The 144,179-nt window shown below is 44.0% G+C and overlaps 1 protein-coding gene and 1 pseudogene across 1 annotated transcript; one reads left to right on the forward strand and one right to left on the reverse strand.

Moving 5' to 3' along the window:
* Window positions 1–60,018: 60,018 nt before the first annotated feature.
* NSG2 (neuronal vesicle trafficking associated 2) lies at window positions 60,019–118,089 on the reverse strand. The gene is made up of 5 exons (XM_027084428.1): window positions 117,919–118,089; window positions 116,876–117,026; window positions 101,642–101,725; window positions 64,053–64,163; window positions 60,019–61,824 (listed from the first exon to the last, which is right to left on the reverse strand). Exons 2-5 carry the CDS (start codon window positions 117,002–117,004, stop codon window positions 61,633–61,635), a joined length of 516 nt encoding a protein of 171 aa, XP_026940229.1. The 5' UTR covers window positions 117,005–117,026; window positions 117,919–118,089; the 3' UTR covers window positions 60,019–61,632.
* Window positions 118,090–120,430: 2,341 nt separating this feature from the next.
* On the forward strand, window positions 120,431–120,938 carry LOC113608312 (60S ribosomal protein L12 pseudogene; annotated as a pseudogene).
* Window positions 120,939–144,179: the final 23,241 nt, after the last annotated feature.

Consider the following 144,179-nt stretch of genomic DNA (forward strand, 5'->3'; position numbering starts at 1 on the left):
CTTGGTCTCATAAATTCCCCCAACACACCCTGGCTGAGGATTTATCAGACTAAAGATTTTCTATATCCCCTTTCCACAACCAAACTCAAGGAGAATTTCTAATTTTCTGCCAAGCCCCAGTGCTCCGCAAGCTTCTTTCCCAGGGTTTTGCTTAACCAAAAATATTGATTGCTTGAGGAAAAAGCCACAATCGATCGAGCTTTCCCAAAAGCCTTAATGATCAGAGCTTCTGCCAGGCTGAGCCATGATGGTTGATGTTCCAGCAGGAGTTGAGGAGGACTTTGTCACAGGACACAGCCGTACGCAGCCCCCCAGGAGGGAGACTAACAGGTACCTCGTTAACTGGCTCACTCTGCACGGAGGCGAGAGCTCTGGGCGAGGAGGGCTTGCAGCTGGAGAACAGAAAGACCTAAGTAGGGGCAAGAGAAGCAGACCCTTTGCATCCTGTGAGACTGCGGGAATGAGGGCTAACTTCCCTGGGCCTCAGTCTCCTCATCTGCGAAATGGCTATACTCACGCTCCCCTCCTGCAGTTCCAGGACTGTTACCAGACAGAGTGATCAAATGTGCCCAGCACAGACCCAGGTGCCCAACAACTGCTTCCTTTCCTTTCCCTCCGGACTTTTATAAGCCTGGAACTAATTCCCCACTAAGAAAATGAGCCTCTCACACAGTTTTTTTGTTTTTGTTTTTGTTTTTTTTGTAATCATGTGAAAGTATCAAACCAAAGTTTCATTTGGAGCATGGACTTTGCACTTAGCACTGGGCCAAAGCAGCCCGGGAGATGGTAAAGAAACCTAAGTGGCGTCTGCTGCCCGGGGAGAATTTATAAGTTGCTTGAAAACTTAAAAGGGAATATTGGCCAGTAATGGATGCCTGATAGAGGCAGCTTTGACTCCAAAGCCCTGGGGACAGAGTCTGGCGCTGGCTCCTGTCAGCCGTGCCATGTGGACCATTACTTAGTGTCATGGAGCCCGCTTCTGCATCTATGGAACTGACTTTTTAACATCCACCCTCTGGGGATGTGGTGGAGATTTTTAAAAACATAAATAAAATGGTGCAGGTGAAACATTCAGTATTGTGCCAGGAGTGTAGCAGACATGCCATCAATGCTTTTCGAATTTTATGACCCAACAGTCGGGGAATAATTAAGTGCAATGCATCCCAGGTATGCTGGAGCCACACTAGATGGAAATGAACGGAAAATGCTGAGGAACCGCAGCCGTGGTCCTTGCATCTCGATTCACAGCGGCTTTTGCTATCGCCCTGAGATTCCTTCCTAGCAGGAGGCAGCAGGCACAGGTAAGCAGATAGACATGTACTGCCATGCAGGACATACTTGGGTTCCAAATCCAGTTTCACAAGTCACCTGCTGTGTGACCTTGGCTGGGTAGTGGACCTCCTAGACCTCCGTATCTTCTCGTGTCTATAGGATGGCCACCATGACAGTCGGCTTCGCACAGGCTGGGTGAGGATGAAATGGTGTAGGATGCGTGGGACTGGACCACGGTGAGGCTCAGGTGTGAGTTAATATCAGGAGAGTTTCTGACCCTGTTCCTCTTTAGGAATGGGGCTTCCCAAGGCCTCGGTGAGAAGCAAGGAAGAGAGTTGAGGAGGGGAGGAAGCGAGAGGGATGGAGGCCCCTCACACATGCAGCGTGAAGGGGCCGGGAAGGGAGTCAGCATCACACCAGGAAGAGGGAGAAGAGAAGTGGGGTCCCTCAAGGCCCGGAAACTCCTCAGTCCCAGGTAAGCCTGGGACTTGGTCACCGTAAGGGTGTGATTGAAGCAGCAGCAGTACAGGAAGGAGCTGGGCCCAGGCAAGAGGACAGTGCAGGAGATGCAAGGGGAGCACTGGAGGGGTCCGGGCAAGGTGAGCTAAGCCCCAAGGAGAGTGTTTCCCAGCCCTGGGGCTATTGCTCAGAGCAGAAGCTCAACACAGGGCCTTTGCTTGTAAAGACATCTTGTCAACCACCTCCCTTGCCCTACACACCCACTAGCACCCTGCCTGCGTTGCACCAATATTGTTTCCCAAGCTGGTGAGTTTCCTGCCATGGGACTGCCACCAAGAGAGGGGATGCTGGAAGAGCCACTGGCCCTTCCTTCCAACTAGTGAGAGCCCAGGAATAAATAGAGATGCTAGGAGGAAAATGAGGCATCAAGATTAGAGGACAGAACAAGGAAATGGGCGTGTGCCCAGCCCCCAAGCAAGGAAGCACTGACAGCTGAAATCCTCAAAGGGATTTGTAATCAATGTGCATGTGTTTAACTTCGCAGTTTAACGAATGTGACTATAACTGCATAAACCACGACAGGCAGTAATAATCACGAGGACAGCTAACATTTCTGAGCATTTACTGTGTGCCAGGCACTGACGGGTTATATCCTCTTTAAACCCTCAGAGCAATCCCATCACAAAGGTACAATCTCTGTGCCCATTGTAGAGATTAGGAACCTGAGACTTCCTAAGGGCCACTCACTTGCCAGGATCACCCGGAGCAACCGAAGAGCTCAAAGGGCTGATTGGCCAAGTCTGGGCTTTGACCATTTACACCTAAGAACTGCAAGTGGGGGAAGCAGCTAGGGTAGGGGGTCCCTGGAGAAAGAGAACCAAGCATGGCTTTCTTGACATAAGAGAAGCCTTTTTTTATTTTTATTTTTTTTTGCAGTACGCAGGCCTCTCACTGTTGTGGCCTCTCCCGTTGCAGAGCACAGGCTCTGGACGCGCAGGCCCAGCAGCCATGGCTCACGGGCCCAGCCGCTCCGCGGCACGTGGGATCTTCCCGGACCGGGGCATGAACCCTCGTCCCCTGCATCGGCAGGCGGACTCTCAACCACTGCGCCACCAGGGAAGCCCGAGCAGCCATTTTTGACCTAAGCCATTTTGTGATCTAAGCCCGGCCACAATGCTTGCCTTTGAACAGGTCTCAGTAATTAATGATCTTAAGGGAACAAAGAATGTAGATCGAGTGGAACTTAAAAGATGATGATGTTGAGTTTTTCTGACCCTCATGACTTCAATCAACTAAAGCTTGGACTCTGTCAACCGCCCAAGCCCCTTCATAAATACGCATGTACCCTTAGCTTAAAATTTCGCCCAGTTTTGCAGTTTGCGAAGACACTGCTTTGAGAAAGATTCCCAGTGTTCTCCTTACTTGCTGCAAGTAATACATCCTTCCTTCCCCTGATCTTTGGTTTGGCTGTCTCTTCTGGCTAAACACCCAGCAAGAGGTGAACCCAGTTTCTTTGGTAACACCCCCAAAATCAAGATCTGTTACTCAAATAAGGGGGAGCACAGCTGAGCAGGCAGCACCCAAGCCCACAGCCCACTGGACCTCAAGACACACTATCATCCAATGCTTGCCTTTAGCACCAGCTGTACGCAGTAAAATCTAATCTAAAATTAAAGGCTTGCCTCAGCCTTTTTATGTTTCAGTTGTAGAGTCATTAAAAGTAAAAAATCTTCTAGAGGCACAGTCATTGGCCATAAGCCCCACATCGTCCAGCCCCCAAGGGCATGCTTTCACATTTCAAATTTTCCGCAGTTCAGTTAAAATAGTTGTGTCTGACAATGGGTCAAGAACTCTCCCTCAACCTAAGAAACGTCTTATTATTTCTTTTCTTTCTATCTCCAGGAGAACAGGGTGTGTAATTATAAGAACCTAATGATCAAGTCCTTCAAAAGAATCAGGCTGCTTGGGCTGCGTTTGTGGCGTTGGACTCAACAGCACTGAAAACCCCACTTGCACCATATTATAATTATCGTCATCGGTCATGCTCCCTTTGGAGCACTAAGTGGGGACATTTTCTCTGGAAGGGAAACAGAGCAAACCCTTTCTCAATGACAAGTAAGTAGCAGCATGAGAGGCAGATGGCTTAGTGGTCTGAGTCATCCAGATGAGAGTTCTGATCCCCGTCCTGCCCTCAGCCTTGACCTTGGATGAGTCACTTAACATTTCAGCGTCTCGGTTTCCTCATCTGTAGAGTGGGGATGAAATGGTTTCCCTCACATCATCGTGTGAGGTTAGCAAAACAATGCATGTCACAGCAAGTCCCAGAGTGCCTGACCCAAAAGAAACACTTGCTATGTGGTAGTGGCATTTCAGTTTGATATCTTTGTATCAATATTATTTCGTCAAAGGAAGATGATGGGCTGGCGTGCTCTCGGTAAACTGCCGAGTCCTCTTATGAGCTACTGTTCATTGTCCAGGTAAGAAGCTCACCTCTTAGACCTGAGGAAGTTACCCTCCCCCCAACCTCTTCCTTGGGAAAAGCCCAGATCATAAAGCTCCAAGAGACATGAAAAGACCAGCGGCTTAGGTTCCCTGGCCTCAGTTTCCCCATCTGTAAAGTTGGCTGGTCATCTTTACTCCCTGGTTCGTTATGAATATTAATAAAACTATATGAAGTGTCCTCCTCAGCACCCAGTACCTAGTTGCTGCTCCGTCAGGGACTTTTCTCCCTTCTGGTGCCCGCTAAGCCATCTCGTGCTCCCTGCCCTCCTACGAGGAAAGCAGCACAAAGATCTGTGTTCCCACTGGATCAGAGAGGTCAATGGACCTCTTTGATGACTCTCAGCTGGCTAAAGCTGGAATGCAAACTCGGTCTCTGGGTTCCTATGCTCTTTCAGTGCTCCAAAGCCACTCATTCATTCATTCACTCAACAAAGATCTCCCGAGTGCTTCCCACGGGTCAGGCTGTGGGCTGGGCTACTGCACCAGTCCAAGCTTGGTTTAACCAAGGTGTGAGCCCAGGTAGTGGCCACACAGAAGGGTAAGGGGGGCAGCTTCTGTGTCTCTCCTTTCCATGCCTCCTCCTCTCTCTTCCCTTCTTATTCTTCCTCTTATTTTCTTCTCTCTGGGGCTTCACTACCCACACAGCCACACTCTGATGAAGTTAATAATCAAGGTGTCAGCTTTAAATACCAGTTAGCTCAAGGAAGAGAACCTACTTGCCAAAAAAAATCCTAACAAAAGGAAAATTCCAGTTGAGCTAACCCATTACCATGGTGCTCAGACTGTACGACATGGTTATATTTTGATTCATTCATTTTCATTCATTTATTCTTGAAACAAGTATTTATGCGCATCTCTCTATTAGGTGCTAGACATGGTTCTAGGCCAGAGGTCAGCAAACTTCTTCTGTAAATGGCAAGATCTGTGAATATTTAAATATAATGTGAATATTTAAGGCTTGTGGGCCGTGTGGTTTCTGTCACAACTACACATTCAGTGCTGTTATTGTAGCATAAACAGTACACAAGGAAACAGAGGTGGCTATGTTCCAGCAAAATTTTATTTACAGAGAGAGGGGGGTGGGCTGGAGTTTGCCCACCCCTGCTCTGGGCACTGGGACCCAGAGGAGAAGGAGACCCAGGCGCCCCTGTGGAGGTCAGAGTTTGATGTGAACGTATTTCCGGATGGAGCACTGTGATAAGAGCGAGGATAAAGGGGGCAATGATGATGATAGACAGCAGGTAATTATACGGAGCACCCACTACACGCTGGAAACTTCACCTGAGTTATTTCATTTATTTTTCCAACAACCCTGAGAAGGAGGTATTATGTAGCATCATTTATAGATGAGAAAAATGAGGCTCAGATGGGGAAGTGACTTGCCTGGACCACATGGCAGTGATGGGTGGAGACTTTGAAGGGGAGAGGGCTGGTGTGCAGACAGGGCCTCCGATGGTGACCCACTGCCGAGCTTGGTGGAAATACCAGTTGGGGGAGCCCCCCTCCTCCTGCCACAGAAGACAACCCCTTCTCTCACTGGACAAAGCGAGCATGGATCCCAGGAGTGTCCACTGTCCTGGAAGCATCCCCAGGGCAGGAACTGAGTTTTGTCCACTCTATCTCCCCAGGGCCCTGAAGGAGGTCCTGGAAAGCTTGCTGAGTTGTTGGCTAGTTGCCTCCCCCAAGGAAACACAGCGTATGTGACTGGATCAAGCAGAAGTCCCTCCAGTTTTTGACTCCACCCTCCTGAGAGCTCATCAGCTTGACCTAAGGGCAGGTGTGTGTGCGCCCCACTCTCAGGACTGAAGGCTGCATCCCACACTCTCACTGAAAGAGAGGGGATGGGGCTTCTAACCTGCTCAGGTCACGGCAGCCTCAGCAGCAGCTGTCACAGGAAGAGGTTAAAGAGGGAAAAGAACTTTCTTTAACACACACCCAGAGGAACATTCATTTCCTAGTAAATCCTAACTGGTAAAAGCAAAATCAGCCAACACTTCCATAAATGAAACATCACATTCATCTTTTGTGAATCCATTCTGATCTCTCACTTTCTCAGTACAGCAGGCAGATGTGTGTCGAGTAGAAACGACTGTCCAGGGTTACTTATTCCTTTATTTTAAAAAAATGAACAGAAAAGGTAATCAATATTTTTGCCCATTAAAAATTTCATTTTCCATACCTATTATAACTAAGGTCAGAAATGCAGGAGTTGGATGAAATTAATTGTTTTTTACTTCTGCTTTTCAGTCTGCAATGGCACGTTTGTGAGCTTCCTAGGAATGAAATGTAGTAAGTAGCCTTTCATCACATCTCAAAGAGTTCCAGCCCACAGGATTGATTATTGTGATGATCGCTTTTCTGAAGCATGTGCCCTCTTGGGGTGGGTAAGAGTGGTCCAAAGAGGTCCAAAGAGGGACACATTTTAAATCATTGACATTGAGCTGACTGCCAGTCTGTTTCTGGGTAAATTCATGTCATAGAAATCTGCAAAGAATTTTTTTAAGAGATAGGAAACAATATATTCCTTTTGACACTATCTGGATGCCAGGAGTATGTTTCCAAACTTCATCTCAAGCACTGGGCCCAAAATGTGTCATTACCCTGCAGGCTGCTAGTGGAAGGACCGTGTACAAGAGAATGTGTGTGGTAGGATTCGGTCTATATTCAGAAAAAAGAATTTAAAACACTCATTATCTCAATTCCTCTCTCTAGGGGAAAAAGCAGTTGTAGGGATGCCAAAAACTGTAGCTATATCTGTTTGCAAGCCTTTTCTCTTTCACATTCATTTAAAGGAAAGCTATCATAGGGAGACCTGAGCTTATCACATTGTTTTCCACCTTCATCTTTTGTACCCACTGATCTTCTTGCGTTAGATGCCCTTTCTCACTATTTCTGCATAAAGGACGTCTACTTTTCCTTTCAAAATGCAGCTCAGAATTCTGCTTTGAATGTGGTGAGTTAACTCCTAGCAGACACCAGTTCTCCCAGAAATTACCACTATAAACTATGCACAGTATACAAAAAGCAACTACATTGAAGGCTCTGGAGACTGATCGAAAGCAGGCACATTTTGGAAGGGAGTCAAAACATAGAAAGGACTGGCACAGGGTGAGTTCCCCATTCTTACAGCTTTGGTCTGGGGGTGGGCTGTGATCTTGGAGTGGTGATAGAAAACCCACCGTCTTTCTGAGCTGAGGAACAAGCAGATAGAGCCCATCAGAAAGTGAGGGGAGGAATCTAGGAGAGGAGAGAGCTAGAGAAGGGGATCCCCAGGTTCTGAGTATAAACTTCGTCCATGTGCCTGGTCAACCCCATGGACCATGCATGCCTGGGAAAGACTTGAAAAGCCCAATAAGGATCAAATACTGCCCTGAGAATTGGCTGACCACACCCACAGGCAAGCCAGAGATGACAGTCTGAATCTGACTAACTGTCTGCTTAAAAAAAAAAAAATCAACATTCTTGGGAGGGATATACCAGCAATTAGGAGTTTCCACAGCATGAAAAACAAAGTGTTCAGGGTAAAATCCAAAATTACTCAATATATGAAGAACTAGGAAAATACAACCCGTTTGCAAGGGAAAAGAAAGCCGAAAGTGGTAAAACACATGATGATTCTGATGTTAGAATCATTAGAAGAAAACTATAATTGTGTTCAGTGAGGGAAGAGAAAATATGCTAAAGGTGAAAAGGAAATATTAACAGAGAAATAGAATGTGTGTGTGTGTGTGTTTATACCAAAAGGGAAATCCAGACCAGAAATACGTAATATTTGAAATTTAAAATACACTAGGTGGATAATATTGGACTTCCAGCTTTAGCTTAGGATATAGAAACCTGGAAAGAACACTGTTCTCACCTTTAAAAAACCACAACAAAGTCCAGACAATCAGAAAAATTAAAAACACTTCTTGAATTCATTGCATACAGACACTGGGCCTATCATATTCAAATTGTTGAAAACTTAAAACAGTACCTTGCAGGTAGCCAGAGGAGAGAAAGATACATTGCATTCAAAGGAACAAAGATAAGAAGTCCTACGGGTATGATTAGAAACTATGCGATCCAGAAGACAACAGAGTGACATCTTTAAAGTGATGAAAGAAAAATGCTGCCAACATGGCACTTTATACCCAGCAAAGACACCTGTTAAAAAGGAGAGAAATGGGCTTCCCTGGTGGTGCAGTGGTTGAGAGTCCGCCTGCCGATGCAGGGGACGCAGGTTCGTGCCCCGGTCCGGGAGGATCCCACGTGCCGCGGAGCGGCTGGGCCCGTGAGCCATGGCCGCTGAGCCTGCGCGTCCGGAGCCTGTGCTCCGCAACGGGAGAGGCCACAACAGTGAGAGGCCCTAGTACCGCAAAAAAAAAAAAAAAAAAAAAAAAAGGAGAGAAATGAAGAATTTCTCAGACAAACAAAAACAGAGAATTCATTGCCAGCAGACCTACACTATAAAAAATGTTAGATGTTCATCAGACAGAAGGAATATAATCCCAGGAAGAAACTTGGAACTACAAAAAAAAGAAGAAAAAATAGGGGGTTGGGGAGAGGAAGCACTAAAAGTAGAAAAAAATGAAGTTAAATATCAAGATCATTTTTTCTTATTTTTAGCTGCATCAAATCATAACTGACTATCTAGACCAATAAGAGTAGTAATGTGTTGTGTGTTTACAGCATATAAGAAAAGTGAAATGTATGTTAACAGTAGCACAAAATACTGGTGGGAAGAATTGGCTGTGTACTATTGTAAGGTCCTTACACTACAAGCAATATAATATTGAACAATATCATACTTGAAGATAGATACTTCTGCTCTTCAAGACACTGTTTAAAAAATGAAAAGAAAAAAATAAATTAAAAGAACAAAAAATAAAAAAACAAAAAGAGACAATCACAGACTGGGTGAAAACATTTACAGATCATATCTCTGAGAGAGGACTTGGATCCAGAATATATAAAGAACTCTCCAAACACAATAATAAGAAAACAAACAATGCAAGAAAACATGAGGGAAATATTTGAACAGACATTTTATCAAAGAATACGTACAACTGGCAAATAAGCACATGAGGATATGCTTAATGTTGTTAGTTATTAAGAAAATGCAAATTAAAGCCGCAGTGAGATACCGCTTTGCATGTATTAGAATGGATACATAAAAAATTCTTTTGACTTTCAACATCAAATGTTGATGAGGATGAGGAGCACCTGGAACTCTCATACATTGCTGGTAGGAGTGTGAAATGATACTGTCACTGTAGAAAACAGTTTGGCAGACTCTTGTAAGGTTAAATAGACACACATCACAGGACCCAACAAATCCATTCTTAGCTCTTCACCCAAATGAAATGAAATGTGTATGCAAATGTTCACAGTGGCTTTATTTTCAACCAACAAAATCCAAATACAAGCCTAAATATTCTTTAACTGGTAAATGTAAGAACAAATCGGTACATCCTTACAACGGAATACCACTCGGCTACAAAAAGAAACTAACCCTTGGTACATGATCGAGATTCAATGGCATGGAAAAATCTCAAATTCATCATGGTAAGTGAACGGAACCAGCTGCCATATATACTGCATAATTCCACTTATATGATATCCTGGAAATATAAACTATAGGGACAGGAAACAGATCTGTAGCTGCCAGGGGCTGAGAGTGGGAGAAGAGTTGACTACAAGGGACCTGGGGCAATTTGAGGGATGATTAATGGAACTGTTCTATATCTTGATTGTGGTGATGGTTACACAACTCTATACATATGTCAAAACTTGCAGAGCCATATACTAAAAAGGGTAAATTTTACTGAAGGTAAATCATACCTTATTTTTATTTATTTATTTATTCATTTATTTTTGGCTGTGTTGGGTCTTCGTTTCTGCGTGAGGGCTTTCTCTAGTTCCGGCGAGCAGGGGCCACTCTTCATCGCGGTGCGCGGGCCTCTCACTGTCGCGGCCTCTCTTGTTGCGGAGCGCGGGCTCAGTAGTTGTGGCTCACGGGCCCAGTTGCTCCGCGGCATGTGGGATCTTCCCAGACCAGGGCTCGAACCCGTGTCCCCTGCATTGGCAGGCAGATCCTCAACCACTGCGCCACCAGGGAAGCCCTATTTTCTTTCAAAGAAAAAAGTCACTATAATGATTGAAAGTAGCCATACACATTCTGCATGAGTCCATTTATATGGAATCCTAGGAATGGCAAATTAATGTATATTAATAAAATTTGGATCAACAGTTGCCTGAGACTGTTGGCTGGGTGAAGGAGGCATGGACTGGAAAGGAGTATGAGGCGTAGTTTGGAGATGATAGAAATAATTCTGTATCTTTATTGTGACACTTTTTCATGGCTGCATACACATCTGTCAGAAGTCTCCGAACTTTATCTTTTAAATGGATGCAGTTTATTGTATATAAATCATACCTCAAGGAAGCTGATTTTTAAAAATCCAGCTCAGATTTTGTGTTGCCTGTGAAGCCCTCTAAGACCTCCCCAGGCATCACGGATTCTCCCTTCCTCTGGACTCCATGGATATATTCTATACATGGGTACCTTTCACAGAACTGGCTTTTCATGTCTCGTTCTTCTCCAACACCCAGCACAGAGCCTAGAATTCATTCTTTCAAAATAATTATTTCATTACAAATAGGTAATGCACACCTATTAAGAGCTAGGCAATGACTGTGCCTTCATGAAGATTACAGTACAGCTGGAGAGAAAGATAATAATCTCGTAGATAAGTAAACATAACTTCTCTGAGCCTCGGTTTCCTCATCTGTAAAATAGAGGTAATAATAACCGTTGGGTCGTTGCGAAGATTATAACAACCTTATAACATTATATGATGTTATACTAATGTCAGTGCCTGACACATAGTGAGTACTGAGTAAGTGGTTGTCATTATTAAATTTAATTACTACTGTGACAATGGGTAGGAAGGAAATTAACTTCATTCAGTGATAGAAAAAATGAGAAAGTACCTACTTTAGAAAGGGTCATGGGGTACCTTTATTCGAGGGGACATTTAAGCTGGAACTTGAAATCTGAGAAGGCATCAGCCAGGCAAAGTCTGTTCCTGGCAGATGGGAGAGCCTATGTGATGCTCTTGAGACAGGGAGTTGGTGGGGCTCTTGGAGAAGCTGTAAAGGAATCAGGTGTCTTCAGCCCAAGCAGGGAAGGGGAGAGAGTAGAGGAGATGAGAGAGAGGCAGGGGCCCCCGCACCAGGGCCTCATAGGCGCTGACATGGTTTGGGCAAATCTTGGTAAATGTAGGATGGATAGGTGCCCGTGTTGATGGATGGACAGATGGAAGGATGGATGATTGGATCGTTGGGTGGATGGATGTATACATGGTCAGATGGATGGCCACTCAACTCAGAAGTCACACAGATCTGAGTGAGCCATCTTTGCCTCTAAGCAGCTATGCAAACTCAGGCAAGTACCTTTCCCTATCCCAGCCCCTGCTTCCACATCTGCAAAAATATTGTTTATAAGAGTAGTGATGCCACAGGATTATTGAAAGAATCAAGTAAGATCATGCACAGAGGCTTCCATTTAATAAATTTCTTCCATTTAGTAAATTTCTCTCACTGTCTCCCCTCCCCCCGCCGTGAGCGTGCGTGCATGTGTGTGTGCGTGCGTGCGTGCGCGCGCGTGTGTGTGTGTGTGTGTGTGCGTGTGTGTGTGTGTGTTTCATACACCCAGGTCAGGAGCCTTGCCTCAGCGTGGCAAAACCAGAAACAGGACTTGGTGAAGCAACTGGAGCCGACTGGGCTCGGAATCCATCAGACTCACCAGGGTTGGATGCGTAAACCGGAAGTCATGTTCTGTCATGCCCTGAGGAGGAGGGACTGCGCCATTGAATGAGGACATTCTTGGAGGTCATCGGAAGCTGACTAAGGCAGGTCAGGGTCAGGGGATGGATGGATCTCAGCAGCAGAGCAAAGCGAGGGAAAGGACAAGGAAAATGGTGAACGTGTATGCAAGTCTTCTTAGGATGGGAAGCACTTACACAGATTTTCTCATTTGACCCTCACTACAAAGCTAGGAGGAGAGTACTATTTTTATCAACATCCCCATTTCACAGATGACGAGCCAGAGGCTCAGAGAGGTACGTCAGGCTTCCCACCAAGGCACCCGGTTCAGTTAAGGGTGTGCTGAGAAAGTATGGGTGGCCTTGGCATTGCATTTCTGACTGTGGGCAAACTCATCTGTCTTCTCCCTGGCAACAAACAAATGTGTACATTTTCTGTGTGTTCTTTGATATGGGAAATGATAAGGAGCACCAGGGCGATTAATTTACTCAAGGTCACCCACTGGTGAGTGGTGGAGGGGAGATTCAGACCCTGGCTCCCAAGCCCACCCTCCACGTCAGGGAAAGCCCTGCTATGCACACACCCGAGCCCCAAGGTCTCACTCCATGGCCACCCTGCTCTCCGCACCTCCGGCAGGATGCAGTCGGTCATGAGCCTCTTTAACCCTCCCACAGGCCTGGTGGGGCAAATACAACTCCATCCACTCTATAGATGAGGAAATTAGAGAGCCCTTCATGCCCGCTTCCCACTTGTAGAACTTTGTCCAGGCTGTGCCTTCTCTGCCTACCCAGAACTGGGGCAGTGGGGCCGGGATAGAAGATGCTTGGTTCTAGAACTTCCTGGGGCCCTCGGTCAGCAGCTCCTTTGCAAGCCTGGTGACCACTTCCTCACCCAGCCTTCCAGGCTCAGCTCAAATCCCACCCCTTTTGTCCCACCCCCAGAAAAGCCTAGTGATTCCTCCTCACTCCAAGGCTTCCTTACAGCAGCTCCTCCTGGGATTATAACTGGCTCTGCATCAGCAGCAGCCCATTCTGGAAAGAACTTTGGAGGGAAATATCTGCAGGGTGGAGGGCCATGCACAGGGCTGGGATTTATTGGGATACAGAATTAACAGAACTTGGAGATGAAGTGGATGTGGGAAGAATGCTAGAGGAAGGACACATAAATACTCCCAGCTCTCTGGTACAAGCAAAGGTGGAAGACGATGCCATTTGCTGAGAGGGGATGGAGGAAGCCAGCTGGGGCATCCGTGGAGGGGCAATTGGAAGTCCCATGAAAGCTGGAGTCCCGGCACCAATGACAACAATCTCACAGCAAAGAAATCTTGACGAGGTGTTGAAACCTTTGGAGGCAGAGTCACCAAAAGGCACCCTTTCCCTCAAGTCCCAGCCATTACATTTCTAGACCTTTATTTGGATGATGGAAGCACCTAGAAAGAAATGAAACCAGGAATTTTCAGTGTGGATGAGCTCAGTCGAGCTCAGATGGCTAGGAAATCACCTACCTTTTTGATTCCAGCTGCTGTCTAATGAACTTCCTGTTTGTGGGGAGGAAGTAGAGAAGGGAAGGGGGAGGGGAGATGAATGTCAACAGCATCTGGGGTGCTGCGCTAAGCATAGGGTTGGCTTTGGAGTCAGCAGGTCTGCGTTCTCACCCCAGTGCCACCTCTAATGAAGGCTGTAAGTCTGGCGCTTTCTCTGGAATGCCTGGAAACTTTCTCCGTGTTTCAAGGCCACTTTCTGTGACTCTCGTCTCACTCTCAGCAGAGTTAGACATTTTCCTCTTTGCTCCTCAGCACCTTGTTCATCCCTCAATTACAGCAGCTGCCCTATTTAATTATGATCATTCCTGGTCAGTGGCACCAGTAGAAAGAACCAGGAGATCAGACAGTCTGGGGTTCCTGTTCCAAGCTCTTTCTCTCACTACGTGTGACCCTGGGGAAGTCCCTTTTCCTCTTTGGGTCTCTAGCCCTCAATGTTGTAAGGTTTCAAACATAGGAAGAAAAATGCACATAAACTGCTTGTTATCATTATGGGCACGTGTTAACTGTGCAATAAAGATTAGGTCCTTGCCCCAAGAAGATGGGAAGCTCTATTAGGTTTGGGACCCTCTATCTTCTGCATCTCCAAGGATCTGGACTTTGCAACCAGCTTGAAGTGTGTTCATGTCCTGGCTCTGCCCCTTACCAGGTAAGTGACCTTAAGGCAGGTCATTTTATTTCTCTGAGCCTCAATTTCCTAATCTGTAAAATTGTGGCTTTTATTAGGAAAAATCATAAATGTGAAGTGTCCGGTGATGTCTGGCACTCATTACTATAAAAACCTCAAATTGTTGAATTAAGCCTTTCAAACTGCAGAGTCTGAGATCAGGAACTGTTTCTATCTTCACTAGTGTAACCCCAGGGCTGCCATGTTCAGTTGCACAGATTGTGCACTGCACTATCCCAGAGCACCCTTCATACAGATTTGATGTGAATTGTGCCAACTAGAGTTGTGCAGTGCATCAGCCCTGCAAGTACCATGCCTGGCATTGTTCTAGGTGCTGTAAACAGGATCAATTCCTGCTCTCATAGAGCTTATACCATAGTAAGGGGGGGGGGAATAAACAAGACAATAAATTAAATGTTACCAATAAATACAAGAGGAAAGAGGGTGATGTGACAGACAGTGACTAGGCTAGGGAAGCCTTTAAGGTGACAGTGACATGAGCTGTGGCATGAATGTCAGCTGTGCAAATATAGAGTGAGGTGTTACAGGGAAATCACAAAGACAAAGCATGAGTGTGCAGAGAAGTGGGCAGAGGGCCAGCCATCGTGGGCACAGAGTCCCAGGTAAGGACGACATGCCCTTCTAAGGGCTCCAGGCAACCTCAGGAGATTTCCTTCAGGGGCAGGACATGATAGAGTTTGTGATCTACAAAAGGGAGGGGTGGAAGCAGGGACCAATCAGGAGGCTGATGCAGTCATCCTGGTGGGAGATAAGGGCCGCTAGGACCAGAGGGTGAGTATTAGAATTAGAGAATCCAGTTAGTGCATATCAGAAGTAGAGAAGTAGTAGACACAAATGAATGGGCTATGGAAGAGAAGGACTGAGAATTGTTCTCATCTGGGGTGGATGGAGAGCTACTCATGGAGTTGGGAAGCCTGGAAGAGGGATGGGTTTGAGGAGAGTTTGCAGTGCTTTGAGGCAGCCTCGTGAAGCTGATGAGTCTCAACTGACGCTCAATAAAACCCACTGGATGAATGAATGAATGAACAAACGAAGGAACGAGGTTCCATGTTCTCTCTAACCTGGGGATAATAATCCCTCCCCTGAAGAGGGATAAATGGTCCCAGTGGTCTGACCCTGAGCTGCCCTCTGTCCTCCCATCCACACCCTCCATGGTGGATGGGAGGTGGCATTCCTGGTGTCCCGTGGAGGGGCTGGGCCTCTGCAGGACAGAGCTGCCGCTCTTCCCCTGTGCTTTCCTGTAACTCCCTAACCCTGCTGTTCACCACACTTCTCTGCTCCCTTCCCCCCATTTGGTCTTTTCATTTTCTGGCAGGTGTCGTCTAACACCGTGGATTTGTGAAAATGTCAGTCCTCTTCTTTCTGCCCCATTTCACTTTAAATGCTCTTCAGAGAGACCTGCAACTTCACAGCAGAGCTATGGGACCAGAGAGAATTGGGCTTAGATCCTGTTAGTCACAAGCTGTGCTGCCTTGAGCAAGTCGCTTCCTGTCTCTGAGCCTCAGTTCCTCACCTGCACAATGGGCTACTGGTCCAGCCTGAGAGCTTACCCTCGGATGGACCCTAGACCTCAGCAGAAATTCTGGCCCAGAAGAGCAGCAGATTGAATGCTAATGCTCAGCTTTCTCCCAAATGAATGTAAGACCCCAGGAAGCTCACTTCCCGGATTCAAACATCTACCCTTCAGCTGTCAATTCGTTCAGAAAGTATTTCTTGGGCCTGTCCTGTGTGCCAGGGCCTGGACCAGATATTGGAGCAGATGAAGTGTTAAGTGAGATGTGGAATCCCGGTTCTTGGTAAAGGAGAGTCATGTGAATGGGCAGAGAGGGGGCTGCAGGATGACCTAGCAGTCAAAAGTCACCCCCAGTCAGCCTCCAGGAAGGCTGCTGAGAGGAGGGGTGTCTGAGCTGAAACCTGGAGGAGAAGAAGGAGCTTCCAAGGTGAAGGTGGGGGACATCATGTGCTCTGAGGCAACCAAAAGCATGAAGCTTAGAGAAAAGGAAGCACAAACAAAAAGGAGGGAGGAGGAAGCATGAACTTGGGAAGCAACGCCATCCCATCAAAGAGCGCCTGGCTCCTTCGGTATACTATAAACCACTAACTGTTAAAAAGGGATGAACTTTAGGGAAAAAAATACAGTTTTTCTGCATTTATATTATGAAGCTGATGTAGAATATCAAAAATTCTTTATTTTGAAAAACAATGTAATCAATTTGACATAATTCATATATATTGAACCTGTGGTACACACACACAATAAAACTTACATTCAAAAAAAAAAGAGTGCCTGGCAGCTTCAGGCCACAGGCAGCAGTGCTATTCAACTTAAGGAGTATCCTAAGGGCACTGGTAGTGTGCGTGGGCTGTGGCAGGAGCACACGATCTGATTTCTGGGTGCTTTGCAGAGAATGAATTGAGGATGGTAGACGAAGCAGGGAGTGCTGAAATCAGACACGAAATCAAAGCAGAATTCCCCTTGCACTCATGAGCCCCAGAATCAGAAGGCCCTCGGTTTAAATCTCAGTTCCACCACTTAATATTTAGGTGGAATTGGATAAGCCACTTTTCCTCTCTAAATCATGGGTTTCTCGCCTATAAAATGAGAGTAGTTATAAGATGCATCTTGGAGATGCTATAAAAAATTAAATGAGTTGATCCACGGACAGTGGTTGGCACAGAACAAGTGCTCAGTAAATGGAAGCTATTACAATTGTTCCTGTTGTGCGTGTAATCCCCCACTGCCCTAACATACCTTTGGACTTCAGGGTATGTGAAGTCCAAAGTCCCTCCCCATTTTCACAGCCAATTCCAAGGCAACCGCTGTGAGCAGGTCTGGGTTGAAGGGTGAGTGGCAGAGAGGCCTCAAAGGATTTGTGCTGTAGCTCTGTTGCCTAGCAACAGCATCAGCCTCTGCATCATTGCAGAGCCAGGCCGCATCAGGCACCCTCAAAACAAAGGCAGCAGCAGAGATGACTCACAGCCAGTCTTTGGGAACTGGTGGAAGCAGGGCCTTTTTGTGGGGGGGGGGGGTGTGAGGGGGATCATGTATACCCAAATTCTAGCTCTAGGGAGGGACCAGCCTCAATTCTAGCTCCTGCTTTCCCCCCAGGGGACCATCCTTCTCACCATCCCCTGGGCCTTCTGGTACAAGGTGGAGACAAAGAGTTGATTTTGTGCCCACTGTATGCCAAAGAACTCTGTGTGCACTATGTGTACCATCTTCAGAACGGTTCTTTTTCAATTTACCATGGAGGACTCCGAGGCCCGGAGAGGAAAGCATTCACAGTCAGAGTCTAGCTAGCCTCAAAGCCCATGCTCTTGTCATTCTGCTGCAGGGTGCCTCCCAGATCCTGTTCCCCGGCCGTCACCCATCTAGCCAAGCACTCCTGGCACCCATGGAGGAACCACAAGCACCACACTCAAGGGGATCCAAACTGGGCTCGTCTCCCTCTCTCATCCAGCTCCCGCCCCCCCCGAGTCCTCTTCTCTGTGATGTGGCACCAGTACCTACCGGGCAGCCACATCGAATAAACTAGGTGTCATCGTGGGCCTTTCCCTTCCTCCTCGACCTCAGTGCCACTCACCAAATCAGCAGCTGTCCCTTTCTCCCCCCACCCTTTCTTCTCAGTTCATCTTTCCAACGCTCATCTAGCCATGGTCTCCTGGACGGTATGTGCTCGCCCCAGGTCAGCCTCGGCCTCCCGTCCCATGCCCCATCCCGCAGCTCCTTCCAAAGGCCAAATCTGACCGTGGCACTTTTTGCTTCAACCCTATGTGGTGCCACCAACCACAATTTGAAGCCCAAGCTTCTTACCGGGGCCTGCAAGATCCCTCACAGGCCGGTCCCCACAGCACATGCACAGACATTCATGCACACACATGCTTACAGAAATGAACTCACACACACACACACACAGCCATCCTGGAAGCGGGTCCTGCTCTCCATCAAGCCTTCAGATGACCGCAGCACCGGCCAGCTCCTGGATGCACAGCCTCATGAGAGACCCCGACCCCAGAACCACCCAGCTAATTCACTCCGGGATTCCTGACCCACTGAAACTGTGAGATAATAAACGTTCGTTGTAAGCTGCTAAACTGTGGGGTAATTTGCTCCACAGCCATAGATAACTAATACCGTTTCCTAGAGTAGATCACTTAACCTCGCTATGCGTCCATTTCCTCATCTGTAAAATGGGGTTAATAAGAACACGTGGACAGGACTTCCCTGGTGGCGCAGTGGTTAAGAATCCACCTGCCAATTCAGGGGACAATTCAGGGTTCGAGCCCTGGTCCGGGAAGATCCCACACGCCGCGGAGCAACTACGCCCGTGCACCACAACTACTGAGCCTACGTTCTAGAGCTCACAAGCCACAACTACTGAAGCCCGTGCGCCTAGAGCCCATGCTCTGCAACAAGAGGAGCCACCGCAATGAGAAGCCCACGCACCGCAATGAAGAGTAGCCCCGCTCGCCACAACTAGAGAAAGCCCGCGCACAGCAACAAAGGCCCAACGCAGCCAAAAATTAATTAATTAATTAATTAATTAAAAAATAAAGAGTTACTGACTAGGAACTGCTTATCACAGTGCCCAGCGTGTATGAAACATTCAATAATTATCAGGTATTAGCATGATTTCTATTATTATTTATTCTAAAAGGTTTCATATTCGTTTCCGAAGACGTTTTCATTTCCAAAGTGTGACTTTCCTGAGTAACACTGAACAGCATCTTTAAAATTGGGGGTACTTTATTTTTAAATATAACTTGTTATGTTTGATAGTTTGTGGAATAACGTCTTCCAATATTCTCTATATTCGATGCTAAGTATCAAAAAGAGAACAAAATTAAGGGCTTGCGCAATACCCGAACAGGTGTTCTCGGCTTATTATGTCTTCCATAAAAAGCCTATGTACCGTGAGCGCTGGAAGTCAATGCCATCACTCTGCTGAGAAAAAATTTCAGCCCGATGATTCACAGCCTTTTCCTGCAAAGTGATGCTTCCCCTAAAAAACAATAACAATAATAACAGGTAACGAATCTCTTGCGCCTAGTTCTCACTCTGCTAAGCGCCTTACGTGCATAAGCCCTCACGTTCAGGAGCATCCGGTCGGGGACCGATGGGGAACTTGAAGCTCAGAGAGCGAAGCACCGTGGCTGAGGTCTCCCAGGGAACAAGCGGCAGATCCAGGACACAAGCCCGCTCCATCTGACATAAAAGCTGCTGCTCAGGGGCGTTTCGAGACCGGACCCCTCCTCTCACCTCCCCAGGCACTTCCAGAAAGGCTGCCATTGGCTGTGGCCAGAGCTGTCCGCCTGCTCTGAAGTCAGAGGCACTTCTTTTCTGAGGCTGCGTCTTTAGGACACGTTCCCACCTGCACTGCAGGGACACGGGGACGCAGGGGGCCCTCCAAAGCGGGGGGCCGCCTTTTGCTTCAGGGTGTGGCACATGTCCCTAACCCCCATGCCATCCATTCGCTGCCCCACAGCCCTCTGAGGCCTCCAGATCCGAGGAAGGCCGAAGGCCCGGAGTGAATGAAAGTGCCGGCCAGTCACAGCTGGGTGATTCCAGCACCCCCTTACTGAGACGTCACACAGGCCAAGGCACCGGAAAGCAGGAGGGGCCTGGCCCCTTGGCTCAGGACTTCCGCTCAGAGCTCTGCCACCAGCACCCTCCTTGAACTTGTCTGTTTGGCAAGTCCTGTTCCAGCCACCCTCTCTTACCCAACAGACACCCCAGCGGGTGGCTGGCTGTGGCTGGAAGCCAAACAGTGACCTCGCCAATGGTCATCAAGAAAGCCGTCTCTTCTGGCCCTTTGTCCTGGGCTCAAGGACAGGAGAAGGTGCAGGACTGAGACTCTGGCATCTATGTGAGGCCCATCAGACGTTAAAGTTCAAATGCTTTGGGTCCATCTGCCAAAACGTGGACTAGTTTTCAGACCTTCTTTCTCACCCAGCAGGAAGAAGCACACACCTCTCAATTAGAGCCTGAAAGAGGGCAGGCTCTGCTTCTTGTTATCTCCCAGAGGCAGGGGGACAGAGAGCCTTTATGCACCTGGAGATGTGCTCTTTGCACAATCTTACAGTGAGAAAGCCAGACCCTGAGAGCGGGCAGAAGAGGCCACGTAGCTTAACTCTCACCCCGTTGCCTCCTCTGTCTCCTTGTTTAGGGGATACTCAGCTTCTCCTTGCATACCTCAACTGACAGGGAGCTTACCACCTCCCAAGATGGCCCTCTCTGGAACCCCGATTTTGGAATCAGAGCCCTGGATTGGATATTCAGTTCAGCACATGACCCTGGGGAAGCCACTTCGCTCCTGTGGGTTCCAGTGTCTCCCTTTCCATAAATAGGGCTTGTGGTCTCACAGGTCTGCAGGGAGATTCAAATACAATATTGGCTATGCATGTACTTTTGAAATGGAAAGCCACGTGCAGCAGTGAGGGTTATTTTTGTAGTAATTGCTGTCATTATGAGGCTGTCATACAGCACAAATTGTTCCGGAGCTTCTCTGATGTAGAGCCCACACTCGCTCCCCATCAGCTCCTACGCTTTGGATCTTCCCGCTGTGGGTTAATCACAGCGGTTGTGGTGAGAGAGAGAATACTGGTCAGCTTCGTGAAGACGCCAATCCAATCTGAGAATCGTCATTCTGGAAAAATACGGACCGAGGGTGCGCTCACTTAGACTCCTCACTAATGAGCTAGTCACAAGGCCACGTGTACCCAAGAGAGGTACGTGCTCTCACCACCCCCCTCTCCTTCTTTCTGTCAGCAAGCATTCTAGTGCCTTCTACAGGAGAAACAGAGAGATCACCCAACATAGTCCCAACACACGGCACCCCTTTACTCTGTCTCCTGCTGATATATTTCCTTCTCTCCTGCTTATCGCTATCAGACGTTTTTTATTCATCCATTTGTTCCCCATCTGTACTCTCCTGCTACAACAGAGCCTTCTCTGTCATGTTCTCCACTAGGTTCCCAGTGCCAGCCCAGGACCTGGCATATGAGATATTGAATCCATGTTTGTTGGATGAATTTATAAATAAATGGTGAGCAAAGTGCAGCCCCTGAACCCAAAGAATTCTGTCTGCTTGGGAACAACAGACAAGCATTCAGGTGGTATCAATTCAATGTGATCATGATGACAGATGAACAAGCAATAGTAGGGACAAAACAAAAAGAGGCAGGAACTCTGCTTCCATGGAGTCCAGGAAGGCTTCCCTGGGCAGAGACTTGAGTTGGGCCTTGAGGGGTGAGTAGGAGTTAGCCAGGTGGATGAAGAAACTGTGGTGCAAAGAACCAGGGTGTTGAACAACGAGATGCATTGGTGGTAGGACACACTGTTCCTTATGGCTTCAGCATAGGAAGAGAGCTCTGGAGCACTGAAAGAAGTGAGGCTGGGGTTCTGTTCCTAAAATGCAAGGTCAGGACTTGTGTGCTTCATCAAAGAGCAATGTGGTGTTCTGAGAGCTCTGAGCAGGAGTGTGGTGGGATCAGAATCACAGTTGGGAAGATCACTTCGGTGCAGTGGGTTAGAGAGGAGGTGACTGGAGACAGGGAGGCCAGGGAGGAGATGGGTCCAGGAAAGGGGAGGTCCAGAAGGGGGCAGGTCCAGGAGAGGGGCAGGGCCTCCTGAATGGGGCAAGGGCAGGGAGTTAAGGAGATGGGAATGAGAATGTCTAGAGTCAAGATGAGAACAAAATTAGGAACAAAGAAGAACTGAGAGATTTTTAAATGAAAAACTCATCTGCTTTATGATGTTAGCACTAGTCTAGATTCCCCAGGTAGAAAGGGAGGAGATGAGACCACATGTTGATATTTACTATGTGCCAGATACTTTTCGTTCATTGCTTCGCTCAGTCCACGAGGTGGGCATTATTCTCTCCATTTAACAGACAAAGAGACTGAGGCTCAGAGAGGTTGAAGAATCTGCCCAAGTTTTCACATGGAGGGCAGAGCCAGGAATCAAACACAGTTCCTTCTGACATTAAAATCCAAGTTCCTCACCTTATATCACCTGCCTCCCAGAAGACTCAGTGGGGGACAGGTTTTGGAAAGAGGGGAAGAAAAGAAAGTAGCAAGGGACAAAACTGTGCTGCCTGCTATGGTCTGAATGTGTCCCCCCAAAATTCATATGTTGAAATCCTAACCCCTAAAGATGGTATTAGGAGGTGGGGCCTTTGGAAGGTGCTTAAGTCATGAGGGTGGAGCCCTCATAAGTGGGATTAGTGCCTTTCTAAAAGAGCTTCCGGGATCTCCCTTGCCCCTTTCACCATGGGAGGACACAGAGAGAAGGTGCTGGCTTGAACAAGGAAGAGGGCATTCCCTGGAAGGCAGCAACCATGGTGGCACCTTGATCTTGGGCTTCCAGCTTTTGGAATCATGAGCAACACATTTCTGTCATTTGTAAGGTAGCCAGTGGGTGGTATGGTGTTATAGCAGCCCAAACCTACCAAGACACTGCTCTTGGAGCTCACCTTCAAGGGGATCTTTCTTTCTCATTGCCAAATTGTCTTGTCTAAATGCCAGTAGTAAAGAGAACAAATTATCTTTTTCTTCTGTGCTAATTATGCTAACATCAAAGATTTTTAAAAATCTTTCCCCATTCCTGATTCAGGCACTAATTTCCTTTTCATACTTTATTTAAACTGAGAGTGTGGAGACATAAACTGTGACCTGCTTTTCTCCCTCTCTTCTCGTGCCAATTGTTGGAAAAACCTTTGGCTTTAAAATGAGAATTTCAAAGCAGACGGTCCAAGTTCTTAAAGAGAAGGAAAATCCCAGTTATTGAATAGCCAGGAGAGTGCTATTACTGTAGGTGCCTTCTATGCAAGATTGTTGAATCGTGACGTGTTATCATCTTCATTTTACAGGTGAGAAAACCGTGAGTCAGAGGTGGACTTTTTCACGCAGGGTCACACTGGTAGGCGAAGACGGAGCATGTCAGGTCCATCATGTGGATCTATGCCGGCATGTGGCAGAGCCTATGGTCATTTCCTCATCGCTGGGCACAGCTTGGGCACTGAACAAATGTTTGCAAAATGCACGTGCGGGTAGACACATGAGTGTCATCTTGCTCACTGTGACGTCAACTTCTATGCCTGCATTTTCATTTCCAAGTATAGACCTGATACCTAGTGTTTACTCCATCCAGGTTTGTTGAGAAGACAGACGAATCATGTCCTCATCGGTGCAAAGTGGCAGAATCGTCTCCTTCTGGGGCTCTAACAATACACCCATAATACAGAGCTGTCCCTGCCCAGGTGACCACGACTGACAGAGGGCCGAGCCATGAAGGTGGGCTGGAGTAGAGCCACTGGATAGAAGACAGGCTTGGAACTCACCAAACCCATTTGTCTAGTTTCCGAGGCACAGAACGACCTCCCATTTGTACGCAGGTGGAGCCATGTGACTGGAAGAGAAGGTATGACAAGAGCAAAGGTCTTGAGCCAGAAGCTAGCAGCATTCATGCTTGAGGTACAATAAGAAGGAAAGTGTAGCTGGAGTCCGCCATGGTCACTTTTACCTGACATGGCTTTTTTGAGGGTCATACAAAGTTAGATAAGGGAAAAACTTCGGGCAGCAGACTCCTCTTTTCCTCCTTCTTGGACCTGTGGCAGAGAGATGGACCAGCTGAAAAGATGGGCAAGAACTTGAGCTTAACGGGAAGTCGAAGATGATGGGATTGAAGTTGATGATGGTCCAGGAGTGTACCACTGGGTGGCTTTCAGTTGAAGTAACGAAAAAAAACGCCCTGACTCCGGTTCCTGTACTAAGAACATTTATTTATCTCTCATAGAAAAAGTCAGAAAGTAAGTGACCCAGGGTTGGTGTATCAGCTCAACAATGTTAGTGAGCTAGATCAATACCCCTTGAGTTCTCTTGTCCTTCTTCTCATGGTTACAAGATGGCTGTCATGGCACCAGGCATCACAGCCTCACTTGACCATCTTCAAAGACAGAAGGCAGAGAATAGTAGTGACATGGTGGAGCAGAGTTTGTCCTCACATGCCTCCTTTTCATTATGGAAAATACATTTTCCAGAATCTTGTCAGCAAATTGACTGGATCACTGGTCATACACTGGGAAGGAACTAGTATTTTAGATTGCTGTGGTCACCATGCCCACCAAGTCACTGCTCAGTCTCTAAAGTAATTGGTCAGTTCAGGATAAGTAGACAAATAAACACATTGAACTAATCAATCAGGAGTAACAACTCATCTTTGAACAGTACCTTATCATTATAAAATGATTTCACATATATTGGCTCCTTACATCCTCATAGCCAACTTTTCAAGAAGGGGATATCATCCCCATTTTACAGATGAGAATACTGAGGCTCAGAGAGAGAGTGACCAGCATATGGCAGAGCTAGATTCGTCTGACTCAAAATTCCCCCCGCTGCATCTACTTCCTCTTCCTCCATCCAAACCATCTGCCTGGTTGGGACTGCTTGGTTCCCACTGCCCAGAAGTCTCCTTCAGAAGGAAGGGGAGGGGAATCCTGGGCTGTTGATCCCCTACTGTGTGCAGAGAACAGATACACAAAGAGCAGAATGATGTCTCTAGATGGTCATTTGGGGTTGGTTCACATTCTAGGTTCTACTGACCTTTCTTTAAACAGTTGGAGCCCTTGGCCTGGCCTTGAGGGGAATCTGGGTTGTTTAAGCAGGAAGACCAAGAGACAGACACGGTGGATGTGTACTGACTCCCAAAATCAGCTCTGGAGAATCAACAGGGGAGGTTGTGCAAGAAGCTTGGTGCAGGGCTTCCCTGGTGGCGCAGTGGTTGAGAGTCCGCCTGCCGATGCAGGGTACACGGGTTCATGCCCCGGTCCGGGAAGATCCCACATGCTGCGGAGCGGCTGGGCCCGTGAGCCATGGCCTCTGAGCCTGCGCGTCCGGAGCCTGTGCTCCACAACAGGAGAGGCCACAACAGTGAAAGACCTGCGTACCGCAAAGAAGCTTGGTGCAGAGTTTATGGACCTAGGTTTGGAAAAGAGAAGAGGGGGACAGTTAAGCCTCTCCTGCCCCTTCTTGTGCCCCAGGCATGGAAGGAGGGAAGCCAGGGTGTGGAGGATAAGGTGGAATGTGACACCACATTGAGAAGCACAGACCAGCATCAGGAAAACAGGAGGGTACCTGCCGTTCTCAAGCCAGGGACTCCCAGAGGCAGTGACACCCACCCACCCTGTGGATGGTCCAGCGGAGACTTAGAGAAGCTGAGCCACATCCAGAACACCGCAGGAGGACACCTCCTTCCAGCAGCCAAGGTCACATATAAGCTTTCCCACCATATTCCTAGACTGAAAGCTGGGGCCTGTGACACCCACAGGGGATGCTTTGGTGCTGAAGGGTGGCCCCAGCATCTAGGACTCAGGTGGACAGGTCAGAGTCAAAGGTCCCACCCCTGATGACATAGGCACAGTCTCTTTGAATCTCAACAATGAGTCTAGAAAAACATATATTGGCATTTTACCATGATACAGAGCAGGAAACAGACTCAATGAAGTTCCATATCAATTACCAAAAGAAAGAAGAGGTAGGATTTGAACCCAGGACTGTCTGTTCTTTTCCTGCCCTTGAAAAGATTGTTCTGAAATCACAACGTGTCTTCTTCATACCATGCATGTTGCTTATGCATCATTATTTTCATCTATTATATATTATCACTACTATATCTTTTTCATTGTAGAGTATCGTTCTGTCTTCAAGGATTAGGAGTCTGCTGAAAGCAAAGATGCAAACATCTGGAGGAGAAGTAAACTAGCCTCACCTGTATTTTAATAGGCTCTCAATCCTCAAACTTGTCCAGAAAGACCTAGAGGCCTGGGGACAGTGATTTCCTCCATCTGCAGATGCCTCCTCACTTGCTTCCTGGCCCTGCTGTTTCCTCCCCTGGGGAATAGCATTAACTGTCTACTTTCTTTCAAAAACAGAAAGACACAACGGTCTCGTGGCAAAACTTTAAAGTATATCTGATCTGATAACCAGGTAGACAAGCACAGTCGCTTTAGAAGGCGTGTTCAGATCCCAGGTAAACTTCTCTTGCTCTTGGGAGGGGGATAATCTTTGAACCTGGTGACTAGTATCCTCTCTCCTCCCTCCCCATCTTCACATTACTTTCTCTGCTCCTTGCCGTCCCCTCCCCTGCCCTTGGGCCCATCCTGCTGGCAGCCTCAGGGGTTAACGTGGGCAACTAAAGCAGGAAAAGGGGGACTTCCTCCTGGCTTTTAAAAACCTAAACCCTCAGGGCAAGGAAATCTCCTCACAGAGCAGGCAAAATATTTAGGAGAAAACACGAGGCTGTACGAACAAGGTCTCCTCTTCCTTTGTAGCTCACCACCCTGCAGATCAGAACCGATTTTTTCCAGACTGGGGGTAGCTCTCCTCTGAAGAGAGGGTCTTAGAGGAGAATCAAGATACTCTGGGTGGGTCCAAAGAAAGAGCCCCGATCTCTCTCCAGGCTAAGCCCCAAGAAGGGAGCCAAATCCCCAAGATGTCTGTGCGATGCCAGAGGAGAGGGGACCTGCCCCCTGGCAGCCCACAGGAGCCCAAGAGAGGGGAAAGAGACCACAGAAAGTGATACATGGTGTATCTTGGAAACAAGTCTATGAACAGCCTCACACAGATGTGTCAGGTACCGGGAGCTGCGGAAACAATGAAATAACCTCTGAACATCCAAAGAGCCAGAGACTCGGTCAGGGGCCAGCAGAGTCAGCACTGCTGAAGGAAAGCAGCCCTCATTCTCTCTCTCTTCTGTCTCTGTCTCTGTCTCTCTTTCCCTTCCTCTCTCTCTCACTCCCTCTGTTTCTCTGTCTCCCTCCCTCCAATGTCTCTCTCTGTCTCTTTACATGCGCGCACACGCACACACACACACACACACACACACACACACACACACACACACCATTAGAAAATCTCAGACTGATCCTTCAAAACATATCTACATAAGAGATTGTCCCACTAGTATTATTATTTTCACATCGACTTTCTCACCATCCTCACACCCTGGACCCAGCCATCACCGTCTCACCTGAATTGCTGCATGAGCCTCCCACCTTATTTCCACACTTATTCCACTACAGTTTTTCTGGCCACAGCAGTCAGCGTGATCCTTTAAAAACAGGTTAGATCATGACATTCTTCCTCTGCTCGGAATCCTGCAGCAGCTTCTCATCTCACGCAGCACAAACTGCAAATTCTCTCTGTGACCTACAAGGTCGTACCTGCCCGCCCCTCAGAACTCATCTCCCAGTTACATCCTCCGTGCTCACGCAGCACCCGCCACTCTAGTTCTCCTCAGACACACTGAGCTCACACCCCACCTCAGGGCCTTTGCACAGGATCTGGAATTCTCCCGGGCTGGCATGGACCTTACTCCTTTAATTCATTCAGGTGTCGGCTCAAACACTACCTGAGAACCCAATCTCTATAAGCTCTGAAAGCATGGTTTTGTCTAGTTCTTTCAAGTCTCTATCCCCAGCACTTCGGAGAATGCCTGACATTTCCTTTGTGATCAATGACTATTTATTGGATAAACAAATGTCCCATGTTGACAACTAACCAAGGGCCTGTCAAGTAAAATGCTGAGGTTTTTTTTAAATTTAATTAATTTATTTATTTTTGGCTGTGTAGGGTCTTCGTCGCTGCGCCTGGGCTTTCTGTAGTTGCGGCGAGCAGGGGCTGCTCTTCGTTGCGGTGCGCAGGCTTCTGACTGCGGTGGCTTCTCTTGCTGCGGAGCACGGGCTCTAGGCACGCAGGCCTCAGTCGTTGTGGTGCACGGGCTTAGCAGCTCCGCAGCATGTGGAGTCTTCCCGGACCAGGGCTTGAACCCGTGTCCCCTGCATTGGCAGGCGGATTCTTAACCACTGCACCACAAGGGCAGCCCCCTGAGTTTGAAAGGATGTAGTCAAAGACCAGAGTAGCCAGGCCCTTCTCCAGATCTTAGGCTCCACCCTAGGAAAAAGCGGGGGAATGTTTGATGGTGTCCACCACCCTAGATTGGGGACTAAAAATAGAATTAATGTAAATGATAGAAAATGAAGTTCTGTTTCTTGCCCTAAGCTTGTGGTCTGCGATTCTCAGTAGGCACACTTTCCTCGAAGCAGAAATCCTCAGCCAGTTGGTGGCAACCTCTCAACAGCCTCAATGATTTGCTGTTGGACAAGCTCACCTGCTTCCTTCATTTCCAGCCATCCTTAAACAGCACTGAATCCCTTCCATAGGCCATACGTGAGCTGGTGTCAATAATAGGCTACTATCAATAATAACGATGAACATTTATTGGCCTTTTACAGTTCCAGAAACTGTGCTAAAGGCTTCCTATGGGTGATGTCCTTTAATCTTCCCAACGGCCCTGTGAGGTTTGTAAGGCTTGCACTATTATTAATCACCTGTTACAGATGGTCCCTGACCTAGACGCACTCCGAGTTCCAGCAGGAAGACAAAGACATGAATCAATTACCATACGGCATGAGCTTGAACAGAAGGAAGCACAATGCTGCAGGGACGCAGATGGAAAGCTGATTAATTCTCTTTAGGATGGTGGGGGGGGGGGGGGGGCGTCAGCGAATTCTGCCTTTTGCAGCTACCAGAACCCTTCCAGCCTCTTCCTTTCTAAGGCTTTCAAATCTATCGTGCCCTCTCAGACACCCCATCCTTAGCTCTTCCCGTGGCTCCTCCTTTTTCAGCTCCAGTCTCCTTCCAAATGTCCCTCCAAAGTAGAGTCCCATCTCCCCCGCTGGAATGTAAGCTCCCTGAGGGCAGGGCTCCTTCCTGTCTGGTTCATTACTGTATTCCCCAAACCTGGGTAAGTGATTGACACAGCAGAGGTGCCCAGTAAGTATTTACTGCACAAATGTCTGTATGAGTGTGTGAGTGAGTTAACTAATTGAAATTACAACAGGCTCAGTAGGCAGGGAGGAGGGAAGAGAGGAACAGAGAATTCTCCTTTTTGAATGGGTAAAGCTGGAGGGAGGTTGCCAGAACATACGGCAGGGAGGAGTAAAAACCCATCAAAGATGTCCTCTGCCTCACTCTGCTTAGGGTCATGGTCAGTTCTCCTAGGCCCTCACCCCCAAGCAGAGTTCTTAGAACATACTAGTCTCCTGATATTTGATGAATGAGGGAATGACTAGGAATCACCCCAGCTGAGCAAATGCATAGCCAGATGGTGCTGCCTCTCCCTAGCATTCCTTCCTCAACGAGTAAATGGTCAGTTCACTGTTTTTCTCACTAGCCCATTCATTGGAAGTTTTGATGTCGGGCAGATCTGAGTTGGTACCCCAACTCAACCACCTTGGACAATCTGCTAAGCCCCTGAGCCCCAGTTTCTGCACCTGCAAATAGAGGTAACAGTACCTTCATGAGAGCTGTGAAGATTGAAAGAGATGAGGCCTGCAAAGCCCTCTGCATGATGACCGGTACATAGTAAGTGCTCAATAAAGCACTGGATCAATGAAGGAATGGATGAATGAATGAATGAAAAAGGGAATACATATTTTTGGCTAGACCTTAGATTTAGTAAATTTGAGACAACTTGATGCAAAAGAGGCTGCAAATCCTCCTTTCCAAACATCTTGAGAGGTAGTGCTTATTGAAAAGCATACTGAAGATTCTTGACAGACTAGAGTGGTGGCTTTAAGGGCATGGGCCAGGGATGCTGATGTGATGATTGGCATCATCCTGGCCCGTGTCCTGGCCAACACAGGCAGAGGGCTGCCCCAGCACACGGAAAAGGGACCCCACAGAGGGGCCTGGGGGCTTGAGGCAGCGCCCCCAGCGAGCTTGTTGGCCCTTTGCAGACTTAGTTTAGTTAAGTCTGAGAGTGTGGACTCTGGAACTGTCTGGGTTCGAAAGTCAACCCTGCTTCGTATTAATTGAGCAGGTTTGTGCAAGTCACATGACCTCTCTAGGCCTTGGTTTCCAAATCTGTAAACTGAGAATAAAACAGCATCTGCCTCATTGGGTGGTGGTGGGGACAAGTGAGCTCCCACAGGGACAGCATGAGAACAATGTCTGGCACACTGGAAACACCCAAGAGACAGATATTGGCTGAAAGTACAAATAAAAAGCTTCTGGCCTTATGTAACTACCCTCCACTCAGTGTCTCCTGTGTTCTGGATTCTGGACATGGAAGACGCAGAGATAAATAAGCTATGACCTCATTGCTCCCAGGCTGGTAAGGAAGGCAGCTGTGTCAACAGACAGTGGCCCCCGATGATACTGGGGCTGTGGTGAAAGAATAATTAACAGACCGCGAGACCCTCAGCAAGGGCACCCAAGCCAAGCCTGGGAAACCAGAGAGTCCTTCCTGGAGGAGGTGATGAACTTCAAGTGGGAAAGGGCACTAAGCCGGGAAGAGGGAAGGGAAAAAGCATTCTAGGCCAAAGACTGTGAGAGCCGTGGCCCAGAGGCGAGCATGGTTGGCACAGCCAGGGGATAGGAGGATGAGACCATGAGGGCAAGGTGGGAGATGATAGCTGTAGGAATCTGCAGAGCACACTCTGTGCGCCAGACCCTGTGCTCAGCATGGGGTACGGGGAGAGCGAACAGTAGCAGCTCTCATGGGGCATACAGTCTAGTTAGAGAGATGGAGACCTAGATTATGATATTATAGTCATAATAATAATGCAGTACGGCAGGTGCTACGGCTGAGCTTTGCCCAGCGGCTGTGAGGATCCCTAGGTAAGCACAGGAGAAGAGTTTTGAAAGACTTCTCAGAGAACAAAATAGCTGCAACAATCTTTCTTCTTTCCTTCCTTCTCCCAAGAGGTAGCATAGGATGTGGCTGGGAGTGCCAACTCTCTGTTCATATCTCCGTTCTGCCCACTTAGCAGCTGTGTGACCTTGGCCAAGTCTCTTAAGCTCTGTTTCCTCATGGGATTGTTATAGAATTAAACAAGTTAATATATTTAAAGTATTTAAAACCATACCTACCACAAAAGTAAGTGCTCTCTGTGTTGGATGTGGTAGATTCACTTATTCAGTATCTGTGTATTAAGGTTCACTGCATGTCAGACATTGTTCTAATCACTGGAGACATGATAGGGGACCAAATAAACAAGGTCCTTGCCTTCATGCAGTTAAGATTCTAGGGAGGGAAGTTAAGTAATAAGGATGCAAACAATAGATGAACAAGATAATGTGTGCTAGTGGTAAGTGCTGTGATGGCACTACATCAGAGGAGCGGGTGACTTAGATAGTCTGCTCCGGAAAGGCCTTTTAGATGAGCTGATTGTCTGAGCATAAGGAGAAGCCAGCCGGGGAAGAGCTGGAGACAGAGAGAGCCAGACATTGGCCACGGCAGGCACGATGACCCTGGATGACTGCATGAAAAATCAGCTCAAGACTTCCCACTAGGATGTCTCCCAAGATGTCAGGAGCCAGCGTGGCGTGTTCAAAGAGGGGAAGGAAGATCAGTGTGGCCAGGGCAAAGTTCAGAAGAGGAAACATGGGAGGAGATGAGATGAATAAAATATGGCCCAGAAAGATGGGATTTGATGGAGTTGGGGCAAGAAGACCCTTTACGTGGGAGACTCCTTATGGGCAAAGGTTCAAATGTGTGGGTCTGGCTTGCTCATGGCTGCGGCTGGAATTTAGGGTGGATGGTGAGGGTAATGGTTGGAGAGGACGTTGCGCGGATAAGAGGGTATTTGAGCTCTAGCTTGTATGCGACGAGAGCCACCACAGACCAAACTCGGTGTTTTAGAAAGATCGCTGTACCATGTTAGTTTCCTCGGGTTGCTGTAACGAAATGCCACAAACTGGGTGGCTTAAAACAGAAATTGATGGTCTCACAGTGCCAGAGGCTAAAAGTCTGAAGTCAAGGTGTCAGCAGGGCTGTGCTCTCTCCGAAAGCTGGAGTGGAGAACCTGCCTTTCCTCTTCCGGGCTTCTGGTTATTTGACGGCAATCTTCGGCATTCCTTGGTTTGTCCAAGCTTCCTACAGACCTTCAATCTTTACCTCTATCGTCACATGGCTTTCTCCCTCATATGTTTGTGTCTTCGGTCTTTTTTTTCCTCTTCTAATGAGGATACCAGTCAAATTGGATTAGGACCCACCCTAATGACCTCCACTTGATTACTTATTTCCTAGTAAAGTCATGTTCACAAGTACCAGGAATTAGGATTTCAACATATCTTTAGAGGATGCAATTAAACCTATAATAAGTATGGATAATATCAGAGTTGTCTCTGACCCAAATTAGCAGGTATCTGTATGCTGGAAAACACAAGAGGCTGGCCTTGGAGAAAAGGTGAAGACCCATGGGAGCTGTTTTTTTGCAGATTCCAACCATAAGCATTTGCCTTTAAGACCTTCTCGGACTTCGCCAGTGGCACAGTGGTTAAGAATCTGCCTGCCAATGCAGGAGACACGGGTTCAAGCCCTGGTCTGGGAAGATCCCACATGCCGCGGAGCAACTAAGCCCATGCACCACAACTACTGAGGCCGTGTGCCACAACTACTGAGCCCTTGTGCCACAACTACTGAGCCCGCGGGCCTAGAGCCTGTGCTCTGAAACAAGAAAAGCCACCGCAATGAGAAGCCCACGCACCGCAACGAAGAATAGCCCCCGCTCACCGCAACTAGAGAAAGCCCTCGCACAGCAATGAAGACCCAACGCAGCAAAAAATAAAATTCATTCATTAATTAAAAAAATAAAATAGAGTCCATAAAAACAAAAAAGACCTTCTCCAAACAGTGTCTGGTGGGATTTGTTGCCTGGATCCACACAGCTGCCACCTTCCCGCTGATGATATGAATCAATAATCTTTTCTCAAAGGCTGTGAAAGTCAGGACCTTATCTCCTGGCTGGAGATGGCTTTGCCTTCCCCGACTTCAAACGCACTTCAGAGGCACACACTGTTCGCCTGCTACCTCTGCCTGAACAGCAGCGGGCTCCAGGGCCTGTATGCCGGCCACCCCCAAGAGGGGCACCTCTCTGCCTCTCTGGTGTCGGCGGTGGGAGGTAAGAGGAGGTGGTGGGGTGGAAAACTGAGACTTCCCATGCTCTGCCATGTGCCCGCACGGGTGCTGGGCTCAGGAAGGAACCAGAATTTGAACCCAAAGGCACTAAACTTCTCAGCCTTTGACACAGTCACGCCTCACCCATCCCACTCCCCCTGCCCCCAGCCTGGAAGCGCTAAATAGGCTGCAGGCTTGCAGAGCCCTTCTAGATCCTTTGCGTGTGTCAGGATAGACTAGTTGCTGTAACAAACACATTTCAGTGGATCATCATGAGAATGGCTCATTCACACAGAAGTTCAAAGTGAGTGTTCCTGGGGGGTAGATTCCCTGGGTAATAAGGAAGAACTGTGCGGGTCTAAGGTTTTACCCTGCTTGCAAGCTAGCAAGTTGGCTTGCCACCATTCCGCGGATGCTGGCAGAAGGCACAGGACTCTGAGTCAGAGACAAAGGACGTGAGTGTCAAGTTCACATTGGTTCTCCTTGTTCCCAGGCTCCACAGCAGAGATGTAGAGCAGCCCAGGAGGGTGCTGCACAGCAGGCTTACATCACAGACGAGGAGCCCCATGCTTCTGGAACCCAAATCTTTTGGCCTGGGTGGTAAGTCGATCTGATCTTTGCCCTGAAAGGAAGTATTATCTTTATTCTACCAGGCAGCGAGCAATTCTTCCCTCTGCTCCAGAAGCAGACACCATCTTTATCTCCCAAAGCTGTTCACTGTACAAACATCCTTGAAAAAATAGTCTGGAACAAAAGCTGTCAGTGCCTCTGCTCACAAGACATACAGAAAGGAGAAATCCCCATGAACAATAATCTCCCAAGAGTAGCTCCCCAGTAAGCAAGGACTCAAGGGCCCAGGTTCCTTCCAAACCCTCCTCCATATCCTTAGAGCTCTCGCTATACAGATGGAAAGTGGGGGAAGAGGATAAAGGATCAAAAGGGAGAGAGGATTTCACAGTGTAGGCTTGAAGTAGTGTGCTGGGATTTCACTTGCCAGAACTCGGTCACTGAGCCATGCTTTCCACGGGAGACTGAGAAGTGTAGTGTAGCTTGTGCCCAGAAGGAAGAGAAAAAAGGAATGCTTTGGTGAACCACTAGCCAGGCTCTGCTGTTCTGCTTTTTTTTTTTTTTTTAATTGAAGTATGGTTGATTTACAATGTTGTGTTAGTTTCAGGTGTACAGCAAAGTGATTCAGATTCTTTTCACATTCTTTTCCCTTATAAGTTATTACAAAATATTGAGTATAGTTCCCTGTGCTATACAGTAGGACCTTGGTGTATATCTATTTTATATCTAGTAGTGTGTATATGTTAATCCCAAACTCCTAATTTATCACTCCCCCACCCCCTTCCCTCTTTGGTAACCATGAGTTTGTTTTCTGTGTCTGTGGGTCTATTTCTGTTTTGCAAATAAGTTCATTTGTATCCTTTTTCTACATTCCACATATAAGTGATACCATGATATTTGTCTTTCTCTGTCTGACTTACTTCACTTAGTATGATAACCTCTAGGTCCATCCATGTTGCTCCAAATGGCATTATTTTATTCTTTTTCATGACCGAGTAATATTCCATTGTATATACCACATCTTCTTTATCCATTCATCTGTCGGTGGACACTTAGGCTGCCTCCATATCTTGTCTGCCATTCCACTTTAATTCTAAGCTAAACTTTACAAAGATCCTCCAAAGATTTCCAGGAATCTCCTGGGAAATAGAGGTAAGGATAATGGGGAGTGTGACTGAGAAACAGAAAGAAAGAAGGGAGGACCACTCCTCTGAGTATATAGTATATAGTATAGTATAGTACTATTTAACAAGAGTACTAGATTTGAAAAATAAGAAGCACAATTTTAAATCCTTGAGACTGTACTTCCCTAGAATGACAACCATCCCAGACTGAGTGTTTCTCGAGATGCGGGACTTTGGGTATTAAAACCAGGAGAGTCGTGGGTCAACTGAGGCAGCTGGTCATCCAATGTCTTGGCTGTGTAGTCTCAGGAAATGATTTCCTCTTCCCGAACCTCACTTTCTTCACTTAGGAAGGAGACATACCCTTGTAGGCTATCTTACAGATATGTGATGAGGGACCCAAGGACATGGTGCATGGAAACATCTTTTATAAAGAATCACATACATGTGAGTGTAGCTTGAAATACGTTTTTAGAACCCAGAAGGTTGAAGTGGGGCAGAGGGAATTGGATCCAAGTAGGGGGAAAGCTCAGAGACGCCATCCTTGAACAGTTTAACCTATAAAATGAGGAAACATGAGATTCAGGACAATAAGCCAGAGGAAACGCACCCAAGACCCACCCCAGAGAGTCTGTGGCAGAACTAGGCCTCTTAGCAGTGAGTTCAGTACCTTTCCTCTGCCTCTCACGGAATTTCTTGCCTTCTATTCCCTGTATCTAGCAGGACCCTTGTGGAGTCCATGACACCCCCGCAAAGATGAGTACTCAAAGCCATTCTTGTTGTAGATGGGCAGACTCCTTGTCAATGTTCAAACCCACATTCACCCAGTCCTCTGGCTTTGTGGCTGCCAACTGGTTGGGAAAGGAAATTTTTGTCCCTGTCACGAATATTTATTTCCTTCAGTTAACTCTGGCATTGTATTATGAGAGCCCTAAAATATTGATATTCCCCATGATTTGGAGTCAATAGGGAATAAAGTACTTTGCACAAATCCTGGTTTATAACTCAGATATTTAAAAATGAACTCCAGCATTTCTGTTCAAATTTCAAATAAAAACCTCCTATTCCGTCTGGGTCTGCTCAATTTTCTAACCTTCACTGGAGTATAAATATGATTTGCTTCTTCTTGAGTCCAGAAATTTGCTTTACTAAGTCTCCTAACCATTTTTGTTTAAAAAGGCTAATTTATCACGGCAGCATGTGTAGGATTAAGCGGAGAATCTGCTCAAATGGACTGCCCCAATCTTTATCTGCGATGAAACACTAACACGCTTCATCATAACACACCATCATGTATTGACAACCAAAATGGAATTCATTTTTTTTTCTCTCCAAATCTGGTTCTCTTCCCAGGTTCCCTGTCCTAATAATGCCAGCACAGTCACTTAGATGCCCAGAAACACAAGAATATTCTAGACTCTTCCCTCTCCCTCACCCCCCCCCACACACTCAATCTGGCAGGTGCCTCATCATTTCCGTCTCCTCAAGTATTATCTTCTAAATCAGTTGACATTGCTGCAGCTCTACTACTTACTTAGTTCAAGTCTTATCTTCTTTCCCCTGGACTATTACAATAGCCCCACGACCGGGTCCTCTGTCCCCAGTTCTCCCACCTCTGATTTCTACACTACCTAGGCGCGGTCACACATCCTTCTGATTGCCTGCATTTTTCTTTATTTTACATTTCTCTCCTTCCTCCCTGATTCTTTATGAGCATCACCCACCTCGGCACTCAGCCTAATGTGTCTCATATGTGGCCTTAAATATGCGCTGATTCTTCTCAGCTAAGTGAGGTTGCTTGGTATAAAATGAGTTTTAATTTAAATAAATAGTATCATGCTATTACGTTCATTTGGTTTCCCTTCTCTTTCTCAGTTTTGCTGCACAGAGACCTTTTCGTGTAGCTGTCAATACACCGAGTTTGTGGTTTCTGGCTTCCGCAGAGTATTCCACAGTGTGCATCCACCATATTTTATTTGTTCTTGCCCCAGTGGTGGCCACTCAGGTTGCCTTCCATCTTCTCTTGCCCTTCCATTCAGACCCTAGCAATGACCATCCTAGGACATGCTCCTTTGCAGACCTTGGAAGCGATTTGCCTGAGCTGTATACCTAGGAATGTGTCAACGGGAACATATGGCATATGGACATATGCAATGCTTCATTTTGCTAAGTGATGCAGAGCACTTTCCAGAAGACTCTGCCAGTTTATGTTCCTGCTTCTGAGCAGGGGAGTTCTGGTCTCCCCACATCCCCATCGGCATGTGGAATTATTCACGTACTAATGTTTGCCAAATTAATACATGGAAATCCGTTATCACAGTATTGTTCTCACTTCCATTTCCCTCATTACTAGTGACTTTGAGCCCTTCTTCATATAGTGCTTAGCCATATGAATTTCCTCTTCTGTTCCACTCCTTTGCCCAATGTCCTATTGAATTCTGTCTTTTTTAAAAAAATGATTTGTAAGAGTTCTTTACATATTACAGGTACCAGCAACTTGTTGATATGACATACTGCAAAAATCTTTATACAGCCTGTCATTTGTCTATTAACTTTTCTGGTGCAATTCGTCATTGAGAATGAATCCTCCATTTTAATGTCAGATTCATCCAGATTTTCTCTATGGCTTGTCAGGACACCCCTTTTCCCCCCAGTTTACTCCTGGTCCCAACCATGTGATGATGGCTGAGACAGCCACGTGCCTGCAGGGTTATCTTGGCTTTGTGGACACAAGCAGTTGGGTCACAGGTGGGCACCTGGCCCCACTGGGCCAGTGATCCCATTATTAAGGGAGGCAAAATGGGGACTGAGTGCAAATCAATCAGTCTCTTTTCAGGTGGCTGTCAAATTTGGGAGCTGTTGATGACTATTTTCTACAGGGTGACAGCAAAATGTAATAGGTATGTGGAGAGAAGCAGAGGAAGGGCAGGATAGGAGGGCATCACAAATTTCCTTCCCATTCTCTGGTTCCTGAGTTCCAGCTCCGTAGAACGACCCAGCATATTCTTGACTTGTATTTTCCAGTTACCTTACAAAAAGCCATATTTGGGCATTCAAACACCATTTTTAAATTAACCACATCCTTTTGCCACATCTACTGCCATTTGCTTAATACTATTCTTTCAACTGACCAGATATTTTTTCTTAAAACTTTTGATTCAAAGAGGAAATTTCATATCAAAACTATAAGTAGAAAGTTAGCGGTATTTGCTACACCTAGAGGTAATGATGGAAGTAAATAGAAATAAAACGATGTAAATGTTAACTAGATGCTGTCACATGCTGAAGAAATGCATTCAGGCAGAGTAGACCTAAACTGAGACTTTCTTCTCAATGTAATCAGGATTTATAGAGATTTAGGGAGATAATAACCCTTTCTTGGTGTGATTCAATGTTATATAGTGCCTTCTCTCCAACCTCCTAAAAGCATCTCCCTGTCTCAGTGGTACCTTTAAAAGCTAGTGTTCTAATAAATCTTTCCTCTCTCCCTCTGACAGGTTTTTATTTTTCTTTTCCTTAATCTATGTTTAATAATAGGTTTCTGATCATTGAAACGAAAAACATAACAAAATGAGGTTCCTGCAGTTAAGAGGCCCAGTAGCTCTAATTTAGCATTAAGAACCAGGCTTATGGGAAAATGGTTGTAGATCACCTTCTCGGACAAGTTGTCCAGGACTCAGGCATAGGAACCCCTCCTAGAAGCAAGGGAGTCTGGGAAATGTAGTCCAAAGCTCAACTGCTGATTCTTTGCAACAACTCTACACCATGGAATGAATGCATGGATCTCTTATGGTTGGTGTCTGCCACACACTGTCACCAACAGCTCGCACAGGGCTGAATATGTTATAGGAGCTCAGATGAGAGAGGGAAGAAAGGTAGGAAAAAGGGACAGAGGAAAAAAACGTGCCCTATTCCTTTCCTTTAGGTGAGAAAAATTCTATTCATCCTTAAGTCTCATTATTTTAAATGAGCATGAACTACTTTTTCCACAGCTATACGGATAGTCAGCATAAAGCAGTGAAAACCTTATGGTTTTATTAAGCAGATTAATTTTCACTCCCAGAATCTTTCTGGGAGTGTATCATGTATAGATTAATTCCTGAAAGGTCACTTGAAAAATACTTTTCTATAAATTAAATCTTGTCTTCCCCTGACCTTCATGATGCTATCAGAGTTGAGTTTCTCTGGGAGCATATTTCTAAGTCCTATCATCTTTAAGAATCCAGTGAAACATATAATATCACAAACTGGAGTGTGTGTGTGATGGTTCTCAAAGCAAGTCACACAATAAAATGGCCTGGGACTAAGAATTGCTCTGAGGTTGTATTAGTTTTCTAAGCATGCAGTAACAAATTACCACAAGCTGGGTGGCTTAAACAACAGAAATTGATTGTCTCATAGCTCTGGAGGCCAGAAGTCTGAGATGAAGATGTTGGTGAGGTTGGTCCCACCTATTGACTATGAGGAAGAAGCCATCCCATGCTTCTCTCCTGGCTTCCGGTGATTTGCTCGTCATCTTTGGCATTCCTTGGTTTGTGGATATATCACCTTGATCTCTGCCTCCACGTTCACATGGCATTCTCCCTAGGGCATGTGTGTCTTTGTGTCCAAATTTCCCCTTTTGATTGGGACACCAGTCATGTTGGATTATATGAACTTAAAGATCATCTGGAAAGACCCTACAGTATTTTCAAAGAAGGTTGCATTCTGAGGTTCTGGGGGGTTAGGACTTCAACATATGAATTTGTGGGGACGCAATTCAACACATAGCAGTCATTGTCTCAAAACCAAAATGTTTAAAGGAGAAATAGTAGGGACCATGTAAGAGAACAAAATGAACTGCACGGAAGCCAGCCAGCCTTTGTGATGCCTCCTGGTCCACAGCTAGAGAACAGAAAATACTTCTGATTTCTCCAACCTTCTTTCCCAGGACTTAAAATAGCAACTGACCCCTAAAACAATGGGCTGCGGGCTTGTCGAGAGGATTAGAAGGTGGGTCCTAGAGGTGGAAGGCTTGGGCTCTGATCCAGGCTTGCATTGAACCAACTATATGAATTTGTACATGAGCCTCTGTTTTCTCATCTGTAACCTAGGCTGATGCAGACCTCATAAGATTGTCCCGATGATTCAGTGAGCAAAATGCCTGGTAAATAGTTCCCAGCAGGCATTGTGTTAAGCGCTGGGTACAGAGTGGTGCTTAGGACAAGCTTACCTTAAAAGAGTTGTATGGTGACCCGCCACACACCCATCGCCTAGATGTGATCAGTGCTTTGCTGCATCTCCTCCATCACATACCTCTCCATCTCTCCACCCCCTCTAGCCTTCTGTTACTCCATCTCATTTTTAATGCATTTCAAAGTAAGTAAGTTGCCAACATCAGTACTCTACCTCCTCAACATTTCAACATGCATATCATTAACCAACGTTCAATATATTTTTTATTTTGAGATAAAATTTAGTACAGTGAAATGCACAAATCTTAAAAGCACCCATTGGTGGGTTTTGACAAGTGATACCACTGAAATGCAAGCATTTATCAAGACACAGAACATTTCCATCACTCCAGAACCTTCCCTCATGCCCCTTCTGAGTCAATCTCCACATCCGCCTACTCCCCAGAGGTAGCCACTGTCCTGATTTCTATAATTAGAGACAAGTTTTGATTGTTACAAAACTTTATATATGGAATCAGACAGTAGGTACTCTTTGAGGCAAGCTTCTTTCACTCATATAATGTTCTTGAGATGCATCCATGTTATTGCATGTCTCACTGGGTCACTCCTTTTGTTTCTCAGTCACCTTCCATTATATAGATAGATCACAGCTTGCTTACCCATCCTCTTACTTATGGACACCTGTGCTGTTTCCTGTGTTTTGGCTGTTCTGAAAAACTCTGCTATGGATATTCTTACACGAGTCTTTGTGTGCACATGTGCTTTCATATTTCTTGGGAATGCAATTGTGGGTCATAAGGTAGGGATATGTTTAGTTTTTTTTTTTTTTTAATTCCAGAATATTCTACAAAGTAGCTAAATCATTCTACACTGCCTTCAATTTCCTAAGATTTTGAAAAAGGAAGATCACCCTGGTGGCCTCTGAGGAAGGTAAACTGGAGGAGGAAGGGCCCAGACCAGGCAGATGATGGACTGAGAGGCCTTTGCAACATTCTGGAGTAGGTGACAGGAGCTGCACAAGTACCTCCTAAATCACCAAGACCTCGTTCTTCTTTTTAAAAGGTTTATAATGCAGCAGGATTTTGCTCCTGTGTGTGTGCTCAGAATAATCCCAAACTACTACCATGACACAAGACAGGGCTGAGAGAGAGAAGTCTTCATTCTGAATTTAGACAGTAATTTCTTGGGAGAAAAGAGACTTATAAATGTGGACTATTTTAACATTTGTGCCAGTGTATTCTCTTATTAACTCTAACGAGGTTTCACCTATTTAATATGGGAGGGGGGCCAGTCTGGGCTGAGAAATGAGGATATTTCCGGGTTGTTTCTCCATTCCTTCACCGCCCTGCAGCTGGTACAGTGAATGGCCTCCCCAGCAGCTTCCAGCAGCAGGGTGTGGGCGCTGTGCAGAGAGCTAAGCCTGTGTTGGGGTCTCCAGCCCTCTCAATGAAGCTGGGAACCCCTTAGCCAATTTTAATCAATCCCTTTTTCTCCTATACTAGCCGGCAATCTTCAAACTGGGGTGGGGTGCAGATCCCTGAGAGGATGTAAAGTCTCGGGTTTTAGGGAATCAATTTCCAGATCTTCAGCTTCCAAAAGCCCTAGTTTCTAAAATGGGCCCTCTGGTAACTTCCAGGGTCTGCCTGTTCTTTTCCACCTTCTCTTTCACAATCATACCTCTTGCACTTAACAAAAGAAAGGCTTGCTTCTCCTCCCGCTTATTATTGCTATAAAGGGCAAAGATCTCCAGGACCAAATAAAGGGGAAAAATTTCAGAAGGACAACTCCAGAGTCGGGGAGCCCCTTAGCAAAGACCTATAGTGAGGAAAACTGGAGCAACCTCTTTGCAGGATCCCTCTAACTTTATTCAACTATCTATTTATCTGTCTCTCCATCTATTGGTCTGTCTATCTAACTTAGAATTGTTTGTTTATTTTTTAATTTTTATCGAAATATAGTTGATTTACAATGTTGTGTTAGTTTCAAAGTGATTCAGTTATACATATATATATATATATATTCTTTTTTAGATTCTTTTCCATTATAGTTTATTATAAAATATTGAGTATAGTTCCCTGCGCTATACAGTAAGTCCTTGTTGGTTATCTATTTTATATACTAACCTAGAATTAGAATTCAGAAGTGCAATAGTTGTCTCATGGTCAAGTTTATTTGAACTAAGTGATGCAGTCAGATGTTTTCTTTCAAACACTTTTTTTTTTTTTTTTTTTTTTTTTTTGCGGTACGCGGAACTCTCACTGTTGTGGCCTCTCCCATTGCGGAGCACAGGCTCCGGACGTGCAGGCTCAGCGGCCATGGCTCACTGGCCCAGCCGCTCCGTGGCATAGCGGGATCCTCCCGGACCGGGGCACGAACCCGCGTCCCCTGCATCGGCAGGCGGACTCTCAACCACTGCGCCACCAGGGAAGCCCTCAAACACTTTGATCTGGCTGATAGTTTCAGTAAGTGGCCTTGCCATTTAGGCCTGGGGGATGACATTTTTCAAAATTGAAAGCACTAAATGTGCAGCTTCAAGATTTCAAAGAAAATATATCTAAATCAAATACTTATACAATGAATAATAAGGTACGTCTTTTACAAGCATCTAAACTCATGACTTAAAAGAATTTACGTTATTAACCTGAAAAAATGTGCAAGAGAAAAAGCTTTTAAAATTATTATTGTTTCAGGGGGATTTGGAGTAAAATTTTCCAAGACCTCTGCCTTGGGATATCACCCTTCATCCAAACTGGCTTCTCAAGATGTTTCTTCCAAATAAATACTATTGTGCTCTTTTCAGGTGGAAGTCTGGAGAATTGAATTCTCCCCAGCTCATAACTTAAGGGGAAAGAAATGATAAAGCTGTCCCTTTGCTTTTGGGAAAGGAAATGCATTTGCAAAGGATTTGATCAGCCACAATAAAGCTGCCTGATGGGCCTTGATGAAAGGCTGGACAGATCAGAGACCAACAGAATCACAAAAGGGTGCTCTTTTCAGCCAATCCGTATCCCGAAGGCCTCCATTGAAAGAGGCTGTCTTACCAGAATTGCAGGAAGGGGCTGTAGGCCGAAGCCCAACCAAAAAGTACCACTTGGTGCTTTTCACCCAAAAAGGCTTTGCCACCTTCACTTGGAGGACAGCTCTCCTCCAACGAGGAGGCGTCCGTATCAGCAGCGGCCCCTCTGCTTGCTTAGGAAGTGTGGAGAGAGGATGCACCTGACTGCAGGACTGGCTCGAGCCCAGCTCCACCGTTCATGCGTGTTGCTGAGAAAAAGGTCAAAGAACAAGTAATTAAAAGCACCACTTCTCACGCTGGAGAAAATACAATAATGACTTTAAAAGATTTTCCTGTTTTCTTTCCAAATGCAATTAGAAGCCAAGCACCTTGACTGATCTCAATTCCAAATAGCTGATGCTATTTTATCTAACTCATGATTACAAAAGCGTTGGAGAGCTAACAGCAAATATGCTAGGGAGAAAGTTTGTTTTCCAGCTCATCTAGTCCACATGAAGTTTTTCTCCCATTTTTTTTTTCCTCCTGGCCAGCTCATGGTTGGGCTGCGGTGGTAGGTGTGGCAGTTGTTACTGCCTGTGGAGTGTGCTCCCCTCACCACACTGTGAAGCTCCCGGCACCAGAGTTCATGGCGGACTCCCTTCCCATGGCCCCCTCTAAGCTGTGTGTAACACTGCATCCTGCCTTGCAAGGGTCAATCTGGGAGCTCTGTAAGGGTGGCACCAGGTCCTCCCACCTGTGAGTCCCCAGCAGCTGATCCAGGCAGCCTGGGCACTGCCTGAATGATTACGGAACATTTAAAAGGATGAAAGAGCATCCCTCTGGAGCTGTACGTGTTTGGCCTCTGTCACCATCTCCTTGAAGGTAGGGTCTGCATTTTAGACGTCACTGGCTCCCCAGTTTCTAGTGGAGACTCTACATGTGGGAGGTGATCAGTGAACACTGAACTGGGTGGATCACTCAACTTTGTATTCATTTATTGTAACAGCTACACAGTGACTAGTTGCTACATACAGCTCAGAGAAAGAACACAGCCCTTGGGGTCTGCATTCGTTTGCTAGGGCTGCCAGGACAAGGACAACAGACTTAGTGGCTTAAAATAACAGAAATTTACTGTCCTCATCACTCTGGAGGATAAGTCCGAGATCAAAGTGTTGGTGGGTTGATTGGGTCTGGGATGTGAGGGAGAGTCTGCCCCGCCCCTCTCTAGCTTCTGGTGGTTTGCAGGCAGTCTTTGCGTGTCTCTGTTTGTAGATGCATCGTTCCAATCCTCTGCCTGCACAAGGTGCTCACCTCGTGTCTCTGGTTCTCTGCCCAAACTCACCGTTTTTAGAAGGACACCAGTCACATTGGATTAGGGGCAACCAATGACCTTACTTTAAGTTGGCTACCTCCCTAAAGATCCTATTCCCAAGTAAGGTCACAATTTGAGACACTAGGGGTTAGGACTTCAACAAATCTTTTAGGGGGACACAATTTTAATATTTTATTTTATTTTATTTAATACAGCTGGTTCTTATTAGTTATCTATTTTATACATATTAGTGTCTATATGTCAATCCCAACCTCCCAATTCATCCCACCACCACCCCCACCCTGCTTCCCCCCTTGGTGTCCATACATCTGTTCTCTACAACTGTGTCTCTATTTCTGCCTTGCAAACATGTTCGTCTGTACCATTTTTCTAGATTCCACATATAAGCATTAATATATGATATTTATTTTTCTCTTTCTGACTTACTTCACTCTTTATGACAGTCTCTAGGTCCATCCACATCTCTACAAATGACCCAATTTCATACCTTTTTATGGCTGAGTAATATTACATTGTATATGTGTACCACATATTCTTTATCTATTCCTCTGCTCATGGACATTTAGGTTGTTTCCATGTCCTGGCTATTGTAAATAGTGCTGCAATGAACATTGGAGTGCATGCATCTTTTTGAATTATGGTTTTCTCTGGGTATATGCTGAGTAGTGGGATTGCTGGGTCATACGGTAATTCTATTTTCAGTTTTTTAAGGAACCTCCATACTGTTCTCCATGGTGGCTGTATCAATTTACATTCCCACCAACAGTGCAAGAGGGTTCCCTTTTCTCCACATCCTCTCCAGCATTTGTTGTTTGTAGATTTTCTGATGATGCCCATTCTGACAAGTGGAGGTGATACCACATTGTAGTTTTGACTTACATTTCTCTAATACTTAGTGATGTTGAGCATATTTTCATGTGTTCATTGGCCATCTGTTTGTCTTCTTTGGAGAAATGTCTCTTTAGATCTTCTGCCCACTTTTTGATTGGGTTGTTTGCTTATTTAGTATTGAGCTGCATGAGTTTATATATTTTGGAGATTAATCCTTTGTCCACTGATTTGTTTGCAAATATTTTCTCCCATTCTGAGGGTTGTCTTTTCGTTTTGTTTATAGTTTCCTTTGCTGTGCAAAAGCTTGTAAGTTTCATTAGGTCCCATTTGTTTATTTTTGTTTTCATTTCCATTACTCTAGGAGGTGGGTCAAAAAAGATCTTGCTCTGATTAATGTCAAAGAGTGTTCTTCCTATGTTTTCCTCTAAGAGTTTTATAGTGTCTGACCTTACATTTAGGTCTTTAACTCATTTTGAGGGTTCTTTTGTGCATGGTGTTAGGGAGTGTTCTAATTTCATTCTTTTACATGTAGCTGTCCAGTTTTCCCAGCACCACTTATTGAAGATCCTGTCTTTTCTCTGTTGTATATCCTTGCATCCTTTGCCATAGATTAGTTGACCATAGGTGCATGGGTTTATCTCTGGGCTTTCTAACCTGCTCCATTGATCTACATGTCTGTTTTTGTGCCAGTACCATGTTGTCTTGATTACTGTAGCTTTGTAGTATAGTCTGAAGTCAGGAAATCTGATTCCTCCAGCTCCATTTTTTTCCCTCAAGATTGCTTTAGTTATTCGGGGTCTTTTGTGTCTCCATATAAATTTTAAGATTTTTTTTCTAGTTTTGTAAAAAAATGCCATTGGTAATTTGATAGGGATTGCATTGAATCTGTAGATTGCTTTGGGTAGTATAGTCATTTTCACAATATTGATTCTTCCAATGCAAGAACATGGTATATCTCTCCATCTGTTTGTGTCATCTTTGATTTCTTTCATCAGTGTCTTATAGTTTTCTGAGTACAGGTCTTTTGTCTCCTTAGGTAGGTTTATTCCTAGGTATTTTATTCTTTTTGTTGCAATGGTGAATAGGATTGTTTCTTTAATTACTTTTTCTGATCTTTTGTTGTTAGTGTATAGGAATGCAAGAGATTTCTGTGCATTAATTTTGTATCCTGCAACTTTACCAAATTCATTGCTTAGCTCTAGTAGTTTTCTGGTGGCATATTTAGGATTCTCTATGTATAGTATCATGTCATCTGCAAACAGTGACAGTTTTACTTATTCTTTTCCAGTTTATATTCCTTTTATTTCATTTTCTTCTCTGATTGCCGTGGCTAGGAGTTCCCAAATTATGTTGAATATTAGTGGCGAGAGTGAACATCCTTCTCTTGCCCTGATCTTAGAGGAAATGCTTTCAGTTTTTCACCATTGAGAATGATGCTTGCTGTAGGTTTGTTGTATACGGCCTTTATTATGTTGAGGTAGTTTCCCTCTATGCCTGCTTTCTGAAGAGTTTTTTTTATCATAAATGGGTGTTGAATTTTGTCAAAAGGTTTTTCTGCATCTATTGAGATTATAATATGGTTTTTATTCTTCAGTTTGTTAGTATGGTGTATCACATTGATTGATTTGTATATATTGAAGAATCCTTGCATCCCTGGGATAAATTCCACTTGATCATGGTGTATGATCTTTTTAATGTGTTGTTGGATTCTGTTTGCTAGTATTTTGTTGAGGATTTTTGCATTTATATTCATCAGTGATATTGGTCTGTAATTTTCTTTTTTTGTAGTATCTTTGTGTGGTTTTGCTATCAGGGTGATGGTGGCCTCATAGAATGAGTTTGGGAGTGCTCCTTCCTCTGCAATTTTTTGGAGGAGCTTGAGAAAGATAGGTGTTAGCTCTTCTCTAAATGTTTGATAGAATTCACCTGTGACGCCCTCTGGTCCTGGACTTTTGTTTGTTGGGAGATTTTTTTTTTAAATTAATTAATTAATTAATTTATTTTTGGCTGTGTTGGGTCATCGTTGCTGCTCCTGGGCTTTCTCTAGTTGTGGCGAGTGAGGGCTACTCTTCGTTGCGGTGTGTGGGCTTCTCACTGTTGTGGCCCCTCCTGTTGCGGAGCATGGGCTCTAGGCGTGCAGGCCTCAGCAGTTGTGGCACATGGGCTCAGTAGTTGTGGCTCTCAGGCTCTAGAGCTCAGGCTCAGCAGCTGTGGTGCATGGGCCCAGCTGCTCTGAAGCATGTGGGATCCTCCCTGGCCAGGGCTCAAACCCGTGTCCCCTGCATTGGCAGGCAGATTCCCAACCACTGCGCCACCACAGAAGCCCTGTTGGGAGATTTTTAATCACAGTTTCAATTTCATTACTTGTGATTGGTCTGTTCGTATTTTCTATTTCTTTCTGGTTCAGTCTTGGAAGGTTATAGCTTTCTAAGAATTTGTCCATGTCTTCCAGATTGTCCATTTTATTGGCATAGAGTTGATTGTAGTACTCTCTTATGATGCTTTGTGTTTCTGCACTGTCCAGTGTAACTTCTCCTTTTTCATTTCTAATTTTATTGATTTGAGTCCTCTTCCTTTTTTTCTTGATGAGTCTGGTTAAAGGTTTATCAATTTTGTTTATCTTCTCAAAGAACCATCTTTTAGTTTTATTGATCTTTGCTATTGTTTTCTTTGTTTTTATTTTGTTTATTTCTGCTCTGATCTTTATGATTTCTTTCCTTCTACTAACTTTGGGTTTTGTTTGTTCTTCTTTCTCTAATTCCTTTAGGTTTAAGGTTAGATTGTTTATTTGAGATTTCTCTTGTTTTTTAGATAGGATTGTATTGCTCTAAACTTCCCTCTTAGAACTACTTTTGCTGCACCCCATAGGTTTTGGATCATCGTGTTTTCATTGTCATTTGTCTCTAGGTATTTTTTGATTTCCTCTTTGATTTCTTCAGTGATCTCTTGGTTATTTAGTAATGTATTGTTTAGCTTCCTTGTGTTTGTGTTTTTTTAAAGTTTTTCCCTGTAATTGATTTCTAATCTCATAGCATTGTGGTCAGAAAAGATGCTTGATATGATTTCAGTCTTCTTAAATTTACCGAGGCTTGATTTGTGACACAAGATATGATCTATCCTGGAGAATGTTCCATCTGCACTTGAAAACGAAGTGTAATCTGCTGTTTTCAGATGGAATGTCCTATAAACATCAATTAAATCTATCTGGTCTATTTTTTTTTTTTTTTTTTTTTTTTTTTTTTTCGGTATGCGGGTAGATCACTGCTGTGGTCTCTCCCGTTGCGGAGCACAGGCTCCGGACGCACAGGCTCAGCGGCCATGGCTCATGGGCCCAACCGCTCCACGGCATGTGGGATCCTCCCGGACCAGGGCACGAACCCGTGTCCCCTGCATCGGCAGGTGGACTCTCAACCACTGCGCCACCAGGGAAGCCCTGGTCTATTTTGTCATTTAAAACTTGTGTTTCCTTATTAATTTTCTGTCTGGATGATCTGTCCATTGGTGTAAGTGAAGTGTTAAAGTCCCCTACTGTTATTGTGTTACTGTTGATTTCGTCTTTCATAGCTGTTAGTATTTGCCTTATGTATTGAGGTGCTCCTATGTTGGGTACATATATATTTATAATTGTTATGTCTTCTTGTTGGATTGATCCCTTGATCATTATGTAGTCCTTCCTCATCTCTTGTAACATTCTTTATTTTAAAGTCTATTTTATCTGATATGAGTATTGCTACTTCAGCTTCTTTTGACTTCTATTTGCATGGAATACCTTTTTCCATCCCCTCACTTTCAGTCTGCATGTGTCCCTAGGTCTGAAGTGGGTCTCTTGTAGACAGCAAATATATGGGTCTTGTTTTTGTATCCATTCAGCAAACCTGTGTCTTTTGGTTGGAGCCTTTAATCCATTCACATTTAAGGTAATTATAAATATATATGTTCTTTTACCATTTTCTTAATTGTTTTGGGATTGTTTTTGTAGGTACTTTTCTTCTCTGTGTTTCCCACTTAGAGAAGTTCCTTTAACGTTTGTTGTAGAGCTGGTTTGGTGATGCTGAATTCTCTTAGCTTTTGCTTGTCTGTAAAGCTTTTGTTTTCTCTGTCAAATCAGAATGAGATCATTGACGGGTAGAGTAATCTTGGTTGTAGGTTCTTCCCTTTCATCACTTTAAATATATTGTGCCACTCCCTTCTGGCTTGTAGAGTTTCTGCTGAGAAATTAACTGTTAACCTTATGGGAGTTCCCTTGTATATTATTTGTCATTTTTCCCTTGTTGCTTTTAATAATTTTTCTTTGTCTTTAATTTTTGTCAGTTTGATTACTATGTGTCTTGGCGTGTTTCTCCTTGGGTTTACCCTGCCTGGGACTCTTTGTGCTTCCTGGACTTGGGTGGCTATTTCCTTTCCCGTGTTAGGGAAGTTTTCAACTAAAATCTCTTCAAGTGTTTTCTCGGGTCTTTTTCTCTCTCTCTCTTCTTCTGGGATTCCTATAATGCAAATGTTAGTGTGTTTAATGTTGTCCCAGAGGTCTCTTAGGCTGTCTTCACTTCTTTACATTCTTTTATCTTTATTCTGTTCCACAGCAGTGAATTACATCATTCTGTCTTCCAGGTCACTTATCCGTTCTTCTGCCTCTGTTTTTCTGCTATTGATTCCTTCTAGTGTATTTTTCACTTCAGTTATGGTATTGTTCATCTCTGTTTGTTTGTTCTTTAATTCTTCTAGGTATTTGTTCCTTAGTTCTTCTAGGTCTTTGTTAAACATTTTCTTGCATCTTCTCGATCTTTGCCTCCATTCTTTTTCTGAGGTCCTCAATCATCCTCACTATCATTATTCTGAATTCTTTTTCTGGAAGGTTGCCTATCTCCACTTGATTTAATTGTTTTTCTGGGGTTTTATCTTGTTCCTTCATCTGGTACATAGCCCTCTGCCTTTTCATTTTGTCTACCTTTCTTTGAATATGGTTTTTGTTCCACAGGCTGCAGGATTGTAGTTCTTCTTGCTTCTGCTGTCTGCCCTCTGGTGAATGAGGCTATCTAAGAGGCTTGTGCAAGCTTCCTAAGGGGAGAGACTGGTGGTGGGTAGAGCTGGGTGTTGCTTTTGTGGGCAGTGCTCAGTAAAACTTTAATCCACTTATCTGATGATAGATTGGGCTGAGTTCCCTCCCTGTTTGTTGGCCTGAGGCAACCCAGCACTGGAGGTTATAGGCTCTTTGTTGGGGCTAACTGTGGGCTCTGGGAGGGCTCATGCCAACAGAACTTCTGCTGCCAGTGTCCTTGTCCAGGGTGTGGGGGGGAAACATTTCAACCCACAACAGAGTTCACCAGACCTAGGTACATTTCCAGCAGTGGGATCCTATGCTCTAGGGTCCTAAGAGGATGCAACCCCTACTTGTGTGTTTTTCTGCAATATAATGTAAATGAATATTCTTCCCCTACTGTCAGAGCACCTTGGAATTCCCAAAACATCTGGATCCTTTCTCAAAGGACCTTTCTAGCCATGGTATGAAGTAGGGATCCAGACCCCCACTTCACAGATGAGGAAAGTGTGGCTCAGAGAGGTGAAGTGACCTGCCCTAGGGCCCGTGGGCAGAGAGCAGTGAAACTGGGATTCAAATCCGGGTCTCTTTGACTCCCAGCCCAGGACTTGGATGCCACCTATTTGCTGACAGCACCTTCATTTTCTCTTTCAAGAGCTCACTGGTCTGAATTGTGTTGTTGTTGTTTTTTTCCTTGTTAATTAGTGGGACAATTTGCATAGAAGGGAATAAATTGCTGACATAGAGAGACACATCCTCCTAATCAAATGTGTTTGTTTAAAGCTGCAGGGGAAAGAGCTGACCTGTGGAGATGCTGTGGATGCTGTCATCCTGCAGGAGAGTGGGACTGGGGGCCTCCAAGCCAGATGGCAGAAGGCCACAAGGAGGATGGAGGATGGCGAGGGTGGGCACAAATGGACTCCACACAAGGGTGCAGAGACGCACACCTGGGTGCCAGAGCAGCAGGGCGGGTGTAAACCTCAGCACCTGACTCCTCTGAGCCTCTGTTTCTTCATTTATAAAATGAAAGAATACCTACCATATATTCTACTGTATATATAAAGAATTATGAAATAAGTAATGTAATAGAGGAATAGACAAGGAGCTATGGAGGCCCAGAAGAGGGACAAGTCTGTACCACGAGGCTGACGAGAGTGAGCCTGAGAATGGTGAGAAGGGCAGGGAGGGTATGAAACTCACTCTGTAAGTTCAGGTGGGCAAGATCGCTCTCTTTTTTTCCCCCCAAACTCAGTTAAACTCCTGTCTTGAGCCTTCATTCTGCTGGGCCAGCAGGAGATGTAGCCTCAGCCATTCAAGGAATTTGGTTCTGGGATCTGAAGCATCTCTTAGAGACACAGCATGCCTGTCTCCATGGTCTTTTCAGTCTGCTTTTGAGCCACAGATGAACCCCTACAGTCTTCTGGATGAAGACTGTACAGCATGTCCATTCTCCGGACATGACTTTGCTCTCTGGGGCCTAGGTGCCCTTGGGTGGGGGAGGGGGCACTTGGTGCCCTTAGCATGCAAGATCCCTCTTCTCTCTGAGATTCCCCAACCTCTCTGCTCCATCCGCTGCTCCCTTCAGCCCAGGGGATCCTTTCTGGAATGAGACAAATCTTTCTACATGTTTCTTCAAAACACTTCATCTGTACCCAGGAATTATCTCCCCTCTGTGGTGTAGATTTTGGAAACAAAAGCAAGAAGTTCAGGAAAGCGCTTCCTGCTTTCCTTCCTGCCTTATCCTTTTCCCACGCAAGAAAGATACCTATTTCAATAAGGCATGGTGAGGAGGATGGAGAGAGGGGAAAAAATGAAACAGTGTCCCAGCTTACAGGGCATTTGAGGCTGTGGGTGCTGTGAAGGGCCATCCTGGTGGGACTGAGTGTGTGTGGTGAGGGGGGTGTGGTCCATGGAAGACATGGGGGGTGGGAGGAGCCAGGGTGCAGACTGCAATGGGCTTTCAACGTCAAGTCTGGGAGACTGGACTTAATCTTAAGGACCAGGAGGAACATTGAGAGGCTACAGGCAGGGGAGTCATGGAGTCCATTTAAGCCAGTGAGAAACCTGGATGGGAAGAAAAACTAAAGGAGGGAGATTGTAAGGAGGCATCTGAGGGAAGAGTGAGGGGGACCTGGACTCAGATTCTGGCAAAGGAAGGGGCCAACTCAAGTCACTTTGAAACTGGAATGGTCAGAACTTAGCAGCCGATAAAATGTTCATTGATATAAAGGGAAGCATCTAAAATGGCACCTGGGTTTCCAGTCTGGTGACATCATCACCCAATTTAAAGCACATGGGCATATAACATAGTTGGGGGAAATATGATGAAGGTTCTTGGGAACATGTTGACTTTGAGGTGCCCGCAAGGGTAGTCAGTTGGCAAGAAACAGCATGAAGAGATATATATGAGTATGAATCTCAGTAGAAAGATCTGGGCTGGAAACAGACATTTAGAAGTTATTGGCATAGAGATGTTTTTTTCATCCATCCCTTCAACCATCCACCCAGGAGATCACTGACAAGTAATCTGATGATAAAAATAGATTGTAGTCATTCTGTGATACAGGGATACACAGGATTTGGGGGGACTGCTATGGAGAATCCTACCCAGTTTGGAGAGATCAGGGAGATCACAGAAAAAGTGACACCTGAACTGAGTCCTGAGGTGTGAATTGGAAAGTGCTTGATGGGTGAGAGAACTTGGAGGCTGAGGAGGTCACCTGAGGATGGAGCTGGAATCATGAACATAACCCCAGAGGAAGGTCATTGTCACAACCTGTCCTAAACAAGGCATGGTGTTCAGGTGGAACATGGATTTCATTTATGTATTGGTCATGGTAATTCTTTTTACTGTAACAAATAAAACCCAGAATTTCATTAATAACACCATAAAAGTTGTTTTTCATTCATGTAACAGCCCAGTGTAGGCAGGCGGCTCTCCATACGGTGATTCAGGGATCCAGGCTCCTTCTATCTTGTGGCTCCATCATCCCCCCAAGAGTCCTCAGCTTTACAACATCGCAGAGTAGGGAGGAGTGGGAAGGAAGAGACAATAGAGATTCTGCACTATCTGCTTAAAAGTGCCATCCTAGAAGGGACACACATCACTTCCACCTTCCACTCACAGTCGAATGTTGAAAACTAGTATATAATGAAGCTTAGAAACAAGAGTGGGTGAGAAAGATAATCCCTTACCAACTGAAGCCCTCATGGTGACAACTCCATGCTATAGAAGGTGGTCATGGACTTTCAATAGAACCAGGGATCTCTGTCACTCTCAGCATCAAAGTGAGCGATAGAGGGAGCATGGGTAACTGTTGTAGGGGAGGATGATTTGGCTGCAATAGGGCTCAGTAAGAAAGCTGATGTGACAGATTCACAGTCTTCCATGGGTGCAGATAGGAGTAGTTATGGTGCGTGGCCAGTTACTTCCAACCCAAGCATGATAGCTGTTCCTCAAATTTGCCTTTTAGTGAAGCCCTATGGATTCATGTTGGGGTCCCAAGTAGAGTGTGCAGGAGGTAAAGGTGCTGTCAATATAATAAAAGAATAAAAGAACTGTTTGGTTAAAACTCTGTAGGGCACAGGGAACACAAGCAGTCCTGCAGTGGTCCTCTGATGATAGACTGAAATACAAAGGGAAAAGGGTATCTTCTCCCTTTACCCCACCAGAGCCTGAGGAAAGTGGAAACTACAGGACCCCAGGGCATCAGTGGCCCTGCCCATCAGAGTCTGAGAAATTCTGGGTATCCAGGGAGCTCAGTGGATAACAGACCCAAGCAGGTTCACACCTGTTCTCCAGCACATGTGAGAGTCCACCTGGGCTAGGAAGAGTGGTCTTCGTAAGAGGATGGAATCTCCCAAAGGCAGATGGGGGCAGGTGTCTATGACATTTAAGGTGCTATTGTTATTAAGACCCCATCATTACTCTCAGTGGTGAGGCCTGAGAAACTCAGCTTAAATATAACACAATGCATTGAGCCATTCAAAAATGTTAGCTTTCAGAAAATAAATGGCTCTCTCTATATGTCTTACAATGAAACACAAAGCAAGATGGTTACCCTAAAACACAAAGTTTACGAATCAAAATGTGTCTCTAGTGATGTCAGAAATTCTAAATGTCAAAAAAGGCATGTATCTGAAACATTACATGTATACGAGAGATGAATAAGTAAATATATTGTAAATAATAGTCATCTGTCTCACTGTCAGAGAAAGAAATTACAACCAAGCAAAGAGAGGATGTTAGAATAAACCCTTTACATTGGAACCAGAGGTATCAAAATAAACCTATGTTTGATTTTGATAGAGATAGATAGATAGATGATAGATGATAAAAGAGAAATATGGAGAGAGAGAGAGAGAGAGAGAGAGATGGAGAATGACAGAGAGAGAGAGAGAGGTGTGTGTGTGTACATGGACTGCTGTACCTCCATCATTTCCTAACTCTGTCCACTGAGAGGAACTAGAAGCAATGGCACTCCTCTAGAACAACTAACATCAGATCTTGGTTTCTAAATACGATTTCTCAACAAAAAAGAATCAGAGCTCCTTGGAGTCATGGTTGATTCCAGGACTGGGAAAGGGAGAACACAAGATGAGCCTGGAGCATCTTGTAGTGCCAGAAACTAAGAAAACACTGAAAACAAGTGGGACGTGTATAAAATAGATGACTAATGAGAACCTACTGTATAGCTCAGGCAACTCTACTCAGTGCTCTGTGGTGACCTAAATGGGAAAGAAATCCAAAAAAGAGGGGGTATATGTATACGTATAGCTGATTCACTTTGCTGTACAGCAGAAACTAGCACAATATTGTAAAGCAACTATACTCAATAAAAATTTTTTTTTAAGTTAAAAAAAAATAAAGTGAAGAAAACAGAAGTGGGATGTGTCAAAAGGACACAGGAACCAACCTGAAAGAGCTTCCAGTTACAAAAGCTGAAACAATTTGAGCAACAAAATAGAGTATTTGATTATAACCCAAAGAATATATAAATATCCTTGAGTCCACACTAATAAAATGAATGATTGAATCAACACATAAATGGGGACAAGAAACAACTCTTCCTTTCAGAAGAATTCTGATAAATAAAAGTAGAAGAAATAGAAAATTACTACTAGAACACTACAGTAGTAATTGTTGCAGGCAAGACCCACTGATGAATGCTAAAATTAGTGTCAGAAAGTTTAAGGAGAAACAGGATATTTGTACATCCTCCAAGTACCTTCCCCCCAGTTTTTACTAATTACAGAGGGAAACATGGTAACATTACAATGGAGAAACTTGGAAAACACCACCTAAACTGAGGGGTCAAGGTTAACAACACTAAGAATAAGACAGATCAATATCACATACCCCATAACGTGATGCACTAAGAACGGCATATCCCCTCAGAATCCCCAAAATCATATCTTAAGTGTAACTATGGGAAAACAGCAGACAAACCCCAAATTGAGGGACAATCTACAGAAGAGTTCTCTTCAAAAGTGTCAAGGTCATGAAAGACAAGGTAAGACAGAGGAACTGTCACAAATAAGAGAAGACTAAGCAGACGACTAAATGTAACGTGGGATCCTGGAAGGATTTTAGTGGAAACCTCGTGAAATCTAAAGTCTGTAGTTTGATTGTTTCTTTTTTTTTTTTTTTTTTAATGCATGTAAGGAGTTTGATCAAAATTGTTTCTGGAAATGTGATGGAGACCTCAAAGCAATATTTAATGTCTTAGCAGCCGCATGGCACAGGGATATCGGCTCGGTGCTTTGTGACCGCCTGGAGGGGTGGGATAGGGAGGGTGGGAGGGAGGGAGACGCAAGAGGGAAGAGATATGGGAACATATGTATATGTATAACTGATTCATTTTGTTATAAAGCAGAACTAACCACCATTGTAAAGCAATTATACCCCAATAAAGATGTTAAAAAAATAAATAAAATTACAAAAAGTGACATTAGCAACCATTCTAGAAGAAGCACACAGCCTCTGTAGAAATACAAGTAAATTCGCTCTTTTTCTTTAAAAAAAAATATTTAATGTCTTCATTAAAATGATATATTTGTGTCTTAGTTTAGCAAATAAAAACTGTTAGTAGACAGAGGAAGATGGGGTGCATGTGGCTCTGTGTCAGGGAGTCTGCTCTGACGATCTCTGGGAGGCCTGGAAAGAAAGGGGTGTGCCCATGAGCTTCCTAAGGGCCCATGGGAGGTAATCGACTTCTGGGCTATGGGCGCTTCACAGCCACTGCATTATTTTAAGACACGGCGACTCTATTGGGTTGTGGGGGGGTGTTATTTATAAATAATTCCAATTTACGAATAAGGAAACTGAGTCTGAGTGAGACTTATTAAGATATAGCAGCCACAATTTGTTGAGTGCCCGCTACAGGTAGAAATTTATTATTTCATTGCATTCTTGCAAAACGAGGTAGATACAATTATTATGCCCGTTTTAGAGATTGGGAAGCTGCAGCTTAGAGAGGGGAAGGGAACTGGCCAAGGCTACAGAGCCAGGAGGAGCAGAGCCTGGGAGCCACACTTCTCCAGGGCTGTCTCACCCTCTGCCACGCACCCCACTTCACACTCAGCCCAAACCCAGCACAGAGCCCACCATGGACCTAGAACTGAAGCATAATTACAGCAAGTCAGTTCGCACCTCCAGACACTGTTTCCCTTGGAAGGAGACAGGGAGGCAGAGGCACAGACAAGGACAGACAAGAACAGAGAAGAGACAGAGCAGAGAGTCTGAAAAGGTGTGGCCACCTCTCAGGGCAACTCGGACTCATGGTCTCTGGGGCTGGGTTCTCAGAAACACATCATTTCTGACAAAAGAGCAGAGTCAGATGAACACCCCTCTGTGCCAGACTGCATCTCACGGCATTGATATTGCCAAGGAAACCAGCCTTCAACGGTTCCCGAGAGCTATTTTTCTAAAGAGACAGTGTTGTATACTTCTTGAAAAAATTATCAGAGATTTATTTCTTTTCTTTTCTTTTTTTTTTGCGGTACGCGGGCCTCTCACTGTTGTGGCCTCTCTCGTTGCGGAGCACAGGCTCCGGACGCGCAGGCTCAGCGACCATGGCTCACGGGCCCAGCCACTCCGTGGCATGTGGGATCTTCCCGGACCAGGGCACGAACCCATGTCCCCTGCATCGGCAGGCGGACTCTCAACCACTGCGCCACCAGGGAAGCTGGGAAATTTATTTCTTATTCTTCCTCCACATGAATTCCCCCTGGGATTAAAGCCCATCGTAGGGGTGGAGGGGGGATAAAGTGATTCATAGCAACTCCAAGTGGTCTTTCAATTTTCCAGAAAAATGTACATCTCCCTAATATGTTCAAACCTGATTGACTGCTGGGATCACCCCAGGCGCCATTCCTGCCTCTCCCCAAGTTGAAGCGATTGTTCCTTCATTTATCTCCCTCCCCCTCTCCCTGGCCTGGACCGTGAGCCCCAGGGCAGTAGCAGCAGTTTCCTGTGCCTGCTTAATCTTCGCATCCAGCACTGGCACTGGGGAGACATCCCAGGGGCATCTGTGAGGGGCAGCCTTGGGCTGTCTCCTCGGCACCTTTATGAGGCTGTTCCCATGGCCTGGGAGGACGGCTCTGCGGTGTCTTCTCTCCACCTCCTGATTTCTTCCTGTCAAAATGCAAAATCCTTCAAGGTCCAGGTCTAAGTTCAGTTCCTCCAAGAACCCCAGGCTGGCACCCCACTGCCACGCTCTCCCCTCCTAAGAACTTCTGTCCCAGCTCCTCTCCTGCACACCTGATTGTCTGACCTCCCCCAAAACTGTGACCATCTTGAGAGAGGTTCCCACTGCTGGAGAGCAGATTAAAAAATGAGCAAAAGCCACGAACAGATCTTGTTCTACAAACCAAGGCACTGTTTTTATCATCATCTCCTGGTTCCCCTTGGCCCTTTGTCAGCCAGCAGCGCCCTGCAAAACCCCATCCTCCAAAACCCAGGGCAGCTTTCCCCCGACCAAACCCCCTTTGGTTAAACTCTTCTAGAACCAATCTCCCACTCCTTGGATACTTGTGGGAGGAGTTAAGCATCCTCCTTTTTTCTGATGAGAAAATTCCAACTCCGCCAGGAATAGCACATGGTCCCAGGGTCGCTCCTAAAATCAGAAATCTCTGTCCCCGTCTCCTGTCCCTGACGTTCTCCCTTCCTTCCAGTCGTACTCCCAGAGCCTGTTCATTCCAGAGAAAAGATAGCTTTGGTTTATTTTTTGAGGCAATGGAGTGGCAAATCCATTTATGACAGAATGTTTGAACATGTGTTCACTAAGTCTTTAGCTGACTTTGCGTAATTGAGAAAAATAGTGGGTGTTTATGCCTTGGCCATAAGGATGAGGCTGCCTCTGAGAGTGGGAGGCCAGCCCACAGCCTGACCCTGCCTGCCCAGCTCACCAGTCCCTGAACAGAGGCTGCAGTCTAAGGCCTTATGGGTGCAGGTGCGGTTGTCTAAGGCCCGTTTGTGCTCAGCCGCCTTTGTGCAGGAGCCGTGCTACCTCTCTCCTCCTTCCCTCCAGCAGTGCCTGCATGGCCCCCCCCCCCCCCCCAGTGCAGCAATGAGGCTGGGGAATCAGCCTCCAGCTCTGCCCACAGTCAATCTTGACCTCTCCCCCAATGGTCTGCCATCTGAGGTTGAGAAGAGCTGTGAACACAAACTAGAAACTCCCAAGCAAAAGGCAGAGATAAGCGGTTACTGCTGGAATGGCACTGTGGTTGAGAAGCTGGTACCCAAATATGTGGGTTGGAATCACGCCTCAGCCGCTTCCTAACTTCAGGCCTCAGGTGGAGGTGCTGCGCTGCTCTTTCATCTCAAAATAGGTGTGATGATGACATGATGACAGTGATGTTGAGTATGGGGGTACCTACCTCACGGAGATGGCGGAAGGGTTACAGGAACCAGGATGCTCAAAACGCTTAGGGCTTGGAATGTAGAAAGGGACCTTTAAATGTTTGCTATCCTTAACATTCACTGCTGATACTGAATTCAGGCTGAGAATAAGCTAGTTCGCTTTTATAAGTGTGACGTGACTTTCTGAGGCATGAACCTTGACGGCATTACTTTGGGGTCTTACAGAAGCAGTCGAGGGGGATACAGTAGTCACACACACCTGGGTTTGAATCCCAGCTCATCCGCTGTAGCCCCAGGGCATCTCTCCATCCCTCTGAGCCTCAGTCTCTTCATCTGTCAAATGGGGACCAATAATCTCTACCTGCCTAGGTAATAATAAGCCTTAAAGGAGCTCATTATGAAAACGGACCACTCATCACCCACCAGCTTCCTCCTTAAGCTATTGGCCAAATGCATTCTGTCAATGGCACCCTCAGACTCTTCTTGTGCCAATGTCTGTTTCCACATCCGACCCTACCTCCAGACTTCAGAGAGTGAATATGTGTCATTCGTGGCTGAATGCCCCATGCCCGGCACAGCCTGGCCCTCTGCAGGTGCTCAGCAGATGCTCATAGGATGAAGGATGCTGGGCTGCAAGATAAGAGCCAGGTGCACCTCTTGGTCCTTTGCTTTTGATCTCAGCATCATTTCAGACCCATTCGGCTGAGGGTGGAGTTCCCTCCACAGCCCAGATCCAGCCCCAGCCTAACAGGACACTCTGCCCCCAGAGCTCACCCATCCTCAGGGACCCCTGCCCCCAGCATCTTCCCCAGCAGGCTCCCTGAGCAGAAGATAAAGAAAAATGCAAAGGAAGGTCAAGACCCAGACACATCTATCTTTATTTGTTTCCTGTCAGAAAAGTCCAAGGATTACACCAAAAAATACTTCAGCCTCTGCTACCTACCGACAAAAATACACCACAAAATTATAAAGCGCTCAGCAGTTTTGCTAGGGACAACTTGTTATTCCGCTTTAGGTGACCAATGAATTTACAAGTGACTCGAGGTGACTGAAGGGTGGGGAGGGAGGAAAGGTCAGATGATAGCTTTCAGCAGACTAGTTTGAGCTACGCTTGTCTTATTACCCAGCTATTATGTACGATGATTTCAGCATCATAGCAAAGCCACACACAACAAAATGCCCTTTAAACGGCCTGTTTGAGCTTCGAGGGGAGCCAGTACCACATCTCATACAGCCTCTCCCAGCCAGTGCTGGTTTGCTGGACCTGAAGCCAACGCCACACAGAGGGGCTCTCCCCAAAACGTTTGCGGGAGCGCCTGAGGTGGGACCAGGGCCACGGGAGGCCTGGGCAATGTCGGATGCTGCCACCTGGCTAGGAGCTTCCAGAACCAGACTGTGGAGTTTGGACGGTGCCCCCTGTCAACACAAAGGAGTGGCCAAAAGACGGCCACAGGTCTTAGCTTCCTTTAGAAATGATTTGGCTTTGCTGCAGCTCCAGTGAAAAGTCTCCCTGGCTGTCACCTGAGGTTCCTGGTTAGGACCCTTCCTGTTCTTCCTCGTGTTATTAGCACTTTGGGAAACAGCAAACAGACACAGATTTTAAACTTGGTGCTGTGCTTATAGCTTGGCCAAATGTCACATGCCCACGCTGGGCTTTCTTCCCGCAGCCTCTCCTTTCTTCTCTTTCTACCCTTTCTGTCTCCTGGGCAGTACCCAGGTGTAGGGCTAGAAACACAAGAGAAAGACAAAGGAAGTCTGTCCGCTGCTCAGTGTTTCTTATGCCCTACACATCCCTAGGCCATGCAGCCCGGCCCCAGCTCCGATGCCCATACAGACGAGTTTGTGCTAACTTTGCAAAACACACGACGTGGTGGAGGCTTTTCTCTCTGGGTTGCATGCATCCTGGGCTTATAAATGCCAAAATCAGTCCTTCTCTCCAACTCAGAAGTTCCTAACTTCTGGTATTCCTCCCCTGCAGACCGGAGGCCAAGGCAAGCAGCCCGCCTGCATCACTCACAAGTTCTGGACCTTCCGAAGCTCACACGGAAGCTACCCTCTCTCGTCTAAGAGGCCCAGAGCATCTGTGCTCTTTACTACCCTTCAGTGTCTTCCAGGTGCAGCCAGTCTCACCCTTTTTTGTTCATTTTCTTTGTTTCTTTCCTCTTCCGTTTTTAAATTTTCCTAACAAATAATAAGCAGTGGCTTTGAAAATATCTTACATGGGAACAGTCAACACGAAACATGCCTTTGTACATGAGCCTGACTCGGGGACGAATCAACCATACCAAAGGACGAAAAGAAATATTGATTCAGACAACTCCAGTGCAGGAGATTTTCGGTGAGATACCCCCACCCCCACCCCCGGCCCCACCCCCGCCCCCATATCCCGGGAGTACAGTGTTGTCTTGTAACTGGAGCTTGGCTTAGCCCGCGGGGGTCCCCCTCTCCGCCCCCGATTCTGGCTGGGGGTGGGCCTCTAATGGCCCTGGGTCTTGGGCGGCTTGGGCTCGTGGATGACGGCGGCTGCCGACAGCCACGGCCCGATGGCCCGGGCAGTGCTCTGCTTGGCCACGCTGTAGTGGCTGATGACCGTGTAGAAGCGGCTTCTGGAACTGGGGTCCTGGGATGAGTAGTAAGCATCCAGGGAGGCCGGGATACAGCGCTTGTGCTGGGGAAGAGAGAGACAGAGTCAGGGGTAGCTCGGTGGACTGCTTCCGACCCGCCCTGCAACACGGCCACCCCACCTGGGGCCCACAGGCACGCCAGGCTCTCAGCCAGAGGGCGGGGGATGGTACCTGGCCTGCGCCTGGCCCTCATCAGGCCTTCCCCAGCGTCATCACCATCATCAAAGCTGCCACCTACTTGAAGCCAGAAGAAACTAACCTGATGCTAGGCTGTAGGTTCCCAGAGGTGGAGAGGTGGTAGGAGAAATGGGTGAAGGTGGTCAAAAGGTACAAATTTCCAGTTATAAAATAAATAAGTCCTGGGGATGCAATGCACAGCATGGTGACTCTAGCTAATAATACTGAAAGTTGCATTTTTGAAAGTTGCTAATCGAGTAGATCTTAAAAGTTCTCAACACAAGAAAAAAATTTGCAACTATTCAGAGTGATAGATGTTAACTAGATGTATAGTGGTGACTATTCTGCAATATATACAAATATTGAATCATTATGTTGTATACCTGAAACGAATATAATGTTATATGCCAATTACACCTCAATAAAAAGTAAAGAAGAAAGAAAGAAAGAAAGGGAGAGAGAGAGAAGGAGGGAGGGATGGAGGGAGAGAGAGAGGAAGGAAGGAAGGAAGGAAGGAAAGGAGGGAGGAAGGGAGGAAGGAGGGAGGGAGGGAGAAGGAGAGATGGAGGGAGGGAGGGAGAGAGAGAGGGGAATGAAGGAAGGAGGGAAGAAAGAGAGAAAGAAAAAGAAAGAAAGAGAAAGAAAAGAAAAGAGAGAAAGAGAGAGGGAGGGAGGGAGGGAGAGGAAGGAAGGAAGGAAGGAGGGAAAGAAAGAGAAAGAAGGAAGGAATGAAGGGAGAAAGAGAGAGAGAAAGAAAAGAAAGAAAAAGGGAGAGAGAGGGAGGGAGGAAGCTGCTGATGATACTAATTCAAGGTCAACATCCTCTGCTTACTGACTGCGGGGTTACAGTAGACACTTGGTAGCTCTTTACCTGGCTGATTCACCCACCCCCAACTCCTCCTCTGGGCCATTGCCTGCAGCCAACTGCTGTCCATTTCATTCCCTTGATTGGATAGTTGTAACTCTTTTCTCTTATACCAAAAGCTTTGGTTCCTGACAACATTAATATAATTATATATTTGCATTATCCTACAATATATATCAAATGGCACAAAATAACAGCAATATTATGAGTAATAGTTAGACTACTGAAGGAACTATAGGATTTCTCTGCAGCTCTCTGTGTCCTTAGAATATATGCCACTGAGGGTGTACAGTCAATATACTGCGTTCTACAGTCATTTGGAATATTTATTTTCTTGGTAAGTTTATGTTCCCAACTTGATATACAGCTAGATTTTAGCTTGTTTTTAATTTCAGGAATTATTTATTTTTATTTATTTTTACAAATACATCAAACACTGATACACATCAAGGACGAATGTAGAGTAAGATACATCCAGAGCAGCCTTGCTCCCCAGCCCTATTCTTTCTGTCCCCTCTCTGCCACCTGAGTCACCATTTTTCTTAGTTTTTTAAAATTTATCCATCCAGCATTTCTTTCTGAAAATAGAAGTAAACATCCCTGACCTCCCCTTTTCTCACTCCAATGTAGCACCTTTTTTTCTTCACTATTATCCTGGAGGGTATTCTGTGTCCATGTCTGGAGCCCCCCCTCACTCATTTTCACAGTTGTTTGAAATTCCATTGTGCGGATACATCATAGTTTATTCCACTGTCTCCTATTGACAGTTGTTGCCAAACTTTCCGAACCTCAGCTTCTAACAACTAAAAATGTCATCTTAGGAAGTCATGTAGCATAACCAAAGGACATGTGTTTTTTTGTTTTGTTTTTTTTGCAGTACGCAGGCCTCTCCCTGTTGTGGCCTCTCCCGTTGCGGAGCACAGGCTCCGGACGCACAGGCTCAGCGGCCATGGCTCACGGGCCCAGCCGCTCCGCGGCATGTGGGATCTTCCCAGACCGGGGCACGAACCCGTGTCCGCTGCATCCGCAGGCAGACTCTCAACTACTGCACCACAAGGGAAGCCCTCAAATTAGTGTTTTCATTTTCTCTGGACACATCTTACATTTTAAACAGTCTGTAGGGAGGTTGCCATACCCAGAATTTAAATGCTGATGAAAAGAAGACATTGATAAACCCTTTAATTGAAGCTGACAGTCACCTGGGCCACTCCCCTGCCAGAAGTCCCTTACCTTATAGACAAATCCTTCTGGGCAGCTGTGGTCATAGGTGAAGGCTTTGTAAACCACCAGGAACACGATGCAGGCGAGGAAAGCTAGGGCCAGGCTGACGAGGATGGTGACCTGGAGAAAACAAAACAGAATCCTCCAGCCTCAGCTTGCCTGACTTCATTTCACGTGGTGCAGCCTTCGAAACCCAGAGCCGATAGGCAGCCTGGTATGTTAGAAAGAGTAGGGGGTGGCCAGGGGCCCAAAGAACCAGCTCTGTCTCAGCTCTGTCACCAACTTGGAGCGTGAGCCTGAGCAAACCATCTGCAGTCTTTGGGTCTCGGTGTCTCCTTCTTCCAGAAACTCTCGGAAGCTCCATCTTGGCCCAATGTGTGATTTCCACCCCCTCCCCATTTACTTTTCCTGTTAACTCTGTGGGGGCAGGGGGATGACCATTAAGCCCTCACTTATGGTGTTCCTGCCTCCCATCACCTCCCTCCCTGCCACTGCTGAATTCCAGTCTCAGGTATCAATGCTCATTCCAGCTCCACTTGGATGTCCAGTACTCACCTGAAGTGCGTTCTCAAACAAAACTCCTGCCTCCCTCCCATCCCAAACCTGCTCCACGCCCTGCATTTTTACCCATCTCAGGAAAGGTCAACCTCACCTTTGCAGTCACTCAGGCCAAAAAGTTTGAAGTCATCTCTGACTCTCTCTTCTTCTCACATTCGACATCCTAGTTACCGGCAGAAGCTGTCATTTCTGCCTTCCAACACATCCATAATCCAATCACTTCTGACCCCCTAAATCATCTGTTTTGCAGCCAAAGCCATCATCACCTCTCCCCTGCAGTACTGAAACTGCCTTCTAACTAGGGGCCTCCTCTACCCCTACATGTATTCACACACAGCAACCTGAGAAGTCCATTCAGACTTGAACTCAAGGCATGTCCCTTCTCTGCTCAGAAGCATCTAATGGTCTCCAAATTGCTCATAGTGAAAGCCCAGCTCCTAACCGTTATCAACAAGTAAGCTTTAAAAAAAATACAACACCAAACAAACTGAAGTCACCAACAGGATTTACCAGAAAGGACTAAGTAGCTAATTTCAGAGGCACCTCCAGGTTTGCACTGGCCCCATCCCACCGCCTGTGTACAAAGTGGTAGGGTAACCCCCATGATGCTGGGCACCTAGTCTTATAAGCAGACTTTTTTCATGTTATTTTTAAAGCTGCTGGGCTTTTGAGTCAGTTGGCCTAGAAATATGGTAGAATTCCTATCATGGAGAGAAGGCTTATTGTGATTCAGAAGAAAACTAAAATCAACTTTGGAGTGTTGGGGGGCGTCCCTATCCCATCTCCTTCCCACCTCAGGACATGGTTTATAAGGACAGGAGGAGATGGGATTCTACATTACTCCAAATGGAGTCATTGGTTAGCAGCTGTAAATACTGGATGGAAGGAATTTGAAAAGGAAAAGAGGAAGATGGGTGTGGGAGACATCCATCTGAATCCTATGGGCAGACATTGTCCGTGAGAAGTTCCTGTGCATGTGTGTGTATGAAGTTTTAGGACGATGTGCTATTGTGATGTAAGAAATATATCTATTTGGTCTTGTTCCCAGTTCCTGGCACAGAGCTAAAACACTTGTAATTTCCTAAGTGATAAGAGCAGGGTAGCAGCATCTTTTGTTGTAATATTTGGTTTTTGTGCCCAGTTCCTGAAATAACTGATCCATAAAGGTGAAAGGAGCAGCTTCTATTATTCATAACAACTCCTTTTCAACTACACCTGAGTTAATGTTATGTTATATTATGTTATGAGGTGACTTTTGGAAAGTCCCTAAGTATGGGGGCCAGTTGCCAGAGGAACTAACCATTGATTGGAGGGTTGTAACTTAACTGCCTCCCCGACCTCCAGGGAGGGAAGAGGGGCTGGAGATGAAGTTAACCACCCATGGCCAATGTCTTAATGAATCATGAAGCTTCCAGAAAACCCTAATCGAAGGGACTCAGAAAGCTTCCAGGTTGGTGAACAAGAACACATCCATGCCCCTGAGGGTGGTGTACCCCAAACTCCACTGGTACAGAAACTCCTGTGCTTGGGACCCTTCCAGACCTCACCCCATGTATCTCCTCATCTGGCTTTATCATCCTTCATAATGAACCAGTAATACTAAGTAAAGTGCTCTCCTGAGTTCTGTGAGCCATTCCAGCAAATTACTGAACCTGTGGAGGAGGTTGCAGAAGCCCCCAGCTTATAGCCAGTCAGTCAGAAGTTCAGATGTCAGCCTGGGATTTGTGACTGGTATCTGAAGTGGAGGCAGTCTTGTGGGACTGAGCTCTCGACCTGTGAGGTCTGTACTGACTCAGGACAGTTAATGTCAGAGCTGAGTTAAGTTGTAGGAAATCCTCCACCAAGAATTGGAAAAGTGCATGGTATGGAAAAAACCCCCACACATTTGGTGTCAGAAGTGAGAGTATAGAGAAAAAATGTTTTTTCCTTTTACATGGTGACACATAAAATTCAGTTCTAAACTACTGTCCACACAATGTGCTGTCCACCCTCTCCATTCACATCCCAAACCCTCAGCTGCAGCCTGTTGCTCACTCATCAGCCTCCTCCCCAGGACTAGGGTGGTGACAACATGGGGTGAGACAGTACAGAGGTCAGACTGGAGTCACCCAGCAAGATGTGGAGAGAGATGGAGATGTCAGAGGCCAGAATTTGGAGCAAGAGGTGCCCCCAAAGATGCATGCACCCCTTAGAACCTCCAAAGATAGTATTTGATTAGTACAGGGACAGGAGCCACCCAAGACAACTACTCATTGCTGAGGACCTAAGAACACTCAGTCAGCAGGTGTTTGGAGTATAGATGTAAAGAATTTTAAATGCCCAGTTTTCCCAATAGCCAAAAGGTAGAAATAGCCCAAACATGATCAACTGATGAGTGGGTAAACGAATTATGGTCTATCTGTACAATAGAATATTATTCAGCAATAAAAAGGAATGACGTTCTTGTACAAATGTGGATGGGCCTCGAAAACATGCCGAACGCAAGGCCACATATTGTATGATTCCATTTGTACAAAATATCGAGAATAGTAAATCCACAGAGACAGAGTGCAGACTGGTGGTTGCCAGGGGCTGGGATGCGGGGAACAGGGAATGACTGCTAATGGGGATAGAGTTTCCTTTGGGGGTAATGAAAACCTTTTGGAACTAGATCGAGGTGATAGCTGCACAACATCATGAATGTACTCAATGCCACTGGATTTTTCACTCTACGTTCTCAACTTTATGGTATGTGAATTTTACCTCAACTTTCTAAAAAATGCCCAGAGCTCCGGCTGACTTTGTCAAATGGACCTTAAACTCCTGCTAGCACCCCGTCATCAGAGCTGCCCCCATGACGGGGACAGACACGCTCACAGTCGCCTCCATGGTCGCAGACCTTGAACATGCAAAGGAAAAGTCGAGAGCTGCAGCCCACCCTGCCACCACCTGAGGCAGGATCTGGGGGAACCCTCAGAGAGCTCCCCCTCCAAATGACCCCATACAGCCCCAATCTCCGACTGAGCAGAGAGCCAGGTCTCTTCACTGACTCGGAAGCAGGACAAGACTCCAGTGTGGGCGTCCCCAGGCAGGGCTGGACGCTTCCCCTGGTTCCCAGCAGGCTGGTGGTGGAGCTGGGAGCTGAAGCAGGGCCCGGCAGGCTGGCTGTGAGACAGGTTCCCTTTATGGTGGGTTTTTTTTTGATGGTGGTGGGGGACCTCTTTCATTCCTAACAGCCCTGAGTTAACAGCCTCCACCTAGGAGGGGCAGGATCTGATTCCCCATAGCACTCCTATGGCTTGACGGGGTGAGCATAGCAAATGTTTCTGGAAAAAGAAAAGAGAGGGAGGAGAGGAGAGAGAGAGGGGGGATCCTAAAGGATTCAGTGCTGATGCCTAGACGGCCACTACCCCAGTGGATTCTGATTTATCTGGTCAGGGATGGTGGGTCCAGGACACTCTCCAGGTGATTTTAATGTACAACCAGACATGAGAACCGCTACTCCAGTATGACTGTGTATGAGGGTCCTTGAGCTTAGAATCACCTGGGCAGGGTTTTAAGCGATCCTGATGCTCTGGCTCCATCTCAGACCAATTACATCAGAATCCCAAGGCAGTTGCCGTGTGTGGGCAAGTATTGAGAAGAGTGCGGGACACAGACCCCAGGCAGGGTGGCCTATATGACCATCAGAGTCAAGGTCTGATGCTGACTGGGACGCCAGGGGTGCAGCTCACCTCAGGGCATTCTTCCGAGCAAGGCTAACTTCTGCCACGTGTTCTGTGGCCCCAGCATGAGGGTGATGGGAGGCCGTTTTAGGCGAAGGTAAGTCTGCCTCCCCGCCCTGAATCTTGGTAACTTCTGCAACAACTAGAGGTCGGTCATTCCTTAAGAGCCTGTGGAGGTCAGAGAGTTCAGGGCTGTGAATCGGGCACAAGCCCTCCCTCAAGTCTTCACAGCCCACAGGGCGGGGGAGAGGTGGACAGGAGGACACAGGCACCTTGTAACACAAGGTTGGCACCATGAGTGAGGACATCAGTACAGAGGGCTGCTGGGCCTAACCAGCCTGCGGTTGGGGAGATCAGGGAAGGCCTCCTGTGGGAGGTGACTCCGGAAGTAACTTCAGGGAAGAATGCCAGGATAGGGGAGGAAGAAGGTTCTGAGCAGGGAAGTCACACCTGCCACAGTGCAGAAGCTGGGGCTGTTCTGGAAACATCATATGGTTTGTCATGGCTGGTCCGGAGGATGCAAGTGAGGGAGAGACAGGCCTCAGGCAATGGGTAGGTAGGAAGAGAATAGATAAGGAAGGACCAAGCTAAAACTTGGGCTTTATCTCCAGGGTGGCAGAGAGCCCCTGAATGTTTTAAGCAGGGGAATGACAGGATTAGAATTACGTTTTGGAAAGATGGTATGGTGGGGGAAGGGAGGAGTGAGGTGGACATGGAAGCAGGTTTGCAGGGGCAACGCCGGAGGCAGGGAGGCTGATGCACCAGGACATATGCCCTAAATAGGCCAGACCTGGGGCTGTAAGGGTGGAAGGGGTCAATGGCTTGAGAAGGCCTGGGAGGTGAGCAGAGTGGTGTGAAAAGGAAGGAGGAAGGAGGAGGTTGAGCTGGGTCTGGATTTCTATTCTTAATGACTGAGTCAGTGTTGGCTATTGGCTGGGGTGGGAGGGGGAGACCAAGGTTTCTGATTGGTTCCAGGGTGAGATTTTTCCTGAAGGTGGGTCTCCGTGGGGCATCCTGAAGCTGGCCTCTCCCTTTCCGACAGATTAGATTCTTGGAAGTCAGAGGTCCTAGTGCTTGGTCCCTGCAGCAAAGCTCCCGATGTGGCAGGGGAGCCTCAGAGGACCCGGGAGAGCAGTCCCCACTTCCCTCACACAGCACCTCTGAATGTGAAAGCCAGCAGCACATCAGTATTGATTGACTCAGTTTATATAGCCTTGTTGCTTGGAAACATTCTAAAGCCCTTGGCTTTACCTCCTGAACGTAACAGCCTTGGATTAGAAATAAACAAGTTCTCAATGCTGATTTGAGTGTTTCCTTAGAGATTGGGTCCTCTCTGCTCCCCGTCTCCCTGCTCATCCCTTCATGCACTCAGCACATTGTTTATTAAAGGGCCCACTGTGAGCCAGATGCCGCCATACAGTGGGAGTTTACGGCAGGGAGAGGGTCAGACGCCGAACTAGCAAATCACCAAATAAATAACTTCAAAACAAGACCACAGCAGGATCTGGAACAGTGAATAGGAGGGGAGCCTCAGATATGGTGGGCAAGAGTGGGAGAAAGAGCCCCACACAAGAAGACCCTGGGCCAGAGCCACCTAGACCGAGGCGCAGCCCCAAACCCCTAAAAAGAAGAGGAGCTCAGGGTCTCAGTGGACCTGGAAGAAGCGGTCTGACTGAGATGGGAGGAGGGGCAAGGGGGAAAGAGTGCTGAGGTGAGACCCTATAGGCCTTTGGAGACCAAGATCACCCTTGTCCTGCCCAGGAGAGGAGCTTCCTCCAGCTTCCATCCAGTGTTTTCCAGGTAATGTCCTGCTCAGCCTTGCGTCCCTCTGCCACCCTCCAGCCTCTTAGGCCACCGGTCCCTGGCTCACAGTTTCCCCTCCAGCCACCCCCCACCCCCAGGCTGCTGAGGGCTCCTTCTGTCATGCTTATCCGTGCCTTGCCCAGCCCTGGAACACATCATCCCCACTACCGTGTCCTTCCTCATCAACCTCCTGGTTCAGCCCTGGGGCCCCTTCCCTGAACACCTGATCCTGCCCTGCTCTGTACCTGGGGCCTGCTTGACCTGCCCTGATGGGATCCACCATGTCATCCTTACCTCCTCATACCTCTGAACCCTCCCTCTGCTGGGAGTGCACTGGGCAGCCAGCAATCTCATCCTTTCCTCTGTACCCAGCATCATGGCTCCCACGGTGGGGGTCACCCGTAAACACTTCCTGAACTGAAATGCTGAATTGACTTAAGACCTGGAGGATGAACACACCCATATACACATGCACACACACACATGCACACCCTTACTCCCCACATACACACACGCAGACACTCAACCTGGTCCAAACCACATCACATGGGATGGGGTGGGGCACTGAAACATCTGTACTTCTCCAGCCCCTAGTCTCAACCCCTTCCACCACCCGCCCATACACATGCTCAAAATAAGGTACCTTAACCTTGAAAAAACTCAGGGTTTGGGTTAGCATCAGCTAAGACCTCCCCAAGATCTCTCCTCCAGCTTTTGGGCATAGGTCAGGGAGAGAATAGAGGAAGAACTGAAAACAGAGTGTGCAGCCAGGGCCTCTGGTGACGGTGCACTGAAATGGCAGTCATCGTGACCACCCTATGATCCACACCTCCATCTAGTGATAATAGCAGCAGCAGTGGTAGTCACAGTAACAAAAGATGCCAAGAGTTATTGGGAGCTTACTATATACTAATATCACCACCATCATATGAAGAAAGTAGAATTCTTAACCCCATTTTGCTGATGGAGAAACTGAGGCTCTGAGAGGTTAGGTGACTTGCTTCAGGTCCCACATTTAGTAAAAGATAAGTCTGAACAATGCTTCGAGGTACCTCAAGGGCACCTGCTGTCTTCCCCTCAGCTGTGGTGGGAAGCAGCTCTGCCCACTCGCCTCTGGACCTTGCAGAGGTCCAGAGGCGAGTGGGTTGTCCTGCAGCCAACCCTGCCAGACCTCCCACTTCTGTCCCCAGCCCCACCCGTCAGCCACCGGTTCCCAGAGCTTCTGCCTCTGGTGTGGTTTGTTCATTTCTCTCCACCATCTTCATCATAACTTCCCTGGGTAGGACCACCATCACCTCACCCCTGCATGCAGTGGCCTCCCTGCTGCTCTCCTGGCCTCCAGCCTCCCGGCTTCTAAGACCACCCTAGACTTTCTAACAAGCCAGCCTGAGCATTGCTGCTTCCCTGGTGAACGAGCCATCACACCTACAGGGTCAAGTCTGAACTCGTTACGGAGCAGACAAGGCCCTTCCTGACGGAAACTCGATGTGCCTCTTCGGCCCCGACCCCTCCCCCTGCTGCCTGACTGCACCCTCATTTCCCCCACCTCGAAGCTCCGGCACTGCTGGGCCCTCTGCCCGGAATGCCAGCTTCCCCTCCCAAGTCCGTTAAGATCCTGCTCATCCTAGACCCAGGTCAAGTTTCTTCTCTTCCCCAGAGTCTTCAGGTGGTATTTAGCCACTGCTCTGTCTGCTCACCGCTCCTGACACACTTTTCCCAGAGCACTCTAATTAACCACCACCTCTATGCCTCCCCTCCTGAGAGGCAGTGTGGAATAATACAACACACTTCCGTTTACTAAGCATAGATTGTGTGCCAGGCACTTTTCTCAGCACTGGACGTGGATTTATTCTTTTTTTTTTTTTTAAACATCTTTATTGGAGTATAACTGCTTTACATTGGTGTGTTAGTTTCTGCTTTATAACAAAGTGAATCAGTTATACATATACATATGTCCCCATATCTCTTCCCTCTTGCGTCTCCCTCCCTCCCACCCTCCCTATCCCACCCCTCTAGGTGGTCACAAAGCACGGAGCTTATCTCTCTGTGCTATGCGGCTGCTTCCCACTAGCTATCTACCTTACGTCTGGTAGTGTATATATGTCCATGCCACTCTCTCGCTTACCCTTCCCCCTCCCCATATCCTCAAGTCCATTCTCTAGTAGGTCTGTGTCTTTATTCCTCTCTTACCCCTAGGTTCTTCATGACATTTTTTTTTCTTAGATTCCATATATATGTGTTAGCATACGGTATGTGTCTTTCTCTTTCTGACTTACTTCACTCTGTATGACAGACTCTAGGTCCATCCACCTCACTACAAATAACTCAATTTCATTTCTCTTTATGGCTGAGTAATATTCCATTGTATATATGTGCCACATCTTCTTTATCCGTTCATGTGGATTTATTCTTACAACAGCCCTACAAGATGGTCCATTTTCACTTTTTAGACTAAGGCACAGAGAGGTTACATAATTTTCTCAAGGTCACACAGCTAATTAAGTAATATAGTCAGGAGTCTAACTCTCTAGAGTATGGCCTGGGCTCGTAGCCTATGCTATACTTCTCGTAAAGCATGTATTCACTAAATATTAAGCGCTTACATGTGCCAGAGAGGATTCTACACACTGGGCGTACAGTGCTGAGGAGGACAGTGAGGTTCCTGCTCTCGTACAGTTTACCTTTAACTGTTTCAACAAGTGTCCACTTCTGCAAAGGGGAGTAATAGTAGTATCTGCCCCTCAGAATTCTGAGGATTAAATCAGATAATGGAGGGGAAGCCCTATAGTGCGTTGAATGGTGGCCTCTCAAAAGATATGTCCACGTCTTAATCACCAGAACCTGTAAATATGATCTTATTTGGAAAAGAGGTCTGTGTAGATGTAAGTAAACTAATGCTCTTGAGATGAAATCATCCCTGGATTGTACAGGTGGGTCCTAAATCCAAGGACAAGTCCCGTTATGTGAGACACACAGAGGGAGACAAACACACAGAGAGAAGAGAAGGGCATGTGAATAAGGAGGCAGGGATTGGAGTGATGCAGCCACAAGCCAAAGGACACCTGGAGCTACCAGAAGCTAGAAGAGGCAAAGATAGATCCTTCTCTAGCCTTCAGAGGGAGCACGGCCCTGCCAGCACCTTGATGTTGAACTACTGATCTCCAGAACTGGGAAAGGATGAATTTCTGTTGCATTAATCCAGTGTGTGGTCATCGGCTGTGGCAGCCCCAGGGTGCTTTCCCACAGTGTCTGGCATATGTGCTATATAGATGTGCACTCCTCCGTCTCGCCATATCATCTGCCATGCTTCTCAGCAGGTACTTCAAAGGCTCCAACCACTCAGGAAGACTGCCATTTCTCAACATGTATTTCTCTTTTCAGCCCTTTTTTCCTTGGAGAACTCCTAGTCATGCTTCAAAGCCCAACTTACAACATCTCACCTCCTCTGGGAAGCCTTCCCTTGCCAATTTGTGTTCTCACCACACCTTTTTTCCCTTCACCACGTAGCACTCAGCCCCCTGTATCACGACTATCCATTCTATTGTATGTTTGCCTCTGTGGTCCCAGCTCAAGACCTGGCACAGAGCAGAATGTACATCCCACATTCCCTACCCCCACACCTCTTTCTTCATTTTTGGCACAAAACACTACCAAGAGTGAATTTTAGGGCCCCTTTTAACTGTTCCACACCTGAGAGGGTAACTGGATAAAATCATTGCACTGGGTCATCTGAAGTAGTCTGTATGATGCTGGGAAATGATTAGTTTTGCCCCTGAAACAATCTCCTTGTCTGCCTGCTATGCCCTAAAAGACGGGAAGCTTTTCTCTGATGGCTGGGTGAATTAGACCTTCATTCTAGTCAATGTCCGTGCAGTTCTCTGCAGTAGCTGTGGCCCCATCCCTACAAGGTTCCCATTCTGCTTCTGCCTCTGATGAGCTGTGTGACCTTCAGCAAGATGCTTCACCTCTCTGAGCTCCCGTCTCCTCTTCTGTTAAATGGAAACAAAAATCCCACCCCACAAGATTGGTGTGATGATTCAATGAGATGATGTCTATAAATTATCCAGTGCTGTCCTGGCCCCTGGGCTTAACCAATAATAGCAATCACTTATTGACTGTAATAGTGCACTGGTACTGTGTCAAGAGCTTTTCATATAATATCTCCTTTAATCCTCATGATAGCCCTATAAGCCTAAGTATTACCCCCATTTTACAGTCCCCCCGTGCACACTAAGGCACAGAGTAACTTGTCTGAGCTCACGTGGTTATTGAAGTAGCAGAGCCTGACTGGAACTGTGGAATATCTGATTCTGTAGCCCTCAATCTTAAACACTACCTTAACAGACTTTCTGATAAATATTCCTCAGTCCTGCTGCTGCATTTGCTTGCAATAGTGCAATGAAGCAAGGCGATGTATACTGTAAACTTATTCTAGGAGGACGTGTCACCACAGACATGAAACCCCAGGAGTTAGGAAGAGAGAGGAGAAAAACAAAAACCCTCCCACTTCCGCCAAGCCAGGGTGCTGATCTAGGACCCTCATTATGCCAGCAAACATGAACTTCATTAACATTCATGTACTGCAGCATCTCGGCACCACGATACCGAATAAACCATCCTTCTTTATGAAGAATGCAAACCCTGGAAATCTCAAAGCAATAGAACCACTCATAACAGGGAAATTAAACTTTGTGGGGAGATAAAAACAGAGCTTCCCAACAGACATTCATCTTTTGTATGTGACAGCTGGAACCTCCAGAGACAGAATTAGACCACCCGGCACCCTGCTCCTGGCTTTGCCCCAAAGATCCTGACAATAGGGCTTAAGAGGAAAGTGCAAGAGAATCACGGAATCCATAAATCCTGCCCAAATGACACCCTGGTTTCCTTGGCCCTCTCCCTAGCACCCAGTAATGAATAGAGTCGAGTCTTTGAAGCTGGATCGTCAGTCTGAAAGCCCAGCTGTGTCACTTATTACTGTGTTCCTGGGCAAGCTGATTGTCCTTTGGAATCCTCTGCCTACTTCTCTCCACCGGCTGTTGTGAGGCAGAACGTGCTAGTGTCTGAAGCCCTCCAGCATAGGCCTGGCCCAAAGTAATGACCTTCGTTAGCATCCAGGGGGAGCACACACACGTTACATCATTTTGTGTCCTCACAATTCTATGGGGAAGGCACTATCAATGTGCCCATTTTACAGATGGTCTATCAGAGGCAAATGGAAAGACTTTCCCTATATGAGGTGAGAACTGAGTATTTGAACTCAGGTCTGTCTAACTCAGAAGTCCAGCTGCCTAACCATATGCTATATTGCCAGTAAATCTATAACTATGTTAGAGTTCATTTTTATTAAAAATGTATTGTACCATTATAAGAACAATATTGGAAATCCAAGAGGAGAAACGCCCATTACAATTCTGCCACCATCTCCAGTCCGTTTTTACACGCTTGTTATTTGTTCCTATCCACGTGCCTCCCTGCATAAATCTTGATTCCTTCTGCTTCTTCCCATTTCACCCATTTGTGGCCCATCCAACTTTCTCTGATCACGTAGAATATCGTCACAAGCCTAGTCCGAGCCACCCCAGAAGAAGAGAGGCCTCAACTTCACCATCTGCAAAGTGGCCCCAAATCATTACACTGATCTACACAAAACTGTCGTGAGGTATAACCGAGATGAATAACGCAAACAGCAAATTGCCACGTAAAGGCAAAAATGATAAGCTAATGCTTCTTGTTGCCACCACTGTTATCCTAACAATTGTACAACATCAGAGCTGAGTGTGGTTCAGTTATTTCCTCAGCACGAGGACCTTCAGCTGTTACACTGTGTTACCATCACCTGTGACCTGTCCTCCCAGACCAACTAACAGCCGTCCCTCAAGGGCAGGGCAGTGTCCTCTGTCTTTGGGCTTCTGAGGGCCTGAGGGTCCTACTATTTAAAGGATTTGCTGGTGATTCATGTTGATGGGGGAGAAAAGCATCTCTGCCATGGGCCATCTCCTCCCTAGTCTCTGCTGCTTCTCACTCCCAGTCCACCGTCCCTGCTGGCCACCGATGGGATCTTCCTATATTAAATTACCCCCCTGAACCTTTCATGGTAGGGCTGAAGGTCCCACGTGAGCCTGCTTTGGGGCAGAGTTTGTGTCCTGACACAGTGGGTCCAGGACCTTACTGAGCATCAGAGCCCTGATGATCAAATAAAGGCGATCGATCAGATGCAGAGCCCTGGACCCTGCACCCAGAGATCCGGGTTCCCTCGGTCAGCCCAGCACTCACAGGTCAGCATTTCCACCCAAGTCCAGGAGGTTTGGATGCAAGTGACCTGGAAACAGTAGTTAGATCAAGATGAGGGCCAAAATGCTTTGGCTTCTGAAGAGAAGAAAGCAAGGATCTCACATCCCTGATGGTCAGATACTCAGCATTTTCCATAGATGATCTCACTCAGTCCTACCCAGTGTCCCATAAAGTGGTTACTGCCCATATTCCTGTTTCTCAGATGATGAAACTGAGGATTGCAGAGGTTGCATAATTGTCAGGATTTTCCAGACCATCAGTGGTGAAGCAAGTCCCAGAAGCCAGGTCTGTCTGGATCCAAGACATATTTTCTTCCCTCAGCACTGCACTGTCTTCATCCTCTGGCCCCCCACTTACCTGTCCAACAGCACCAATTGCTTCGACCCTAGGAGCCCTCACACACACACAGAGAAATGCACTGAGACACACACAAACACATGCAGACACACATACGCAGTTATACACACACAGACTCACACGCAGACACATAGAGACACACGGAGACACACACAGACACACACAAACACACAGACATATATAGACACACACAGAGACACATGGGCACAAACACACACAATAACAAAGACACACAGACACAACAAACACACACGGACTCACATAGATAGACATATCACACAGACACACACAGACCTATGTAGACACACACACACATACACACACACAGTACAGTCTTAGTTCCTGAAAGTTCTAGGCTTTCTGCTACTGGCATGCCTTTCCACTGTCTTCCCCTGGAGGGTGTCACCCCCCCCACACCAGGCAGCCTCCGCAGATCTCTCCCTCAGGAGTGAGGTCTCTCTGGGCTCCCCCTCGCTCCATCCTCACCACCGTCATGTGTTGCTCTGTGTTATGACGACTTCTAGACCTGTCAGCACGCCCTACTGCACCGTGAGCTTCTCAAGGGCAGGGATCGTACCTCACTGACCTCCTGCCAGCTCTCAGCTGGGGCTCAGCACCAAGAGCACATGTGTGAGCTTCGAAGGCCTCACATCCATTTGCTTCAGCCAGCCCAGAGCCAGGCCCCAGTGCAGGGCAGGTGGTCTCCTGCCCCAGATGGCCGACTACACGCGTGCTGGCCACAGTCGGAGGTGCACCGCTGCCTCACCACATCCCAGCCGAACCTTGTCTAGATGCAGCCTGCATCCGCATCTCCATGGAAACACCAACCCTGCAGGCCAGATAGCCTGTTCCATTAAGCTACTTTCATTTCTCAATCCCCTTTCTTGGCAGAAGAATTGATAAAAAAAAAAAAAAAAATCAGGTCAACAAAATTGGTTTGGAAAATTAGAAATCATCTTCTCCAAGTTCCAATGTGTAGCACTGCTAGGCGTGCCAGCGGGGGGTTCTGAGCCAGATAAGCTACTCTGCGTCTTCCTATAATTCCTGCAAGGCTGAGAACGAATGCCTGCCAATAACACAGCAGCACACGCAGCAGGATCGCCTCTGGACAGAAGGTGGCCATCTTTGGGGGAGGAAGCGTTCCTGCCTCTCCTCAATTTCTGCCTCAGAAACTACTCAGAAGTAGTCGTTTCTGCTACTTTTGTCCATGAGGAGGAAGGAAACTCTATCCAACCTTCTACCTCCTCACACCTCCCGCCTTACACACGTACACCCACACAGACACAGACACACACTCCCTACCTGGGAGGAGTCCTGGAGTGTTTTCACAAAAGAGTTAACACAGCAGACCCGAGACAGCTGCCCTTGGAAAAGCCCGCTTGGGAGGCTGAGCCCTGGCTGGCGTCCTGGAACTTGGACATCGGGAGGGCTCCCACGATTCCCAGAACTAATAAAAAGGGCTCACCGTACGTAAACCGTGCAAACAACGTGGTTTAGGCTGAACACCTGCCTTCCTTCTGGAGTCCGGAACTTGGGTACGTGCTAGGCAGCGGGTGCCAGCCCCCAGCAGAAACCTTGGGCACTGAGCCTCTAATGAGTTCCCTGGTCCACCACTCTCCATGAGTGCGCTCACAGCTCGTTGCTGGGGGAAGCGGGCGTGTCCCACGTGACTCCACTAGAAGAGGCCTCTGCAAGGCCCTGTCTGCTTTCCTCCGGAGGTCGCCCCCTGCACCTTTTACCTTTGCTGCCTGTGCTTTGTACCCTTCCGCTGTACTAAAGCGTAGCCAAGACTACAGCTCCACCCTGAGTCCTGTGAGTCTTTCTAGTGAATCATCGACCTGGGGGTGGCCTCAGAGACCTCCAACACAATTCCCCTTGCTGTCCCCTTTTCAGTTTCCCCTGAAGGAGAGACACCGTGAATCTTATGTTTCAGAGGCTGGCAGCAATGGCTATGCTACACTATGGATCCTGTGCCTTAAAGGCAGCACCAGCTTCTAGCTGTGAACTCTTCCCTTCCTGCCCCCCAGAGCCCAGGCCCCATGAACACCTCTTCTCTGACTCCTTGCCTCATGGGTCAGGATGGCTGTAAAGTTCTCACTCTTCCGACATGGAAGAAGCCTGGGCCATCTCTTTCTCGTCCATCCCTCCCCTCCCCTGCAGCATCTTGACCAAGGTTATCACTAGTTGAACCCGATATTAGGAATTAGGAACAGACACTCTCTCTCCTACCTCCCACCTCAATTTTCCCTCCAGTGATGATGAGTATCCATCAGTATGAGATCTCTTCCTGGGGTGAGGGTGGAAAAAACAGGGTGAGAAGCTAGAGAACCACTTAGGCCTCCCACTCTGAGCCTCATGCCCAGCTGTGCTCATGGGAGAAGCTGCTTCTTGGGTTATTGGGTGCCCACCAGGTGAATAAGGCAGTTCTTCATCTGCCATTTGGGGTCCATCCTTATGTGCAGACCTCCTTGGCAGGGAGCCTCAGAAGGAAACAGCGGAAGGATTCTGGAACCAAAAACTCTTCCAACCCCTTGTCAATCTACAGCTGTGGGTATGTAGGCTGACCCCTCAGCTACTTGGTCCTGTCAAGGGCTCACCATTCTCACCGTCAAGCAGCACCTAGAAGTTGAATCTACCCTCCAAGCCCAAATGTTCTCAGATCAGCTATGCATGTGTCACTGTGGCCTCAGATGGAAAATTTTCCATCAGTCTGTTCTGTTTCAAGAAAGAGAGAAAAATGGGGTGGTGGCCAGAGCCTTGGCTTGGAAGCCAGAAATGCCCATGTTTGGATTCTAACCCCAGCACCTCCTGGTTCTCTTATTATATTTCCTGGGCCTCAGTTTTCTCTTCTGGAAATTGGGATCCTAATAATTATATTGAAGCCCCGATGTAAAGATGAAATGAGATCGCTATGTGAAAACACAGAGGGCAACACCTGGCACAGAGCTGGTAGCCGGAGATATTCATCCCAAGGATCTGGAAAGAATGAACACGCCTCAGGATCTAAAACCACGTGCCCTCTGCCTGTCCCATGGTTCCATGCTTTGAGTGATTTCTTTTTTCACGCCAAACAGACGGCATTCGCTCAATGTTAATGAATTCATTCTCCTATTTTGGACACATCAGACTCACGCACATAGCTGTGAATGGGAAATAACCAGAGGGGCCAAAACAACAACCCATGGTGTTTTTGTTGGTTTGTTTGGACTAATCAGGAGAAAAGAAACCATTTCCTTTGGGTTTTATGAAATATTGGGACGAGGCTGCAGACGGCCATCACTACTAACCAGAGCCAGTCTGGAGCCAGTGCAGACTCTGAGAACATACATGCTCTCCATTGGCAGCTCCACCCCTCCTATCTGTGTGACTTCAGACAAGTTCTGTGACACCTCTAAGGCTCAGTTTCTCCATCTATGAAATGGGAGTTACGATGATCCCTAGCTCCCAGAGGCTCTGAAAGGCAACATGAGGTCATACAGATCACCTGCCTGGCTTTGGTCCGAAGCAGTGTTCGGTAAGTGCCTTCAAAGTGAACGTATCAGAATGATTTCTGTTGAGGTGTTATCTCTTGGGTAGAAAAGCAAACGCTGAAATGGCAGGTCAGGTCTGGAGGGTGAGAATCCGTTCTGTTTCATTCCTCACTTGGGGTCAGTTCCTGAAGAAGGAGTTGGCTTTGCTTATGGTTTTGCTTTATTTCTTATTGAAAACTCTTAAAACCAATCCTATAAGGTAGGTCTTATCGTTTTTCCTGTTTTATAAATGAAGAATGTTGTAAGACCCAAAGAAGTTAAGTCACTTGCCCAAGTAAACTCAAATAATGAGTGGAGAAGAAGCTGAACTCAGATGTGAACCCCAAGGTTGTGTGTACATACGCTTCCTCTGGAATGGCTGCTACCAGAGTGGCTGTTTGGAATACAAAGGTTCTCTCCATCCCAAATCAAAAAGATTATGTTTGGTCAGACTCTTTGGTCAGCTTCCCATGGAAGCCCCCCAAAAGCCATTAAAGAAGCCCATTCTCTAGGGCCCCAGTGAATCCCGCTGAGGTAATTGCCTTTTGAAAGGAAAGGGAAAATGAAACATCTGTGGCCTCAAACTTTATATGAGCAAAAATTCAAGAGTCTCTTTCAGAACCCAGAAAGGGCAACTCCCCACGGAAGGTGGAACGGTACAGAAGTGTGATCCCGGCCAGAGCCAGGAATTCATTTATATTAGTGGAAACCTTGAAAGAGAAAAGGCACAATTTAAATTGGAACATTCCAAAGCAATAGCTCATTTTCCAATTGAATTTGCTATTGGCATAATCATTAGAAAGAAGAAACAGGGGCCCTGGGGCCCAGGTTATGCAGGAGATAAATCTCTGGACTCCTGAGGTATTTTTCATTTTGCAAGGGCAAACCATTGTTCAGCTTGGGCCAGAGGATATTAAGACCTTTGAGAGTAAACCTTTTACAGGTTGGAGAAGCTGAGGTCTTACTTCACAAGGCTGTGTCTTTATCAGCCGATAATCAAAGGCAAATGCAGAATAGAGATCTTAACCAGTGTACCTAGATCTAAACAGCCTATCAAAGAGAGAAGCCATCCTTTCCTGGTCACCTACTATGTGCAACCACACAGCAGACAAGCCACATAACTGAGGCAAGAGGGCCAGGGGTGGAGACTGGAGGGAATGGAGGAAACATGTCCCGTCCACATGGGGTAGTTGCTCAGCCCCAGACAATTGTCAAGGATGGGAATGAGGCCCTAATATGGCTGTTCTTCTCCTTTTTCAAGAAAAGACAGAGATTCTGCCCACAAGTGAAATGTCTCAATTTTTAAATTGGGGGCAGCAGATACAACACTATGGTTTCTTTCATTATTCATTCTAAACCTTTCAGTGACTCTGTAAAGTCAGTCTTTTTAACCCTATTTTATAGGAAATAAGGTTCCAAAAAGTGGTTGGTCCAGGGTCAAACAGCCAGTAAAGGTTGAATCCAGGACTCGCTCCCAATTTGTTCTGGGAGGGAGGTAACGAGGTCCAAGGTGATGAGCTGGGGAGTGTGACTGGTCTGGGGCTGAGTGGAGAGCCAGCCCAGGTGGCACCCAGAGCACCTGTGACACTTACTGGACACGGCAGGGTGGGGGATTAGAAGGGTCTGAAGCACATGTCTAGGAAACAGCTGCAAAGAGGCCCAGCACTGTCTATCATGGAGGAAGGATTTGGGGGCATGGAGAAGGAGGACCTAGTATTTATTGAGCAACTACTAGAAGCTAGGCCCCAGGCTGTACATGCACTGCTTTACTGAATCCACACAACTATTTGAAGATGTTATTATTCCTGTCTTCATGAGGGGACTTCCCAGGACCACACAGCCAGCCCGGGTTGAGCCTCTTTGTTCTAACATTTGCTCAAAACACCTGGACCTTCCTCCTGCCCGGGCTTTAGACAAGGAGAAGCCTGGAGCTTCCACTGCAATGTGGTCAATCACCAGTATTTTGTAAAAACCGGTCTGGGCCAGAAGGCCTCACAAATCTTACCAGGGTTATTTTGCACAAAGTGGAACTCAGTGAATTAAGATGTTGCACAAGCCTTGCTGTTTCCATGGGGAGGGGTCATAGCTACAAATCTGTCCCCACGTGCAGGCAAATGGGCTTTGAGCAGATAGGTCATGAAGTTGGTTTACCGCTGCTGTGATTATGATTTTTACTTATTATTAAGAAAATGAAAGGCATCCAAGTGTCCAGGGTAAAGGCGGTGTGGCTGTCCAATTTCAGCTCTGCAGAGACTGGGAAGCAGGCGTCTAAAAGGGAGGCAGTGCCAGGCGGTACAAGAGGGAGCAAGCCTGGATCCAGTCTCTGCTCCACCACTTACGGGCTGTGTGACCTTAGGCATGTGATGCCACTTCTCTGAGCCTCAGTCTCCTTAGCTGCAAAAATGGGATTAATCATAACAGCCACTACCAGGCACATTGGTAGGACTCCCAAGGACGCTGGATGTAAAGTTCCCAGCAACGCTGGATATCATCACTGTCGTTATTATTAAAGTACATTCCGTAAGCAGTCTCCTATAAAACCACCTGCTTGATGTCCTGTCACTAAAATAGCATGATGCCTGGCTGGACCTCTTAATTTCATCAAAACGGTCTGTTGAGTCACAGCTTTAATTAACTTTCCCATGATTTCACTGGGAAACCATGTTTCGGGCCCTTGCCTCTTGCCCCCTATCCCTGGCTCCAAACAATGGAAGTTCATGTCTCTTATAAACCAATTCTGACTCTGCGAAGACGAGCAAATCACCCATTGACACACAGGATTGCACACACAGCTAGTCTGCGATGCTGCAGAGACCTTTCCACAGAGCATTAAGGTAAGGGCTTGGAACCTAAGGAAACTGCCTTTCCTCAACGAGTTCCCCATAGTGGCTGCAGTCTGGGTCCCTGGTTTGTGTGCATATTCAACTGTGACCGCCTGCTGTGTCTTCCCAGCAGTCCTGGCAGGATGAGCTGGGCATGGTGACCCAGAGCAAAGGATCATTGTGTTTCATATATATGCGAAGCTGCTCTTTGCAGGGTTGCAGAAAACCATAGGGCTGGGGGTGAGGTTCAGGTCAGGGTTGCTTCCTGGGTACAGAAAATAAAGCAGGACAGAAGAGGCAGAATGTTCTCAGCTAGAGGCTCCGTGGTGGGAAACCACAAGCCTGCTGAGAATGCCTATGGGGGACTTGAATTTTGACTGAGCTGTTTCCTCCTTGGGGGCCCCAGCCCTGAGGATTCATCTTGGTAGCCCCTGCATTTGGCCACGGCTTGACTGCAGTAGGTGCTCAATAAATCTGTGCTTAGTAAATAAATGCCCCTAACTAGTTTCATTCATCTTATTTTCATTACACCCCTATCTTTTTCCAGAAATGATTTAAGGTGCATGATTTAATAATCATTAACATTCGCTAAGTGCTCCCAGTTTGCCAAGTTTTGCCCTGAGCATCTTATATGGTTTCCCCATTATGTCTTCACAGCAATCTTTGTGATAGGTATTATTATTACAGTCCCCATTGCACAGATGAGGAAAGTGAAGTAAATGAAGTAAACGAAAGTGAATGAACGAAGTAAATGAAAGGAACAAGGATGGACATACATCAGAAGCAGGTGTTATAACAGTGCCTGTACTTGCAGCAGGGGGGCAAAAAATTGGTACAAGATTTTCTGGACGCCTAGCCACAGACAGGAACTGGATCCTTTGTAACATTCAAGAGTCCAGAAGATAAAAATAAACTGATTGCTCAGGAGATGCACAAATGGCTCCTATCTAACATGTGTGGCCTTGGTCAAGTCACTTCTTTCTCACCCTCTGGTTCTTTGGTTGTTTTTGGTTTTGTTTTCTGTACAAAGAGAGTGATTACAATAATGTCCCCAACACAGAGCAGTTACGAAGGTCAAAGGAGATGATAAATGAGGCAAGCCCAGTGCCTGGAACCCAGAAGGTGCTCTATCAATTATTCACCCTGTCATATTTCTGGCCTTTTCTCCCCCTCCACTTATTGAAGGAGGCATCTTGGAGTGTGGGTGTTTAACTGTAACATCGTCAGCGAGGCTGCCCAGCCAGCTCAGTGTTGCCTAAAAAGAAGAAAGGAGCTATGCAGGGCTTTTCAAGCAGGCCTGCTCCTGAATTTCACAAGCAGTGGGTGGCTGAATTGTTCGGTGAGTTCCAGCCTGGGCCCCACTTAAATCCACTTTAAAATGAAAGGTGCCTCTAACGTCCCATTATAGGGCCTTGCCCTAGGAGGCTCAGGAAAGTCATGCTTTTCCATCGTCTCCTGCAGCCAAGAAATGCAATTGGTTCTCCTGGTCTTATTTTCATATTTTAAAGAACTGTTTCCCCCGGGCTCCTCAGAGAACCGAAATGGAGAAAATCTCAGTCATATTTTACCATGTAACCCAAAGACTAATCATGCACCTGACAACAGATACTAGTGGAGCACCTGGCCCATAGCAGGTCTAGGCCAGGCACATGGGATTCAGGGATGACATATGTGTGGTCTCTGCCCTTAAGAAAGACTTTAGAAGACAAAGTGAGAAGCACTGTGATGGAGAAAGCACTGGGGAAGGGGTCCTTAAGCCAGCCTGGAAAGAGATGGAGAAAGGGTGATTCAGGCAGAGAGAACAGTCTGTACAAAGATATGGAGGTGTGGGTGGTACATGAAAGATGACACTTAAAAGGTAAACAGAGGCAAGCTCAAGAAGGAGCATGGGTGTCAGACTAAAGAGTTTATTGTGAGCACTGGAGAGCTAACAGATGTTTGACATCTGGCATTCACTGACATGGCTCCATTATTTTAAAATGGAAATTGAATGGATGGGTGGAAATTGAATTGGACGGGATGAAATTGGGAGGTAGGAGAATCAGAACGAGGGCTCTAAAAATAGTCCAGACCTAAACGAGTATTCCATGAATGTCTTCTTCACAGCCCAGTACTGAGCTAGCTACTTTGGGAAATACCAAAAAAAAATGGATGCCAACTGTGTTGTTGATGCTTTACATTTACATACTCATTTAACTATCACAAAACAGGATTAGTATCTCCATCTTACAGATGAAAAAGTCTAAAGTTCAAGGAGGTAAAGAGAAGTGAGTCACACTGGGAAAGCCCAGGAGTAAGGCAGGTCTGACGGGCTCCACCCACTGCTGACCAACGTGGCCCTACCCTGCAGACCGGCATCAGAAACGGAGCAGACTCAAATACAGAAAGGAAAGACAAATTGTTACATCTCTGTGTGCAGCCTGGAGTGAGATGTTTTACTCTAGATCCAAGAATAACTAATGTGTGCCTAAAGGGTGATCTGTAAATACAGAGCCCCGAGCTCTATTAATATTCAATGATGAATGATGTGTCTTTCAAATCAAATTCACATAAATGGAGGTTTCAGCAGTATGCCAGCTCCTGGGAACATTTGACTGTGGGCCATGTCAGGTACTTCCATGAATCACCTGTACCACCTACCCCAAGGCCAAGGACACAGTGGCTACTCTACAAATACTTGTTGACTGAATGGGGCCACTTTGAGAAAAATCACTGAAGGGAGTTACAATTAGGAGAATGACAGTGGGTGCATTTCATGATGTCATCTTTTAAAGCTTTAGAGAGGTAGCTGGGTACAAATGGAATTTTTTTATTAATTCTTCACATATTTACTGAAAACTACCCACACCCTCCCAATAACACTAAGCCAGAGGATTTTATGAGTTAATTCTGTTTTATAAAAGACTCAGAGAAACATTATTTCTCTACTCTTTCCAATTTTCTAGAACATGGAGAAAGGAAAAGGCATGTATATTCTCTTTACAAATACAGCGTAACACTAACAACCTTACCTGACAAAGACAGCACAGAAAAGAAAACTCAACACAACCTCACAATATTAGTAAAGCAACAATTTAAAATAATATATTAGCAAACAGAATTCAGTGGTACACCATGACCAAATGAGGCTATGTAAGAATGCATTAATATTTAAAAGTCTATCAGTATAATTTACCATAATACTAGGTCAATGAAGACAAACCATGTGATCATCTCCATAAATGCAGAAAGGGCATTTGAGGGGAAAAAAAATCCATCAAAATTTAAATGGTGAAATGCTAGAAACAGCAGATCTGAAGGTATTCACCAATGCAATTAGATAAGAAAATGACATTAGGAGTCTAAAAATTTCAAAAAGGAAATAACATAAGAAAATGAAGTTTCAGAAAAGGGAAGCTATCTTAGTATTATGGACAGATGATACAATTATATATGTAGAAACTCAAGAATCAAAATTTTTAACAAATTATTTGGAACAACAAGAGAAGTTGGTAACTGCCTAGTGGCAAATAAATGTACAAACTTCAAAAACATTTTTATTAAGTATAAATAAAAACTTAATAAAAATTAAATTAGAAAATATAATGGAAGAAAAGGGCCTTTTACAATACCAACAAAAAATAGGTAAAATACTTCGGAATAAATTTTTTTTTTTTTTTTTTTTTTTGCGGTACGCAGGCCTCTCACTGCTGTGGCCTCTCCCGTTGCGGAGCACAGGCTCCGGATGCACAGGCTCAGCGGCCATGGCTCACGGGCCCAGCCGCTCCGCGGCACCCGGGATCCTCCCAGACCAGGGCACGAACCCGTGTCCCCCGCATCGGCAGGCGGACCCCCAACCACCGCACCACCAGGGAAGCCCCGGAATAAATTTAATAAGAACTGTAAAGATGATTTTAAAGAGCAGTTGAGAACCTCAAAAGAAGATGTCAACAAATGCAAAGTTAAATCTTGTTTCTAAATAGACTCAATACTTTAAAGATGTAGCTTCTCTTCAAGCTAATCTTTGAATTCATGTAACCCAAATTTAAAAAGTTAACAGGAGTTTTTTGGACCTAAATATATATATTAATATTTACCTGGAAAAGTAAATGTGCAAGAATGGATTAGGAGTTCCTGAAATGTAAAAGGAATAAGAGAAGAAGACTTTACACAGATTTTAAAGTGTATTATAAAACTACGTAATTGAGACAATTTCGCATTGTCTCTGTTATCAATAGCAAATAATTGTCAGATCCATGGAAGAAAAGAGAGCAGAGAAGTAAACTCAAATACATATGGGAACGCAGTATCTAAAAACTGTGGCATGTCTAGTCAAAGAGAAAAAGGATTAACTAATAATCATCGATCAACTGTCAAACTGCCATTCAAAAAGAAGTCAAGTTGGATTCCTATCCTGCTCTTTACAAATTCCAGAGGGATCCAAATTTTAACATAAAAAAAAAAATCATAAATGCAGCAGAAGAAAACATGACATTAGGGTGAGAGAAGGCTTTGATTTTTATAGAGTCAAATGTACCCATAATTTCCTTTATGCCTCCTGGAGTGTGTGATTAATTTGAGTTATAAAGCAAAAGTAAGAATTACTGAAGATATAAAAAAGAAGTTGCACCATTAACAAAACAAAAAGGCAAAGGACAACTGAGAAAATACTGAATAAGTGAGAATGACTAAGTTCTCAGCTTTTGGAAGAGGCCACGCAAATCAACAAGGAGGAACAGCAAGTGGTCCAACCAAGTAGGATGTTTTCCGGGAAGGACACAAACGGGCAACTGGTACATGGAAAGAGGCTCGATCTCACCAGTAGTGAAAGACATACAAACTTAAGCAAAGGTGAAGAGCCATTTTCTATATATCAGATTGGTGAAACTTTTAAAGTTTGTTAAAACAGGTGCTGGCAATGTGGGGAAGAATACATTCGCAGGCACAGTGGAGGATGTATGTGTGGTGGAAAATTTTTGGAAGGTAATTTGGCAAAAGCTACTAAAACTGAAAGTTCACATTCACTTTGGTAAAGTTTTTAAGATAAAGATTCTCATACCTTACAAATATACTTGTAAAATATATGAAAGATGTGTGTGTGTATGTGTGTGAAAATACACATACTAGGAATATTACTGAAGCAGAGTTCTTAGCAGCAAAAGACTGAAAGCTAAAACAATAGGGGACTGATTAAGAAAGATTGTGAAAATCCTCAGTCTACAGTCATTAACAAGAACAAAAAAAAAAAAAACAAAAAAAAACAAGAACAAAAAAGGATCTCAGTGTGGTGATGTGGAAAGGTCTCCGAGATATATTATTAAGAGAAAAAAAAGCAAGGTACAGAAGAATGTATATAAAATGGTCCCATTTGAGAAAAAGAAAAAGAATATCAAATGTGCATATGCATATATAAATACAAATATGCTGACACGTAGAAAACGCCTCTGGATAGGAACATAAGGAGATATTCCTAGGCTGTTCTATAGAGCTTTCTGCAATATGGAAATGTCCTATAAATCTGAGCTGTCCAATATGGTAGCTGCTAGGCTCACATGGCTATTGAGCGCTTGAAATGTGGCTTGTGTGACTGAGGAATTAAATTTTGAATTTTATTTTATTTTTCCTAATTTAAATGTATATAGCCACACGCGGCTCGGAGCTTCCAATTTGGATAGCACAGACTTAGACAATGGATAGTTTGGGGGAGAAGGATTATGAAAGGAGAGAAAGGGAGATCTTTTTTCAGTTTATGCCTTTCTATAGTGTTGGAATTTTGTGCATGTATTATATGTGTTACTTTTTTAATAGTTTAAAGCACATTTTATTTGCCTTCAACTTATTATCTGTGTAGAATATACTCTACACCGCAATCTGAATGCTCTTCAATGGGCATTTGATTACACAGAATCTCCAAAACTTTTACTTTATCTTTTTTTCTTCCAGTTTTATTGAGATATAATTGACATACCGCACTGAATAAGTTTCAGGTGTACAGCATAATCTTTTGACTTACATACATTATGAAATGACTACCACAATAAGTTTAGTGAACATCCATCCTCTCATATAGATACAAAATAAAAGAAAAAGAAAAAAAAGTTTTTCCTCGTGATAAATACTCTTAGGATTTACTCTCTTACCAACTTTCATACATAACATCCAGCAGTGTTAATTATATTTATCATGTTGTACATTACATCGCTATTATTTATTTATCTTTTTATAAATGGAATTTTATTCCTTTGACTACCTTCATCCAATTCTTACTCTTATTTAAAAAGTTACTGACCACCGAGGTCCCAGGGTCAATAGTCATAGTAGAGGATTTAGAAGTGAATCAAAGGTGGTGTCTGTCCTCAAGAGTCAAGGCTTTCTTAGGGCCATGGGAAAACACATGTAAGGAAATAACTGCACAGAGGAGATCAAGTTGACAAACTCCCCAGTGAGTAAGGTCCCCAAGGAAGAAAGGGTCAGTTCCACATCTGACAGTGGGGAAGAGAGGAGGGGCTATTAGAACAGGCTTCACCCAGAAGGTGATGTGTGAGCCAGCCTACGAGACGAAAAGGTGCCCGCTAGACCATGGGGGAGAAAAAAGCACTCAGGGCGGAGGAAACAGCTATTTGGAGGAGTGGAGGCAGGATAGGGCAGAGTATGCCCAGGATTCCACGAGTAATTTTGGTTGGTGGGAGGGGTGTGAAGTCAGAAAGGAGAGGAGGTTGAAGAGAGAATAAAGAGGTTCTGAGGATCAGGGACAATAGACTAAGGAGTTCAGATTTCACCCTGAAGGCCAGGGAAGCCCCAGAATGGCTTTAAGCAGGAGAGAGAACTGATCACACGTGACTCTCAGAAAAGACGTCTGTCTGGCTATGGCTTGGAATGTCAAAATTAAAGACAAGCTGGAAAATGAGGGATGCAATTGAAATATTTTTATCCTATATAGAAAAATAATAAAGCTGTTTATGGATTTAAAATTGCATTTTGTACATTTTACTTTGCCCATGAACAATCACCTTTGAGCCATTAAGAGTTATGCAGAACCAAGGGGAAAGAAAATTCAAAGGAATTAATTTTTCCCACCTCCTGTGACCATCTCATATTTTAGTAAGTCCCTTAGGACCTTGAGAGGTCTTTTGTCTTTTTACTAATTTTTCTAGGGCTTCAAATCTCCAGGAGATGGCTAAGATAAGAAACTGAATATTCAACAACTCTGACATGTCGTGGTGGGACATAATTCCTATGTTCAGGCAAATAAATATGGCGATAAATCCTAGGCCAAGGTTTTCTCAGCCTTGGCACTATCGATATTTTAGGTAGGATAATTCTTCATTGTGGAGGGCTGTCCTGTGCATCATAGGATATTTCACAACATCCTTGACTTTAACCCACTAGATACCAGTACCACATATACATACAAACACACACACAGAATGGTGACAACCATAACTGTCTCCAGACATTGCCAAATGTCCCCTGGGGAACAAAAGCATCCCTGATTGAGAGCCACTGTCTTAGAACATCTCAGACAGAAGAGCCCTTGTGGACTGTCCCACCCAACTTCCTCATTTTACAGATGAGAAAACTGACGCTCTGAGGCTGAGACCAGAAACCAGGTTTCCTTACTCATTTTAGAACTTTTTTTTTAGAGATCAGATATATTTCTTTTTTGCTTTTTTTGAACTTTTTCTCCAGTTTTACTGTTTATTTTATTTATTTTTTGGTCACGCCGTGCAGCATGTGGGATCCTAGCTCCCCCAACCAGGGATTGAACCCACGCCCCCTGCATTGGGAGCATGGAGTCTTAAACACTGGACCGCTGGGAAGTCCCGAAATCAGATGTCTTTTTCTTAGCCTCAGAGAAATGCAATTTTCCACAAAAAAAAAAAGTTGGAGGAATTTTAAATCAAATCAGTTGCACATGCATGGACCTGGAGATTATCATATTAAGTGAAGTAAGTCAGACAGAGAAAGACAAATATCATATGATATCACTTATATGCAGAATCTAAAAACAAAAAATGATGCAAATGAACTTATTTACAAAACAGAAACAGAGTCACAGACTTAGAGAACAAACTTACGGTTACCGGGGGAAGGGTGGGGGGGAAGCTATAGATTGGGAGTGTGGGATTGGCATGTACACACTGCTATATTTAAAATGGATAACTAATAAGGACCTACTGTATAGCACAGGGAACTCTGCTTAATATTCTGTAATAACATGAATGGGAAAAGAATTTGAAAAAGAATATGTATATGTATATAAAAGAATATATATATATATACATATATATATGTATATATATATGTATATATATAACTGAATCACTTTGCTATACACCAGAAACTAACACAACATTGTTAATCAACTCTGCCCCAATGCAAAATAAAAAAAAATTTTTTAAAGATAAGGAAAAAAATAAATCAAATCAGTTTCATCTAGCTGAATACTCATTTATTTTTTCTCTCTCTCTTCTCTCTTTTCATCTCTCTCGTTCTCTCCCTGATATACATGACTCAGCCTAGATTTCGATTTACTAACTTGTTTTTCTAGCTACAAATGCTACCAAAATTAATAACAATAATGATGATGATGATAATAATAAAAGAATATGAAAACATCCATCCTTCTCTAATTTAGCATTTTTCTTCTTTCATTTTTTCACAGTGAAGAGGTGAAGGGGAAGACGTCTAGTATATATCAGAGTTCCTGTGTGTCAGGCACTCTGCCAGGCGCATCCTAAACACAGTTATTACAACAACCCTCCGAAGTGGGCGTTGGCATACCCATGTTACTAAAGAGGAAACTGAGGCTCATGCAAGTGAGATGACTTGCCCACGTAGCCACTGAGTTCTAGAACCAGCATTCAAACCCAGGTCTGTCAGATTGCATAGTAAAACTGAGTTCGGGTTGTGGAGTCTCAGAGTGCATTCATGATTATCGCCCAAGTGACAGTTGAATCCCCTCTGAGAACCAAATCCACCTGCAACTGCTCAGATCACAGAGCCGAGGAGCTTGCCAGCATCTCCAGGAGGAAGCCAGGCCTATGTGGCAGTTGCTATGACGACTAGTTTTCTTATAATTATAGAACATGATGGTGACACAAAAAGCCACACAGTCACTTTGTTAGGACCTGTCTTCCTCTGACAGTTCCAGGAGCTTAAACATCATAAATTTTTTTTTAATCCCGTTTAAAATAATCACACATTGCAGCAGCAGAGGCCCAGAGAGCAAGACAGTCAGGAGATTAATCCTCCCACTGCGTGAGGGGACCGTGAGACAAGCCACATGACAAGCCATGAGGAAAATGGCATGTCTTCCTTGGGAAATGTTTGCTTCTCTCCTCTCTTTTGGATCAATGCATTTAGGACTTGGCCAAACAGTGTATTTAAAGAGAAAAAAGAAGAGAGCCAAAGCAAAATTGGCCTAATGCTTGGCAAGTAACAGGGATAGGCAGCAACATTTTAGTATTCTAGCAACCACTTTTCAGTTTAGTTTAAGTTAGCCAATTACCCATATGTACAGGGTTTCCTGATTTGGAAGCTGATAGAGACAAAAGAACACACACATACTCTCATATACATACCACAGACATACATACCCCTCTGGTCCAGAAAAGCCTGACTCTTGCCACTTATTGGCTGCATGACCTTGAATACCTTCATTAAACTCTCTGACCCTTGGTCTCCTCATCTGACTATCAAAAATAACGCCTACTTCAAGAGTTAAAGATAAAATAGAAAATGACTAGCAAACTACCCAGCATATAATAGGAGCTCAGTGAAATGGAAGTTATTGTTATTAATTAATTACAAATAATAAATCTTGTTTTACTTTCCACAAGCATCTTCCTTTCATTACCCCAACATGGGATGTGAGAAACCTTTATGAAGCCCTACCTTCTGCACTACTTTCAGCAATCCAGCCAGGTAGCAGGAGAACTCTAGTTGAAGCCAATGTGGCATCTCAGAGCAGTGGTGGGTGCAGGCAAAGGCTGGGACATTCTCCAGATGAGAAATTGACTTGGGGAATCAAGGACAGGTTTCTGGAGGAGGTGAGCTGGTCCACAAGGCGGAAAACGTGGGCTGGCAATAGAGCCAGAGGAAACTGCACGGGCAAAGACCTGGAGGGGTGAAAGGGCATGGTGGTTTTACAGAGCCATGAGAGGCCCGGAGCACTGAGGACACAGGAATGGTGGAGGGACTTAGCAGCAAGGACCACCTTTGCAAGAGCCTGCAATATCACGCAAAAACCTCACATTTTTGCCTGTCGGAGTGGGGAGCCATCAGAGATTTCTCAAGCAGGATCTGATGATCATTCTGACTTCATAACAGATAGAAAGGGGAAGATGAGATGAAGCTGGAAGGTCAAAAGCTGGCCCGGCAGGAATGGTGGGCGAGGAGGAGCAACTGAACCAGGGTAATGTCAGTCGAGACAGAGGGCCTAGTGAGATGGAGCCAGGCGTGGCTTCCCACTGAGACCCACCCTGGGTGGAAGCATTCCGTCTAGCCGGATGACCAACACCTCAGCAATGAAACTATCATGTAACGACAAGAGGCAGCTCACATTGATCAAGCTACCATGGGGCTTATATTATCTCATCTTGTCCTCAGGCCAGGCCTATGATGTAGACAGCATTATCTCATTTCACAGATTGGGAAGCACAGGTTCAGAGAGATGAAATGACTTGCTTTAGCTCATACATACCCACAGTGTCAAACCCCCAGCCCATGTATTTCCCCTTTTCCATACTGCCCTTCACACAAGTGTGCTGGTAAACCCTCCTGGGCTGAGAAAGGGGGGTGATGCATGATTTACACTGTTTGCTCATTTCCATGGTATAAATACTCCCACCATGGTTGGTTACAAACTTCCAACGGTTTAACGAGCAGTGTGCAAACTTTTAATCAGCCAACTCCTACAGGAGTCCCATAGGAAATAAGCATGTTCACTGAACTCTAGAAGTCATCTACACTAAACTTATAAACAAGTGACTTGCTTTATTACGGCATTTATCTGCCGATGTTTGAGTCAATGAGAATGAGAACCTGGCAATAAAAGCAGCCCAGTCATTAGGTTGTGGAGTGGTCATTGAATCTCCCAGTCCCACATCCAAACCCTGAGCCCATTCCTCCTGAGATAGCACCACAGATGTTTTCTCTCCCAGGGAAATGTTTTGTTAAAAAAATTAAGCCACATTTGCTTTTCAGTTCTCAATAATATATGTTTTTGAAGGTCACTCTAATAGTACCATTCCATGAGGCCAGGAGAAAGCACCCAGCCATAAACATAGGCCTACATCTTTATTCTGATTTTTGATAAAACCCTAGCCAGAAGTGCGATAATAAACATCAAATACTATTGCAGATTTCCTCCACCAAGCGCTCACATGTAAATTCTTTCCGTTCCAGATGATGACTCTGCTCCTAAGCCAGCAGGCAGTGTTTTTAATAACTTACCTTAAATGTTCCTCAAAAGTTAAAAAAAAAAAAAAAGAGGGCAATAAAAACCAAGACAACAGATAATAAAGTAAAATCGCTTATCCCCATTTGCTGCTGTCAGCAAATATTAGAATCCCACCAATGGAGGGCAGCCCCTGGGGTTTTGATGAAAAATTGGTAGAAGCAAATGGCAAAGCTATAAATGAGGTCTCACCTCCCAGGGAATGTGACACCAGGAAGAGGACATTTATGAGAATGTGTCATCGGCAAGAAGCTTAGAAGCAAAGATAGAGCCCCGATTTTAAATAAAGATATTGAAAATGAGGCAGCCAGAGCTCTGGTATTTATCAGTGTGTAGTTTTCCATCAGCCAGCTATTTTTGTTTGCTCATTAACCTGTTTATTTAGTTATTAAAGACATCATTTGGTGCCAGGTGTGGGCCGGCACTGGCTAGTTTCTTGGGGAGCAAAGATAAAGAAGACACCATCCCAGCCTCAAGTCAGTGGGAGACACAGCAGGTAACGTTGATGCCAACACTGTATAACTGGAGGGTTATATAGCAGGTGCAGGAACCCCGAGGAGGAAGGACAGACTGCGCAAGGGCTGGCAGGCAACCCCTCACAGGCCAGAGCCATTTGAGTTGGGTGCTGAGGGATGAAAAGGGAGTTTGCCCAGTGATGGAGGTGGGAAGGGCATTCCAGTGGGAAGGGACAGCACGAACAAAGACAGGGAGGCATACGAAGTATGGTGTCATGAGGGAAGGATCAGGGCTTCGAGCAGGTCAGGGAGAAGGCAGGTGAGCAATGGAAGCTATGGCAGGGTTAGAGGATGGCAGTGTCCTTGCAGGATATGCACGTTAGAAAGAGTCCTCCTCTGGGGAGGTGAGAAGAATGGGCAGGAGGGGGCTGAGAAAGGAGGCAGAGGGACCCAGAAGGAGGATGGGCCAGGAGATGATGGGTTAGGACAGAGACCAGAGAAGAAAGCACAGTTACCAGAGACTCTCAGGAAGGAGAGGGGCCTGGACTCTGCCGGCTGTTAGATGTGGCCACCTCCCGACACCCAGCCGGGGAGGCTGATTCTGGTGTTTTGCCATGTCTTTCCCAGGTTGGAGTTAGAAGGAATGTGAACAGAGTTGAGGCCTGAGACAGAGTGCAAACACCCCCATCCCCTGGCTGGGTGGAAGAGGAAGAGAAGGAAAGAAACGTCTGGCAGGTAGACTGGCCCAGCAGCATCCCCCGGGAGCTATTCACTGGTAGTCAGGCTCCCTTCCACTGGCGGCAGCTTCCCTAACCTCTTACACCCGGCCACGGCCCCCTGCTTTGGACCTGCAAGTACATCCCAGCTCCACAGCCTCCTGGGCGTGGAACTTGGGAAAATTCCCAGCCTCTCTGAGCCTGGTTCCCTCACCTGCAAGTGGGGTGACAGTCTCGCCAGCCCAGTTTGCTGGGATCATTCAGTGGGATACCTTACATAAAGCGCCAATCACAGGTCAGGTCAGGAGCAGAGCACAAGCCCCAAAAAGTTGAGTGGATCAGTGACTGGATGGAACACTGAAAAATCAACACCCTATAATATTAGGCCTGAAGCTTCAACTGGATTTTCGGTTTTTTTTGTTCCGTTGGTTTGTTGTTGTCTTTTGTTTCTAATAATAGCCCACAGACACCAGTTCCTTAAAAACTGCTAAGCTCTCGCTTCTAGTTCTCCCCAGCCAGCTTTATTTTAATGCATCCATTTGCTTGACGGGAATGGTGGGTTCTGGTCCCTTTACCCTAATGCATCCCTCCCATTCTGGATTCTCTCCACTGACTGTGCTCAGGGTCTGGTCTGTAGGCATCCCCAGGATCTTTCCCCATGTGCCCGGACACCCTCTAATCTGAGCTTATCCAGACCATAGCCACCAGAGTCAAATTTCCTGAACCCAGACTCAGCATGCTATCGGGGATGAATACTGAGGCGGTCCCAAAAGTCTGGGGCTCACGTTGCAGCACATGTGACACCCACTCTATGCCAGGCCCTCTTCTGGGAACTAGGAACACATGAGTGGGCCAGCGTGATCCTACCCTCCAGGGACCAGAGGCTGGAGGGGGCTGAAGATGCCAGAGTAGCCAGTTACAGTACAGCAGCATTTGAGAACCCCATATGATCTGCAGAGCCCAGAGGAGACACCAAACCCAGCTCAGAGGATCAAGGGAGGCATCCCAGAGGAGGTGACCATACAGGGACAGTATTCCAAGAAATTGGCCAGGACACTCTTGTCTAATCCACACCTTTGCAAGCTCCTCCAGAGCAAGGATTTTGTCTTGCATATCCGTGTGTCTCCCAGCAACAGGCATCCAGCCCAGCTCAGAGCAAATTTGATAAAGACAAAGAAGAAAGGGGAGAAAGGGCAGGAAGGGAAGAAGTCGGGCAGGAAGGGAAGAATTCAGACAGGCCACAGTTTGGCAAGGACAATGGCAGGGTGGCATCAGGTGTAGCAGAGAGAGTGGGATGTGGAGCCATAGGGCTGGGTTCTTATTTTGTTCTGACACGTCCTCGCCGCGTGGCCTTGTCAGACAATTCACTTCTCTGAGCATCAGTTTCCTCGTCCGTAAAATGGGGATAAGAATAACAGTGACAAGAACACAAGGTGGTTGTTAGCCTACAAAGTGGACGTTAAGGCATTTTTAACAGGTACTAGGATTATTCATTTTATAATGGATGTGTTGAGAAGTAGCCTACCAAAAACTATTGCCTACACTCCCCAGGAGGCAAAGAGATAGCTCTCTAGGTCACTGTAGAGAGCCAGAGGCCACCCATGGATCCTGACATTGAACTGGCTACATTTAGAACAGTTCCTCCAGGTTTTCCCAGCCACATTCCCAGGGAGAAAAAGCCAGGAGAGGGAGGACCAGGTCTGTCTCAACCAACACACAAAATTCAGCTAATGAGGTAGCAAGCGAAGAACCCAGGGTGAAGGAAAGGGATCTGAACAGGAAGAGAATAAAATGATCATTCATTGAGTGCTAGAGTGCACCAAGGCCTTACACTTTGTGCTATTGTGTCCCGGTTTACTGATGAGGAATCAGGAGCTCAGAGAGGTGAAGGGACTTTCCCAAGGTCAGGAAGCTAAGCTAAGAGGTGACAGGGCTGTGACCCAAGTTGCCAAGTGGATCTAGCCCCAAAGTGCAGGTGTTCCCTGGAATACCTCTCATCAGCTTGGCACCAACAGCCTCCAAATGCAAGACTCAGTTCCTTCTCACAGGTGAGCCTGGGGACAATCAGATCTTAGGGCATGGCCGGATGCACCAGCTCCTTCGATAGCATAATCAGCTTTAGAAGAACCTCCGGCTCCCAAGACTAAGAAAGAAGGAGGGGCTTCTCTCTGCACGCTCCCATCTTCTCAAAGAAGCCTGATGAACGGTCTCTCAAGTCTGTGGCCCTTGGCAATGACTGCAAGAGGCTTCATGTTAAAAAAAAGTTCCAGGCGATTCTTTCAATCTTTCTCAGTTCGTCTCTCCCTCCCTGCTCTCTCCTCTCATTCTCTCTCATAGAGAATTGCTATGAGCTGATCTCCCCAGGTCAAATTTGAGATGTGAACTCACAAGCTGTGCCACCTCCATGAAGATATTGGAACGAGGGAGGGAGGCATCTTTGCCATCCCTGTGGTTACTTCTGCCACGGGCAGTATCCTGGAGGGGCAGCCCGGCCACTGTTTACCAGCGTTATGCTCTCTAAGATGAACTGGGAATTCTCTGACTTCCAGCCCCTGTGGTCTAGCCGAAATTTCTATCCTGAGCTCCAGACCCGTTACATCCAAGGGTGGCCAGACTGCCTCTGCCCCACCCCTCCCATGGTCCCCAGGCACCTCCCAGTCAATGCATCTCCCACTGCCCGGTCCCCCACCTCCTACCCAGTGGACAGCATCCCACTCCCCCACCACCCCCCGGCTCAGTCAGCCAAGCCAAACACGGAGGAGCCCCTGATGCCCCTTTCTCCAACCAGGAACCATTCTACCTCCATAACAGCCCAGCTGGACCCCCGAGTCCCACTGCAGCTGACAGCTCAGACCCTCAGACGCTTCCTTTTTTTTTTTTTAACATCTTCATTGGAGTATAACTGCTTTACAATGGTGTGTTCGTTTCTGCTGTATAACAAAGTGAATCAGTTATACATATGTTCCCATATCTCTTCCCTCTTGTGTCTCCCTCCCACCCTCCCTATCCCACCCCTCTAGGTGGTCACAAAGCCCCGAGCTGATCTCCCTGTGCTATGCGGCTGCTTCCCACTAGCTATCGGTTTTATATTTGGTAGTGTATATATGTCCATGACACTCTCTCACTTCGTCCCAGCCTCCCCTTCCCCCTCCCCGTATCCTCAAGTCCATTCTCTAGTAGGTCTGTGTCTTTATTCCTGCCTCAGACTCTTCCTGCCTCAGAATCGCCAGCAGCACAACCTCCTCCCTAGGGTGCTGCATCCACCTTCACCCCAGCAGATGCATCCTTCACGTGGCCCAGGGGGAGCTCTCTTTAAGGAAGTGAAAAGCCAGGCTAATAAATGCTCACAGCTCTACAAAAGTAAACAATTTTGCTCCATTCCTCCCATTTTGTTCCAAGCGGCAGGGCCCTCCGCCCACATCTGACAGTCTGTGCTGACAAAGGGCTGCCCCCAAACCCCAACGCCCTTTCTTCCCAACCCCCAGGGCCAACTGAGTCAAGCTGCGTGGGGCACTTCCTCAGGCCCTGGACCCTGACAAGCCACTCATTTTCTCCTGGCTGACTCGCTTCTGTTCTAACCCATAGTTACCCAAAGCAGGCAGCACAGATGAACAGAAAGGCGGGGGGTGGGGCCGGCTTTCAGCACTGGCCCTGCCACTTGCTAGTGGTGAGCAGGTCATATCACTGCTCTGAGCCATAGTTCCCCTTGAAAAAAACGGGATTATATCAGCTTCTCAGGGACTCATGGGCATCAAATATGATAAAATTGCCACATCATCAAAAGTTGCCAACAAAGAGGAAAAAAAAAAACAATGACAACATGGTCCAACACCACGGCTGATAACACAGCCACAAATGACATTTTGAGACATTTCTTTCCATGTCCTTTTTCCTCTGTATACTTGTGGTTTTTTTCATAGTTCCAGCCATAGAAAACATACAATTTTAACCTCTGCTTTTTTCACTCAGCTTCCTCTATGAAGCATTTGCCCAAATTATTGCATGTTTTCATAACCATCATTTTACATGATTGCTAAATAAGGAATAATTCCATCAAAAACTGTAACACTATTTGGCAAAAAGAGCAAATTTTTAAAATATTCTAATTTTTTTCTGATTATTGTAACAATTCATGCTCGTGTAAAATTGAGAAAGTACAAGAAAGATGAAAATATCTCGTTAAGCCCATAATTCAGAGTAAACTAAATACTCTCCCTCCAAAAGTGATTCCTAAGAAACTGCTGAAACAGTCCATCCTATGCATGTGGTCTTACATATGGAATCATGAGAAAGCTGCTGAAAATCTAGCATTGTTTCCAATGCTTCGATTTTACAAATAACACTGCAATAAACATTTCTGTGCATGAATCTGGGCATACTTCTGATGATCTCTGCTGCCAGGAGGACAGGTCAGCTTTACTCCCTGGCCTGATGCTCATACATTATGCACCATGATACTCCTACCCTCCGCTCACAGCTACCTGCTGGTTCTTGCAGATACCTGCATGCAGTTCAGGCCAGGCCAGCGTTCACTGGGCCCATGCTGTGTGCCAGACACTAAAGCTACAGCCAAAAATAAAAGCAATTCCTGCCCTCAAAGAGGGGGTCAACATCCAGGGAAGTCCCACATTCTGGGGGGATGTACCCAGACGTGCCATATTCCCTCCCAGGCTCACACACCCAGCTGCTCTGACACATGTAGCAGGGAGACAGATAGGGACAGAAACGGACCAATATGCTTATCCATGTATAATACATACTCCAACCAAGTATGTATTATACAAATACATACAGACAACCAACGAACGGCTGTTTTCACTTCCAAAGCCCTCAGCCACAGTTGATACAAAATAGTTACTATTAATCGTGCACTTATCACGTATAGATCCAAGTGCTTTGCATGTATTCTATATTCCATTCTCACAGTAACCTTCTATTATCGCCATTTGATAAATGAAGTTTATTGACTAGCTTGTGGCCACATGGCTGGTATGAGGTGGAAACAGGGCTCAAACCCAGCCAGACTGCGTCAGTTTCCATCCACAGAACCACTTATTCTACTGCCTCCATGGCTGATATTGCCTCCTAAGTATCTTTTAGGCCTCTCTCCACTCACCTTCCTTTGCTAAGCCACTATTGTTTTTTTACTTGCAGTAACCCAGCTGTCTCCCCACCCTCCCTCTATTACTCATGTAAAAGCCAGCATGCTTTTTCCAAAAACCCAGTTTAATCATATCCTTCCTCTTCTTGAAGTCCTTTGGGGTTTCTTTCATGCTTCTAGCCTAAAATAATAATTCCTCCATACAGCCTACGATGACTGGGACTGTCTGCCCTCTGCCCACTTTTCATACCTCATCTCTGTCTGGTCCCCACACCCCTCCTAGAGCTGAGCTTCACTGCCCTTATTCCTATTCAATGTTGGGTTCAACTTCCCTCCAGCCTCAGGGCCTTTGCACAAGCTGTGCTCTCCTTAGCCATCTAAGTGACTTCCCCAGGGTACTTCCCTGAGCTTCCTCCATACATCCTCACAGAGCAGCCTTCATGGCTCCTTCACGCAATTCATCACAGTGATATGTATTCACCAGTGCTCCTAGTGACCCGGCCACCAATACATAGAAAATCAACCATTCGGTTTTTACCACTAAGAAGTCAACTTTTCTGTCCCTTTGTCTTTTTTGTATTTGTTGCAATCAACCAATGTCTAAACTTTGAGTTTCTTTATACATTTCTATCACATTTCCTGAAGATTGTGATGGAAAGGCAGAGAGACAGGGACAGGAGGAAAAAGAAGAAATGAGACACATTTATCAATTATCAAATTGTCTGAACATTTCGGAGTAGGAGAGAGGATAACTTGTCCTCAAGAGGCAGAGCTTTAGTTATGTGATTAGACTCAGTGACCCACACCCAGTCTTTCTGTTACACCATCAAGACACTGACCGTAAATTCAGCGATTTTCGGCACCCGGAACTTCCCTTTGTTCTTCTGTTCGGGCTGATATTCCGTTCTTGTCTTCACAATCACCTGAAATGTTCAACCAGTGTTAGCATGCACAGAGACTTGAAAGACTTTTCTGTTCCTTTTCTTTACCGTATATTGCATAAAGATCAGAAAATAAAGAGCCTCCCACTCAAACAAACACAGGAAAATAGAAAATTCAAATCACCCATAATACTTTCCAATTCCAACAGACAGCCATAGGTGACAATTTTGGTCTCACCTTTCCAGTTTTTATATGCATATATATGCACATATTCTGCGTATGTATTTGCTATTTATGCAAATATCTACTTTATGAAACGGATTCATACTTCATTTTATCACACAACACTCTACTAACATTTTCTCCACGTAGAAAAATATACGATTTCATTTTGCCTTTTGATGTAGCTTAATATTTCGTTGTATGCATATACCACAATTAATCTAACCGGTCTTGATGGCTGAACACGTAGGTTGTTTCCACAGTTCAGGGTATATAGACAAGTTATGACGAACATCTTGTAGCAAAACGTTTGCACATATACTTAATTCCAATTTCATTTAGGGACTTCCACAAAGAAAAACATAAAGGTCTACTGAATCTATGGTATCATCTTATTTTTCTGAAGTCTGAATATTTTGCAGAGGTGGTTAATATCTTTTCCAGATAAGCTGTCAACCTGCCAAGACATTTATGGGACTCCATCCCACTGTGTAGGCAAAGTGGAAGAAAAAAGAAACTTGACAGACAATCAATAACTATTGCCAAGTGTCACAGTGTCATGGGTAACACAGAAGATGTCTGAGTCTCGGGGCCTCAGCTGTAAAATATGGACAATAATCATAATCATAACCCCTAGTTAACAAGGCTGTTTTGAGGGTTGAATGAGATGATAGTGGGTAATACTTTTGGAATAATTTATTATGTGCCACAGCTAGATCAAGCCCCCCATATACTTTATCTACATACCACTGCTATTTCTATTCTCCTGAAAGGAAAACTGAAGCACAGAGCTGTCAAGTCACTGGTCCAAGGTCACACAGCTCAAAGGAAGCAATCTTCTAACTATAATCATTCTTCTCATTAGTGCTTAAATTAACCAAATTTTCACTGAAAACTTTCACCAAGTTTTCCTAGAGACAATAGTCAAGTGTATGAACTCCTGCAAGAATTCTTCTATGAAGAATTTTCTTTAAGGTCTGTGAGGCATACCTTGGACAAAATATAGCTCAAAAAGGAAAGGATGGGGAGGAACTACTATTATTGAACATCTACGGTGTGGCACTTAAATATGTTAGTTAAGGAGGATCTGGGTCCCAGCCCATCTAGAACATCACTCCTTCCCTGACATTTAGAACTCATTTGCAAATGTAAATTCTGTTGTTTTGCTCCACCCCCTTTGGATTCTGCTTCTCCAAATATTAAAAAGTGAGCTCTGGCTTCCTTAAAGAAATGGTACAGCTAAACAAGGATGAGGGTTTTGCGGGGGAGTGGGGTGGGGAATGTTCTTTTTATTTTTTTCTATCTCCTGTTCCAAAGAATAGGAAAGCAGAAGCTTCTTTGCCACAAGTAATAAAAATATCCCTCATGCTTTGCAAATTTACTATACAGCAGACACTGAGTGCTTGACATGCACTATCTCACTTAATTCTGTGCTGTGGGGCAAATACTGATACTGTCAATATTGTAGGGAGAGGAAACATTGTGCTTTGGGTTTGAATCCTGGCTCAAGCACTACACCTTCTGTGTCTTAGCTTTCTCATCTGTTAAATGGGAAAATAACCATCACTACCTGGTTGGGTTGTTAGGAGGCTTAAATGAGTTAATATAAGTTAAGCACTCAGACCGTTCATTCAATAACAATGTTTTTTTGAACACTGCCTCTGAGTGCTGCCAAATGTTCTTCCAATAGGTGTCTGAGGCGGATATGGAATCGGGCCTCTCTTGCCCCTGTCAGCCTGCAGGTCCTCCCTATCCAGCCCTTCGAGAGCAAGGCAAGGATTTCTCAAGAACAATACTGTTCAAGCATGGTCTGAAAAAAAAGGTTTCAAGGATGAATAGAAGTTTCCTGGGTGAACAAGACAAGATACTTTATGCAAAGTGAACCACATGGTCAAATAAACAGAAGTGTAAAATAGCATATAATCTACACATTTGGCCGTTTTGGTGTTATGTGAACTTCAGTGTGTTAGTGAGAGTTAAGAGCTAATATAAATGTAAGAGTAAATGCCAAGGCACGGTTCACAGGCTAAGTGTTTCTGTTAGAAACTCACAACATTCTGGGAAGGGCCAAATGAAACAATGTACGTGCAGGTGCTTTGTGAACTTAAAAGATATTCTACAAATTGTAATGATTAAAAATATTTGGAATAGCACTAGATCAACTGACAGGCTATGAAGTACATTGAAAATTTAGATGTCTGATCAGTTCTCTGAATCCACATTTTTAGAAATATTCACAAACTGGAAATTATAGTTTCTTCTCCCAATTCCCCATGTTGTGTGTGTATATATATCTAATGTCTGTCTGTATATATATATATATATATATATATATATATATTATAATACATCTCAATGTCTATTTCTAAGATAGTGAATTTCCTGGTCAGTGTGCCATGTGACCTATAAGCCTTAGGGCAAAAACTGCCTTTGCCTTTTATGATAGACAGCATTCTAAGACGGTCCCCAAGCTTCCCACCCCTGTGTACATGCACTGTATAATCTCCTCCCTCAAGACTGAGGACAGGACCTGTGAATATGATGGCATAGTCACTCCCATGAGTATGCTATGCAAACTCGGTCACAGCAGACTGGAGAGAGATTGTCTTGCTGGCCTTGAAGAAGTAAGTCAACATGTTGTGAGAGGGCCATGCAGCTAGTACCTGAGGGTGGACTCTAGGAGTTGAAAATGACCCCGATCAACAGCCAGGTCACTCAAGAAAATGGGGACTTCAGTCCTACAACCAAAAGTAACTGAATTCTGCCAACAACCTGGACCCTAAGAACCAGATGAGAATGCAGCCTAGCTGACAGCTTGATTTCAGACCCAGGAGACCCCTGAGCACAGAACCCATCTAAACTGTGCCTGAACTTCTGACCTATACAAACTATGAGATAATAAACTTGTGTTGTTTTGAGCCACTAAAGCTTTGATAATTTGTTACATAGCAACAGAAAACTAATATGCCTTCCCACATTGCAAAGTCCATCTCAACCATCTCCTAGCTTGAGTCCTTCATTTCTAGATCCTTAGCCATCAGACTGGTCTCAAGCATAACACCTCAAGTGTTAAGAAGCATTTAGCTTCTTAGTTCTTAGGTTCTTCTTAAGCTTCTTAGTCTTTCCCTCTGCCCCTTTATTTTTATAAACATCTTTCCCAAAACTTCTCAAAAAGCCCTAAACCATTTATATCATTCCATGTAACTTTTAAAGACCTCATGCAGTGGCCAACATGTTGAGATAGGAGCCAAAACTAAACAAATATTACTGTTGGAATGAGACAATGAATAACCATTACAGCCAATATCATTATAATTGTCATAATAAATATTTTGTGGTTGCTTCTCTAACATCCATTTCCTTCTTCAATCCAAAACCCCCACCCCCCACCGCCCGATATTGCTTTCAAGAACTCACCCCTGTCCCATGTGGTTTGGTGGAACTGATGACTTCCTTGATGGTGGGGATGGACCCTAATTAGGTTAAACCAATCAGAGCATATTATTCTGTTGATCACAAAATTTGATTGGCTCAGAGATGGGCATGTTACCTAACTTGAATCAAAGAGATATGAGGCAATACTGACTGGGAACTTGGGGGAAGACACCTCCTTGCTCTTTATGAGTGTTCCCTAAGGAACATGTTCTTCCTCTGGATGGTGTGGTGAGGACTTAGTTCTGAAAGTGCTGAAGCAATTGTTGCTACTATGGGGAGGAGCCAGGATGAGGTCAAAGGCAGCATACAAAAGAGGGCAGAGCCAAGAGGAGCCCAGAGAAGTGGAGATGAGCCCTGATGACACCCTGCCCTCTAGATCACACCTTGCCTGAAACAAGACACATGCTGTACCCTGCAGTCATGGGGGTGGGGAGGGGGGCAAATATATACTCTTTGAACCTTAATCCAATTTAGGTTGTGTCTTCTAGTACTTGAGGTGAAAAGCTTTCTATCTGATAGAAATGTGTTCCAAGAAAAAAATGAACTGAAAAACTATTCGAATTTAGTAAGATGTTCAAGTACTAAATAAGTATAACCAAACCAATAGATTTTCTCTGCACCAGCAAAAAATCACCTCAAAATATGATGAATCCACCAAAAGATACACACAACAATGTTCATAGCCACTTTTTTTTTCATAATAACACAGAACTGAGAATAACCCAAATGTCTATTAACAGGAGAATGGATAAATTGTGGTGTATTCATAAGATGGAATGCTACACAGCAATGCTACATAGACATGGGTGACTCTCACAGACAGTATTATATTGAACTAAAGAAATCTGATACAAAAAAGTATTTTTTTATGTCTTGTGTGATTTCATTTATATCAAGTTCAATATATATAAAATAATTTATATATTATCTGAATAAATGTATATATTTAATACGCCATTTACCATCTGCAGGAGTGATGCTGAGTTTAGGCAGAGTTGGGGTCATAGCCCTCCTTCAAATCCATATACTACTCTGCCCTGAACCCCTATGAGATGTTGCTTATGCCCTGAGTGAGTTTCTAATGAAAACACTTCTTTTGGCTTCAGAACACTTCTCAAACCACTGAGTTCAAACTAGGACAACAGACAGGTTGACTGACCCTGCGTCAGTCCTCAGTCATCTGCTCCTCTCTTTAGCTATACCATATTTTCTCCAAAAGCAACCCAGGTAATATTTTACCTTTGCCCCTAAGGAAGTGTTAGCTCATTAGAACCCCTTCTCCATGTCAAAAGCAGGTCTTTGCCTACTTGCCTGGAACAAATGTGCAGGCCGCTGGCCTCATCTTCTTTGACCTCTCAGTAATATTCTTTGACCACTCACTCCTCCTTAAAAGTCCTCCTCCCGGGTCCATGGCGTTCTCCCCGCTCACCGACCAGCCCTCCTCAGGTTCCTCCCGCCCTGCTTGACTTCTCAATGTTAGAATCTCTCAGGGCTAGGTCATGGGCATGCTTCCTTCCTACAAGTCCCTTCTGAGTGTTCTTACTCCCATCATTTCCAAGTCCATCTTTATTCTCATAAGTCTCAAATTTACATCTCCAATTCGGACCCCACCCAGCACTCAGATCACCCTACTGGACATTTGCCCTTGGATAGACACACATAAATTTACCATGTCCCCAGCAAAGCACTTGGGTTCCCTGACCCACTTTCCCCAACCATCTTGCCCTCAACAATCTCTTCCCCGTGTAATCGCCAGATAAGAAAATAGCAGCATGATATGTCATTGTTTATGTCAAGTCATATACAGGAATCTCTCATGACCCGTCCCTTCCCTTCAGTCTCCAAATCCATTCCAATCACCAGTTCCTGCTTCCTCAAAAATTTCTCTCAAATAAACCCATTTGTCCAGTTACATTGCCAACACCCTAATCCAGAGCATCATCTTCTCTCCGCGAACTTTTGCTCTGAGAGCTTCCTCGTTTCCGTCCTTGCCTCCCCAAACCCAAACAAAAAGAGATTTCTAGACCAAGACAGCATCATAAACCAGCAAACATTCAGAAGACATCCAGGAGGCTGGACCTGGGAAAACCACAAAGAGGTAGTTTTGAGTGGCCAGGGAACAGGGCAGGTGAAGTGAGCGATAAACAGAGGCTCTGAATGCCATGCCTAGCATCTTGAAGATGAACTTGAGAACAGTGAGGAACTGAGGAAGGATTATAAACCAGAGAATGGCTTTCCAGGTGTGCATTACACGTAGAAGAAAAGCCTCTGGCACAGTGAAGATACGCTGGAGAGATGTAGAGAGCAGGAAAAACCAGCCCTACAGTTACTGGAATCAACCAGCTATTGGGCATGTCATGGAGCGTGGTGTGCTGCTCCCATGGACTGGAGCCAGAAACAATTCCCTTCTACAAAAGGAGATATAGTAACAGTCAATTTTTTTTAGTACTATGAAGGGGAAAGCATAAGAAATGTTAGCCAATCGTTATTAATTGTACCTTGGAGGAATCAGCTTGCATACGCAAAGAAAGAGAGAGAAGAGAAAATAAATTTGCAAAGAAAGGGTCTATTTTCTGCAGTTGAAAAAAAAAGTGGAGCAAAACAGAGCCCTGAGCTCCTTGATTAATAACAGAAATGGGAGGAAAAAGTGGAGAGAGGGGAGGAAAAAATTCTTTCTACTCTTGTTATTATTAAAAGTGGGGTTTTATAGACACTTGGGAGAATGAAACTCCAGGTTTTCAAATATCATTGTGGATATGGGCAAAGAAATAAATTTGTTTTCTTTTCATATCAATACATCAGTCCCCATTGTTCGGTCAGCAGCTGATATGAAGAACATAATTTAACATAATTGGCATTGTGAAAATGGGATAAATTATTCATCCCAAAAGGACCCCTCATCTGGATATATTCCCCCTTTGCTGGCAAGGCCAGATAATACATGGTGGTTCAGATGGTGCAAAGTACAGATCATAAAAATTTAAAATACTACTTCCCAGGATTATCAATAATGAAGAGGTTCGTACATGGAGAGGCCCCAGGATTGGCAGGAACAATAAATAAAAATGCAGAAGTGCTGACAAGGAGCATGATTGTATTTTTATGAGCTGGACTTGCACAGGCCAAAAATAGACCTAAGCTGTATCCTTCGGCTCATTCCTGCAGCAAAGAGAGAAGTTCGGGGCAGTACAATGAAAGGCTAGCCCCTGAGCACCTCTTGTGTGCCAGACACTGACCTACAGGCCCTACTGATGTGTCCTCAGTTAGTTCACACAACCCCCCTCTCCGATCCTCACATCTCTCCTTTAAGATCATTATTATTCTCATTTTTCAGATGAGGAAATTTAGCCTCAGAGACTTCAGTCACTTACCTGTGATCAAATGACTGGTAAGTGGTTGAGCTGGTATCCAAACTCAAGAACACGTTGCTTTTTTCTATCATTTTTTTAAGGTACCCACTATGTGCCTGGCACTGTACCAAAAGCTTTACATCCTATATCTCAGTAAATCCTCCCAATCACTCGGAGGTAGGACTGATTATCCCCATTTCATAGGAACCTGAGTCTCAAGGAGCAGAAATGACTTCACAACCTCACATAACCACTAAGAGGCAGAGTCAAGGCTTGAACCTGAGCGTCTGGCTCAGATCAAGAGCCGCTAGTAAGGTCATCATTCAAAACTCGTAACACTCAAACTCTGATCCTATGGCACCTGATGCTCCCTAAATGCTATTAACTGAATGAACAAATGAATGAATCCTTCATCTAAAGAGACAAGGTGAAGTCACCCCAATGGGGCCTGAGTACATAGTTGGGAACCTTCTCCCATTGACTGCCTCACTCCTCAACCCACACTCCATCTCTTTGCGTTCGAGTCTTTCCCTGGACCCTTGAAGTTTGGTAGTGGGCCCAGAACACAAGGTAAAATGTCAGTGCTCAGAGTACATGAGTGACAGTGTTGTCCAATCCCACCCATTCACCGACGGGGACATGGAAGCCCAGAAAGGGAGAGGGATTTGCTGCAGGTCGCACAACAAGGCAGTGTCAGAAGTAAGACTCTAGTATGGACCTGCTGACTCCCAGTCCAGGGCTCTTTCTGTGGAATTGAGTCTGTTTTACTTGCTGGGCCTTTGATTTCTCAGGGCAGAATGGAAGGCTGGCCAGTATGGCCTCAAATGGATGGTCTAGCCCAATAAGTCTATGACTCTCCAACTCTCAGGCAAGGCACAGAATTGGGCAAGGTGAGCGACTCTTCATTGGCGCCTACAGGGACGGCCAGCTCCTGCTCTGAGCAGAGGCTAGCTGCCCGGGGCCGGAGTCACTACAGCAAGGCTGGCCCACAGCTCTGGCACCCAGGCCTGTCCCCTATAGGGCAAGGCCCAGCCCACCTCTCTGCTCAAGCCTTCTTACAGCCTGGGGCCAGCCCCGTGCACTTCAGGAAAAACAATCCTGATTCTGGGACTGAACTGATGATGATGATAACAGCAACAACCATAATAGCAACCTAGCATTAAGCAGTTACTCTCTGTCGGGCACTGTGATAAACATTCGATATGCATTTTCTCATTTTACCCTTTAAACAATTCTTAGAGGAAGATATTGCTGTCCTCGTTTTAACAACGAAAAAACAGAGAGACAGAGTGGTTAGTAAACTGGCCCAGGGTCACACAGCGAGTAGGTGGTGGAATTAGGATTCAAATTCAAACTGCATTGCTATAATGCATGTGCATCTATACAGACCTCCCTCTACATGCAGGGGCACTAGCTCGTTCCACAGTGGTCTCTCCGTGTGTGAACGTGAGCAAGTATGTAAGTCACTTCAGCTCTCTGAGACTGTTTCACCATCTGTGAGATGGAGGTGATTTTTTAAAAATAGAAAATTTGATACATGCTCATGGTAAAAAAATGTATGAAAATTGTAGAATAAAAGTTTTCAAAGGGACCCCAACCACTCCATCCATACTCTAACCATCTAATGGTTTCTTGTGTGTCTTTTCAAGACTATTTTATGAATTATAAGAATGAAACATACACACGTGTTTCCACAAATGGGATCACTCTATACCACACTCTTTAAAGTTGTTTTAACAGAGCAATGTGTCTGTTGCTTTTTCCACATTAGCGCAAACACAAGCAAATCTGTCTCATCCTCATAACAATTGCTTACTATTCCACATCCATGCACCAGGGTTTGTCCAACCACTCCAATCTCATGGAACATTCCAATTGTTCTCCCTCTCTCTCTCTCTCTCCCTCTCTCTCTCTCTCTCTCTCTCTCTCTATATATATATATATACACACACACACACATATATATATATATATGCCTTTGCATACTTGAAAAACATACCCATAGAATAAATTCCTGCCAGTAGCAAACATACCAACTAAATAGGATATACAGTTTAAATTTATAAACAATATCCAAATGCCCTCTAAAAACCATTGCATCCCATTATATAACCAACCGGAGTGCAATGAGAAGATCTGCTTTCTCCCAGTGTTAGCAACACTTGGCACTATTACTTTTTTTTTTTTGCCAATCAGATAGGTAAAAATTTATGTTTCATTAAAATTATATTTTCAAATTATAAATAATTTTTAATCTGCTTATAGGTCATTTTTTGTCTATTTTCTGGAATCACCTAGTCAAAGCCTTTGCCCAAGTTAGGGTGATTTATAGTCTTGTGAGTCTCTGAAGAGCAGAACGAGGGGGCTCAATGAGCCTGGAATCGGCAGAGACGTGCATTCTCTGCTCCCCAGGGAAAGGCTGACAGTTCTCTGATCCTGTGTATCAGGCAGAAAAAGAAACCCTCTAGTGAAGCCATGAGAATGACCAAGAAGGCATGGAGGACTCAGTGACAGGAGCAGCATCTCCTTTGCCCAACATCCTTCCAGATCCGTCCTGTCGGACCCCTGCTCCCCCGCTGTTGAAACCCCATCCTTCTCAGCATGTCTCACGTTTACAGTCATCCTCCAAAAATGTCACCTTCGGGAGACATATTCCGAATATCCAGTGAAAGAAAGGAAACTCTATCAATGAGCACCATCTTTGTGCCATTAGACAATTTTCACTTTTTGTTTTTTTCCTCACAGTAACCCGGTTAGGTAGCTATTATGTTCATTTTACAGAAGGAAAAAAAAAAAAAGCCCAGAGATGCCAAGCAACTTGCCTAAAGCCACACAGTACATAATTAGTTTAGCTGAGAGTTGAATCCAAGTCTCTAAGACAACCAAGCACATGCGCTCTACCACACAGAGTGAAGGGTGCTAAACATCAGTAATTGATATTTTAATGTCTGCGTGCCTTTCCTCCCACAAGCAGGTGAGCCAACGTCCTCTAGGATGTGTAAAGACTTAGTAGAAAGGAAAGGTACATTTGCTTAGGGCCTGGCAGCTGGCTTGATGAATACACAGTTCATCTGGGGCTTTGCCAAGGTGGGGTTGTGCCGGTCTGTGGCTTCCTTTCCGCAGACCAGCCATCCCTTAGCTGGCATTTCCCAGCACTCTTGGGTGCAGATCTTGGCTGCACTGTTTTCTTTTGGTGTGTCCTAGGACAGCATTCCCCTTCTCTGAGCCTGTTTTCCATGGTTACAACCTCACAGAGGAGTTGTGGGGACATGTGGGTTATCGCGGTCACTTAGGTAAACCAAAGGCACGTCCTGGAAATTGATATCTACAGACTGATGTTCCAGCTTCTCAAGAGCTTGCTCCCATGACCTAGAGAGAGCCATCAGATTGCTTAGATTCAAGTGGAAAAATTAAGCCCAGCCTTACCCTAGGCGAGGGGCAGGGGGCCTCGTTCAGCCAGCATTTCCTGCTGCTCGCCATATGCCAGGACTAAGGGTACAAAGATGAGACAGAGCCAGGACCCTCAGGCCTAGTAGGAAAAGCTCCTCAGTGCTGACCCAGCACCAAGTCTCCATCAATCCATCCACCTCCCCATTTCTGCTGCCACCGTCCTAGAACCCACCACCACCATCCCTTTCATGAGCACAGCAGTAACCTTCTAGCTGATCTCCTGCCCCCCACTCTTTTCTTCCACCATACATGGCCAGGGCTGGGAGGTTGGTGGTACTGCAAGAAACCCAGTAGCCTCTGTTTTGGGGACATTTCTCTGGTGCTGCCTCATTTGGAAGATGGATTGGAGAAAAGAGGAAGAAGAGACCAGGAGACCAAGCATGAGTCCCTTGGCCCTAGGGTGGCCCACTGCAGCCAGAGGAATCTTCCTAAAATAGAAATCTGATCCTGTTACTCTCTTCTTTAAGCCTCTTCAGAAAAATGCACGGGGCCCCTCATGAGCTGGTGCCCACCCCACGTCATCTCCCAAGTCTCTCCCCCTCCCTCAGCTGACCCAGCCAACCCAACCTCCGGACTGTTCCTCCCATTCCCTCAGTGTCTGTCCACATGCTGGTCCCTCTGCCCCCTACTCCCCTTACCAACCCATCCTCCATCTCTCAGCCAGGGCTCCTTCCTCAGAAGGACCTCCCCTGACCATCCTGCCATCATAATTTAATCCCCTTAAGTCTTTTTTTTTTTTTTTTGACGGTACACGGGCCTCTCACTGTTGTGGCCTCTCCCGTTGCAGAGCACAGGCTCCGGACGTGCAGGCTCAGCGGCCATGGCTCACGGGCCCAGTCGCTCCATGGCATGTGGGATCTTCCCGGACGGGGGCACGAACCCATGTCCCCTGAATCGGCAGGCAGACTCCCAACCACTGCGCCACCAGGGAAGCCCAATCCCCTTAAGTCTTAGCGTCTCTTAACAATACAGCACCTTATTCTTTCCTTAATAGCCCTTCTTGCAGTTTGCATCTCTGTATTTCTATTTGTGTGCCGGCTTGTTTGAAGTCCCTCTGCCCGCAACGGCCATGCCTGACTCTTCATGGCTGTATATGCATAGCTTAGCATAGGGCCTGGCACATAGAAGTGCCCAATAGACATGCTGGATGAGAGAGTGAGTACCTTCCAGTGTAATAAGTATACATGCACAGTCCCGCTAGCACTGGGTAGGGAAGGAGCCCTGGAGGCCATGACATTCTCTCTGCAGGATCGCCCCAGGCCCCACTTGCATGTCCAGGAGAACTCAAGAAGAAGCCATGGCCGCAGATGAGGGAATGCGGAGTTTGAGGAAGCACTGCCTGGGGATGGGAGGCTTCTTGTTATCGAAGGTAGCACGGTGCAGAGGGGAAAGCTGTGGTGTCAGGTGCACCGGGGTTCCAACCCCAGCTCTTCCACTCTCTCTGTGAAGCTTGGACAAGTCACTCCATTGATCTGAGCCTCAGTTTCCCCAGCAGTGAAATGGGTGCACTAACAGCCACCTCACAGGGCTGTTGGGAAGATTAACTGAAACGACAGCTATGAATGCCCTGCATGGCCCATTCCTAGCCCAGAGCAAGGGTTTCAGACATGCTCGCCCTCACTGCTTAGCCTCCAAAAGCTTTTCCCCAGAAACTCGCATTCCATACTAAAGAGTATGTAGTGAACAAGATAATTGTCAGTATTACACACCAAGCACACTCTGTATTTTACCTTTTCAAGAGGAAAACCCATGATGTAACATTGGGGCTAAATATACTTCTTTCTGATAACCTTTTTAGCTTCAAACCCTCACCATCTGGCTGGACATAGTGAGAGAGCTGACAACTGTGTCAGAACTCACCTTGCCTTCTCTACATCCCCTTGAGGTTGAGTCCCCCCTCTACCCACAAGGAGGCTGAGGCTGAGGCAGTTAGAGAACCTCACTCAAGTCCTCAGCCAGGGTAGGCTCATAAAAGGTAGAGCACTGAACCCCCCAAGAGAGGGGCTTCCGAGTCTGTGCTGGTAAACACAACACTGCTCTCAGCATTTGGCTTCTTGAGTGGAATTTACTGTTAACACATCTGTTCTAATGTCAGGGGAAAAAGCCTGGTTTACTCTTGTAAATATTATAAAATCTAAATCCTAGCACAGAAAACTCACAGGAGTTGAGCTGAGGTTGGTGACGGAGCTCTTGCTAGAGTCCAAGTTTGGGGACTCCCAGACCAGCTGGCTCCCTATTCCTGCTGAGGTGGAAGGTTCTAGAACAGCGCTGCCTGGGCTCTGGGTTCTCCAGATTTTGCCAGGAGGCTTACCAACTCTGCGCTTTGGGAAGTGACTTTACCACTCCATGCCTGAGTTTTATCATCTTTAAAAACTGGATCAAAGTAGCAACTCCCTTATTAGGTCCTATTAACTATTGAAAGGATGAAAGAACATTGTGTGTGTGTGTGTGCGTGTGTGTGTGTGTGTGTACGTACTTGTGATTTACAACAGCATCTAGCATTTAAGAAGCACATGAAAATGATAATTTTTATTCTCTTATGGTTAGTTTTGTGCCAGGCACTTTATTTATAAGACCACATCTAACTTTGCCCCAACCACTGTGAAGTAGGTGTGATCCTCCCCACGTCATAGAGGAGAACACTGAGGTCCGCCTGGTACAAAGACTTTATCATGAACATCAGAGTGAGTCTGTGATGTGCCCCTGTGGCAATGTGTCCCTTTAGGGATTTGCATCTTACGGGATACTTTGGTTTGCTTTCCATGCATGCAAGTCCACAATGTATTATCTTCGGGCTTTGGGACATCTGGACCAGATGCTCAGTGGTTATCAGGTGTGTCTCCTCTCTCAAGGAAAGAAAGAAGCCCTTGGAGGTGGGAAATGGGGTGGGGAGAAAGGGGAGACAGAGGCCATGATATCTCTGGATGACCCGCAGATGTGTGTAGAGCTAAGAGGAGAAGTGACCTCACCCCAATCCCTTTTCCTTGCATACCTGTCAGGGACATACAGATCTTCGAGACTGTAAAGGGTAAAGATTCTTCCTGAAACTTCACAAAACCTTGAGAGAATATTCCCTCTGCTTCTCCTCAATCTCCATTACATCTGGGATCAAATTCCATCATTGCCACTTACTCCTTCTGTGAATTTGGATAACTAACCAAATTTCTCTGGTCCTTCACCTTTTGCCCACAAACGTGGATGTATAATCCCTGGGTAATGTGCATCTAACACAGTGGCGCTCAACTTTGGCTACACACAGGAGTCACCTGGGAAGATTTAATTAATATTGACACCTGGGTCTCACCCCCAGAGATTCTGATATAATTGCTCTGCTACAGATATCAGGATTTTCAAAGGCTCCCCGGGTGACTCTAATATGCAAGTCAAAAACTGAGAACCTCTGTTGTACAGGTAGCCAATACCCAATTAATACTGTTCCTTCACATTTCTTTAGTGCTAACTGCCTGTTCAAATTTTATTTTCAAAAGGTCTTACCAGTTTCTCAGAATGGCTCAAGGATTCTTTATTTCTGCCACCCTTATGCACATTTTCATACTGACAACCTCTGCACTTTCAAAACAGATGACTCAACCCTTAGCCAATCAGCCAGGACATCTCTCTAGCTTCGGCTCCTCTTCTGTTCATTGGATAGAGCCAATTGGTTAAGACACACAATGCCCTCCTGGAGATGCCGATGAGAAAAATCAAACAAATGGAATGGTCCATTGTTCACTCTTCAGCAAGGGAACCTCATCATTTGCCTCCCAAGCTCTCTCTTATGGGAGGTAAACGCTCACATTGTAAAACCCCAAGTTCTCTCACATGGATCTTAAACACTATCCTTTCTCCCACCTATGTCCGTGGGCTAACTCCACCACTTTTGTATAATTGCTCACCTCCATTCCTCATGGACTACTCCCATGTCAGGAGACGTGCCATCAGCCAGCCACTCATTTCCAGCCACGCCCCCGCCAAAGACGCTCCACTTCAGTCATGCTATTTCCCCAAAGCTCTCCATCCTTTGCATATGTGTGCCCTTTGCCTTAAATGCCTTTTCCTCCAATGGTCTACCCGGGAGGTTTTTACTCACCTTTAAAAGCCAAATTCAAATGTTCTCCTCTGCAGCTTACCTAATCTGTCCTCCCAGTCCCCTCTCTGCCACAACAGGGTTTAGTTTTTTCCACTCCTGTGCTCTCACAATCTTTGTAATGCTCAGGCACTGCATTTACCATGATGCTTTATATTAATTTAAGCGTTATCCTGAATAGGGATTTCGTAATGTGTCTTTTTATAACCAACTTGCAGCATAGGAATGGGGCCTTAGGAGGCGCAAACTAAATGCCTGCTGGACTGCATCCAATTCTCTGTCCTCAAATCTGTAGCAGTCAATTTTTGAAACACCTTCCCAAAATAATCAAGACAATTTTCTCTTTCATCATCTAGAAGCTTATTAGTATTCATCTACTATGATGGAACTTTTAAGAGGAAAGATTATTTTCTTGCCCATGTATGTATATGTGAACAAAAAAAAATGAATAAACACTTACCATAAATCTGAAATAACATAAGAGATGTCATGTCTCTGGAAGGAATAACTACATTTTACAAGATAGGGAATGTATTTGGCTGATGAGGGAATGAAAGGGTTTGGGGGAGGTGGAATTTTTTGCTGCTTTATTTCCTGGGAAGGGGGGAGCATGGGGGGGCTGATGAGGAAAAGAGCACCTGCTTTACCTTTTCCGGAGCAGGTAGCTGTAAGTGATTAACCTCCAAGGGAGTGATGAGAGGGACGGTCTGGAAGCCATCCTCAACCGAAGGCGGCTTGGTTCCCTTCTCACTGGGGTTACTGTTCAGCTTCACCATCCTTACGCCTTTCTTCCCAGACCTAAGGCAAGCAGTGGGATTCTAGTTACAGTGGGAAGTGAGGCAGGAAAACAGAGGGCTGACGACAGAGAAAATAGCGCTGTCCTCAACAGTTCCACTCCAGCAGCTTCAGTGTACAGATCACTCATCGATCTTCCGCTAGATTTCCTGACATGATTCCCATCATCCAGTAAAACTTCTTTAATCATCCAGATATGCCACCAACCCACGGCACTTAAGAGCCTTCAAATTTGAGAAACTCAAGGAAAATCCTAGGCTCACGTACAAAACATACAATCTTAAAAAAATATCCAAGACACTAGAGCTAACATAATCATATAATCTCAGTGGAAAGCTTATTCTTAGTGAAAAAATAAATCCTATTATTCTGGGTCGCCCTGCAGTATGATAAATTTCACCTTACCATCTTGGTTGCTATTTTATTATGTTGTTGTTTTTTTTCCATTAATCTCCCTAGAATACAATAAATACATTCAATGCCCCTATGTGTAGTGTACCCTTTGACTCAATATGTAGGTTGTACAGGAGATACAATTTCCTAAAACAAAAAAGGTTTGGCTTGAACCTGATCCTGTTATTCAGCCATGGAATGCCTCCATTTCCTCAATAGCAAAGGGCCATTTTTTTTTTTTTTTTGGTTCCATGGAAAGTTAGCAATCCCCATATTGCAAGATTGCCAACTAAATAAACAAATCACATTTATTTCTTTCCAGCTCCCTTGGAAGTGAAACGGTGATCCCACCCCAGCCCCAGAAGCCCAGCACAACTGAATTTTTCTTGTCAATCCTGCTGATGGAATGTTATTAGACAAAATAGGATTGTTGTGGGAGTGAAAGGGAAAGGGTTGGAGGACATTGGGGAGTGGTTTATAGCAAAAACAAATGCCTACTTACTGCGCTGCACTCTTGAGGGGTCAGAGCAGATTCAAGCCAATTTGAAGAGGAGGAGGACGGCCAGGAGTCCTCCCTCCTCAGCCGGAGCTTGTGGTGCTGAAAGGACAGCGCCTTGCGTGCGTCTGGAGTGAGAGCTTCTGAGAGCGAGGCGCAAGCGAGCGGGCTCCTCGCAGCTGTCTGCCTGCTTGCTCGCTCGCTCGCTCGCGCCCCCTCCCACCGGGAAACGGGCTCCCACACCATCTGTCATCTGGCACCACCTGCTGTTTCTCATGCATGGCCACAACCACAGGATGGAACAAAATGGTTTCAAAAAAGTGGGAGGGATTCTGGCCATAAAAAATAAATACGCACCATATTATAAGCAATCCTTGAGCCTTTAGAAAAACTGGAGAAGGAGGCACATTCATTAGGAGAACGGACCACTCCTAAGATCCTCCAGAACAAAATCATGAAACAGAATTGTTCAGGACCTGCATCGTGCTCTGACCTGTGTAAGGAGAGAAGGAGAACTAATATTCATTATCTCCCATGCAGTGGGGACTTTCCCAGGCTTTTTCAGACTATTTCCCTCATTTGCAAATTGTGATTTCTAAGAGTACCTACATGATGGGGTTAGTGTGAGGTGTGAATGTGATAACTTGGGGAAAGCATTTAGCTCAGAGCAGGGTGCTTGGCAAGCAATGCATAAACATAAGCTCCTATTCTCACAATGCTACTGTCATCATGCAGGTCAGCTAAGGTCACAGAGCTGGTATAGCACCAGGAACTGGGATTTGAGCCCCGATCCATTGCTGTCAAAGTCTGTATGCAGTCCATGACATTACGGGGCTTCCAGGTTGGTGTGTGGAATCAGAGAGGGCAAAGTCCTAGTGTCAGCTCTACGAAATTCTGGCTGTGGGGATCTTAGACATTTTGCATTCACTCTCCAAGACTCCCTTTCTTTATCTCTGATAATAACACCTCCCTTGTAGACTGGTTGTGAATATGAGAAGAGATTGCACTCAAGGAAACCCCTTTTAGTTCAGGGACAGGGATCTGAATGGCTGAATTGTTTCATCCCTGGGGGTTGCTCTTACATGCTCTTCAAATCCTCCGAGGTCAAGGCTGTTTCCACTGGTTTCTCCCAGCTGTGTCCAAATCACATTCGGCCATTCATTCCCAGCTGCAGTGCTGTTTATGAGGCACTTCATGAGGTCTTGGCATTAGTAATAGCATCCCCTTTCACTTTCAAAAGTATCCTGGCTTGCACGATAAATTATTTGGTCACCTTAGCTGGCGTTCACATACTGAGCATATAGTCTCCTAGCTAAAAGGCCTGGAGAAAACATATACATTACCTGTACTGTTTAGGAATGAAATGTGTGTGTGTAAAAAGAGAGAGATGTTTCTGAGACAATAGAGGCTCTACTACATCAGAGCTGCATAGGGCACCTCTGTTAATAGAGGTATGCATATATATGAGAAGGAGGTATTCCAATAAATGTTAGTCCCCCACTCCCTGCTTTTCCAAAGACCTGGAGGATTTTCAGGTGTAGGCATTGACTAAGGACAACAAAATGTAGACAGCTACATGGAAACAATTGTGAACACTTGTATTTGATTCTATTATTGCTGCCTCCAAAGGAAAAGGGAAGTCCCTTCAACACCGCTGGTGATTGATTCACAAGCAGAAACTGTGCCTTTAATAACTCTAAGCCACAGGCCCTGAGAGTTTAGTAAGGTCCAGGATAAGGGCCTGTCTCATGGAAATGGAAAATCCAGGCTTCCTTATATGTGAGGACAGGAGAGAGGGTGCAGAAAGAAACAGGGGGCCAGAGTGATGTGGAGAAGCCCCTTGTTGAAGAATTATATTGAGGGGCGCTAAATATAATAGACTATTATTCTCCTGTAGAGCTCTGAAGAAGATGTTTGACAACTGAAAACAAAAATTATGATATTTTCTGATGAGGTCCTCCAAGTATGTAGACATAGATGTAATATATTAGACAACTGCAACATAATAAGTGAAGGATAAAGGGACCAATCTGGTGGTAATATATATTCCACTTGAAGTGGTAAAGTACTGATTCCAACTAAACTGTGAAAACTTAATTATGCTATTGTAATCGCTAGTATAACCAAAAATATACTGAGATAAAGTCCAAAATGTGATATATAAATTTAAATGGAATACTAAAAAAAGTTCAGATAGCCCAAAAGAAGGCAGAAAATGGAAAACAGAGAAACAACAACAACAAAAAGAGAGAACAAGCAGAAAACAAATAATGAAATAGTAGACTTAAATTCAAACATATCAATAATTACATTAAGTGTAAGTGGTCTAAACAAACCAAATAAAAAGAAGAGTTTGTCAAAATGAAGGAAAAGCATGAACCAAATATATATTGTCAACAAGAAACTCACTTCAAATAAAATGATATAGGCAGGATAAAAGTACTGGCTCAGACTTTCAGCTCAAAGGAAGACAAGGTGTAACTCTCTTCTGTCCTCCCACCTCTGGGTTCATCTGACACTAGCTGCCTCTGTCATGCCACCCAAGTGTGACCTCAATGAGATCAAAGTCATGAACCTCAGGTACACCTGTGAGGAAGTCAGTGCCACGTCTTCCCTGGCCCCCAAAATCATCCTGCTGGATCTGTCTCCAAAAAATGTTAGTGATGACATCACCAAGACAACTGGTTACTGGAAGGGTCTAAGGATTATAGAGAAACCATTCAGAACAAAGAGGCCCAGATTGAAGTAGTACATTCTGCCTCTGCTCTGACCACCAAAGTCCTCAAGGAACCACCCAGAGACAGAAAGAAGCAGACAAAGAGTAAGCACAGTGGAAATATCACTTTTGATGAGATTGTCAACATTGCTTGACAGATGCAGCACTGATCGTTAGCTAGAGAACTCTCTAGAAACATTAAAGAGGTGCTGGGGACTGACTAGTCAGTGAGCTGTGATTTGATGGCCTTCATCCTCATGGCATCATAGATGACATCAACAATGGTACAGTAGAATGCACAGCCAGTTAAAAACTACAAAGGAAAATATTTCACTAAAGGATTATTTGACAACAACAACAAAAAAGGAAATGAGATGGAAGAAGACGCATCATGATAACGCTAAGCAAAAGAAAGCTGGAGTAACTATGTTATTATCAGACAAAGTAGATTTCAGAGCAAAGAAAATTACCAGAGATAAAGAGGGACGTTACATGGGCTGAAAGGGTCAATTGACTAAGAACACATAACAATCCTACATGTGCATGAACTTAATAACAAAGCTTCAAAATACATGAAGCAAAAACTGACAGAACTGAAAGGAGAAATGGGCAAGTTCACAATTGTAGTTGAAGACTCAAACACTCCTATCTCCTTAATTGAAAAAACAAATTAAAAATCAGCAAGGCTATAGAACAGAGTTTCTCAACTTCAGAACTATTAACATTTTGGACTGAATAATTATTTCTTGTGGGGGACATGGGCTGTTCTGTGGACTGTAAGATGTTTAGCAGCATTCCTGGTCTCTACTACTACGTGTCAGCAGCATCTTCCCCCAAGTTGTGACAATCAAAAATATCTCCAGACATTGACAAATGTCCCCTGAGAAAGAAGGGCAAAACCACTACCAGTTGAAAACCACTGTTATAGAAGAACTGAACAACATCATCAACCAACTGGATCTAATTGACATGTATAGAAAACTCCACCCAACTACAGAAGAATATGTATTATTTTTAATTGAACTTGGAACACTTACTAGGATAGACTATATCCTGAGTTACCAAGATATACTATATCCTGAGTTATAAAACAAGGCTGAACACAGTTTTTCAAACGTCCTCTGACCATAATAGAATTAGACCTGAAATCAATGACAGAATGATAATGGGCAAGTCTCCAAACACTTGGAAATTAAACAGCAAACTTTGAAATAATCCATATGTCAAAGAGAAAGTCTCAAGGGAAATTTAAAAATGTTTTGCACTGAACAGAAATGAAAATATGAGATATAAAAATTGGGGGAGTGCAGCTAAAATGGTGCTTAGAGGAGACTTTACAGCATTAAGTGTGTATAACATAAGATAATAAAGGTCTCAGATCAATAATCTAAGCCATCACCCAGAAAAAAAGAAGAGCAAAATAAACCCAAAGCAAGCAGAAGGAAAGAAATAATAAAGAGCAAAAATCAATAAAATTGAAAGCAGAAAAAACAATACAGCAAATCAATGAAACCAAAAGCCGGTTCTTTGACAAATTAATAAATCAGATAAACTTCTTGAAAAACTGACAAAGAAAAAAGAGAGAAAATACAAATTGCCAATATCATGAATGCAAGAGGGAATAACACTACAAAGCATACAGACATTAAAAGGATAATAAAGGAATAATACAAACAACCCTATGTACATAAGTTTGATGAACTAATTTAAATGGACCAATTCCTCAAACACCATAAATTACCAAAATTCACCCAAGATGGAAGTATAACCTGAATAGTCCTAACTATTAAGGAAATTGAATTTGTAGTTAAAAATCTTCCAGAAAAAACAAATCTCCGGCCCCAAATGATTTCACAGTGAATGCAACCAAATATTTTTAAAGAAATAACACCAATTTTACACAATCTCTTCCAGAATATAAAAGAGGAGGGAAACAATTCCTAATTCATTTTGCAAACCCTGCATTACCTTAATACAAAAACAGACAAAGACAGTACAAGACAAGAAAACTACAATTCAATATACCTCATGAACATAGGTGCAAAAATCTTCAACAAAATATTAGAAAATCAAATCCATCATTAGACAAAAAAAATGAAACACCATGAGCAAGTGGGCTTTACCATGGGGATGCAATTCAATGAGAAAATGATTTTAATAAAATTTAACATTCATTCATAATAAAAACTCTCAGAAAATTGTGAATAGAAGGGAAGTGCCCCAACCTGATAAAGGGCATAAGAAAGAAAGAGATAAAGGCAGGAAGGCAGGCAGGAAGAAAGGAAGAAAGAAGGGAGGGAATGAGGTAGGGAGAAGGGAGGGAAGAAGGGAGGAAGAAAGGAAGAAGAAGAAAGAGAAGGAAGGAGGGAGGAAGGGAAGAAGGAAGGAAGAAGGAAAGAAGGAAGGAAGGAAGAAGAGGGAGGGAGGAAGGGAGAGAGAAAGAAAGAAGGAAAGAAAGAAAGGAAGAAAGAAGGAAAGAAGGAAGGGAGGGAGAGAGGGAGGGAGGGAGGAAAGAAAGAAAAGAAAAGCTAATGTCATAATTAATGGTGAAAGACTGAATGTCTTTCTCCCAAGATCTAGAACAGGCAGGCAAGAATGTCCATTCTCACTACTCCTAGTCAACAGCATACCTGGAAGTACTAGACATTGCAATAATGCAAGAAAAATAAATAAGAGGTAAACAGATTGGACAGGAAGAAATAAAATTATCCTTACTTGCAGACAATATGATTATTTACATAGAAAATTCCAAGAAATCTATTTTTTAATTCCTGGGACTAAATGTAAATTTAAATCTCTAGTGTAGCAAAGTTGCAGACACATGGATGTATGCAACTTAATATTTCTATATTTTAGCAGTGAACAATTAGAAACCAAAAGGTTTTTAAGACATCATTTAAAATATTGTCCCCAAATGAAACACTTAGGTATAAATTTAGCAAAATATGTACCAAATCTGAATGGGGAAAACTATGAAATACTTATGAAAGACCTCAAATACGTAAATAACTGAAGACATACCACATTCATGAATTGGAGCAGTCAACATAATAAAGATGTCAACTCTAAAAATTTATTTATGGATTAATTTTCTATTATCTTCAGTAGCAATTTTTGTAAGTAACTCTAGATCATTCTAAAATATATATGATAAAAAAAACAAACAACCCAATCCAAAAATGGGCAGAAGACCTAAATAGACATTTCTCCAAAGAAGATATACAGATTGCCAACAAGCACATGAAAAGATGCTCAACATCACTAATCATTAGAGAAATGCAAATCAAAACTACAATGAGGTATCACCTCACACCAGTCAGAATGGCCATCATCAAAATATCTACAAAAAACAAATGCTGGAGAGGGTGTGGAGAAAAGGGAATACTCTTGCACTGTTGGTGGGAATGTAAATTGATACAGCCTCTATACTGGAGAACAGTATAGACGTTCCTTAAAAAACTAAAAATAGAACTACCATATGACCCAGCAATCCCACTACTGGGCATATACCCTGAGAAAACCATGATTCAAAAAGAGTCATGTACCACCATGTTCATTACTGCTCTATTTACAATAGCTAGGACATGGAAGCAACCTAAGTGTCCATCAACAGATGAATGGATAAAGAAGATGTGGCACATATATACATTGGAATATTACTCAGTCATAAAAAGAAATGAAACTGAGTTATTTGTAGTGAGGTGAATGGACCTAGAGTCTGTCATACAGAGTGAAGTAAGTCAGAAAGAGAAAATCAAATACTGTGTGCTAACACATATATATGGAATCTAAAAAAGATTCTGAAGAACTTAGGGGCAGGACAGGAATAAAGGCACAGACGTAGAGAATGGACTTGAGGACACGGGGGGGGGGGGGAAGGGTAAGCTGGGACGAAGTGAGAGAGTGGTATGGACATATATACACTACCAAATGTAAAGTAGATAACTAGTGGGAAGCAGCGCATAGCACAGGGAGATCAGCTTTGTGCTTTGTGACCACCTAGAGGGGTGGGATAGGGAGGGAGACGCAAGAGGGAGGAGATATGGGGATATATGTATATGTATAGCTGATTCACTTTGTTATAAAGCAGAAACTAATACATCATTGTAAAGCAATTATACTCCAATAAAGTTGTTTTTAAAAAAGTAAAATAAAATTAAAAATAAATTTTAAAAAATAATAAGAAAAATATAAAACATAAAATGTATATGAAAAGACAAAAGAACTAGAATAACCAAAACCATTTTTTAAAGAAAAATAAAATTGGATGAATCACACTGCCCATTTTTAAGACTTACTATACACAGCTACAGTTATTTATACTGCATTGTATTAGTAATGGGACTGACATATAGATTAAAGGAAGAGAATAGAGACAACAGAAATAGACCCATATAAATAATAGTCAATTGTTTTTTGACAAAGTGCAAATGCATTTCAATGGATAAAAGATAATCTTTTTAAAAAATGGTGTTTGAACAATGAAACTTGACTTAAATCATATGCCTTATACAAATATAGATCATAAATCTAAGTGCAAAATATGGAAATATGAAATGTTGTGAAGAAAACATAAGAGAAAATTCTTTGTGTCCTGGGATTAGGCAAAGAGTTCATACACTTGACACCAAAATCACCAAAATCAATGTATAAAAGATTAGTAAATTAGTATTCATCACGTTTTAAAATTTTTGTTCTGCCAAAGAAACTTTAAAAAGACAAACTACAGACTGAAGAAAATATTTGCAAATTATATATACCTGACAAAATACTTGTATCCAGAACATATAAAGAGCTCTCAAAACTCAACAGTAGGGGTTTCCCTGGTGGTGCAGTGGTTGGGAGTCTGCCTGCTAATGCAGGGGACACGTGTTCGAGCCCTGGTCTGGGAGGATCCCGCATGCCGCGCAGCAGTTGGGCCCTTGAGCCACAACTACTGAGCCTGCGCGTCTGGAGCCTGTGCTCCACAACAGGAGAGGCCGCGACAGTGAGACGCCCGCGTACCGCAATGAAGAGTGGCCCCCACTTGCCACAACTAGAGAAAGCCCTCGCACAGAAATGAAGATGCAACATAACAAAAATAAATAAATAAATAAATAAATTCCTACCCCCAATATCTTCTTTAAAAAAAAAAAAAAAGACAGTAAAAAAGAAAAAAATGAAAATGAACAAAAGACTGAAACAAATGCTTCATCAAAGAGAACGAATAGGTGGCAAATAAACACATTAAATGATGTTCAAATATCATGAGCCACTAGAGTCCTAGAAGAGGACATAATTAAGTCAATCAAACTTTGTGTGAATGAATGAATCTTTATGACCCCTTCCAAGACTTCATAGAGAAAGAAATCGAGCATGATTAAATGGAAGAAAGAAGCTTAAAATGCTTTAAAGGTAAACTTCACCTACTTCCCAGAGGCAATAATGTGAAGTGGAAAAAGCATGGATGATGAGGTCAGACATGGGGCTTTGAACCCACCTCCAACATGGTTCCAGATCTTGAAGATGTCACAGTCCACTAAGAGACTCAACTAGCAGGCAGATACATAGTCCTTCCTGTGTGCCAGGTACTGTGATAAAGATTTTGTATGCATTTTCTCTTACACTTCACAACAAACTTCTGAAATAATGATAACAATATTTAACATTTTTTGAGTACTTACTATGTGCCAAGCAATAGTCTAAGCACTTACCATGTATAATACCATTAAATTCTCACAATTACCTTATAGTGTAGATACTGTTATTACCCCCATTTTACAAGAGAAAAAAAATCAAACTCATAGAAGTGACTGCCCAATGTCAAGCAGCTAGTAAGTCACAAAATTGGAAGTCTCTCTGAATCCAGACACTAACAGGACCACTATAATAAAGGGAAGCACAGACTACAGTAAGATTACTGAGATTCCACTACCCAGTACTAGCCTAGGAACAGGAAAGATTTCCCAGAGGAAGTCTTAGCTGAGATCCGAGGACAAATAAGAGACAGGAAGGCAAAGAGGGTAGAGACATGTACTGAGGCTTGGACAATTCCCAGGAATGCAGAGTAGTTTGGTCTGGCTGGAGTTCAGAGTTCAGAGCATGGAGTTTAAGCTACAGAAGAAATAGAGGAAGTGAGCAGAGGTCAGTTGAGGAAAAACTTTCCTGTGTGTTGTCATTAATCAGGACTCTTGTGATTTCAAATAACAAGTTTGTGGAGTCACCTTATATTGAATCAGAAATGTATTGGCTCAAATAGTCCAACCGTAGGGACCACAGAGATGGATCAATTGATTAATTTGTCTATCATTTTTTCTGTTTCTCTCTGTGTTGACTTTATTTTCTCAGATCATTTTCCTCCATAAAACAAAAGTTAAGGTTAACAACAGCCTTCAGGATTACCTCTTAATGGACAGGGAGATTCCCTTTCTCCGAAGAGTACTGTTTAATGCCCAAACATTTGGGTATTTTTTTTGGTTATCTCTCTTGTTATTAATGAATACCTTATTGTGCTGTGATCAAAGAAAATGTTATTTAGGATTTTATTCCCTTGAAATTTATTAAAACAGACTTTATGGCTCAGCCTATGGCCAATTTTGTCAAATGTTTCATGTGCACTTGAAAAGAATGAGTATCCTTGAATTGTTGGGTGCAGGATTCTGTATAAGTCAACATGGTTAGGGTTGTTTATCATATTGTTCAAATCTGCACGTTGATTTTTTTCATCTGTTTGTTCTATCAATAACTGCAATAAGAGTACTAAAGTTTCCTACTGTAATTGTGGATTTACCTACTTCTTTTATTTCTGTTAGTATTTAATCCCTATTTCTGTTAGTTATTTAATCCCTTTTTAAAATATTTATTTATTTATTTAATTTTTGGCTGTGTTGGGTCTTAGTTGCAGCACATGGACTCTTCATTGTGGCAAGGGCTTCTCTCTAGTTGTGGCTCGCGTGCTCAGTAGTTGCAGTGCACAGGCTTAGTTGCCCCATGACATGTGGGATCTTAGTTCCCCCACCAGGGATTGAACCCACATCTCCTGCATTGGAAGGAGGATTCTTAACCACTGGACCACCAGGGAAGTCCCTATTTCTGTTACTTTTGCTTTACATATTTGAGCGTACAAAATTAAGTAGATACAAACTTAGAATTGTTTCTGTTGGATTAACCCTTTTCTGCCTTTATGAAATATCCTGTATCTCTACAGCTGCATCTTGTTTTAAAGTCTTCTTTATCTGGTGTTAGCATAGATGTACCAGCTTTCTTTTGTTAATGTTTGTACAGGAAATACTTTTTCATCCTTTGATGAAATCTTCAATCTCTCTGTGTTCTTATATTTGAGGTATGCCCCATGCAAGCAGCATATACCTGGGTTTAAATTTTATCCAATCTGAAAATCTTTGTCTTTTTACAGACTTGCTAACACTGAATCTAATTATTGATATATCTGAGTTTAATCTACCATCTTACTATTTGTTTTCTATGTGTCCTATATATTCTTTATTCCTTTCTCCTTTTTTACCTTTTTTTGGGTTATTAAAATATTTTGTTAGTTTTACCTATATTTGTTTTAATTATTTTTTTTATTACTTTGCTCATTAACTTGCAGATTGCAATGTGCAACTTTGATTTATTATAGTCTAATATAAATTAATATTTTTACTTTTCAAGGACTTTAGAACAATTTAACCACACTCTACTACTTTTGTGATCCTGCTGTCATAAATTTTACATTATACATATATTGAAAACCCACCAGAGATTATTTTTTTCTTTTCTTTTTTTTGAATTTTATTTTATTTTATTTTTTTATACAGCAGGTTCTTATTAGTTATCTATTTTATACATATTCGTGTATATATGTTGATCCCAATCTCCCAATTCATCCCACCACCACCTCCACACCCCCACTTTCCCCCCTTGGTGTCCATACATTTGTTAACTACATCTGTGTCTCTATCTCTGCCTTGTAAACCGGTTCATCTGTACCATTTTTCTAGATTTCACATACATGTGTTAATATATGATATTTGTTTTTCTCTTTCTGACTTACCTCACTCTGTGACAGAGTGAAGGTCCATCCATGACTCCGTGACAGTCTCAAGGTCCATCCATGACTCTACAAATGACCCAATTTCAGTCCTTTTTATGGCTGAGTAATATTCCATTGTATACATGTACAACATCTTCTTTATCCATTCATCTGTCAATGGGCATTTAGGTTGCTTCCATGACCTGGCTATTGTAAATAGTGCTACAATGAACATGGGGGTGCATGTGTCTTTTTGAATTATGGTTTTCTCTGGGTATGTGTCCAGTAGTGGGATTGCTGGGTCATATGGTAGATCTATTTTTAGTTTTTTAAGGAACCTCCATACTGTTCTCCATAGTGGCTGTATCAATTTACATTCCCACCAACAGTGCAAGAGGGTTCCCTTTTCTCCACACCCTCTCCAGCATTTGTTGTTTGTAGATTTTCTGATGATGCCCATTCTGACTGGTGTGAGGTGATACCTCATTGTAGTTTTGATTTGCATTTCTCTAATAATTAGTGATGTTGAGCAGCTTTTCATGTGCTTCTTGGCCAACTGTATGTCTTCTTTGGAGAAATGTCTATTTAGGTCTTCTGCCCATTTTTGGATTGGGTTGTTTTTTTAATATTGAGCTGCATGAGCTCTTTATATATTTTGGAGATTAATCCTTTGTCCATTGATTATTTGCAAATATTTTCTCCCATTCTGAGGGTTGTCTTTTCGTCTTGTTTATAATTTCCTTTGCTGTGTGAAAGCTTGTAAGTTTCATTAGGTCCCATTTGTTTCTTTTTCTTTTCATTTCCATTTCTCTAGGAGGTGGGTCAAAAAAGATCTTGCTGTGATTTACGTCAAAGAGTATTCTTCGTATGTTTTCCTCTAAGAGTTTTATAGATTCAAGTCTTACATTTAGGTCTTTAACCCATTTTAAGTTTATTTTTGTGTATGGTGTTAAAGAATGTTCTAATTTCATGTACATGTAGCTGTCCAGTTTTACCAGCACCACTTATTGAAGAGACTGTCTTTTCTTCATTCTATATACTTGCCTCCTTTGTCATAGATTAGTTGACCATAGGTGCATGGGTTTATCTCTGGGCTTTCTATCCTGTTCCATTGATCTATATGTCTGTTTTTGTGCCAGTACCTTATTGTCTGATTACTGTAGCTTTGCAGTATAGTCTGAAGTCAGGGAGTCTGATTCCTCCAGCTCTGTTGTTTTCCCTCAAGATTGCTTTGGCTATTCGGGGTCTTTTTTGTCTCCATATAAATTTAAAAATTTTTTGTTCTAGTTCTGTAAAAAATGCCATTGGTAATTTGATAGGAATTTCTTTGAATGTGTAGATTGCTTTGGGTAACATACTCATTTTCACAATATTGATTCTTCCAGTCCAAGAGCATGGTATATGTCTCCATCTGTTTGTGTCATCTTTGATTTTTTTCCTCAGTGTCTTATAGTTTTCTGAGTACAGGTCCTTTACCTCCTTAGGTAGGTTTATTCCTAGGTATTTTATTCTTTTTGCTGCAATAGTGAATGGAATTGTTTCCTTAATTTCTCTTTCTGATATTTCATTGTTAGTGTATAGGAATGCAAGAGATTTCTGTGCATTAATTTTGTATCCTGTAACTTTACCAAACTCATTGCTTAGCTCTAGTAGTTTTCTGGTGGCATCTTTAGGATTCTCTATGTATAGTATCGTGTCATCTGCAAACAGTGACAGTTTTACTTCTTCTTTTCCAATTTGTATTCCTTTTATTTCTTTTTCTTCTCTGATTTCTGTGGCTAGGACTTCTAAAAACTATGTTGAGTATTAGTGGTGAGAGTGGACATCCTTGTCTTGTTCCTGATCTTAGAAGGAATGCTTTCAGTTTTTCACCATTAAAAATGATATTTGCTGTGGGTTTGTCATATACAGCCTTCATTACGTTGAGGTTGGTTCACTCTATGCCCACTTTCTGCAGAGTTTTTATCATAAATGGGTGTTGAATTTTGTCAAAAGCTTTCTCTGCATCTACTGAGATGATCATATGGTTTCTATTCTTCAATATTTAATATGGTATATCACATTGATTGATTTGCATATATTGAAGAATCCTTGCATCCCTGGGATAAATCCCACTTGATCATGGTGTATGGTCGTTTTAATGTGTTGTTGGATTCTGTTTGCTAGTATTTTGTTGAGGATTTTTGCATCTATATTCATCAGTGATATTGGTCTGTAATTTTCTTTTTATGTAGTACCTTTGGTTCTGGTATCAGGGTGATGGTGGCCTCGTAGAATGACTTTGGGAGTGTTCCTTCCTCTGCAATTTTCTGGAAGAGTTTGAGAAGCATAGGTGTTAGCTCTTCTCTAAATGTTTGATAGAATTCACCTGTGAAGCCATCTGGTCCTGGACTTTTATTTTTTGGGAGATTTTTAATCACAGTTTCAATTTCATTACTTGTGATTGGTCTGTTCGTATTTTCTATTTCTTCCTGGTTCAGTATTGGAAGGTTATACCTTTCTAAGAATTTGTTCATTTCTTCCAGGTTGTCCATTTTATGGCATAGAGTTGCTTGTAGTAGTCTCTTATGATGATTTGTATTTCTGCAGTGTCCGTTGTAACTTCTCATTTTCCATTTCTAATTTTATTGATTTGAGTCTTCTCCCTCTTTTTCTTGATGAGTCTGGCTAAAAGTTTATCAATTTTGTTTATCTTCTCAAAGGACCAGACTTTAGTTTTATTGATCGTTGCTGTTGTTTTCTTTCCTTCTATTTCATTTATTTCTGCTCTGATCTTTATGATTTCTTTCCTTCTACTAACTTTGGGTTTTGTTTGTTCTTCTTTCTCTAGTTCTTTTAGGTGTAAGGTTAGATTGTTTACTTGAGATTTTTCTTGTTTCTTGAGGTAGGATTGTACTGCTATGAACTTCCCTCTTAGACCTGCTTTTGCTGCATCCCATAGGTTTTGGATCATTGTGTTTTCATTGCCATTTTTGTCTAGGTATTTTTTATTTCTTCAGCAATCTCTTGGTTATTTAGTAATGTATTGTTTAGCCTCCATGTGTTTGTGTTTTTTATATTTTTTTCCCTATAATTTATTTTTAATCTCATAGCGTTGTGGGCGGAAACAATGCTTGATATGATTTCAATTTTCTTAAATTTACTGAGGCTTGATTTGTGGCCCAAGATGTGATCTATCCTGGAGAATATTCCATGTGCACTTGAGAAGAAAGTGTAATCTGCTGGTTTTGGATAGAATGTCCTATAAATATCAATTAAATCTGTCTGGTCTATTGTGTCATTTAAAGCTTGTGTTTCCTTATTAATTTTCTGTCTGGATGATCTGTCCATTGGTATAAGTGTGATGTTAAAGTCCCCCACTATTATTGTGTTACTGTCGATTTCCTCTTTTACAGCTGTTAGCATTTGCCTTATGTATTGAGGTGCTCCTATGTTGGGTGCATATATATTTATAATTGTTATATCTTCTTCTTGGATTGATCCTTTGATAATTATGTAGTGTCACTCCTTGTCTCTTATAAAGTCTATTTTATCTGATATGAGTATTGCTACTCCAGCTTTCTTCTGACTTCCATTTGCATGGAATACCTTTTTCCATCCCCTCACTTTCAGTCTGTATGTGTCCCTAGGTCTGAAATGGGTCTCTTGTAGACAGCATATATATGGGTCTTGTTTTTGTATCCATTAAGCAAGCCTGTGTCCTTTGGTTGGAGCACTCAGTCCATTCACATTTAAGGTAATCATCAATATGTATGTTCCTATTGCCATTTTCTCAATTGTTTTGAGATTGTTTTTGTAGGTCCTTTTCTTCTCTGTGTTTCCCACTTAGAGAAGTTCCTTTAGCATTTGTTGTAAAGCTGGTTTGGTGGTGCTGAATTCTCTTAGCTTTTGCTTGTCTGTAAAACTTTTGACTTCTCTATCAAATCTAAACGAGATGCTTGATGGGTAGAGTAATCTTGGTTGTAGGTTCTTCCCTTTCATCACTTTAAATATATTGTGTAACTCCCTTCTGGCTTGTAGAGTTTCTGCTGAGAAATCAGCTGTTAACCTTATGGGAGTTTCCTTGTATTTTGTCATTTTTCCGTTGTTGCTTTTAACAATTTTTCTTTGCCTTCAATTTTTGTCAATTTGATTACTATGTGTCTAGGCGTGTTCCTCCTTGGGTTTATCCTGCCTGGGACTCTCTGTGATTCCTGGACTTGGGTGGCTATTTCCTTTCCCATGTTAGGGAAGTTTTCAACTAAGATCTCTTCAAGTATTTTCTCAGGTCTTTCTCTCTCTCTCTCTTCTTCTCGGACTCCTATAATGCAAATGTTAGTGTGTTTAATGTTGTCCCAGAGGTTTCTAATGCTGTCTTCATTTCTTTTCATTCTTTTTTCTTTATTCTGTTCTACAGCGGTGAATTCCACCATTCTGTCTTCCAGGTCACTTATCCGTTCTTCTGCCTCAGTTATTCTGCTATTGATTCCTTCTAGTGTATTTTTCACTTCAGTTATGGTATTGTTCATCTCTGTTTGTTTGTTCTTTAATTCTTCTAGGTCTTTGTTAGACATTTTCTTGCATCTTCTCGATCTTTACCTCCATTCTTTTTACAAGGTCCTGGATCATCTTCACTATCATTATTCTGAATTCTTTTTCTGGAAGGTTGCCTATCTCCACTTCATTTAGTTGCTTTTCTGGGGTTTTATCTTGTTCCTTCATCTGGTATATAGCCCTCTGCCTTTTCATTTTGTCTGTCTTTCTGTTGATGTGGTTTTTGTCCCACAGGCTGCAGGATTGTAGTTCTTCTTGCTTCTGCTGTTTGCCCTCTGGTGGATGAGGCTATCTAAGAGGCTTGTGCAAGCTTCCTGATGGGGGGGGACTGGTGGTGGGTAGAGCTGGGTGTTGCTCTGGTGGGCAGTGCTCAGTAAAACTTTAATCCACTTGTCTGCTGATGGGTGGGGCTGAGTCCCCTTCCTGTTGGTTGTTACCTAGCACTGAAAGCTACAGGCTCTTTGGTGGTGCTAATGGTGGACTCTGGGAGGGCTCATGCCAAGGAGTACTTCCCAGAACTTCTGCTGTAATTGTCCTCGTCTCTGCAGTGAACAATAGCCACCCCTCGCCTCTGCAGGAGAGTAGGTCTGGTTCAGTCTCCTATGGGGTCACTGCTCCTTCCCCCTGGTTCCTGATGTGCACACTACTTTGTCTGTGCCCTCCAAGAGTGGAGTCTATGTTTCCCCCAGTCCTGTCAAAGTCCTGCAGTCAAATCCCGCTAGCTTTCATAGTCTAATTCTCTGGTAATTCTTCCTCCTGTTGCTGGACGCCCAGGTTTGGAAGCCTGACGTGGGGCTCAGAACCTTCACTCCAGTGGGTGGACATCTGTGGTATAATTGTTCTCCAGTTTGTGAGTCACCGACCCAGAGTTTATGGGATTTGATATTATTGTGATTGCACCCCTCATAGCATCTCATTGTGGCTTCTCCTTTGTCTTTGGATGTGGGGTATTTTTTTTTTTTTTTTTTTTTTGGTGAGTTCCAGTGTCTTCTTGTCAATGATTGTTCAGCAGTTAGTTGTGATTCCAGTGCTCTCTCAAGAGTGAGCATGTCTCCTTCTACTCCGCCACCTTGAACCAACCTCTCCAACATAGATTATTGTTTTAATTAAGTTTTATTGTCAATATTCATTTAGATTTACCCAGATGTTTATCCTTTATATCACTTTTTATTGCTGTCTGCATTTTGCACTTCCATCTAGGATCATTTTTATTCTCAAATTTATTCTAAAAGAGAATAGTCTTTAGTATTTACTTTAGTATAGCTTTATTGTAATAAGATCCCTCATTTTCACTTGACATTGGTTTTCTATTAAAAAGGATATTTTTGCTCGGTATAATGTTCTTGGTTGGCAGTTGATTTTTTTTTTCAGCCTTTTAAAAGGTGGTATCATATTGTTTTCATTTTTCTTGATAAAGCAACTGTCTATCTTATTGTTTCTCCTTTGAAGATAATATTTCTTTTTTACTTTGTATCCTTTTAATATTTCTCATGACTTAATTTTCAGAAGTTTTATTATGATGTACCAAAATGGGTTTTTACTTTATCTTGAATAGGGTTCATTGTACTTCTTGAGTCTGTGGTTTGATGTCTTTTGTCAGATTAGAGAAATTTTCTTACCTCATTTTTAAAATATATATATATATATATATATATATATATATATATATTACAGCAGAAAAACTGAATGGAAGGTACAGAGATTTGCCATGTGTCCTCTGCCCCTACACATTCATAACCTCCTCCATTCTTAACATCCCCCACTTGAGTGGTACATTTGTTACAGTTGATGAATCTACATTGACACATCATTATCACCCAGAGTCCATGGTTTACATTGTTTCACTCTTGCTGCTGTACCTTCTATGGGTTTGCACAAATTTATACTGATATGCATCTACCACTAGACTATCATACAGAGTAGTTTCAGTGCCCTAAAAATTCTCTTTATTCCATTTATTCACCACCCTCCCCCAATCTTTGGCAACCACTCCGTCCATAGTTTTGCCTTTTCCCTAATGTCATAATTAGAATCCTACAGTATGTAGTCTCTTCAGATTGACTTCTTTCACTTAGTAGTATGCATTTAAGTTTCCTCCATGTTTTTTTAATGTCTTGATGGCTCATCTCTTTTCAGTGTGAATAATATTCCATTGTCTGCATGTACCACAGTTTATCCATTCACCTACTGAAGGACATGTTTGTGGCTTTCAAGTTTTGGCAGTTATGGATAAAGCTGCTATAAACATCTGTTTGCAGGTTTTGGTGTAGACATAAGTTCTCAATTAATTTGGGTAAATACCAAGGAGTTCGATTGCTGGATCAAATGATAAAAGTATGCTTACTTTTGTAAGCAATGGCCAAACTTCTTCCAAAGTGTCTGTACCATTTTGCATTCATACCAGCAATGAATGAGAGCTCCTGTTGCTCCGCATTCTCATCAGCTTTTGGTGCTGTCATATGCTTATTTGCCATCCATGTATCTTGTTTGTGGAGGTGTCAGTTAAGGTCTTTGGCCCATTTTTTAATTGGGTTTTTTATTATTGTTTAATTTTAAGAATTCTTTGTATTTTTTGGTTAAATAGATACAACTTCTGCAAATATTTAGTCTTAGTCTGTGACTTGTTTTTTCATTCTCTTGACAGTGTCTTCTGTAGAGCAGAAATTTTAATTTTGATGTAGTCCAGCTTATTACTTCTTTCTTCCATGAGCCATTTGTTTGCTGCTGTATGTTAAATGTCAACACCAAACTCAAGGTCATCTAGAATTTCCCCTATGTTATCTTCTAGGAGCTGTATATTTTGGCACTTTACATTTGGGTCTTTTGTCCATTTTGAGGTAATTTTTGTGAAGGGTATAAGATCTGTGTCTAGATTCTTTTTCTTTTCTTTTTTTGCATATGGATGCCCAATTGTTCCAGCACCATTTGTTGAAAAGACTCTTTTCTCCATTTTATTGCCTTTGCTCCTTTATCAAAAATCAGTTGTCTATATTTATGTAGGCCCTATTTCAGGGTTCTCTATTCTGTTACATTATTCTACTTGTCTATTCTTTTTTTTTTTTTTTGCAGTACGCAGGCCTCTCACTGTCGTGGCCTCTCCCGTTGCGGAGCACAGGCTCCAGACGTGCAGGCTCAGCAGCCATGGCTCATGGGCCCAGCCGCTCCACGGCATGTGGGATCTTCCCGGACCGGGGCACGAACCCGTGTGCCCTGCATTGGCAGGCGGACTCTCAACTACTGTGCCACCAGGGAAGCCCTACTTGTCTATTCTTTCACCAATATCACACTGTCTTGAGTAGTGCAGGTTTACAGTAAGTCTTAAAGTCAGGTAGTTTCTGTCCTACAACTTTGTTTTTCTCCTTCTATATTGTGTTGGCTATTCTGGGTCTTTTGCCTCTCCACACAAACTTTAGAAGCAGTTTGTTGATACCCATAAAATAACTTTTTCTGGGATTTCTACTGAGAGTGCATTCAATCTATAGATCAAGTTAAGAAGAACCCACATCTTGAAAAAATTGATTTGTCCTACTCATGAACATGGAATGTTTCTCCATTTATTTAGTTCTTTGATTTCTTTCATCAGATTTTTGTTGTTTTCATCAGATTTTTGTTATTTTCCTCATATAGATCTTGTACATATTTTGTTACACTTATACCTAAGCATTTCATATTTTAGTGATACTGTAAATGGTATTGTGTTTTTAATTTCAAGTTCTACTTGTTCATTGCTGGTATATAGGAAAGCAATCGACTTTTGCATATTGTTTGTTTTCTGCAACCTAGATGTAATTAAGTATTAAGTCCAGGAATTTTCTTGTTGATTCTTTTGGATTTTTTACATAGACAATCATATCATCTACAAACAAAAACAGTTTTAATTTTTCCTTCCCCATCTTGTATACCATTCATTTCCTTTTCTTGTCTTAATGTATTATCTGGTACTCCCAGTATGATGTCAACAAGCAATGGTGAGAGGGGACATCCTTGCCTTACTCCTGATCTTTGTAGGCAAGCTTCCAGTTTCTTACCATTAACTATGATGTTAGCTGTAGTTTTTTGCAGATAATCTTAATCAAGTTGAGGAAGTTCCCCTCTATTCCTAGCTTGCTGAGAGCTTTTATCATGAATTGATGTTTGATCTTATCTAATGCTTTTTTGCACCTATTGAAATGAACATGTGATTTTTCTTCTTCAGCCTATTGAGGTAATGGATTACATTAATTGATTTTCAAATGTTGAACCAGCCTTGCATACCTGGGATAAATCCCACTTGGCTGCGTGTGTAATTCTTTTTATACATTATGTTATTCAATTTGCTAATATTTTATTGAGGATTTTTGCATTTATGTTCAATAAGAGATATTGGCTTGTGCTTTTCTCTTTTTGGTAGTGTCTTTGTCTGTTTTGAGCATTAGGATGATGCTAGACTAGGACTAGGATAATGAGTTTGGAAGTTTTTCCTCTGCTTCTATCTTCTGAAAGAGATTGTAGAGAATGGTATCATTTTTTCCTTAAGTATTTGGTAGAATTCACTGGTGAACCCATATGGGCCTGGTGCTTTCTGTTAGGGAAGGTTATTAATTGTTGATTAAGATTCATTAATAGATATAAGCCTATTCAGATTTTCTATTTTTTCTGTGTCTTTCAAGGAACTGGTCCGTTTCATTTAGGTTATCAAATATGTGAGCAAAGAGTTGCTCATAGTATTCCTTTATAATCCTTTTAATATCCATGGGATTGGCAGTGATGTACCCTCTTTTATTTCTGATATTAGTAATTTATTTCTTCCCTTTTTTTTTCTTTGTTACCTTGGTAAGAAGCTCATTAATTTTATTGATATTTTCAAAGAATCATCTTTTGGTTTCATTGATTTTCTCTGTTGATTTCCTGTTACTTTATTTCTTCAGATATTTATTAGCACCACTTTATCCTCTTTTTCTGGCTTGCTAATTACATATGCTTTAGATTTTGCCCAATATCTCTTATGGTATTTTCTGCATTTTTCATCTATTTTTATTTTTCTTCTACATACTTAAATATTTTCCATCTTCCACTTGACTAATCTTTTCATCTGTGTAATCTTTATGGGTTTTATTTTCTGTTTAATTTATCCAATTTACTGTTAAATCATCTATTGAGTTCTTGATTTTAGTTATTAAATTTTTTCTAAATAGTTTTTATAGTTCTTTTTATCAAATTCAGGTCTTTGGTGACACTCTGCATCTTGTCATTTTTTGATGCTATTACTCACATATATTTTTAAATCCATGTTTGATAACTTTAGTATCTGTATCTCATGTGAATCTCTATTATGTCTTTTTCTCTCCTGACTTTTACTAATTAGATTCTGGCATGCCTATTAATTTTTTATTGAATGTCTTACATTGTATATGAAAAAAAGTATAAAGGAACTAGATACTATTTTCTTCTAACAAAGTTAAATTAATTCTCACAGGGAGTTAAGTAGGAGCAATTCACCTTGGTCCACTTAGGGATTGAGATAGAGGCTGAGTTTCAGTTCTTGTAAGGTCTGGTCTATTTGGGGTTTCAACAGTCCCTTGGGGGTTTCAAACAGAAGCCTAGGTCATTTACCAAGACTCCTCCTCCAAGGCAGACGTTGAACTCCAATTGTTGTCTCTTGTGGCACCAGGAGGCTTCAAATGTTCTGTTTAAGTTTCTTAACCTCTTCATATCCACTTTACATTTGGGCCATCAGTCTCAAGTACAGATTAGGAATCAGAAAACGTCTTGAGGAAAAAAAAATGGTAGGGAAGTTTGGGCTGACTGCTCAGCAGTTCCCTTTTCTCTGGGAACATGTCCCCTTCCAGTCCTGGATATCTTGGTAGCAATGAACCCCAATGTTTGATTTCCCAGTCCCAAGAGACTGCTGAAAGCTCTTGGCCACTGCTTTCTTCTCAGCTTCTAGGTCTGCCATCAAGAATTGGCAGTGTGAAGGAGGAAAGCAGTAGAGAATCTGAGGCTTGCCCCAATCCATTATTAACTTCTCTCCAGAACCATAGCTCTTCAATTCCTTGCTTCATTGGTCCCTCTCTTTCAAACAGCTACTTTGGGCTTTGTTTTGTTTTTAATTAACAGGCTTTGTTTTTAAAAGCAGTTTTAGGTTTACAGAAAAATTGAGTGGAAAGTACAGTTTTCATATATCCTCTCTCCTGCCATCTCCCACCCCACACATGCACACACAGCAAAACACATACACAATTTCTCCTATTATTAACATCTGACATTAGTGTGGTACCTTTGTTACAATTGATGAGCCAATATTTATACATTATTATTAACTAGAATCCATTGTTTACATGAGGGTTTACCTTGTGTTGTACATTCTATGAGTTTTGGCAAATGTATAATGTATCCACTAGCACAAGTATGTAATATACTCATTATTACAGTATCATACAGAAGAGTTCCACTGCCTTAAAAATCCCTTGTGGAAACCACAGATTATAAATTCCACTTTTTCAAAATGACATAAAGTTGGAATCTTACAGTATGTTGCTCTTTCAGATTGGCCCCTTTCACTTAGCAATATACATTTGAAGTTCCTCATGTCTTTTCATGATTTGACTGGTCATTTTTTACTACTGAATAGTATTCCATTTTCTGGATGTTCCACAGTTTATTTATCCAGTCACCTATTGAAAGACATCTTGGTTGCTTCCAACTTTTGGCAATTATGAATAAAGCTACTTTAAACATGTATGTGCAGGTTTTTATGTAAACATAGTTTTCAATTCATTTGGATAAATACCAAAAACAGTACTATTGGATAGAACAGTAAGAGTATGTTTACTTTTGAAAGAAACTGCCAAACCATCTTCCAAAGTGTTTGAACTATTTTTCATTCCCACCAGCAATAAATGAGTGTCCCTGTTGCTCCACATTCTCACCAGCATTTGGTGCTGTCAGTGTTTTGAATTTTAACCAATCTAATAGGTATGTAGTGGTATCTCATCGCTGTTTCAAACAGCTGGTTTTATTTTAACCAAAATTTTAGTTGTTCTCAGCTGAAATATTGCTAAGATAATCTCCTTCATACCAAAGAACAACATGAGACTTGTTCTCTCAGGTCCTAAGTTCAAAACTTCCAAGGAAGGACTCTGGTAGGCACAATTGAATCCAGTGCCCATTTCTGACAAGAGAAATGAGATCTGAAGATGACCTCCTACTCAAACCAGATGGTTGATGGGGACAAAGCCATTTCTTGGAAGAAAGGAAGGGAGTATTCAAAAAGCTGGAAGGAGTGTTGAGCACTCAAAAAAAAAAAAAAAACAACCAAAACTGATGTGTGTATACTACAATCCCCTGATGAACAGTTTAGTTTATCAACTTTACTTTTAAATTAATAATACACACTTAAGGTAGTGTATAGGCACTGGCTTGGATAAAACAAAGAAATAGTTATTCTTTTGAGCATTACCTGATAATTCCAGGTGACTGTTACCATATATTACTTATAAAGAATATGTTTAAATTACCCATGTTTTTAGCATAATATCATATGGCTTGTTTTCACTTATAAATTTTTAAATTGCTATTTATTATTTCCATGAGCTTGTAACTATTTTCCTTCATAATTGTAAGTATAGTGTGAGAATTAAGGACATAGTCTTAGCAGCCAGACTATCTGGGGTCAAATCTCAGCTCTGTCACTCCCTAGATTTCTGATTTGGGGTAAAAGTTACTTAAACTCTCTGTGCCTCAATGTCCTCATTGTTAATTGAGAGTACTAGTAATACTTCATAGGCTCATTATAAGGATTAGATGAGTGTATATATATATATATATATATATATATATATATTGCTTAGAACAACTATAAGTGAAAAATAAATATTTACTCTTATTATTCAATTATTAGATAAGCATTTTTTATAACTAGCTCAGGGGGGTTTTTTAGTTTTATAATTTATTAACTTATTTTTAAAATTATTTTCTTATTCTTCACTCCCTTGTTTGTATCTCATTTTTCTCTTTTGAACTTCCTGGAACAAATATCTAGTTTATTGATTTACTTTCTTCCTGTTCTATAATAAAATAAATTAATGTTATTACTTTAATATATCTCTGATTAGTGCTGCTTTTTTATTATCCTCCTTTAAATGTTGTATAACTGAAGATTTGCTTCTCTGACTCAAGAGTCATTCAGTAAAATAATTTCGTTTCATTTTAATTCCTAAATGCTTGGTTTTCATTGTTACTAATTTACATCTCTTGAGACTAGTTTCTGGTTTCATTGCATGTAGTCCAAGAGTGTTTTCTGTTTTTTTTCTGATTTGGGGAATGTAGTAAATTTTCATTGTAGCCTAACATATGAACTATTTCTGTTAAAACTCTCTTAGCATAGAGAAAGAAGTCATATTCTATATAAATGCAGATTTTTATAGATAACTATTAAATCAAGTCTGTTCCTTAAGTTATTTAAATCTTCTATACCTTCATTGATTTTTTACTTGCTTGATCGGTCAAGAAATGAGAGAGGGGTGTTGCTGTTTTCCATTATTGTTGTGATGTTTCTCCTTGCATTAAAGCTACATTATTTGGCACATAGTTTCATGATGCCACATCTTCTTATGAGTTTTGCTTATAGATGTAAAATAACATATTAGTCCTATTTAATATTTCATGATTTGGATTCCTTTCTATGTAAAATATAATTGCAAACCCTTCCTTCTGTTGTTTGTATTTTGCTCTTACTGGTCTTTTATAATTGGACTTTATTTCTTGACTAGGTCATGTTAAGTAACCTTTTAAAAAAAATATTCATTTATTTATTTATTTATTTTATTTGGCTGCATTGGGTCTGAATTGCAGCACACGGGACCCTTGCTGTAGCATGCGAAATATTTTGTTGTGGCGTTCAGACTCCTTGTTATAGAGCTACAGTGGGTGGGCTTCTCTCTAGTTGTGGCACGGGCTCCAGAGCACATAGGCTCAGTAGTTGTGGCAGGCGGGCTCTTCAGTTGTGGCACGCAGGCTCTAGAGCATGCAGGCTTAGTTGCCCTATGGCATGTGGGATCTCAGTTTCCTGACCAAGGGCCAAATCTGTGTCCCCTGCATTGGCAGGCAGATGCTTAACAACTGGACCACCAGGGAGGTCCCTAAGAGCACTTTAGGGGCCTCCCTGGTGGTGCAGTCGTTAAGCATCTGCCTGCCAATGCAGGGGACACGGGTTCGAGCCCTGATCCGGGAAGATCCCACAAGCCGCAGAGCAACTAAGCCCGTGTGCCACAACTACTGAGCCCACATGCCACAACTACTGAAGACCACGTGCCTAGAGCGTGTGCTCCACAACAAGAGAAGCCACCCCAGTGAGAAGCCCGCATACCGCAATGAAGAGTAGCCCCCACTCGCCACAACTAGAGAAAGTCCACGTGCAGCAACAGAGACCCAACACAGCCATAAATAAATTATTTTTTAAAAAAAAAGCACTTTAGATGTCTCATTATAAATCTTGTTTAGTTGTCAGTTTAAGAGTTTATTCCAAATTTAATGGTATGATAGGAATATAAGCTTTTTAGAAATCTGTCCTAAGACTCTCCCAGAGGCAAGCATAAAGGGAAGCTAGGCTCATATTATTGCTAGGAGCTCTATATTTAAATTTCAAATAACAGCAGTCAGAAAGCTATGAAAAGCTTGAGATTCTCTTTCTTCTTAAAAAGGGAAGGGGACACTGACTACTTTTGATTTAAAGGGAAAAAGAACAATAGAGAAACAGAAAGGCAAGTGGCAGAAAACCCAGTGCAAATGTCTCCTCTAGTTGGCTAGAAATAGATGAAGAAGGAGACACTGTAAAGGAGGCAAGCCCTGGGGGTGAAAATTGACATCAGCTCGATACAGGAAGGCTTACAAAGAACCATTCCAATTAAGGGCTGGGGATCCACTTAGAAAGAAATAAGCTGATAAGAATAAAGGCTTTTTGAGAAGTTTCTAAATTTTGCCTGGAAATGTATGGTTTAAAAGGCATTCCAAGGGGCTCTCTTCCTGTTAAATAATCGATCCTCTCATCTGTCTCATCTAACAAAGTGCTTCCCAGTCTATGCTGTAAAATAAGTCTCAACTGAGTGGAAAGTTCTGTTGTGGGACAGGTTTCTCCAAAAGCCAATTTTGAGAGTTTGAATGCAGAAATTTTATTCAGGAGTGCTCTCAGGATAAAGAAAGGAAGGGAAGGAAGCAGAACTGGTTAGAGGGAGCACTTGAATGGTGATACAGTCTCAACAAAGCCCTCAGCCAATCTCACAAGTACCTATAAAGCTGGGATGGCCCTTCATAGTTGTCCTGAGTTGAGATGCAAGTGAACGCCCTTCCCAAGAGGGCAAGACCTCGGCCAAAGTGTCACTCTTCAGCCAAGGGCAATTCCTGGAGAGGGTTAATAGCTAAGGCTGTCAGCCAACAGCCAAGGGACAAAAGACTTTCCATCCTGAAGGGGGATCTATCTGGGAGCACAGCATCCACCACAGGCTCTATCCTAGGCTGTCCTCATATCATATTCCTTCACTTGGCAATCACATCCTGAGCCTTCAAATACCATTCATATATAAATAACTCCTAAATTCCAACAGATAGATTTCTTCTAGACTCCAGACCCCTATATACAACTGTTTCCTTGACATCTTCATTGGATGGTTCACAGGCACCTGAATCTCAACATGTCCAAAACTGAACTCCTGGTCTCTCTCTCTCAAAAATGCTCCTCCTCCTGTGTTGTCTTTCAGTGAATTGCCCCATCATCCATCCATTGCTCCAATCAGAAAATTGAGAGGGACCCTTGAGGTCTTCCTAACTCCTACATCCAATCACCAAGTCTTGATAATTCTCCCTCCCAAGTATCTCTCACACCAGTCCACCCCTCCCTATGTCCATGACTCCCCCTAATTGCTCTCTATTTCCCTACCTAACAAGTCTCCTGACAACTGTGCTTTCCTCCGCACCAATCTATTCTTTAGACTATAGTCCAAGCAACTTCTATAAAATAAAACTCTGGTAGTG

Source organism: Aethalodelphis obliquidens, unplaced genomic scaffold (genome assembly GCF_003676395.1).
Source record: "Aethalodelphis obliquidens isolate GAN/ISIS:26980383/991018 unplaced genomic scaffold, ASM367639v1 scaffold52, whole genome shotgun sequence".
Lineage (NCBI taxonomy): Eukaryota > Metazoa > Chordata > Mammalia > Artiodactyla > Delphinidae > Aethalodelphis > Aethalodelphis obliquidens.

Coding starts and splice junctions, on each gene's coding strand:
- NSG2 (XM_027084428.1), bottom strand. CDS start 117,004: ATGGTGAAGCTGAACAGTAACCCCAGTGAGAAGGGAACCAAGCCGCCT. Junction 101,726..116,875: donor AGCTACCTGCTCCGGAAAAG/GTAAAGCAGGTG, acceptor TGAACATTTCAG/GTGATTGTGAAGACAAGAAC. Junction 61,825..64,052: donor CAGAAGGATTTGTCTATAAG/GTAAGGGACTTC, acceptor TCTCTTCCCCAG/CACAAGCGCTGTATCCCGGC.